At 38.6% G+C, this 144,179-nt stretch overlaps 3 protein-coding genes and 1 long non-coding RNA gene across 7 annotated transcripts; 1 reads left to right on the top strand and 3 right to left on the bottom strand.

Moving 5' to 3' along the window:
- Positions 1 to 6,632: 6,632 nt before the first annotated feature.
- LOC131167882 (thioredoxin-like 1-1, chloroplastic) lies at positions 6,633 to 9,962 on the bottom strand. The gene is made up of 4 exons (XM_058126916.1): positions 9,151 to 9,962; positions 8,369 to 8,545; positions 8,064 to 8,228; positions 6,633 to 7,283 (listed from the first exon to the last, which is right to left on the bottom strand). Exons 1-4 carry the CDS (start codon positions 9,439 to 9,441, stop codon positions 6,963 to 6,965), a joined length of 954 nt encoding a protein of 317 aa, XP_057982899.1. The 5' UTR covers positions 9,442 to 9,962; the 3' UTR covers positions 6,633 to 6,962.
- A 37,126-nt stretch (positions 9,963 to 47,088) lies between these two features.
- Positions 47,089 to 68,809, top strand: LOC131167881 (aquaporin SIP1-2-like). Of its 3 annotated transcripts, none has more exons than XM_058126913.1 (3): positions 47,089 to 47,774; positions 48,162 to 48,434; positions 68,329 to 68,809. In XM_058126913.1, exons 1-3 carry the CDS (start codon positions 47,475 to 47,477, stop codon positions 68,470 to 68,472), a joined length of 717 nt encoding a protein of 238 aa, XP_057982896.1. In that variant the 5' UTR covers positions 47,089 to 47,474; the 3' UTR covers positions 68,473 to 68,809. The 3 variants fall into 3 exon arrangements, with proteins under 3 accessions (XP_057982896.1, XP_057982897.1, XP_057982898.1); XM_058126914.1 differs by having other exon boundaries at positions 47,182 to 47,774; positions 68,304 to 68,809; XM_058126915.1 differs by lacking the exon at positions 68,329 to 68,809 and adding an exon at positions 62,586 to 62,885 and having other exon boundaries at positions 47,183 to 47,774.
- Positions 68,810 to 79,735: 10,926 nt separating this feature from the next.
- On the bottom strand, positions 79,736 to 134,243 carry LOC131167879 (uncharacterized). 2 transcript variants are annotated; one of them, XM_058126912.1, is made up of 7 exons: positions 133,809 to 134,235; positions 112,643 to 112,860; positions 112,371 to 112,561; positions 107,308 to 107,647; positions 106,599 to 106,697; positions 80,910 to 81,030; positions 79,736 to 80,134 (listed from the first exon to the last, which is right to left on the bottom strand). In XM_058126912.1, exons 1-7 carry the CDS (start codon positions 134,002 to 134,004, stop codon positions 79,920 to 79,922), a joined length of 1,380 nt encoding a protein of 459 aa, XP_057982895.1. In that variant the 5' UTR covers positions 134,005 to 134,235; the 3' UTR covers positions 79,736 to 79,919. The 2 variants fall into 2 exon arrangements, with proteins under 2 accessions (XP_057982895.1, XP_057982894.1); XM_058126911.1 differs by having other exon boundaries at positions 112,371 to 112,860; positions 133,809 to 134,243.
- On the bottom strand, positions 81,310 to 83,600 carry LOC131167880 (uncharacterized). Its single transcript, XR_009140169.1, has 3 exons — positions 83,463 to 83,600; positions 83,269 to 83,344; positions 81,310 to 83,150 (listed from the first exon to the last, which is right to left on the bottom strand). It is a non-coding gene; the product is annotated as an uncharacterized LOC131167880 (long non-coding RNA).
- Positions 134,244 to 144,179: the final 9,936 nt, after the last annotated feature.

Genomic DNA, 144,179 nt, shown 5'->3' with positions numbered 1-144,179 from the left:
CCATATGTCCCTGTTTAGGGCGGGTTGTTTATGTATCTTGAACAGGTACAGGTATTTTGTATGAGTGAGTGACACCTAGGTCCGTATTAAGGGTCGGGTTGTTACAATAGTAAACTATCATCGGGTTGTGTGTCTGAGTTACAGAACCTGATTCTGAATTTATAATAGGGAAGATAGTAAAACGTGAATATGGGATTTTAGTTGAAAGAAATAGATAAGGATGGTATAGGCGATAAGGTTTTTAAAGTCTGTTCTTTGTCTTCAGGATGGACCCAGGAACCAGTGGCACGAATGCTGGGGGAGATGGGTCAGGACCTTCCAGCATAGATGGTGATACGGATGCAGTACTATGCAGCATCACCCAACAGGTGATGGCTGAGATGGCCAGGAGCTCAGGGGAGCGTAGCTGCACGATTGAGCAGTTTAAACGGATGAAGCCCTCATCCTTTACTGGAGGAGATGACCCGATTGTAACTGAAAATTGGGTCCAAGACATCTAAGAGACGCTGGTTGTGCTTCCATATACAAATGAACAAAAAGTAGTATGTGTGGCGTTTAAACTGACAAGAGAAGCGAAGCACTGGTGGAGATCATCGCGAATGATAAAGGAGCAGAGGCCAGTTCCAGTACTAGTGACGTGGGACCGATTCAAGGAGCTGTTCTTCGAGCGATATTTCCCCTCTATCGTTCGGAGCGCGAAGGCAGTAGAGTTTATGCACCTGGTATAGGGACAGATAACTGTATCCCAGTATGCAGCTCAGTTTATCAAGTTGTTTTTTTTGCTCCACATCTAGCACCTGATGAAGAGAAAAAGGCAAGAAAGTTTGAAGCGGGACTGAGGCAGAACTTGTTTAAGCAGGTGATTGGTTTTAGGGCTCAGAAATTCACAGAAGTTGTAGACAAGGCTGGGATCATCAATAGTGGTATACAAAGGGGTATAGTAGCACAGAGTCAGAGGAAGAGGCCTGCACCTTAGGGTTTTCAGGCTGGCTCCAGTAGGGGTCCATGGAGAGGAGGTCATGATAGGGGAGATCAGAGGCAGATGGTAGGACCTCGCCAGAATCAGGGTACGCCGACTTTCTCGGCATGTCAGAGATGTGGGAAACGACATTTGGGGGAGTGTCGAGTTGGGAGAAATGTTTGCTATCGTTGTTGGAGACCCGGCCACATGGCATGTGCATGTCCAGGATTGCCAGATCAGGTTCCAGCTCCCAGGACCTATCAGGAAGGATATCAAGCGCCTCGTGGATGCCAGCAGAGGAATATAGCCCCGGCGAGGGTTTACACATTGACGTTGGGTGATGCTAAGGCTGCTACGGATGTGGTGACAGGTACATTTACTGTTTTATCACATTCGTTATTGTTTTATTTGATTCGGGTGCTACTTATTTATTTGTCTCTGTATCCTACGTTAAATTATCTAGAAATTAGACTCAGTTATTAGATAGAGAACTGTCAGTAGCTATACCGTCTAGGTCAGTGATGAGGTGTAAAAGGGTACTCAGAGGCTATCCTATAGAAATTCAGGGGAGAGTGCTACCAACTGACTTGATCGTGTTAGAGATGTACGGGTTTGATGTAATACTAGGTATGAATTGGCTGGCAGTTAATTATGCCAGTATTGATTGCCATCAGCAAGAAGTAGTTTTCAAACCCCCTAGTGAAAAAGAATTTAGGTTTACGGGTTCACATGTTCGTGCGCCGTAGCAGTTGGTATCCGCTGTGCAAGCGAGCAGATTGCTCCTAGATGGAAGTCAAGGGTTTGTAGCTTTTGTAAAAAAAGTAACAAAAAATGAATTGAAGTTTGGCGGTACACCAGTCGTGCGAGAATTCCCCAATGTATTTCCAGAGGAGCTACCAAGGTTGCCTCCCGAGCGCGAGGTGGATTTTTCTATAGATTTTCCTCCAGTTACAATGCCGATCTCTAAGGTTCCCAACCGTATGACTCCAGCTGAATTAGGAGAATTAAAGGATCAGTTGCAAGATTTGCTGGATAAGAGATTTATACGACCCAGTGTATCACCGTGGGGAGCTCTAGTGTTGTTCGTAAAGAATAAGGATGAGACTATGAGGATGTATATTGATTACAGGGAGATAAACAAGGTTACTATTAAGAACAAATATCCTCTACCCCGTATATACGATCTATTTTATCAGCTCCAGGGTACACGGGTGTATTCCAATATCAACCTCAGATCGGGTTATCAAGTGAGGGTAAAAGCAGAGGACGTTGTGAAGACAGCCTTCAGGACCAGGTATGGGCACTATGAATTCCTCGTTATGCCATTTGGTTTGACGAATGCCCCAACTGTGTTCATGGAATTGATGAATAAAGTCTTTCACGAGTATCTAGACCAGTTTGTAGTGATTTTTATTAATGATATATTGGTCTACTCGAGGAGCTTTGAGGATCATAAGGTGCATTTGAGGCAAGTACTATAGATGCTCAGAGATAGAAAGCTCTATGCCAAATTTAGTAAGGGTGAGTTCTGACTTAAGAAAGTTGCATTTTTGGGCCATGTAATTTCAGGAGATGGTATTTCAGTGGATCCCAGTAAGATTGATGCGGTAGTGAATTGGGCCAGGCCGAGGAACGTGCAAGAAGTCAGAAGTTTCTTGGGACTAGTAGGCTATTACCGTCGTTTTGTGGAAGGATTTTCAGCCATATGAGGACCTCTCACGCGATTGACCACGAAAAATGCCAGGTTTGTGTAGGATGAAGAATATGAGCAGAGTTTCTAAGAATTAAAGTAGCGACTCGTCATTGCACGAATACTGACGATTCCGTCAGGAGGTGATGGGTATGTGATTTACAGTGACGCGTCTTTGAGAGGGTTCGGTTGTGTACTAATGCAGCATAGTAGGGTAGTAACGTACGCTTCCAGGAAATTGAAAGAATATGAAAAGAACTACCCTTCTCATGATCTAGAATTGGTTGCAGTTGTACATGCACTGAAGATTTGGAGACATTACTTATATGGTGAGAGATGTGAAATATTCTCCAATCATAAGAGTTTAAAGTATTTCTCTACACAGAAAGAATTGAATATGCGGCAAAGGAGGTGGTTAGAACTCATCAAGGATTACGACTGTACCATCAGTTACCACCTAGGTAAAGCAAATGTGGTGGCTGATGCTTTGAGCCATAAATCAGAAGATGCAGCACAACTAGCAATAGTAGTTCAGCACCCAATTCAGAAGGACTTGGAAAGGCTCGGTGTGGAATTAGTGAAGGATGATCCTCAGACATTTATTGCCAGTCTAGTTGTACAACCTATACTATATGAAAGAATTAAAGTTGCTCAGGGGGATGATCCAGAATTAGCAGAAGTAATAGCCAGAATACAAGATGGTCAGGGAGAGGAATTTAGCATTTCAGATGATGGGGCTTTGAGATTTCGCACCAGATTGTGTGTGCCTACGGATAACAGCATCAAGAGGATGATTCTAGAAGAAGCACACAGATCCTTGTACACTGTTCATCTTGGAAATACGAAAATGTATAGGGATCTACAGGAGTATTTCTGGTGGAGTGGTATGAAGAGGGAAATAGCAGAATTTGTACAGAAGTGTTTGACATTTTATGAAATTGTTACATGCAGCCCAATACCCCCTTCTTTCAAAAAATTGTTACATAAAAAACCCACAATTTTACCCGTTAGATTTTACCAAATGAGTAACCAAAACGCACGCAGGATCGTGAACCACAGTTTTACCAAGTCCGATTTCAAAAGTAACCGACATAAACTGAATCTCCTTACCTTTTCCTGAATGACAAATCCCGAACTCCAAAGCCCCTAAACCGCGAACCGAGTTCTAAAACCTATAACTCATAGTACAAAACTCGCTCACAACTCTGTTTCCTACAAGACTACCAAATCAGAACTAAAAACCAAGTCTTATCTCTATTTTGAGCCAAAACCCGAGAATGCCTGAAACGAAAATCCAATATGAAGAACTTGCAGAGATTCCTTCCCTAATCCTCGTGGTAATGTCGGATCTACGATTCTCGCTACATATGGCGAAGAAATTTAGAAAGATAGATAGTAGGTTGAGTTTCTAGAGAGATAGAGAGAGAATTTAAGTTTTCTTAACTGAGAATTAATGAAAATATCTATTTATAATCCTTTGACTCGGCCATTCCTCGTCGCCGAGAACTACATAGACTTCGTCGATGAACTCAGACTTCGTCGACGAAGCTTGCTTAATTACCAATTTACCCTTCTCTTAATTAATTAATTCCCTATATAACGATTCAGGTTCTTACATGGTCACATCCCTAAGTACAAGAGGCAATCCATTTGAAGAAATCCTCAAAGAGGGAGGTATCAATGCCAAAAGCTTTAATGTCTCTAGAGAACCTATGACCGTAATCATCTCTTTCTCATGAGTAGAATATTGTGTCTTAGCATACTTCAGCTTTCAACCCTTGGAGGCTAGGAAATGCCCTTCTTGGACAAGGATATCCCCAACAGCTTCGTCGGAAGCATCAATATGCACCTTGATCAAATGATAGTTCAAATACAAGCAACAATAACACTGATTCTAAAAAATAACCATTAGCTCATTACAAGCCATGTCTAGCCATGCATGTTATCTTTGCCTTTATCCCTTATGCAATTCACACTTATCAATGCCCTAATTACAAGTCCAATTTTGTGAAATAAGAGGCTTTAGACAATCGATCAAACAATAACTCTACATTTGAAGCAAGGTAATTATTCTTGATAGTGATCTTATTCAACGCATAATAGATTATGCATATTTGCAACGAACCATTCTATTTCTTCTTAAACAACACCAAGGCACCATAAGGTGATTTGAAGGTTGGATGACTCCTGGACTCAACAAATCATCCAACAGCTTCCTCAATTAAGTCAACTCTAAATGTCCCACCTTATAAGGGGCTTGTACAAGGGGTCTAGCACCTTACACCAAATTAATTGATGAACGAGTGCAGGTCGTGGTGGAAGAGAGTTTTAGAGTTTTATAAGCCTCACATTAGGAAATTCACCAAACAAGTTACTAGCCACATCAGGGACTTCAACCAATTGATTCGGCTTGGCTTCCACAATAGCAGCCAAGAATGTGGAATCCCTTTTTTAATCCATCATTCACTTGCATTTGTGATATCATATCAAATTTTTGCTTGCTTGCTTGCCTTCTTGCTTGGGTCCTTACACACTACAAGAACAAAGCAAGAAGCATGTACATTTAAAATTATAGTTCTAGCAAGATGAGGCATTAACATGACCTTAGCTTTCCCAAACAATTTGATGCCTAAGATAACATCAAGTCATCAATCAATCATCAAACTACACCATCGTCACCTTGATCCAATCATAAAAACAACATTATCCCTTCCTATTTGGCTTTAGATTTTATTGCCTTGATTTGGCTCAAATTCTGAGAAATGTTTGAGATCAAACCTTTCTCACTCCCTTCTTTGTGGCAAAATTATAAGCAATACATATGAGTGGCACTTTAAGAACCATTGCACGCACTTCAATCGGATTGATCTTCAATCGCCCTTACATAGTTTTCTTTTGCGAGAAAAGATTTCTTTGTGATAAGAGAGACAATTCAACAATTGCAGTAGGTTGACATGTGATTGCCGCCTACTATTAAAATTACTATTCTTTCAGTTCGAGGCTACCATAACGTTTAATTTCCTAGGACAATCACAGGCTCAATGAGGCCCCTTACAAGTAATACAATCAAAATTTTAGAATTTCTGCACAAATTGCTTCCCTTATTTTGATTACTCCTCTATGCCCTGGACTTGTCTTATTATTTACTTTCCGTCTTACTTGGCCTTGCCTCCGTTTTTCTTTGGCTTGGCTTTAGAACTCTTAGTTTTGATTTGATTCTAAAATCCATCAATGTTGTTAAGGGTGTAAAGTCTTTCATCCTTGTTTTCGAAATTCCATCTATGGCCATGATTATGAATCCGACAAGAAGTTGGAATAGCTTATATTCCTCTAACATGTTCTTGATATCCAACAACAAAAAGCATAAATCCTTAATACAGTTACAGACTCTGTTTGTATATTTCAATCTATTCATAGCTCTCTTACAATCCATGATGCATTGTAAGAAAGAACTGATCTTTCAATTTTTCTCCCTATCGCAATTCGAGGTATTTCAATCTATTGGCCATTTGTCTTTGATTAAAATTTAAGCATTAAGAGAATGAGTCAGTCCAAAAAATTAACTTTGAATTTTAAAAAATTCTAATAATAAGTTGTTAAAACATCTAAAATTGATAAAGACACAACTTTCAATTTTTCTAAAAATTAACAAGCATAACGACAAAAAAGAAAAAGAAAAAAACAAATATATCGACATGGTCAGATGTCTTTTCTTCATTGCAGGAGAAATGAAAATAGAAAGACCAAATAAGCCTTCTATACTTACAAAGTTGGAAAAGCAAAGGAAGAGAAAATTTGTATTAGTTTTAGCATAATTTTGTACTACATTTTTGTTTACATAAACCCACATTTAAAGCATGGAACGTGTTTCAAAACTGTGTTACAGTATTCCGATTTGTCAACAAGCATTTATACAACCCCACCCCTGAGCAACAATGTCACATTAAAACTGAATAAATTAAAACAATCAAACAACATGAGTTCTATGAATCGTAGTAAGATGTAACATTTTCTGTTTAAAGGGGCAAACTTTTTACATGAACACAGAGGAGCTCCACACGCGCACGCTAAATATAAAATAAAACTTTAAAAAGCAGACCAAGGACATTTACATGAATCCAGAGGCCCGCATCCTCATGGGGACGCACATACTGCCCAACTCACATTTCATTGTTTGTTTGTTTCCAACTTGTATATATATATCCAAACGTATTACATGACCAACGGCACAAAACCAAACTGTACATGGAGGACAGGAGAAGAAAAAAGCTGCACAAAACTTACAGATCATCTCCCAGTGGCAACCAAGGTTCATCTCCCAGTGGCAACCAAGGTTTTCTCTTGAGCAACATCATGAGCAGAGGTGACAGTCAACGAAGGTGAAGAAATAGTTAACTGCGGATTTGTGCTTGAAAGAGAAAGAGGTGATGCTGCTTCTCCTTCTGCTTCAGCCACTATTCTATCTTCACGAGAAAGCATATGCACTGGTTGTGTAGGTTTTGGTGTGAAGTTGAAGGAGAGATCCTTGTTAGCAGACAGTGCCAACAGCTCTTTCTCCTCCAGACCTCTGGGTGGCCCAAGGCTGCACCGATCTGGGCTGTGCTTAGCCAATGCATCTTTGAATTTTTTGATCTGATTGCGTTACATCACATTTTATTATCATTATCATTAGTATCAGCATTATCATCATTTGGTGAACATACATCACAATTTAGGAATCGGAAAACAATATTGGAACTTCGAAAACATTATGGGTCATTGACACTTATTATTATTATAAGCAGTGTATTGAGTTGCATTGGATGAAAAATTAGTGATATTTTCAGAATTCAATTGTGTATCCAGTGTCAAATAAATGTTATAAACCTAAATATGCATCATATTTAGTAGTACTATTATGCATAAAATATAATATCTATTTATTTTATTGAACCCAAATTCTCATCCCCTCGCCCATGCTTCATATCATAGTTGAGAACAAAATAGTATTTGGGAACTAATGGCTAATGAATTAGTTTACGAAGGATATCTCTGAAATCAAAGGAGAATCACTTCTAAGAACAAAAATAACATTTACAACAACATAAAAGGTGAGAAGACAACATCCCAAATTTTGATTTCAAGGGAAAGAAGTCAGCATAAATTCCTCAGAAACAAATGCTGGAATTGAAGTTCACCATAGCCTTTTGATTGTTAAAGGAGCACAAAAAACATAAGAGGAGCAAATTGGACTCCTAATGGAAGATGCTTATGAACAACTATTAAATGGTATGCATGAATATATATATATATATATATATATATATAGACACACACACACAAACAAACTTGAATGGTGATCTGTGGATCCTAACAGTAAATATAATAAGTGACAAAAAAAATTGCAAGAGATGCATGAAAATCAGAACTCACCGTAGCATTAGTGCAACTAAAGCTGCATAGCCGCCCATGAGCACCTCTGTAAAAACGGAAGAAGGGCAGAACGTGAACATTAAGGCTGTAACACATGGATTTATGTTCCTCGTAGTTCACCTGAAGGAACTGAACATCTGGGTTCATTTCAGCCAATTGACAGATCTGCCCAAAAACCCTACACTCTTAGCTATTAAGAACGCAAACAAAGTAACTTTCTTTTTCCTTAGTGTTTTTTTTTATTATTATTTTTTAGAAAAAAAAATTTAGAGGGGGGAAGGGGTGGAGTAGGATGGATTTGATACCTTGGGATGAAGGGCTCTGCAGCCTCCACATCCAGGGGAGAAGAAATCAACGACCACCAGTTTATCCCCAGCACTGAATAAGGAGTTCACAAGGTCTTGCGCGCTCCTCACCTCTTTCATGTTTGGTTCAAGCCCCTTCTCCCACCATTTCTGAACTTTCCCGATACCAAGGCTCATCTGTACAGGGTTGATGGTTGATTTAACTCTATTACCCAAGGGAACCAAACCAAAAAAAAAAAAAACAGATTGTATTTGGAGCTGCTAAATTTGGAATCACAAAACTTTGGTCAAAATGCCGTAACTATACATCATATTGAATTTTTGTTTAAATTCATCCAATTTTAAATTTACAGCCCTGGATTTGTGTTACCAAATACTACGAATAGGGCTTTCAAAAAAAAGGTGACAAAATCAGTATCGTTATGCAAGCCGCCAAGCCCTCAGTTTTTTTTTTTTTGGGGGGGTTGAGGGGGGGTTGAAATTGGGGCAAGAAAATTTCATACGGATGAATTGAATCAAAATTAACCTTCAACAGAATCATTTCCAACAGCTATCAATACTGATGAAGCAAAAATAAAAATAAATTTAAATTTTTAAAAGAACACTGTTCTGGAAAACCAGTACAGAAAAAAAAAGAAGCGAAACTAGGTTATATTTCTTAAGTTTCTTTAAACAAGTAACCAGGATTTTCAAACAATTATAAAAATTAATGTATGGATATGAATATAAATATATGCACATACATATAAGAATTTAAACAAGTGTAATCGATCGGGAGATACCTGTACTCTAGACGAAACATGGGAATTCGCTCTCTTGGGCATGCGCGGACTTTCTTCAAGATCAAGATTAAGATGGATCTTTTGACCACTAAAACAACTGCTGGACGCGAAGGAAGAGACAGATCTTAGGCCCAGAGGGTTCAGCTTCATAGATGCCGCGACTGATTTATTGGAATACCCATACGTATTGCTGCAAATGGGGAAATAAGAGATGCGATGACGATGGTGATGGTGATGATAATGATGATGGCGAGGAGAATACAGACTAACTTTGGACACAACTTCGGCCATGGATGGATTTGGGATTCGATACAACGAAAACCAAACAATCAGACGCTTTGTTCTCCTTTGTAATAATAATTATTATTATTATAAATAAATAAATAATAAAATTTAAGGGACCCAGAAAACAAGATCCAAGCAAGCGCAGAAGAATCAGAGAAAAAAAGTCAATAAACGAATTGGAGATCGCGAAGGCCCGGACGAAAAGAAGGGGAATTCAGCGGCTTCAATTGGCAGAGGAGAGGAGTAAAACAGAATCGAAAAGCGAAGGGATAAGATAAGAAAAGAAAAGAGAGAAGAGAAGGGGGGGTGGGGTTTCGTGGCGACCGGTGGAGGTCTGATTGTGATGACGGTTGCTTGTGAATCGCAATCAACGATTGCGATTGTGGTGGAGGAGAGGATAAGGTTCACTTTAAGAAATAAAAAATGGAAATAAAAATAAACAAAACAAAACAAAACCAAACCAAGCAAACAAATAAAATTTGTGGGACAGGAATGAATCGATTTGTGTGGTGGGTGGACTATGAACGCGGACTACTCACTTTGTAACACAAGGGCCACAAGGCACAGAAGCAATTTGGTGTCACCCTTAAAAATTATGTAAATAAAAATTTAAATTAAAAACTAAGGATTAATTTGAGTAATAATTTTAAAACTAAAAAAATAAAAAATAAATTAATCTCTAATTGAGTGGATGCTCTTTCTTATCCTTCAATCTAATAACTGTCAGTTTAATATAAATATGATTTAATCATTGGATTTTTGAAATTCATAATTTTATACAACAAATAAAAAACTTATACCTTAATTCATGCTTCTTAGTGAATATGCTTGCACTATACTTAAGTCACAACCTTACCTTTCCTTATATTTTTCTTAATTTGATGAAAAAGTAGTACAAGCTTCTTAGGATGAGATAGGACTAACTCCAACCACCTTTATATATTAATCACTTCCATCAAGTACTTAATTAATATTCATAACTTATCATAATTACGACTCCTCAAATCCTTAAAAGTCATTAGAAGTAGTATTGTAAATAGACTCTTCATATTTAGGAAACCAATATTATTATAACATTATTATATTTAAAACCCTTTCATATCATGTAAATAAATATAATCATAATTTAAAACCTTTCATATTACTTAAATAAATATAATCATAATTTTATTTGAGACAATTTATTTATGTCTTATATTTTCCCATTTATTTCAAGTGAAATTACTTAACATAGTTTATTATAACGTGCATACATTAGTTATCATTAATATGTAGAAAATTTGTAGGAGTCGTGACGGTTCTATATCATCTTTATTAACATAGTTCCTTTCATGCACTACAATACAAATTCCACAAAATATAATGATTTTTTTTTTTTAGCTAAGAGGTATACATTAGGTCTAACTTTAATCCTGTTATCATTATTCCACAACAATTATGTATACAAAATGGAAAACAGAAATAACCGAAACATTTTCATTATCGAGCTCAAATATCAATTGAACAACATACATTAAGGTTCAATAATGGTCATCTTTTCAATATGACCAATAAATGTTTTGGGCAGCAATCCTTTAGTCAAAGGATCTGCTATCATACAATCGGTGTTAATATGTTCAATTGACACTTTTTGTTTCTGTACGTCTTCTTTAACAGTAAAGTATTTCAATTCCATATGCTTAGCACCCTTGGAATACTTATTATTCTTAGAGAAGAAGATAGCTGCGGAATTATCACAATAATTTTCAGCGGCTTGGCGATACTATCGACTATTCCAAGTTTTGAAATAAAATTCTGCAACCAATTAGCCTGAACTATAGCCTCAAAGCGAGCTGCAAATTCAGCTTCCATAGTGGATGCAACACTTATTAACTGCTTCGCACTCTTCCATGAAATTGCTCCTTCGGCTAGCAAGTATACATAGCCAAATGTGAACTTTCTTGTATCTACACACCTGGCAAAATCCGAATCCGAATATCCAACCACCTCAAGATGATCAGACCTTCGATACATAAGCTTGTAATCTTTCATTCCTTGTAAGTATCTTAGAACTTTTTTTGCAACCTTCTAGTGAATCATTCCTGGATTACTTTTGTAATGACCTGAAAAATAATGGTATTTAAATATTAAAGAGAAAGGAAAATGGAATTAGGATAAGAAGGCGGCAGCAGCAGCATTCGTTGACGAACGCGAATGACGATGCGATATATTGGACTCGTTGACAAGGGTGTGATTCGTAGACAAGAAAATACCGAGAGGGGTTATGGGTGATTATGAATTTCATCGACAAGAAGAGAGTTCGTCGGCGAGTTGTCTTCATGACCTTGTCGACAAGGTGACGTGGCTCGTCGACGAGGGCCAATGTATAAATAGTGTTAAACTCCACTTTCAGCAGAATTTCTGGCGTAAAAATCTCTCTCTCTCTCTCTCTCTCTCTCTCTCTCTCTCTCTATCATTTCGGTTTCCCAACCTTCTCTCTAGTTTTCTAGGTCCGTTCTTCGTCGGATCGACGATCTGAAGCCACCACGACACTCTTAGGAAAGTTCTTTACATATCTGCCGGAGTAGATCGTTGGTGGGGCTAGTTCGGAATCCATCCCAAATTCAAGGTAAGACTTTCTACTCAGTTTTTGATTTTACGACAGTTGTAGAAAGCGTAGTACGTGTAGAAATACTGAAGTTTAGTTCTAAAAAATATCCTTTTTAGGGCGTTGAACGGGGAACCCAGTGGGTGTTGAGTTGATTGTTTTAGGGGCTCTTTTAGGAATCAGGTAAGGGGATAAACTAAGTTAGTTATTTTTATGGAAATGTATGTATGTTATTATAGCATTTGATTTCAAATATATATATATATATATATATATGTTTTATATTTGAGAAATATTGCTAAAAATGATGGTATGTTAAATATACAAAAAACCTATTTCGTGTAGCATGAGGAGAATTTATAATGAAATACTATTTTCTGGGAATATGATAATGATATGGATATGACTTGCCAGCGTACGGGCCGTGCTATGGATATGATTTGTCGGCGTACGAGTCGTGCTATGGATATGATTTGTTGGTGTACGGGCCGTGCTATGGGTATGATTTGTCGGCGTACGGGCCGAACTATGAATATGATTTGTCGGCGTACGGGCTGAACTATGGATATGATGTGCCGGCATATGGGCCGAGCTATGGTAAAATATGAAATACCGGTGTACGGGCCGATGATTTTTATGATATATATATATATATATATATATATGTAAAATGATGTGATGATATTGATTTGGTAATTAATAGTATGAAATATCCATGTATCACAGTTTGGTTATATGCTATATGTTATCAGACCCTGGTTGGCTTGGTCTAGGCTAGCACTTACACAGTATTGATGTTATGTGTTCATGATTTATCATGATATTTGTGTTAACGCTGCTGTACGGAGTAGCGTGAGGTTGGATAGTTGATGTGGTTTTAAGAAGTGTGAGCGCCCCTAGTGTACGGACCAGCTTTGGCAGACCCATTGGACTTACAGACTGTACTATTGACTTGACAATGGTCGGCTAACCATTATCAGGTCCCGCCTTTGGGTCACACAACCCAGTTATGTGGGGGTAATACATGACAACAGTCTGCTAACCTGCTAAGATTGTTTTCGTATTATTACTATATGAGATGATTTATGCTATGAAAATCTAGTATGTTCTGTCATGGTTTATTTATACATGTTTTTCCCAGAGATGATACAGACATATTTACTTGATATGCTTATATATGCTTTTATGTATAACACGGACAAACTCATGTTGCCACACACTAGTATTAGTTTATTTCGCTTACTAAGAGGTGTCTTACCCCAAAATTTCATAAACATTTTAGGGGCCCCAGATAGAAAAGTGCATAAAGCTCCGCTGAGGTAGTTATTGCCAATCTGCCTTTCCTAAAGGGTAAGTATTTTGGTAGGGTCGGATGGACTTTTGAGAAGTGACCCTAGGGCATCTTTTGGGTTGTGTATTGTGTATATACTTAAATACAGTGGATGTAGTAACTCTGGTAATGAGATGGATGATCTTGTGATTATGATACTATGATTTTATGTTTCCTGCTGCTTAGGCTTTCTTATTTTGTTTCTATTTTATCCCTAGTACCCACGGGTTCATGTTGATCATGATCTGCTGGATTTATTATACTGATTTGTATTATTTAAGGAAAAATAATAATAAATATGTGTAAAAATTAAGCAGGTCATTACAGTTTGGTATCAGAGCCTAGGTTGTTAGGTTATGTAGACTTTAGAATGCAGCGAAAAGGATACCAGAGTATAGGAAATGATTTAAGGTTTTATTCTACAGTCTATAGGTAGGACTTCCGTGGTGGTTTCTGTGTTTTTCCTAGGGTGACGATTTCAGGAAAACCATAGTAAACTATTGTCGGGTTATGTTCCTAAAATGTAGAAATGGGATTACAAATAAGCTAAGAGACTTGAGATAGGAGGCTAGTTTTAGCGGATAAATTATAAGGATGGGAGTATTGAGTGGTGTTTGTTGTTTTTCAGGATGGATCTAGGAGGAGATAGTGCCCATGCGAGTGGTAGTGAGGGCAGGGCCTTCAGGTGCAGGCGGGATAGACTCTGATGCATTATTACGTAGCGTGGCTCAGCAGGTTATGGCTGAGATCGCTAGGAGCTCTAAAAAGCAAGGTGGTCATCTACAGGCCATGGGTGTACCATAAAGAAGTTTACAAAGATGAATCCTCTGACATTTTCAGGAGGAGTCGATCATGTAGCAACCGAGAACTAGATGCCAGAGATCAAGAAAGTCTTAGCTATGCTACAGTGTACGGAGGAACAAAAGGTCCTCTTCGCCACCTATAAGCTGACAGGAGAGGCTGAGAGATGGTGGATTGCTGTGACATGACTTGGGATCGATTTAAGGAATTGTTCTTCAATAGATATATTCCAACTATTGTCAGGGAGGCTAAAGTGGAGGCGTTATTGAGTTTGAAGTAGGGACAGTTATCAGTTCAACATTATGCGGCGCGTTTCATTGAGCCTTCTCGCTTCGCTTCGTATATTGTCTTTGATGAAGTGAAGAAGGCGAGGCAGTTTGAGAAAAATTTGCCTCCAAGCAAGTGGTAGTACTGTGGATCTAGGATTTTGCTGAGTTAGTCGACAAAGCAGCCTTGGCAGAGGTTGGTGAGCATTTGGATGTAGAGGAGCGGGGACAAAGGAAGAGATCTGCATCTTCGGGCTACCAGCAGGGTCCTAGACAGAATCGGTGGAGGAAAGGGAACCATGGCAAAAGATGGAGGCAGGAGACTGGAGGACACGAGGTTCAAGCAGTGCAGGGTCCTCTTGTCTGTCAGACTTGTGGGAGGAGACACTAGGGAGAGTGTCGAGTAGGTGGAGTTGTCTGCTACCACTGTGGTAGACCAGGACATTTGGTGCGAGACTGCCCTACACCACCAGATGCAGCTCCTGCTCCGGACCATACAGGGGTGGTCATCAGGCACCACATAGGGGCTAGTAGAGGAATATGGCTCCAGCCAGAGTGTTTGCTCTGACGTCGGGTGATGCTGGGACGGCGGGTGACGTGGTGACAAGTATGGTTAGTATGTTTTCCTTTAAAGTTATTGCATTGTTTGATTCAAGAGCCACACATTCGTTTATATCTTCAGAGTGCACTAGATTATGTGGGGTAGAAACACAGTTGTTAGACGTTGGTATCTACATCGATTGGGTTAGCAGTGAAGTGTAGTAGGGTGGTCCGGGGTTGTTTAGTTGATATGCAGTGGAAAATCTTGTCTGCTAATTTAATAGTGTTGGGTATGCACGGGTTCGATGTGATCTTTGGCACGGATTGGCTAGTGGCTAATTTTGCCAGCATAAAGTGCCATTCACGAGAAGTGATATTCAGACTTCTGGGACGAGTAGAATTCAAGTTCGTAGGGTCGCGGGTGCAATCCTCGCCTCAGCTAGTTTCAGCTATCCAGGCCAGGAGACTACTGCTGAGTGATTGTCAGGGATTTGTGGTGAAGGAAATGTTAGGGAGTGAATTGAAACTTGCTAGCACACCTGTGGTAAAGGAGTTTACAGATGCTTTTCTAGATGAATTACCAGGCTTGCCACCTGATTGAGAGGTAGATTTTCCTATTGATCTACTTACTGGTACGATACTGATTTCTAAAGTACCTTATTGAATGGCGCCAGCAGAATTGGCAGAATTGAAGAATCAGCTGCAAGATTTGCTTGATAATGGCTTTATACGACCCAGTGTATCTCTGTGAGGAGCTCTAGTTTTGTTTGTAAAGAAGAAATACAAGTCGATAAGGATGTGTACAGATTATAGGGAGATTAATAAAGTGACCATCAAGAATAAGTATCCTCTATCCCATATAGATGATTTGTTTGATCAGCTCTAAGGTACACGGGTGCATTCTAAGATCGACCTCAGATCAGGCTATCATCAGGTAAAAGTGAAAGTAGAAGACGTCTCAAAGACAGCTTTCAGGACTAGGTACGGGCATTACGAGTTTCTTGCTATGCCATTTGGTCTAACAAATGCTCATGCTATATTTATGGATTTGATGAATAGGATTTTTCATCCATATTTAGATCAGTTTATTGTTGTGTTTATTGATGATCTACTAGTCTATTCGAGGAGTTATGAGGAGCATGAGATGCACTTGAGACAGGTTTTGCAGACGCTACGAGAAAAGAAGTTGTACGTCAAGTTCATTAAATGTGAATTCTGGCTTGAGAAGGTTGTGTTTTTGGGGCATGTTATTTCTGGAGATGGTATTTCCGTGGATCTTAATAAGATTGAGGCGGTAGTGAATTGGGCTAGACCGAGGAACGTCCAGGAGATTAGGAGTTTCTTGTGGTTAGCAGGGTATTACCATCGTTTTGTTGAGAGATTCTCAGCATTATCAGGACCTATGACACGACTGACGAGGAAGAATGTTAGATTTGAGTGGGACAAAAACAGTGAACAGAGTTTGAAGGAATTGAAGTAGAGGTTAGTCACAACACCAGTATTGGTCATCCCATCAGGTGGTGAGGTTTATGTCATTTACAGTGATGCATCCTTAAAAGGACTTGACCGTGTATTGATGCAGCATGGCAGGGTGGTGGCGTATGCTTCCAAGCAGTTGAAAGAATATGAAAAGAACTACCCTACGCATGATCTTGAATTGGCTACAGTAGTACACGCATTGAATATTTGGAGGTATTATTTGTATGGCGAGCGGTGTGAGATCTTTTCCGACCATAAAAGTTTAAAGTATTTCTTCACTCAAAAGAAATTGAATATGAGACAGAGAAGATGTTAAGAGTTGATTAAGGATTTTTATTGTACTATTAATTACCACCCAGGGAAAGCAAATGTGGTAGCTGATGCACTAAGCAGGAAGTCCGAGGAATCAGCATTGGCGGCTATGGGGATCCAGCATCCGATCATGATGGATTTGTCTCTTCCCACAAGTCTAACAAATGGGATAAGACTGCACTGCTTGAACCCCACGACCCCTAGCCTCCTGTCTTTGTCCTCTACCATAGTTTCCTCTTCTCCACTGACCCTGCCTAGACCCCTGCTGGAAACCTGAAGGCGTAGGTCTTTTCTTCTATCCCTGCTCCTCAACACCTAACCGCTCACTAGCCTCAGCCAAAGCGGCTCTATTTACTAGTTCAGAAAAATCCTGAATTTTCAACACCATAATTTGTCTATAGATTTCACGCCTCAGACCTCTTTCAAACTGTCTCGCCTTCCTTGCCTCATTTGTAGTAACCCTTAAAATAATAAGTATTTTAATAATATGAGGGAGAGAAATAGAACAGAAACAGAAGGAGGCCGTAAACTTCGTCGACAAATACAAGGGTTTGTCGACGAGTGTAGAAGAAAATTCGTCAACGAATACAGGGCTTCATTGACGAGAAAATATCGAGCGAGGTTTTTGGCTGCTTTGAATTTCGTCGACAAATACAAGGTCTCGTCGACGAATTTAATAAAGGACTTGTCGACGAGGTGACGTGTCTCGTCGATGAATTTGGTCCTATCAATAGCTAAAAACTGAATTTTTATCACATTTTAACACTCCTCTCTCTCCCTACGTCACTCTCTCCCTTCTCTCTTTGTTTCTGGCCTCGTTGGTCGCCGGATCGAAGATCTGAAGCTACAATGACGCTCCTGACGAAGTTCTCTGCAAGTCTACTAGAGCGGATCGTTGGGGAATCAAAGTAGGATTTCATCCCAAGTTCAGGGTAAGGCCTTTTAGCTTATTTTTGGCTTTATGACAGTTATAGGAAACGATATAGGTAGAAAAATACTGATATTTTGTTCTAGCATATGTTGGTTTCAGGGTATTTTGTAGGAGGCCCTGCGGGTATTAGACTAGTATTCTATAGGAGCTTTCCAGTATTCAGGTAAGGGAAATATGCTATACTAGGTACTTTTAAAATATTATATAGTTTATTTAATGATGAAAATTATGTATTATAGTATTGTGTGGCTTTTGAATATGAATATAGTATGAATATAAGTTTTACGATATTTTAGTATCCTAATTTTACGATATTTTGGTACCATGATTTTATGGATTTTAGTACCATGATTTTATGAATCTCAGTACCATGATTACATGAATATCAGTATTATGATTATGCAGTTTTAGTGTTATGATTATACAGTTCTCAGTATTACGACATATAAATTACAGTACAATTATGCAGTATCATGGTTATTTCAGTACTTCAGAATCATGGTAAATCAGATAGGTGTATATATATAGAAATATATTATATGATATCAGACCTTGTTGGACTTGCAACTACAGAGCACGGTACCGTTGCTACAGATACTATGTTACTTTATGAGTGCAACCACCTATTTAGATAATACGTGGTAAGGTCAATCACCTAGGCCCTTTAAGAGGTTAGGCTCCCCATCCAGATATGGGTTGAGGTGGGCAGATTGACCGATGGAGTATAGTGATTTATTCCTAGTTGGCTAGTCAGGGTAAATCCCGCCTACAGGCCGCACAACCCTGTCATGAGGGGGTAAGTCATGACACACAGATAGCCACATGGAACATTTTCAATTATTATTACGAATGTGTAGATTTGCAGAAACAGGAAACATACTTACTTATATTAAAAGTATTTTGAATAATAAACTCTAATACTATCATGTTACACAATTGGGACAGGCGTAGTGGATTTTATCACTTATACTTCAATATATATTCAGTTATACATGTTTATTTGAAAATAGATTTTCATCATATAGTAGCTCATTTGCCACACACTAGTAATAACAATTTCTTCTTACTGAGTATTGGCTTATCCCAGTGTTGAATTATTTTCAGGTGATCCAGGTAGGCGAGCAGACCAGGCTCGCAAATAGAGGGGCTTGTGTAGTGCCCTGTCAGAGAGTGAGTATATTTTGGGAGTGTTTATATATAACCCTAGCTAGTTGAGGGTATTTTTGGGGAACAAATATATGTACATATTTTGGGAAACATGTAGTACTCTGGTATTATGTGGTATTGTATATATATGTTCAAATGATAATGTCTATGTGATTTATGCTTCTTGCTGCTTAGGTTCATAGTTGGGTTTATCCCAGTATGGTATCAGAGCATGTAGAATATTATAGTATATATAGATAGTATGAAAAAAAAAAAAAACCTAGTTAATTAAGCAGGTTATCACATCATTAGGTATAATAAATGGGGTGAAACAAGACAATTCTATAAACTTCGTCGTATATTATTGGATTGACAATTGTCCCTGCTTCAGATTCAGGAACTCTTCCCCCTTGGCTTCTCTAATAGTTACTGGAAAATATATCTCAAAGAACAATTCTCTAAATCGGTCCCACGTTATAGCTATCAGCGTCATCCTCTACCATTCCAGGAGCTTCACAGCAGTCCACCAGCACTCCTCTCCTGTCAATTTATATGTAGCAAAAAGGACTTGTTGCTCCTCCATACACTACGACACCACAAAAATCTTCTCAATCTCCTGCATCCAGTTCTCGGAGACTGCGGGATCCACCCCTCCTAAGAATGCCAAAGGATTCATCTTCGTAAATTTCTTGATCAAACTCCCAGAACCTGTAGACGGTCCTTCCTACTTAGTGGAGCTTCTAGCAATTTCAGTCACAACCTGCTGAGCCAGGTTGCGTAGTACGACATCTGGGTCACTGCCACCTACACCTGAAGGTTCTGCTCCGTCACCTCCAGCGTTCGTACCACTGTCCCCCATGTCCATCCTGAAAGACAAGAACATAGCTCAGGGACCCCAATCTACATATCTAACCATAACCCCACTATCTTGCCATTCTTACCTTTATTCAAGGTTAAGTCCTACACTTTAGAAACACAACCTGACAATAGTTTATTATGACTTTCTCGAGATCATCACCCCAAGAAAGACACAGTAACCATCACGATAGTCCTGCCCCTAGACTGCAAAACCAAACCTCAAACCATTTCACCTAAACTCTGGTATTGTTTATGCTACACTCTAAAGTCTACAGAACCTAACAACCTAGACTCTGATACCAAACTATAACGACCTGTCTAATTTCCACATATATATATATATATTTTTTTCACATATTAGCCTACCAAAAATCATAACTACCACATACATTGTGACGCCCCGATTTTTGTAATTTTTTTTTATAATAAATAAATATTCACTTGTCCTTAATAACATTCATAAATCGGCTACGTCAACAACCCTATTACCATTCATATGACTCGACCTCCATTGGGTACCGGGTAAAAAGTTATTTCATTTATACAACCTAACAACAAAAGACAATATATACGTAATAGTCAGAATACAATACCCAGAGTGTAATGCCCCAACCTGGGTCTACTAGGAAGCACTGCATCTCTTCTCCTCCACCTAGACCAGACAACAGGGGGTGGGCCTTATTAGACTAATGACTGGCCCCACAAACCAACACGTGTCCTTTTTAGTGTGTTTTGTCCTCACACACTTCCTGAGAAAACTTCCCAAGTGGTCACCCATTCCAAGATTGCTCCAAGCCAAGCACGCTTAACTATGGAGTTCTTATGGGAAAGCTCCCGAAAAGAAAGGCGCACCTTGTTGATATGGGTAGTAACATCTAATTTTTTTAAGTCTTTCATCTATAGGGTATCACATTCTCCCCCACTTATAGAACGCAACATCCTCGTTGCGAACCCACATTTCCAAACCCAGGCGATGTGAATCTCATCACACTTCCGGTTGGGTGTTGTCTCTAATACCATCTTGTAACGCCCCAGCCTGGGTCTGCCAGGGAGTACTGTGTCTCTCCTCCTCCACCTGGACCAGATAACAGGGGGCGGGCCTTATCGGACTAATGACTGGCCTCACAGACCAACACGTATCCTTTTCAATGTGTTTTGTCCTCACTCACACACATCCTGAGAAAACTTCCTAAGAGGTCACCCATCCCAAAATTGCTCCAAGCCAAGCACACTTAACCGTGGAGTTCTTATGAGAAGGCTCCCGAAAAGAAAGGTGCACCTTGTTGATATGGATAATAAAATCTAATCCATTTAAGCCTTTCTTTCACGGGGTATCACATTCTGGATCTGACACGACCGGCGGATCTATGGAGTGCTGAGGCTAAGAAGAGGGCTTAGGTTTAGTGACCTTGGATTCTTCATCAGGAAAGTCACAGCTGAATGAGATTTTGGGGCTCAACCATCCGAAGGAGGGGTAGGTCGGGGGGGCAGTCCTCCGTAAAGGTAGATCATCTAAATTATTTTAGGTTAGGATCAATGTTAAAAATAGAAGTAGTTTACTTTTTCCATAGACTAGAGCTTCTTGCACTTCACACAGGAGGATGGCCTTGCCAATTTTTGGCCTGGTGGTTTCAAGCTAGTTTTGCAGAGCTGATTGTAGCAGATTGGGTGGTCAATTAAAATCCATTTAAAATATGAGAATAAATTTTTTATTATGTTTTTTCTTTATATTGAGACCAACTATGCTATATGGATTAGAATGTTGGGCGACGAAGAAACATAATATTCAAAAAGTAAAAGTTGCCGAGATGAGAATGCTTAGATCAGTGAGTAGTATAACATTAAAAGATAAATTAAGGAATGACCATATTCATGGTAAGGTAGATGTAGCTCCTATAGAAGATAAGATAAGGGAGGGACAACTCCAAATGGTATGGACTCTTGCAACGTAGGTCACATAGTACACTTGGGAGGAAGAGTGAGTTAGTTACTATGGGGGGCAGTAGAAGGGGTAGGGGTAGACTTAAAATAACTTGGGAGAATATAGTGAGTAAGGATTTAATATCCTTGAATCTATCAAAATAAATGAGTTATGATCGCATAAATAGGTGGAAAAGGATTCATATAGCCGACCCCACTTAGTGAGACTAAGACTTGGTTTTGTTGTTGTTGTTGTTGTGTGTTGTTGTTGTTGTTTATATTGATTAGTTAATATTGTTAAAAATAAAAATAAAAACAATATAATATATATGATCAAAAAATAAAGAATAAATAAAATTAAGTATTTTTTTTTTAAATGTCATTTTAGATGATTTTTTTAAAAAAAAATTAAAATAAATAAATTATATATTTTAAACGGGTGACCCGTGACCCGCGCGTTTATTAAACAGGTGGGTTAGGGTTGGCAGGTGTGTGACCCATTTAACTTTGACTTGTTTATGACCCGACCCATTTATGATCCGTTCTAACCCGACCCGCCCACCCATTTTGCCACCCTTCAAGAAGATAGTGATGAAAAAATAGTTCTCATCACCAAAAAATTCAAAAGATTGCTTAAAATGAAGAAGGATGAAAAGAATGAAGAAGCAATAAAACAAGAGAAAGTTACTTGTTATGAATGCAAGAAGCCAAGGCACATTTGAACCAAATGTCCATAATGAAGACATTTAATTTCATTTGAAAATATAGCGACTTCGACTCATACTTTGACAAAGAAATGGTGAATCTTTGTCTCATGACTATTAAGGACAAAGATGAAGCAAGTTCCTTATCCTTGAGTAAAAATTTTCAGGATGACTTGCCTAATACCCTTAAATTTGAAACTTAATAGAAAATGGTTTTCTTTGAAAAAATGAAACCATTAGTTTTTTTTTTTTTTTTTCAAAATGGATACTTTTTCAAACTATTTTCGCCTAAGGTTTCATCTTAAATAAAATGATTAAATTATTTTAAAACTTGTGTTCTTGTTTTTACCCTTAAAATTGTTTATACAAAATTGATTTGTTTTGGTTTTTGAGGATGAATTTGTTTTATTGAATGTTATGCATGTTGAAAATCTCTAATGTTGAAGTGAGTTTTGCTAAATCTTGTTAGATTTTTTTTATGCGTTGTTTTAGGGGGGGGAGCATAATTAAATGAATATTGTGATATAAATATTTTATTTGAGCTTAAATGAATGTCACATATTGATTAAGCATATTGGATATATGGTGATGACTTAATCATATTGAATAGCTTAGTGTGTATATTGATCATGTTGAATATTTTGATGTGTCTTGAGAAAATTAAGAATATTTTGTGATGTGCCCAAAATATATCAGCTAATAAGAGGAAGTCAACACCTAGTCATCATGTAACGACCTGCTTAATTTCCACATTTTCTTTTTCCTTTTCCTTAAAAATAATACAAAGTCTGTATAATAAATCCAGCAGATCATAATCAACCTGAACCCTTGGGTATTAGGGATATGATAGAATCACAAACAGAAGCCTAGGCAGCTGGAAATCATAAAACCATGCACATATCTTAATATCATTTAATACAAGACCAGAGTTTACTATATTCATAATACACATCCCAAAACAGCCAAAAACCAACCCTAGGGTCAACACCCAAAAATCCATCAGACCCTAGCAAATGACTTACCCTTCAGATAGGGCAGGTTAACTAACACTAGTGTTGCGGAGCTTTATCCACTCTTCTATTTGGGGCTCCTAAAATATTTATGAAATTTTGGGGTGAGACACCTCTCAGTAAAGGAAATAAACTAATACTAGTGTGCGGCAACATGAGTATTTATGTGTTATACATATAATTATATACGTAAACATATCCAGTAAAATTGAATGTATCATATTTGGGAAAAACATGTATACTCATTTCAAAGCAGAACATAATGGATTTCTACAAGTATAATTTATCTCATATCATAACAATAATATGAAAACAACCCTGGTAGGTTAGCTGGCTGTTATCATGTATTACCCCCACATGTCTGGGTTGTGTGGCCCAAAGACGGGACCTGACAATGGTTAGACCACTACTGCCAAGTCAAAAGTATAGTCTATAAGTCTGATGAGTCTGCTAGACCTGGTTCGTACACCAAGGGCGCTCACACTTCTTAAAACCACATCAACCATCCAACCTCACGCCACTTCATATAGCAGTGTTAACACAAATATCATGATAAATCATGAACACATAGCATCGGTATTGTGCAAATGCTAGTTTAGACCAAGCCAACCAAGTTCTGATACCATATAGCATATAATCAAACTGTGATACATGGATATTTCATACTATTAATTGCCAAATCAATGACATCACATCATTTTTGCATATTTGTATACATTATGAAAATCATCGGCCCGTACGCCGGCATTTCATATTTTACCATAGCTCGGCCTGTACATCGGTAAATCATATCCATAGTTCGGCTTGTATGCCAGCAAACATATCCATAGCTTGGCTCATAGGCCGGCAAACATATCCATAGCTCGACTCATACGCCAACAAACATATTCATAGCTCGGCCCATACGCCGACAAACATATCCATAGCTCGGCCCATACGCCGGCAAACATATAAAACTCTCGGCCCACACGCCGGTTTTTCATTATACAAAATCCATATCTTTTTCATATTCCCAGAAAATAGTATTTCATTATAAATTCTACTCATGCCACACGAAACAGGTTTTATACATATTTAAACATATCGTCTTTTACAGCAGTATTTCCCAAACATAAACATATATAAATATATTTATTTTCCTGAAATCAGATGCTATAATAACATACATACATTTTCATAAAATAACTAACTTAGTTTATCCCCTTATCTGATTCCTGAAAATAGCCCCTAAGATAATCAGTCCCGCATCCGCAGGGTTCCCCGCTCAACACCCTGAAAACCACGTCTCCCAGAATTAAAGTTCAATATTTTTACGCATACTACACTTCCTACAACTGCCAAGAAACCAAATACTGAGTAGAAAGTCTTACCTTAAATTTGGGATGGTTTCCAACTCAGCCCCACTAACGATCCACTTCAGCAGATTTGAAAAGAACTCTCCCAAGAGTGTTGTGGTGGCTTTAGATCATTGAACCAGCGGAAATTCGGCCCAGAAATTAAGAGAGAAGAGAGGGAAACCAAAAGGAGGGAGAGAGAGAAATTATGCGACAAAAATCCACCAAAAAAATGGCATTTAGAACTATTTATACACTGACCCTCATCGATGAGCCACATCACCTCGTCGACAAGGTCATGAAGACAACTCATCGACAAACTCTCTCCTCATCAACAAAATTTAGAATCACCCAAAACCCCCTCTCAGTATTTTCTCGTCAATGAAACGTACCCTCGTCGACAAGGCTTGCTGCCTCTTTCTTTTCCTTTCCAATTTCTATTTCCTCCATCCCTATTATTATTTAAATACTATAATTATTCAGGTCACTACATTCTCCCCTCTTTATAAAATTTAGTCCTCGAAATTTATTGTTCATATAATTCATCCTCCCTTAAAGAAAAGTGGTCTACTTATTTTATTACTTACTCTCACTTATGGCGAAGGAATACCGTGATTACATTCTGAGTCCTGGGAGATTACATAAACAAAATAAAATTCTCCTAAAACTAAAATACCACTTACTAATAGAACTATTACATGTACCCGCAAAAGAAATATTACTTAACTACCTAAGCTTCTTGAAATAATTGTGGGTACTTCTATTTTATCTGCTCCTCGGATTCCTAAGAAGCCTCTTCCACTGCATGATTCCTCCACAAAACTTTTATCAAAGAATCTTCTTGTTACGTAATTCCTGCACTTTCCTATCCATAATTTGTACTAGCACCTCCTCATACACCAGTGAATCACTGAGCTCTAATTTACCATAGTTGATAATACGAGAAGGGTCAGGGACGTATTTCCTCTACATAGATATGTGGAAAATGTCGTGAATCCTGGATAATACAGGTGGCAAAACTAACCTGTAGGCAACCAGTCCCACTTTATCTAGAATCTCAAATGAACCGATAAACCTAGGGCTAAGTTTACCCTTATTTCCAAATCGCATAACCCCTTTCAACGAAGCTATCTTCAGAAATACATGATTACCGACATCAAATTCCAGATTCCTGCGGTGATTATTAGCATAACTCTCCTGTCAGCTCTGAGCTGCATTAATCCTATCTCTGATAAGTTGAACCTCATCACATGTATGCTGAACAAGCTCTGGCCCCACTACTTGTCGCTCCCCCACTTCATCCCAAAATAAAAGGGAACGACATCTCCTACCATATAGTGCTTCAAATGGTGCTATGCCAATGCTGGTATGATAACTATTATTATACGCAAATTCCACCAGCGGCATGCACTGAGTCCAACTACCCTCAAAATCTAATACGCACGCTCGAAGCATATCTTCTAATATTTGTATCGTCCTCTCAGTTTGTCCATTTAACTGAGAATGGAATGTCATGCTAAAAGAAAACTAAGACCCTAGTGCTTCCTGCAAACTCCTCCAAAATCGTGACGTAAAGAGTGGGTCTCGATCCGACATAATAGATACCGGCACCCCATGAGAACGAACTATTTCTTGAATGTAAATCTCTGCTAAACAATTGAGAGAGTAGCTGATCTTGATAGGCAAAAAGTGGGCGGTCTTAGTCAAATGGTCAACAATCACCCAGATGGTATTTTGGTCGTGCAACGCCGTTGACGGTCCTAATACAAAATCCATAGATATATGATCCCACTTCCACTCTAGGATAAATAATGGTAGCAACTGCCCTGCCGGCCTCTGGTGCTCAGCTTTTATCTGCTAGCATGTCAAGCACTGCGCTACATACTCGGCGATCTCTTTCTTCATACCACTCCACTAGTATGACTCTTGCAAATCCCTATACATCTTCTGTAAGAACCCGAACCGTGATAAATGGGTTTAAATAAATAAGGGAGGGGCAAATTGGGAAATTGGCAGATTTTGTCGGCAAAACCAAAGTTCATCGATGAAGTCTATGTAAGTCTCGTTGATGAAGTTCAGAGATTCATCGACGAGGAGAAGCCGAGGAGTTTCAGGAAACCGGGGATATCAGGATTCGTCGACAAATCCACGGTCTCATCGACGAGAGGACTATAGAGCCTCGTCGATGAGGACACCATCTCGTTGATGAGTTTTCCCGGGTCATAGGGGCTATAAATATAAATTTCATTGCTTAACCATTAAGAAACTTCAAATCTCTTTCTCTCTCTCTCTCTCTTCAACTCTCCCTACTCTCTATCTCTCTAGATTTCTTCACTGATCATCGTTAGAATCGTGAATCTGAAGTTACCACGAGGATCGTGGAAGGATTCTCTACAAGTTCCACAGATCGGAATCCCGTTTTGGAGATTTTTGGGTTTCGGCTTTAAATCTAGGTAAGGCTCGATTTTCAATTTTGATCCGGTAGTTTTGTAGGGAACAGTGTTGTGAGTATATTCTGTATTGTGATTTGTAGGTTTTGGAACTCGGTTCGCTGTTTAGGGACCTTAGAGTTTGGGATTGGCTATTCGGGGAAAAGGTAAGGGGAATTGTGTTTATATCTGTTATTTTCGAAATCGAACTCGATGGAACTGTGGTCCACGGTCCTGCGTGTGTTTTGGCTACCCATTTGGGGGGATCTAACAGGGAAAACTATGAGTTTTTCATTATTACAGTTTTGGGAAAAAGGGGGCGATAGGCGGCATCCCGGGTTTTGTTGAAAATCGAGGGTATATGTTGATTTATATTGTGTTATAGGGATGACCGTGCCTTGACTTATTTAAACTGTATGTGTTTGGAAAATCATGATTTTATATTACCAAATGGGTGTGGTTTGTTTTGTTATATGAGCATGCATGTGTGTGTGACTGTTGAAATGTTAGTAGGAACGATGTTTCGAATTGCTCCAGGTACTGACAGTGTCCGGCTCTATATTCGAGGACGTGTGTTTATTTCCTGCCACGCAGGCAGGAGTGTCTGGCTCTATATCCGAGGGCATGAGCCTATTCCGGCAGATCAAGCCAAAGGGTGTGGATCCACCAGTTAGCGCCGGTACGATGCCATGGGAGTCGGGGACTAACCATGTGCCGGTGGTGTCGTGTTCATGGGTCGGCTACGGGCCAACACTGTATGTCGCAGGCCGACTTCGGGCCGATGGGTGTGACGACACTGGGATTGCTGATCATGTGTATGTGTGCGTGCATGCACTGTGTAAAACTAGTACAGGACTGCATTTAACTGCGTGTGCTACATCATAATAACACTTAAATGTCACACACCGATATAACCTGTGTTCTTCCTTACTGAGAGGTGTCTCACCCCCTACTGTACGTACATTTTTATAGGTCCTTCGAGTAATCGGAACTAGCGTCCTGGTGTAGGGAGCATAGTGGCCGATGTATTGCGGTTAGCGCTTGGGTAAGTGCTAGGACTGTATCTTGGTGGGTTGAGATTTTGAGATGTATTTGGGCACCCATTTGTATGTTTTGATTGAGCCTGTTTTTGTTCTTGTATAGACTCTGGTATGGTATTGCATATGTATATATAGAATGACCTTTTTCCGTTGCTTATATGATTGTGTTTGGATGTGTTTAGGGTGCTTGGGAACCCCACGGGGTCGGACCCTCATCCTTGGTACTGCATCTGTGGATGTTTTTTATGATACAAAGACAGGTTAGGTTACATTTTCACCCCTAGGTCCCATTTCAGGGTTCGGTGCGTGACATCTTCGTACTGTCGGGATGAACTGTATACAAAGATCTATGAGCTTCCTCCAAAATAGTCTTTCTGATGTCAGCATCGGCAAGAACACATAACCTGGAACAAAACCGCAAAGCTCCGTCATTTGCAACACTGAATTCCTCCCCCCTAACCACTCTACACTTTGTCCATCACCACTGTTAATTCTAGGTCTTCTCTCTGAGTAGCTTTAATCCTCACTTGTAAAGTAGTTGCACTACTAAACTGACAATGTGAGCCTGAGAACCATTTTCAACTAATTTAATGTTGAGTCTCTCCAAATCCATCATGATTGGATACCAAATCTCCATAGCCGCCAACACTGATTCCCTAAATTTCCTGCTCAACACATCAGCTACCACGTTAGCCTTTCCTAGGTGGTAACTGATAGTGCAATCAAAATCCTTAATAAGCTCCAACCACCTTCTCTGACTCATATTCAATTCCTTCTGCGTGAAAAAGTATTTCAAACTCTCGTGGTCGGAAAAGATCTCACAACACTTTCCATACAGATAATGCTTCCAAATCTTCAACATGTGTACTACTGCAGCCAATTCAAGATCATGGGTAGGGTAGTTCTTTTTATATTCTTTCAACTGCCTAGAAACATACACTACCACCCTTCCATGCAGCATCAACACACAACCAAGTCCTTTCAAGGATGCATTACTATAAATGACATAACCCTCACCCCCTGACGGGAGGAAAAGAGAGAAATTATGCGGAAAAAATCCACCAAAAAATGGCATTTAGAACTATTTATACACTGCCCCTCGTCGATGAGCCACGCGTCGACGAATTCTCTCCTCGTCGATGAAATTCATAATCACCCAAAACCCCCTCTCGTTATTTTCTCATCGACGAAACGTACCCTCGTCGACGAGCCCAATTGTAACGCATTCGTCGACGAGGCATGCTGCCTCTTTCTTTTCCTTTCCAATTTCTATTTCCTCCCTCCCTAATATTATTTAAATACTATAATTATTTGGGTCACTATACATCACCCCCCAAGTGAGACCTTCCGACAAGAGCAATCAACTCCAACCCAATAAAGAGGAGGAGAGATCCACACCAGCACCTTAAATGGGCGGAGTAATACATGCGGGCACTTTATGACTCGGGAGCGATTCACGCCCCTACGCCATTAAGACAAATCCACTTAAGGGTCAACCCTAGCCACTATAAGAAGGGATGCGGGGAAGAGACCAAGGTAAGTCATTCGACACCCATTTTTACCGTTGCATTTGGCCTTTCTAAAGCATTTCCCTTACTTAGGCATCAAAGCGATCCCCCGGAGTATACCCCGGATCCTCCAAGCCTTTCTTCCTTTCCCTTTTTTAGGTCAACAAAAGTAAAAAAAACAGTCTCGTCGATTTTATCTTGCAACAGTTGGCGTTGTCTGTGGGAACTTGCTTTTGAGAGGTGATCATCTTGCTCTTGACCTCCAACATTCAAACAATGCCAACCACATGTAGCTCTAGCTCTAGTTCTGCTACCGGAAAAGAGTTGCCCTAGTCCATTCACTCCATACCCATACAACCATCAGGGGTCACCAGAAAAGAATTCCTTGCCTTTCAAAAGAAAATGGAGGATATGTTCAACCTGCTCTTACAGCAAAAGAGTCAAGAAGGGCATGTCCTCCATCAACAACAGGTGAGTCCCAATGCAACCAAGAAACCAGATAAGCCAAAGGAGGGTGAGGATAAAACTTACCTCACCAAGAAGGTAGAAGATGTGAATAGCATAGGAGTCAACCAACAAAGATCGACGAAGCTAGAAGAAAGGATTAAAAAAATAGACCAAATAGAGAAAATGATGAAAGAAGGCAAGACCAACCCCTTCTACAGGGAAGCATCTCTAAGATCCTCAGAGCTACCATTCACTGAAGAAGTGATGGAGGTTTCACTGCCGAGCAAATTCAAGATGCCAACTTTTGAAAGGTACGAGGGTCTGTCTGACCCAATTGACCATTTGGACACCTTCAGGGTGTTGATGCAGTTGCATGGCGCTCTAGACGCATCATGTGCCGAGCTTTTGCAGCAACCCTTAAAGGTAGTGCCAGAGATTGGTACCAGACCCTGCGACTTGGATCGATTGGTTCTTTCTCTGAGATGGAGCAGCTATTCACAGTCCACCTCCTTAGTAGTTGGAGAATCGTCAGAACATCAACCCATCTAATGAGCATGGTCCAGGGAGAAAGGGAGACGCTTAAGAAGTTCAAGCATCGCTTCAACACTGCGACCCTGGAGATCTGCAACCTAGGCATGGGTGTGGCTTTGGCAGCTTTGACCACAACCTTTTAGCCCAGAAACTTCCTGTACTCTATGGGGAAGAATCCGCCGGCTAACATGGGGGAATTGATGGCTCGAGCATAGAAGTATATTAACCTTGAAGAAATGATGGACACTAGGGGAAATCGCATCAAACTCAAAAGGAAAGGTAGTAGTCGGGAGACAGGAGAACCCTCTAGACCCACAAAGAGATAGGAGACCATTATATTGCTTGCTAGCTCTAAGTAAAGAGGGCAATCAAGTAATTTCTCCACCTATACACCTCTAAATGCATCACGGTTCGATGTGTTGATGCATATAAGGAAGAAGGACTATGTCTCCTGGCCCGAACCTATGTGAACCCCTTCATATAAACGCAACATGTCCAAGTTCTGTCAATTCCATAGAGATCATGGGCATGATACAGAGGAGTGTATTCAGTTTAGGAACGAGATTAAAGCCTTGATTAAAAGGGGATACTTGTCGAGATTCATAAAGAAGGAAGATCGACAGGGGGAACCTCAGGAACAGAAAAACAAGGATAAGAAAGAAGAGCAGATCATAGGGGAAATCGCAGTGATCTTTGGAGGATCTAGTGGCAGAGACAACGGAGGTGCTAGCAAAAGATATGCTAAGTAGATACTCTCAACATAGAAGGGGGAACCAAGCAGCAAAAGGAATAAACAAGATGAGGTTATCATCTTTGACAGTGGATACGAAGAAGGAGTGTAACAACCACACGACGACGCACTAGTACTCTCCCTACTGGTGGCAAATTACAAAGTAAGACGTGTATTGATAGATAATGGGAGCTCGACTAATGTTATGTTCTAGTTGGTGCTTGAAGGAATGAAGATCGACAAGGAACGACTCAAACCAATCTCAACCCCCCTGGTCAGTTACGGTGGGGACGTAGTTCATCCCATGGGAACAATCACACTACCAGTAACAATGGGAACGACCCCACAACAAGTTACTTCCCTAACAAAATTCCTGGTGGTCAACCGGCCATCAGTATACAACATCATACTAGGCCAACCCTTGCTTAATGCGGTCTAGGCCCTAACGATACATACTACCTCAAGATGAAATTCCCTACTCCGCACGGGACTGGGGTGTCACGCCCCAAACCTCGAAATGGGACCCAGGGGTGAAAATGTAACCCAACCTATCCCTGTATCCGATCAAACATCCAAGGATATAGTACAATGGATGAGGGTTTGACCCCGTGGGGTTCCCAGGCACCCTAAACATATCCAAACATAATCATATATGCAATGGAAAAACCATACATACATATGCAGTACCATACCAGAGTCTATACAAGAGCAAACATAAAACTCTATCAAAACGTACAAACGGGTGCCCAACACATCCCAAAATGGCAACCCACCAAAATTACAGTCCTAGCACTTGCCTATCGCTAAACGCAGTACACCGGCCACTACGCTCCCTACACCAGGACGCTATTTCTGGTTACCCGAAGGACCTGTAAAAATGTACGTATAGTAGGGGTGAGACACCTCTCAATAAGGAAGAACATAGGTTATATCGGTGTGTGACATTTGAGTGTTATCATGATACACTACATGCATAGATCTATAGTCAAAACAATCAAAACAGTTCCAGTATTTTCACAAACCAAGCAATACAATCTAGTGTCGTCACACCATTCGGCTCGAAGCGGGACTGTCTGGTGGTATTTCACACCCTTCGGTAAAAACCGGTGATCTGGTGATATTTCACACCCTTTGGCCAACGCCGACAGCCTGGTGGTATTTCACACCCTTCAGCAAAAGTCGGTGCCCACGGTAACCTGGCACAACATCAACGTTGAACCGGTGCAGATCTGGTGTTCGCACACCCTATGGCTCGAAAGCCAACCAATCTAGTGGTATTGCACACTCTTCGGCAAAAGCTGGATTTTCAACCTGGAACAATTCGGAACCTCGTTCCTATTTCACAAAGATACAACATATGTATGCTCATATAACCAAACAAATCACACCCATTTGGTAATCTAAATCATGGTTTTTCAAACAAATACAGTTTAAACAAGTCAAGGCACAATCATTTTCCATATCACAGTATAAATCAACATATATACACGGTTTTCAACAAAACCCGAGATGCAACCCGTCGCTCCCTTTTTCCCAAAACTGTAATAATGAAAAATCCATAGTTTTTCCCATTATATTTCCCCCAAATGAGTAGCCAAAATACACACAGGACCGTGGACCACAGTTCCACCGAGCCTGATTTCAAAAATAACCAATATAAACATAGTTCCCCTTACCTTTTCCTTGAATATCCAATCCCGAACTCCAAGGCCCCAAAATAGCGAACCAAGTTCAAAAACCTACAAATCACAGTATAGAATATACTCACAAGACCATCCTCTACAAAACTATCGGATTAGAATTGAAAACTGAGCCTTACCTCGATTTTATGCTGAAACCCAAAAATTCCAGAAACGAGATTCTGATCCGTAGAAATCGTAGATAATCCTTCCACGATCCTCGTGGTAACCTCAGATTTTTTATTCCATCAACGATCGGCGAAGAAATTTAGAGAGAGAGAGAGAGAGAGAGTAGGGAGAGGTTAGAGAGAGATAGATATATTTAAAGTAACTTAGTGAAAAAGTTATGAAAATTTCCTTTTATAGCCCTTTGACCCGACCCAATTTCATCGACGAATCGGTGGCCTCGTCGTTGAATCTAGCATCTCTAGTTTTTTCGAGACTCCTTGGCTTCTCCTCATTAACAAGTCTCTAAATTTTGTCGTCGAGAAGAACAAAAGCTTCGTCGACGAATTCTGGCTTCGTCGACGAAATCTGCTCTTTTCCAAAATGTCCCTCTCTTCAAATATTTAAACCCAATTTTCACGATTCAGGTTCTTACAATCTCCCCTCCTTACAAAAATTTCGTCCTCAAAATTTGCCATCTCTCATTCACAAATTCATTCATACAATCGAATACGTAGACACAACTCTAGAGAAAAACTGGCGACCACTACAGCGTAGCCCCATCATACACATACACATACATACCCTCACTTATGGCGGAGGAATACCGTGGTTACATATACAACAGTCTCAGGAGTTCACAATACATACACACTCCTGATGACTGACCACCTATCCCAACCCACAGTAGGATCATGTACAAGTGCTCAAAACAACTATGGATACTTCTAGCATATTTTCGTTTCCAGTTCGCAAGAAGCTTCCTCAACCTCATGGTTTTGCCATAATACCTTTACTAACGGTATCTCTTTGGTATGAAGCTTCTGAACTTTATGGTCCAGAACCTGAACAAGTATCTCGTCATAGGCTAAAGTATCGCCAATTTCTAACTCATCATAACTAATAACATGTGAAGGAACCAACACATACCTCCTCAACATGGATACGTGGAACACATCGTGGACCCTCGAAAGTGCTGGAGGTAATGCAATCTTGTAGGCTACCGAACCCACTCGCTTAAGTACCTCGAATGGTCCGACATACCTTGGGCTCAACTTGCCATTCCTGCCGAATCTCATCACCCCTTTCATTGGAGCAATACGTAGAAATACCTTATTTCCCACTTTGAACTCTAACTCACAGTGGCAAACATCTGCATAACTCTTCTACCGACTCTGAACTGATCTAATCCTCTCTCGGATCAAACCCATCTTCTCAGACAGCTGCTGCACAAGTTCAAGTCCTAACAACTGACGTTCACCAACCTCATCCCAACACAAAGGCAATCAACACCTTCGACGATACAAGGCCTCGAACGGTGCCATCCCGATACTAGACTGGAAGTTGTTGTTATAAGCGAACTCCACAAGTGGCATAAACCGTATCCAGCTACCACCAAAGTTTAACACACACGCTCACAACATATCTTCCAATATCTGTATCGTCCTCTCCGACTGTCCATCAGTCTGGGGGTGGAACGCTGTACTGAAAGTAAGCTTCATCCCCAATGCCTCCTACAAGCTCGTCCAGAATCGATAAGTAAACCTCGGATCTTGATCTGACATAATGGACACCGGTACTCCATGCATTCTCACAATCTTATGCGTATACATATCTGCTAACCTACTTACCGGATAGCTAACCTTCATCGGTATGAAATGAGCAGATTTCGTCAATCTATCTATGATCACCCAGATAGCATTCTGCCCATGAAGCGTTGGCGACAATCCAATCACAAAATCCATGGAAATATGCTCCCATTTCCACACCGAAATAGGCAAAGGCTGCAACGGCCCTGCCAACCTTTGATGTTCAGCTTTCACCTGCTGACATGTCAGACACTGCTCCACGAACTGAGCAATCTGCTTCTTCATACCAGACCACCAGAAGGTCTCGTGCAAGTCTCGATACATCTTTGTACTACCTGGATGTACCGTATACATCGAACGAAATGGTGCCTTCGTCGACGAATCATTCACTGATTTTGTCGACGAATCGGTGGCCTCGTTGACGAATTTGACATCTCTGATTTTTTTGAGACTCCTCGGCTTCTCCTCGTCGACGAGTCTCTGAATTTCGTCGAGGAGAAGAACAAAGGCTTCGTCGACGAAATCTGCTCTTTTCCAAAATGTCCCTCTCTTTAAATATTTAAACCCCGTTTTCACGGTTCGAGTTCTTACACGGGGTGGTCAAAGGAGACCAAGCAGCGGCTCGAAACTGCTACGTAACGGCCCTAAAAGGGAAAACGGAACCCTGGGAGACCTTAACTATGGAAGACCTGGAGGTGAGGGGGAATACCCTCAAATCAGCACGGTGGATGAAGAAATCATACGCGTACCCCTAAAAGGCAAACATGAGAGGTGTGTGTAGATTGGGAGCCGCCTACTTGACACCTTGAGAGCAGAACTAAGCGAACTGCTGGGCAAATTAGTAGACGTGTTCGCTTGTCGGCTGAAGATATACTGGGTATTGACCCGACAATCATAGAGCACAGGTTGTAAGTTGACCCCAACCACTAACCTATGAAACAGAAGAAAAGGAGATTTGCGATGGAGCGAATCAAGGTAATTGATGAAGAGGTGACGAAGCTAGTGCAAGCCAAGTTCGTCAGGGAGGTTAACTATCCGGAGTGACTAAACAACGTGGTTCTAGTAAGGAAACCGAACGAAAATGGTGAACAAGGTATTTAAAGATTAGCTCAGAAAAATGATGGAGGCATACGTAGACGACATGCTGGTGAAAAGTTTAAAAGCGGAGGGGCACTACAAAGATCTGAGGGAGACGTTTGAGCTGTTATGCAGGTACCAAATGAAACTAAACCCTTCAAAGTGCGTGTTTGGTGTTTCGGCAGGTTTATGGTGACAGACAGAAGGATAGAAGCTAACCTGGACAAAATAAGGGCGCTTTTAGAAATGAGGCCCCACGAACAAAGAAGGAGATCCAAATCTTGACAGGAAGGATAGCCTCCCTTAGTAGATTTGTCTCCTGCTCAGGGGACAAAGGCCTACCCTTCTTCAAGGCACTAAGGAAGAAAAGAGGATTTGAATGGGGGGAGGAGCAGAATAAAGCCTTCGAACAGCTCAAACAGTATCTTGGCTCTCCACCTCTATTAACAAAGGCGAAGATGAGAGAAGACCTCTACTTATAAATAGCATCGACGACAAATGCTGTCAGCTCGGTTCTAGTTCGAGAAGAAGGCAGGCAGCATAGACCCATATGCTACACTAGCAAGGTGCTGAGTGGAGCCGAGAAGAATTACAGTATGACTGAAAAGGCAGCCTTCTCCATCATTTGTGCCACACGAAAGTTAGGGCCCTACTTTCAGGTACACAAGGTAATTGTACTAACCAACTTACCATCGAGGCAGATTCTTCATCGGCCGGAGAGTATGGAAAGGATGATGAAGTGGTCCATTGAATTGGGCGAGTTTGACGTACAATACCTACCAAGGCCTGCTATCAAGGCCTAGGTGCTAGCTGACTTCATAGTCGAAAGACCCCTCGAGATAGTAGGAAACTCAGACGTATAGACACTACACGTCGACACATCTAATGCAGTTGGAGGAGGAGCGTGGTTTATCCTCACGGCACCGAATGGTACAAAGACTCTTTACGCATTAAAATTGGAGTTCTAAGCAACAAACAATGACGCTGAGTAGGAAGCTTTGTTAGTAGGACTATGCTTGACAGAAGCACTAGGGGTAGCACAGATTAAGGTATCAAGTGATTCTCAATTGGCAGTAGAGCAGGTGAAAGGAAAATTTGAAGCTAGGGATTAGAAAATGAAGAAGTATCTATCAAAGACCCAAGAATATGCTAAGGCATTCATTCATTTCGATATAGAACGCATGCCAAGAGCTGAGAACACCAAGGCTAATGCGCTCGCGAAATTAGCCTCAACCACTAGCTCGGAATGGAGAGATGCTATTTACCTAGAACGATTCGGAAAACCCTCATATGAGGAGGGCAGTGTTAACTTGATGGATTCTGAAATCAATAAGGGAGATTGGAGGGCGATTCTGGTGCAATACCTCTGTGACGGATCCCTACCAGAGGACAAAAAGGAGTCTCTAAAGGTGAGGAAGAAGGCGGCAAGGTACACACTTATAAATCAGGAGCTATACCGACGATCTTTAACGCTGCCATACCTTCGGTGTCTGAGTAATAAAGAAGGAGAGTACGTACTAAGGGAAATCCATGAAGGGGTATGTGGAAATCATCTAGCCAATAGGGCTCTAGCTTACAAGGCTTTGCGGCAAGAATTTTACTAGCCCACAATGAGGAAGGACGCAGTTGAGTTCGTCAAATGGTGTGACAGCTGCTAGCAATGCGCGAGAGTGCCTCATGTGCCATCTAATCTTATCTTCCCTTTAACCAGTACTTGTCCCTTCATCCAGTGGGGACTAGACATCGTGGGACCTCTACCTCCAGCCACCGGCCAAAGGAAGTTCCTGCTGATGGCAATTGATTACTTCACTAAATGGGTAAAGGTCGAAGTCTTGGCCCACATAACCGAGCGAAAAATCACACGATTCATTTGGAAATCGGTGGTTTGTCGGTTCAAAATCCCATTGGCCATAGTCACTAATCACGAGAGACAGTTCGACAATGAGCGCTTCAAAAAATTCTGTTCTGACCTGTCCATTAAACTCTTGTTTGCATCAGTGGCACACCTTTGAAGTAATGGTCAGGTGGAAAACATGAACCGAATGATACTATAAAGCTTAAGGAGATGGCTCGAGTCTGTGCAAGGCAGGTGGGTAAAAGAGCTCTCCTCCATCATCTGAGCATACCACACTACCCAACGAGTAGTGACTGGGGAAACCCCATTTATGCTCGCATTTGGTGTAGAAGTCATCATCCCCGCAGAAGTGGGGATCCCCTCTTGGCGAAGGCAATACTTTGATTAGTAAGACAACAATGAAGAGTTCAGGGTGGAGCTAGACTTGTTAGAAGAGAGACAAGGGTAGGCGAGCCTAAAAATCACGGCATACCAACAAAAGGTGGCGAAATACTACAATACTCATGTAAGAGTGCAAAACTTCCAACCTGGAGTCCTAGTCATTAGGAAGGCACAAACCATCCCACTAGAACTAGGGCCACACAAGCTAAAACTGAGCTGGGAGGGACCATACGGGGTTACAACGGAAATAAAATCGGGGACATACAAATTAGAGGACATAGAGGGAAAGAAGATTAAAAATATGTGGAACTCCGATATGCTAAAAAAATATTACTCTTAAGTGTATCGTACAATGAAGTAGTAAAGTTTCAAATACAACAGTTGTACCATCAATAAACTCAAAAATGCATTGCATCATGTTGAATAAAAATATAGATAAAATTCTTTCAATAGATCAGCTTGCTTTTCTCCCCTCTCCAGCTTCCTCTTCCTCCCCCTCTTCCTCCTCGTCTATCTTTTCCACAGAGTTAGGACTCTCACAGATGTACAAGTGTGAACACACACCATCCAAGGGAAGGTCAGGGTGCATAGTCTTCACCTACTCTCGGCACCTCCTGAATTTTACTCGATAAATTTTTGCGTTGTCCATGACGAACTGTGCTGAATCCTTATACTCCCTTACTGCAGCTCGGGCAACATTAGCAGCTACCGCAGCAGTAGGAACCTCCTCCCTTCGAATCTGTTCGATCTTTTCCTGAAGGGCCCGCTCGTGGATCTCGACATCACGGAGCTTGTTCTGGGTGACAACATATTTTTCCCTGGCATCCAAGGTCTGCCGATACATATCGACAACCTTCTCTTCCTATGCCAAGGCCATTGTCGCCAGTTGAGAAAAAACAAAGGGAAGAACAACTTAAAAAACTCCAACGAGAAAAAGGAGAACACAATCAAAAAGCATGAATTAAACAGATACCTGATATGTGGTGTGTTGGATCTTCGCCGAAAGGACATTAGTTAGAGAAAAATGGGCCTGCACAAAATCTTCCACATGGATTGCCCTGCACAGTGTGGGAGAAGAACGGGTCAGCTCGTGGAAAATAACCTCATTAAAAACCATAGGGACAGGGGGATTTACTGCTGCAATGTTCTTCGCAATAGGAGCCTCACTGTCACCTATAACAGCCGCTTCCCTCTGAGACGACTCTCCTTCAAGCTCCCTTATCTTCTTCTTATTCCTACTCGCCCTTTGTTTTTTGGCTTCCCCCATGAGAGATTCATACTTGTTAAACTTCATATCTGCAAAGTTAGAAGAGGAGGTAAGAATACCAAGAACAACAGAAATATCTGGATATATATATATATACATATTAAGAGATCAAAGGTAAGATAAGACTTGGGGAAATGGGGCTTGTTGGCCCGGTTGAGGATCTAGAGGGGGGTGAATAGACGTTCTTCACGGATGTGCAAACTTTCTACAAGCACAAAAATTTTACCAAGAACAAGTTCATAAAATCACAGTGTAAAGACGCAGGAAATCACAATAACAGTATAAAAGAGATATGAGAGAAGAACTTACACAGAGATATTTATGTGGTTCGGCACCCCGCCTACGTACACGCCTTGAGACCAACTCAAGGATTCTTAAAATCCATAATGATCCTCCTTCAGGTGGAGAAGCCAGTACACACAGATGCTCACAAAGAGCTTCAACGAGGTGCTCATTTAGAGACACCCTACAATGGCTCACAAAGAGCCTTTTCTTTACAAGAAGTAGATGAGAAATAAATACGAATTTGAATGCTCCCTTTGAGTTGAGTATCACAAAAATATCCTCACTTAATGTCCTCTTATCAATAAAGTAGAAACAAAACTAAGAGCAGCAAGAAGAGGGCAAGTGAGTGTATGAGCAAACCCTAGATTTAAATGACCAATAAATGATCTCAATACAATATAAACTTTCTTGGTGAGAAGTAAATGCAAAATCACCTATTTAAACACCAAATGGGCGAGAGGAATGCTGGAGAGTCGTTGGGCATTTATTAATGTAAGACAAGGGTCAAACTAGCCATTCTGCAGCATTTAATGAACGCTGCTACCCGACGTTCTTCGATGAAATCTGAAATTCATCGACGAGGTCTTCAGTCAATTCGTCGATGAAGCCCTGTGTTCGTTGATGAGTTATTGGTTCTGAATTCCGGTGCCTCTTGGTTTCGTTTCGTCGACGAGAACCCTGTGTTCATCGATGAGTTCTTCAAAACATTCATCGAGAATGCCTTGTGTTCGTTGACGATTTCAGGTTCTGAATTCAAGTACCTCTCGGTTTATTTTCGTTGACGAGAACCCTGTGTTCGTCGATGAGTCCCTTCTTCTTTGGAAAATTTCTTTTAAGTTCAAAGAAGGTCTTTGTCCGTTTGGGGGTTTCTTTACACACTTTTAATAGCTTTATTGTGTGTGTGTGATATGCCCATTTCTTGCTCTTAATTTTGAGTTACTTTATGTACAAGGGATTTACAAAAGTCTCTCTCTCACTTTCACACTCATCCTTTAGATCACATGTATATCGTGTTTTCATAAATGCTTTGAGAGGCCGTGCCTTTGGTCGTGACATGAGTTGCTTCGAATGATTTGAAACTTGTTGGTTCTGGTGTCGTTCTGTGCAGCTGAAACATGACTTAGAGAAAAAGGTTAGTAGCCTCAAGGAACAGCTAATGGGTTGTTGTCATCAAAACATAGTAGGAATGAAAGACCCTTAACAACTTGGTCTAACAGGGCTGATCCCCCACTACACAAAGACTCGCTCCTTGAGTAGCTCCTCGTGAGGGACTATCCCTTGCTAACCAAGGGTTCGTAGCTCTTTCAGGATGGCCTACTTGCCGGGAGAGAGCGTCGGAGGAATATGATGCACCCTAGCTAAAAAAAAAAAAAAAGGAAACATGTAAGCAATAGGTACCCTACACATAGCCCCTGCATACGTAATAAATAAATAAAGGGGAGAGAACGTCACCATCAAGAGGAGCAGACCAAATGCGAGAGCCGATTTAATTCAACTGCCTGGATACAAAGAAGTATCGGGACTTCCAATTGTGTATGCAAGAACTGCCCGGAGTAAAGTATTTATAGTCCGACAAAGAGTTGAAGTAGTACAGTTTCTTGTCTACAAAGTGCATCCTCATTTGGAAGCAACTCCAAAAGAGAGGCATCGTGGGTTGATAACCTTATCTAAGCAGTAGAATGGCAAAGCACACCAGGGAAAGGTAGGAGTTTGGAACAAGCTATGAGGGGGCTATGCGATAAAAACGTAGTACATCAGAAATAAAATGGGGAAAAGGAAGTCTAAGACCTAAGTCCAGGTAGTTCGTGTACAAACAGAGCTCACTGGGGCCAGGATCAAGGGTCGACTCTGAGCTACTGGGCAACCTAACACTAATATTCACGGGGATAACAAAAAAGTACCAAACATTTTGAATAGCGGAGGAGGACCGATCACACCAAGCGTTCCTTACTGTGACCGAAGCCCTGAATGGGTGTGCTGAAGACTCCATGATAAAATTGAAAGGTGGAGCAAACAAAATAAACAATTTATGCAAATGGATCAAATAGGCGAGCTTCCCAAAAAAACAAGGAAGACACTGTGCCAAAAGAATCAAACAAACAGACTTTGCATAAAAACAAGACAGACACTATGTAAAAATAGATCAAAAAGGCAAACTTCTAATAAGAACAACGAAGAACGTGAAGAACAAGACAAATATACAATAAAGTAGAGAAAAACAACCAAGGAGAGGGCAGAAGGAGAGCATACCTAGCGGAAAGAAGGGACCCTTTGGGTGGAATGAGAAGCGAATGAAGGAGCCCATGCCTTTATAGAGAAAAGCCTGCATGGATCTCCGAGGAAGTTGGCATCTTAAGGAGGCGAGAATGTAGAAACAGGGTGTGCATCTCGAGGGAAAAGATATGAAAAATCCTCGTACACACGCTGACATAGTGCTAATTCCAAGAATTCGTGACTTCCTGAGGTACGACCAATTTAACGCACACTTATTACAATCTTGTTGGATGGCATACATAAGATTGCAACGTCGCTTCGAAAGTGGCTCGACTAACAGCCTCATAAATGAGCACAACTCATTAGACTGAAAAGGCCCAACTAACGAGCGCAACTCATGAGGCCACATAGCTACCCAATAAATGAGCACAACTCATGAGGCAGATAAGGCCCAAATTGACGAGCACGACTCATGAGGCCACCCAACCGTCCAACAAATGAGCACAACTTATTAAGAAGACAAGACCCAATTGACGAGCACGACTCACGAGGCCACGTAGTTGCCCAACAAATGAGCATAACTCATTAGGCAGATAAGGCCCAAATTGACGAGCATGCCTCGTGAGGCCACCCAATTGCCCAACAAATGAGCACAACTCATTAGGCAGACAAGACCCAACTGATGAGCATGGCTCGTGAGGCCACACAACCGCCCAACAAATGAGCACACCTCATTAGACGGTAAAAAAGCCTCGGAGTAGCAACTCTGCCAAAAAGTCTTGAAGCAACAGCTAGGAAAAACCTACTCGGCAAAAAAAAAAACCTTGGAGCCATAGCTTGGCAAATAGTTCTTTAGAGAGCAGCTCGGCAAAACCTACTCGGCAAAAAAGTCTTGGAGAAGCAGCTCGGGAAAGAGTGATCCGAATAGCAGCTCGACAAAACCTGCTCGACAAAAAAGCCTCGGAGAAGCAACTCGAAAAAGAGTGCTTCAGAAAGTAGCTCAGAAAAGAGTGCTTCAAAGAGCAGCTCGACAAAGCTTGCTCGACAAAAAAGCCTTGGAGAAGCAGCTCGGAAAAGAGTGCTTCAGAAAGTAGCTCGGAAAAACTTGCTCGAAAAAAAAGCCTTAGAGCAACAGCTCGGCAAAGACTGCTTCAAAAAGCAGTTTGGAAAAACCTTCTTGACAAAAAAAGCCTCAGAGACGTAGCTTGACAAAGAGTGCTTCAGAGACTAGCTCGGAAAAACCTACTTGGCAAAAAAAGCCTCGAAGCAATAGCTCGCCAAAAAGTGCTTTGGAGAGCAGCTCGGCAAAACCTGCTTGGCAAAAAAGCCTTGGAAGCAACAACTTGACAAAGATTACTCCCGGGAGTGGCTCGGTGGAGCCAGCTCGGTAAAGAGGCCTCAAAGCAACAGCTCAGCAAAAATATCGCAAAGAGCGGTTCGGCACAATAGCTCGGCAAAAAGCGCCTCAAAGAGCAACCTAACAAAAACAGCTCAGTAAAAAGTTCTTCGAAGAACAGCCCGACACAAATGGTTCAGCAAAGCCTTGAGAATTTGCTCGGTAAGGGTCAGGGAGGACAAAAATTCTCCATTAAGGGGGCTCGACAAAAGCTGGTCGGTACGATCTGCTTGGCATATACGGGCGAACTAAGCCGATCGAAGATATCTACCCGGCACAGATCCTCGAGAAGGGCAGTTCGAAGACAATCAGCTCGAATCAGCTGAACCCCATCGCTAGCTCGAGTAAGCCGTCATTCTCCGGATTGGCTCGGAAGAATTGCACCACACCCCCTTCGGCTCGGCAAATCGAGCTAGGCTGGAGTTAGCCAGCCGAGCAGCAGGTATTCCAAATATATATGTGTGTGTGTGTAGTAATAATAATAATAATAATAATAATAATAATAATAATAATAATAATAATAATAATAATAATAATAATAAAATGATGATAAGGGGGGACAACTAGCATATATGAGAAGAAGACATGGCAACTTTCAAAATTTCTTCTGAAAATTTGAAACTAGGGGGGGGGGGACAACTGATGTGCCCAAAATATATCAACTAATAAGAGGAAGTCAACACCTAGTCATCACCCCCCAAGTTAGACATTCTGATAGGAGCAATCAACTCCAACCCAATAAAGAAGAGGAGAGATCCACGTCGACACCTTAAATGGGCGGAGTAATACACACGAGCACTTTATGACCCGGGAGCGATTCACGCCCTCGCGCCATAAAGACAAATCTACTCAAGGGTCAACCTTAGCCACTATAAGAAGGGACGTGAGGAAGATACCAAGGTAAGTCATTCGACACCCATTTTTACTGTTGCATTTGGCCTCTCTAAAGCATTTCCCTTACTTAGGAATCATAGCGATCCCCCGGAGTACACCCCGGTCCTCCAAGCCTTTCTTCCTTTCCCTTTTTCAGGTCAACAAAAGTTGAAAGAGCAATCCCGCCGATTTTATCTTGCAACATTTTGTATGAGTTTAACTTTAAAACCTCTCCCCTAGAAATCTTTAATATATATTTTTTTGATATCGTCGTAGGGTGTCATGGGCTTACGCACCAAACTAGTCCCATACCTACACCAGCCATGCCCTCGACCAACACATAGGAGGTAAATCGCGGATGTGCGTTGCAAGCAGTATGATTCAAACCTCAGACTTCATCTTTGTCTAAGGCTGCCTGACACAAGTCCTTACCACCTGAGCTTATGCCTAGGGGAGCAGGATAAGTAAAAATAATTTTGACTCTGTAAATTGTTGAATGTGAAAAATCTTTTTTGAAAACATAATTGTGATTTTTTTGAATAATTTTGTAAAATTATTGCAAATTTTGAATAATATGACCATTACGAAAATTTAAAACTCTTGAGAATCATAGTCTTTGTTGAATAATGAAAATATGATTGATTTTTTGAAAATCATTAATGTATGCTCTTTTTGAAACTAAAACACTTTAGTTCAAACTTTATGTTCAAATTGTGGGCTACTTTGCAAAATTAAACAACCCCGCCCACCCCCTCCCCCCTTTTTCGTTTTGATAATAACAAAGGGAGAGAATTGCCAAGCATGGAAAGTTTTTTATAAAGTTAATTTGTATCAATTTTTCTTTTAATTGGCTTATGATTAGCAACAATTGGCATCAAATTTCTTTTGACTTATGACCAGGCATTAAATCGGTTTATCCTTTGTCATAATTTTTTATGTAGAGCATATTAGTATATTTTTTATGAACATATTGTGGATGAAATATAAATTTTGTGTTTAAATGCTAATATCTTTAGCCTCATCGCCTTATACTTTGGTTTTGATGATGTCAAAGTGGGAGAATAATGAAAAATAGAAACTTGTACAATTGTGCATACTGAAAATCATATTTCAACTGTACTTCATTGAATAAGTCCCTTTAATCTTATAAGTTTATTCATATTTTTTGAAAATAATTTGACATCATCAAAAAGTTGGAGACTAGCTGTTAGCCTTAAGATATCATTAACCTTATTTTGATGATAACAAACTACATGATAGACTAATGACAGGAATAAGCCATCGAAGTTGAAGATTTGAGAGAAGAATTTGAAGAGTTAAATTTTTGTTTAATTGTATTGTTATTTTCTCAAATGTATTATGTTTTAACTTGTAAAAACTCTAAGAATATAAGGCATAACATAATTGGATTTAAATTGGAAAATTGAAATCAATAGATAGTCATTTTGGCCAAATAACTAAAACAGAAATTAACAAAACTTAATTACCCCTCTCTAGTCTTTGCTTTTTATTTCAGAATTTTTTACTTCTTTTTGTCATTTTATCAAAATAGCCTTAAATGGTATGATGATGCCGGACAATGATTTTGAACTCGTGCACAAAAAACAAGACAAAATGCTTATCATTTCAATTTTTCTATTATTTTTCTGCCAATTCTAGGTGAACTAGATGATATAGACAGTATAAAATGGCAAGAAAGTGTTTAAAAGTGATTTAAATCTTATTCACGAAAATCAAGACAAAAGCTTTATCATTTCGGACTTTTCTATTCTTTTTGCTTGGAATAGCTTCTTTTAATCTCTTTAATATATCATGCATTCACCAATTTGTTCCACCCATCAACAGTCTAATCAAATACATGACATTTCTTTTTTCTTTTTTAAAAAATATATTGGCCCATGTTAATATAAAATCTTAGGACTTTGATAATTTGTCATGAATCTATTCTTCCTACTAAGTTTACTGCTATTAGTCTCCAAAAAATTCCTCATAGTTAGGGAGGAAAAAGAATTAAAAAATAATAGCAAGAGAAGTTAGAAATCTATTTCTCTAAAAATGACCAACTCTTCAATAAAATATATCAGATGAAGAGACAAAAATAAACAAATCAAATAAAAAATGAAATCATGTGGGCCGAATGATTTTGAGTCGATTATACTTTGATGGTGAGTTTAATCATAAAACTTACTACATATTAGGAAAAAGGCAAAAATTATACTTTCTCATAAATTACTCTTGAAACTATGAGTGCATGATAAGGTATATTTTCACACACTAGTTATCTAAAATCTAATTTTCAAACATTAAAGTATATATTCACACTCTAGTTATCTAAATTCTAATTTTCAGTCATTAAATCACTCAATTAACTCTACGTACATATAAGTGTAGGAAAATAATGTATTCTACTTAAGAGATGGATTGTAATGATATATAACTTAAGAGATCGATTGTAATGATATATATAAAAGTAAAAATTGGGACTTTGTCAATTCAAGTTGCAAAATCATGTTTTCTTTGCAAAATCAAAGTTGTGACAAGTAAATGCAAAAAGAGAACCATAGGCAATGAGTACGATCGGAGGAATTTTTAAAATAGATCTCTCTTTCTATATGATGACTACTTATGTTGAGGTGGTGGCATAAGAGTAATGAGAAATGAATGAAAGACAAAGAGAGAGAAAGAGAGAGCATAGAGAGGAGGTTAGACCAACATAGGTGCATAAAAGGAAAGATTTGTAATGACCCCAGGTATTGGGTTTCTAGTAATTTATGGTAGGGCTTATGGAATTAATTGAGAAGGTGAATAAATTGGGAGTATATTTTGTGAAATGTGGAAGAGATGGGTTCATAATTTGGGAGGGATGGAGATATATTTGGAAGACAGGGAAGGTAAAAGAAGGAAATAATAGTCTTAAGTTCTTTATTAATTTTTTTAATAATACTTGGTCAATAGAATTCAAGAACATAAAATATTTAGTTTTAAATTTTTCAAAAATTTAAAAAATTCCAAAATTGAGGATTAGAATTTTAAAGCCTCCTCATGCTTCTATAGCACGTAGTATATTTCCTTTGGATTCGGTTTGTGTGGTTGATGAGGTAGTTTAGGTGAGTCACCCATGACTCACTAGCGGAAGAATGGTTGATGAGGTAGGTTAGGTGAGTCACCCATGAGTCACTAGCAGAAGAATCTTGGAGTTGGGAAGCAAAATAATTAATTATAGGAGGGGTGAGCGGCGGATGTTGCGTCCTTCTCTTCTGCCGATACACACAGGCGCTCGAAAAGAACTGTACTGATCGCGAAGCAAAAATTATTTTGGGAGTGAGGGACAGAGACGGAAGGGGAAGGGTTGGTGATGGAGGGAATGAGCGTAATCAAGTTTGCGATCGGGGACGCAGTGTTGACTTCCATGTGGGTGTTCTGCGCCGCCACGCTGGGGGCGCTCACCTCTGTCTTTGCATCAGCCCTAGGGATTCAAGGCTGGCCAACTCTCCTCATCACCACCCTCCTCGTCTTCATTCTCGTTTTTGTGTTCGGCTTCATCGGTGATGTATTGGGCGGTGCCAGCTTTAATCCCACTGGTACCGCCGCCTTTTATGCCGCCGGTGTTGGGCCCGACAATCTCTTGTCCATGGCCCTCCGTTTCCCTGCTCAGGTATATTTTCTTTTTCCGTCGCTTAGTTTCTTTATTTCAATGAAAGATTCCCCGTGCTCCCTTTTACCCCCTCGCTCTTTTTCATTCACTCATGCTCCATTTTTTCAAATCGAATCGATTGTCCATTTTTTAAATAGTTGGCTAAATTCCGTAACTGGCGGTTGGTGACTGGATTTACTTTACTCCATGGATGATGGATCCCTTCTTTACTGAAAATGCTCCTCTTCACACTTGATTCTGTATTGTGCCTTTTCCTTTTTTGAGTTTATATAGGGGATCGGGCGGGGTGGGGTGGGGTGAGGTGAGGTGAGGGGGCGTGTGGTTATTAAGCTGTTAAACAACGCCAATAGATATGACTTCATCACATACTTGGTGTTCTTGATGCAGGCAGCGGGTGCTGTGGGTGGCGCTCTTGCTATCATGGAAGTGATGCCAACACAGTACAAACACATGCTGGGGGGGCCTTCCTTGAAAGTTGATCTGCACACTGGGGCAATTGCCGAGGGGGTGTTGACCTTCATAATTAGCTTTGCCGTGCTTCTTATTATTCTAAAAGGTCCTAGAAGCCTACTATTAAAGATGTGGTTGCTTGCCATGTCAACTGTTACATTGGTTGTTGCAGGTTCTGCTTATACTGGACCTTCCATGAATCCTGCTAATGTGAGTAGTGCAACCTTCTTCATACTTCTACAAAAAATAATTGTATTTCTGCATTTGTGGCGTTGAATTGCACTTCCACATTGAATATTTTATTTGCCTTATCTTCGAGGCTTTGCTCTGACCCAATGGTCGGGTCTTACACATAAACCTCAAGGTTGTTGGTTCAAATCACTGAAACAACCTTTCCAATGTGGAGGTAAGGTTGCGTATGTTAGGCTATATGATATCGCTTTGGAGGCTTGTGTATTTTCTCTCTCTCTATTTATGTGTGTCATTGTCACTTCATTTAGTCTCTGATTGCATGAGTTGAAGGCAATTGTTGTTGTGTGGGTGCGTTCCATTTAGTCAATAAAGATTCAAGATTAATGCATCCATCATTTGTTATGAAAATTCTTCAAGATAATTATTTTTGTTTTAACTTTGAATTAAGGCATCCAAAGATTAATTGTTAGGATATGGTGTGGGGTGGATTTGGGTATATTTTGATGTTATAAGCTAGCATACCATTGCCTTGTGCTTTTAGATTCTGATGGGATGTGGTGGGGTCTCAACCCTTTTGGATTTGATGAATCTCCTCATTTTGGGAGTGTTTGCGAGACTGCTGGGGGGGTGGGGGGAGCAGTGTCAACTCTGGGGCTGGGCAGGCTTTAAATTGATGAGAAAGATGAAGTTGAAACAATTGAATAATGAGGCTTTTAGAATGTCAACGAGGCTAAGAATAATATTTTTTTTACACAGGAGTATCTAAGTAGATTTTTGGAGGGCTTGGATTGGAGTCCCATCGGGGCGAGCTTAGCTTAGTCTCTTGAGAGAGCCTTTTGTGCACAAGAAATTAAAAAATGGTGTTTGGCATGAGTACTTGATAGTTTCAGATTGGTTTTTTTCAAGAGAGCCGAGTGGTTTTGCACAAGGACATTTTTAGGATTTTTTGAGAAACTTCATCATAATTGGGTGGTGGGAATAGTGTAAATTCTACATTTTTAGCCTAATCCCAAAAGGAGAAATTTACCAGGGAGCAAGGTTGTTAGAATCAGGATTCTAAGTGGGATCGTTCAAGGGGTCTGTAGGATCGAATCGTAGAATCAGATTGAGAATCATAAGGTTCTACTTTTGATGTAAAATAAATATTATAAAATTATATACATGGAACTTAATGACAAGTCTTAAGACTAAAAACTTGGTTAGTAACTTAGTATAACAACAACAACAACAACAACAACAACAACAACAACAACAAAATCAAGCCTTAGTTTCACTAAGTGGGGTCAGTTATATGAATCCTTTTCCGCCAATATATGCGATCATGGACCATTTCTTTTGATAGATTCAAGGATATTAAATCCTTACTCACTATCTCCTCCCAAGTTATTTTAGGTCTACCCCTACCCCTTCTACTGCCTCCTAATAGTAACTAAATCACTCTTCCTCACAGGTGCACTATAAAGCCTATGTTGCAAGTGTCCATACCATCTGAGTCGTCTCTCCCTTATCTTATCTTCTATAGGAGTTACACCTAACTTATCACGAATATGTTCATTCCTTAATTTATCTTTCAATGTTATACCACTCATCCATCTAAGTATTCTCATCTCGGTAACTTTTACTTTTTGGATAGTAACTTAGTATAAGAAGTTAAAAATACAATAAAAAGTTCAAACAATAAAAAGAAGAAAAAGAAGAAGAGGAAGTAAAGGAGAAGAAGGAGAAAAACAGTGCTCACTATTGAGTATTTTCAAGAAGCAAAATATTTGTTTCAAAGCATACCTCTGCAGCTCTGCTGGGCCTAGCTTGGCTCTTTTCTTGGCTGCTGCTGATCAAACAAGAACTATGTGTTGAAGAAGACTGATGTCTTCTTGTCGAACACCAAAGATGGAAGAGTACTGAGTTTTTGTCGAACCCCAGGAACTCTGGTTGTTGAACTCCAAAGAATTGTTGATCAAACAGCAAGACTGCTAGCTGCTGCTAATCAACCATCAATCACCAGATGGAGGGCTCTCTGCTTGTCGAATAGGAGAGAAATTCAGGTTCAACGTTGCTGAATTTCAATGACTAGAGGACTAAGGCGTCGAACTCCAGGGAAATCAGGTGCAGATTCTGCTGAATCTGTTCACTGATGGGAGGTTGGGAGCCATTTTGCCTCAGTTTTAGAAGAGTTTGGATCAAACATAAACCTTTTGGGGCCTTTGGGCGAATAAAAACATGTATTAGGCCACATTATTGAAGCCCAAAAGGGAAAAAAAATTCCCAATCTAGGTAACAGAGTAGGATCTGTACGATTCTACTTCCGATTCTATGATTCTACCGATTCTTTTACGATTTTACCACGATTATACTTGATTCCGATTTCTATTGTGACTTGGATCGTTTGGGTGAATCTGGATCGTAGAATCATATGATCCTATGGTCCAAATCGCAGTTTTAATAACCATGCGAGGGAGAGGGACCTCAGGCCTATAAGTCTTGTCTCAAGCCTTTGCAAGTTTCTTTCCAAGGTCTTATGTAAGAGGTTGAGAGAGATTTTGGGGGGTTATGATGACTATATGATGTAGGACAAGAAGCAAGACCTTGGGAAGATCCTTGTTGGAGAATAAAAACCCCATTGGTCAAGGGATTGTTGGGTTTAGTTTGTAGTTTATTACATGTTTAGTTTAATTAGTATTGTTTTATGTGTATTTGAGGGCTTGTTTATAATATATGTGAATTTTTAGGGTTCGCTTGTAATAGAATGTAGTTTTTGGGGTATATATGTAATTCATGTATTAGAGGCTTTCTTATAAATAGCGTGTGAAAGCCATGTTGAAGTTAAGTTGTTAAATTTGAATTTGAAGTGAACGTGAGTTTCCTCATGGTATCTCCTCTCCCCTCTATTCTTTCTTCTCCCTTTCTTCCCATTTATCTTTCATGGCTGCAGACCCGTCGTACTGCCCCTACATCATTTGGTAGCAGAGCCCAACCACAATCTCCATTCTTCCATTTTGATTCCCCTATTTTCTCCTTTCACTCTTCTTCTTTCCCCGCTTATTCTCTTTGTCCTTCTCTCCTTTGTGCCCTAACTTCTTCTTCCAGTCGTGTCCTCATTCCTTGAATACCCTTATCCTTGAAGATTTTCACAACACACTTATCCTCTAAGACTTTCAACCATCCTATCTGCCCTGAAATTTTAGTAAAAAAAAAATGAAAAGCAGTTCTAAACTTTTGAGATTCCATTCGTGTCCTCATTCTTCAAAGACCATTATCCTTGAAGATTTTCATGACACCTCCCACACCAATAGAAACAGAGACGCCACGCATGTGGTCCCATGTGTTGGCAGAAGCTTGCCCAGCCACAGCCCTTCTAAAATCCCAACCTCTTGTGCTTTTCTCATCACACCACCACCACCATTGTTATTTCTACCCCTTGATCTATCTTCGCCTGAAATCCCATCGCTCATGCGCCTCACATGCCAGTGATGCACGTGAGGAACTTTGCCATTCTGTTCTGCAATTTTCAGTCTTTCAAAAAATTGCTTCAGCCATGATTTTTTGGGTTTTATTTACGATATTTTGACCTGCAATGAGATATTTTAGTTGCATACACAATATATTGCAGGTAAGCATGATAATTTGACACGAAAGGCTAGAAATTGTCACTGCTAGCATAAAAAAATAAGGTTTTATTGCTGTAGTTTGTGAGTTTTCCAAGTGAATTTGTTTCATTTGTTCGTGATACTCAAGATTGAAGGTGACTTTGAGATAGCCTTGAAAGTGAGAGAAACTTGTGGTTTTATGTGAATAGATTGAGAATTGTGGCAAATTTGTGTTAAGGACTGTTGCTGACATATAGTAGTGGATATATGTATAAATCAGCAATATTGTGGCAAATTATTGGAAAAAGGAATGCCATTTATCATATCCTAGGCACAAATTGAAGCTTTTCCAACCTTTCTCAAGTGTGGAGGAAATGCTTGCAAAATCATCATTGATGGATGATGCGCTATGAATTTCTACAATTATAGTCATTCATATGCAACTTCATCTAGAAACTCATCTAGAGCCTTGTGAGATATCTTGGATTGATAACATTACCTTACATGTTTGTGAACGATGTTTGGTTCCTACCCAAATGGGTGAGTATTTTTTTAATGTATGGTGTGATATTATACCCATGAATATTGGCCATGGACTCCTTGGTTCTCCTTGATTGGATTATTTGGGTGCGACTCAAGGACATGAGAACATATTTGTCTTCCACTCTAATGGGAAGAAAATCACTTTGAAGCCGCTCTACTAATCAACCAACACAAAGAATCAGCCACATTTACTTAACTTGAGAACAATATGAGCTAAGAAATGCATATGTTTGAAGACATCTAGTCTTTCAAGCATTCCTATTATTGAGTTTGTCTTTCATGATGTATTTATTAATGCCAATGCTCAATTCATGTCTATGATGCTACCGATGGATCGTGGTTTCTTGTATCACTCATGCATCCTTTTGAAGAGTCCAAGTTTGCTTCTTAGTTTTGAGCCTCCAACATTTCAAAATTCGAGGCTGAATTTTTTCTTACTAGGGGAAATTTGATGTAGGACAAGAAGCAAGATCTTGGGAAGATCCTTGTTGGAGAATAATGTAGAAGAATTGGTTCAAGGGATTGTTGAGTTTAGTTAGTAGTTTATTATGTGTTTAGTTTTATTAGCATAGTATTTTGTGTATTTGGGGGCTTGATTGTAATATTTGTGTGCTTTCGGGTTTGTTTGCAATATAATGTTGTTTAAGGGTACATGTGTAATTCATGTATTATAGGCTTTCTTATAAGTAGTGTGAGAAGTCCATGTAGAAGCTAGGTTGTTAAATTTGAATTTGAAGTGAACTTGAGAATTCCCTCTAGTATCTCCTCTCTTCCCTCTTCCTTATTCACCTTTCCTCCTATCTCCCAAGGCTTGCAGATCCTTGATGCTGCTCCTGCATCACTATGGCTCAATCTGAATTCATTAAAGACTAGAATAATTTTAGGTGATGCTTTGGTGGATAATAAGGTGGTTGCGGATGCAAAGGGAAGGGTTGAGGGGAGTTAATTTTTAAGCTAGACTTTGAGAAAGCTTATGATATGTTGTTTTGGATAAAGCATGATTAGGAAAGGCTTTGGGTTGTGTCATGTGCAGAGGTGGTGGTTTCGAGGTTGCTTGAGCTCAATATCAATTTGTTGGTTGTTTTCAATCGTTAGCCTAGAGAACGTTTAGAGCTTTGGGGTTTCAGGCAAGGGGATCCATTCCACTTTTGTTTACCTTGATGATGGATGTTTTTAGTAGGATGCTCTTGCAAGCTCAGTGTTCATGGGTGATTGGTGAGTAGGGAGAAAGGAGGTGGAGGTTATGTTAGTTTCTTGAGGGAAATGTTGTGATATTCCAAAAGGGTATTATTTTATTGAAAATTTTTTGAAAAGATTTTGGGATTAAGATTAACTTGTCCAAGTGTGGTCCAGCAGGCATTAATTTGGCTAGTAGCAATTTAGACTAGTTAAAGGCCGTGCTGGGCTGCATTTCTTTAGATTAGCCATTTTCTTATCTCGGCCTCCTTCTTGGAAGCAATTTTAATTTTATGGATTTCTAGGACCCATGATGGAGAGGGTTGGTTGGAGGTTGGAGGTTGGAGGGTGTGGAAGTATTTATCTATTTTGGAGGTCTTATTACACTTATCAGTGCTTCCCTCTCCAACATCTCTATTTACTTATCTCGTTTTAGAGTGCCTACAAGTGTTTCCAGGGCTGTAGAGAGGTTAGTGCATGACTTTCTTTTGTTCCATTTTTGGGTAAAATAAGAGAGATCACCTCATTGGCTAGGAGGTAATTACAAACCTATATCTGAAGGTGATGAAAAGTATGGGATTTATAAGAGTACTTGTTGATGTTCACTCCCATCAAATTGGCAGCTAGCAATGGGTTTATGGAACTTTCTCACGTGTATGTATGAACATTTTTTCATGGTGAGTGAGTGGAGCATACCTCCCTAGCATAATTGATTTGTGCAAATCTGTTGAGCATAAGTTATGTTTATCCAGTTATTGGTCCATCCAAACAGTTCCTATGCTTTGTATTAATATTCTCTCGCCAAGTGCTACCATTACCCTTATGACAGGGGATAGCTAAATTTTTACCTTGTCTTCATTCCTAAATATTTTCTAGTTGATTAAACTAATCATGCAAGCCATCTAGTTCAGCTTCCCCTTTATAATCAGGCAACATGACTTTAATACGATAGTCGGGGCACCAGGCATGCTGGAGAGTACCTCGATAGGCTTTGGAGTTTGCTTAATTGTAACCATAGTTGAGCTGTAGGTACTCCTTGCATCTATGACCCCCTTCCCTTTTACCAATGCATGGTGTCACGGGCCAACTATTTTCACACCTTTGTGAAAGAGCCGTGTGGTGCTAGCTAAAGTACTCTTGCTTAACTAGCTAGCCTATCGCTTACCAACATTCATTCACGAAACACTTTCATTAGTATTCAATCAAATGGCAGCGGAAACAGTAAGCATTCATGAAAGTCGTGGCAAGCAAGCAGTAAACATTGAAACTACGCAATTCATTAACAACACCTCTGTTGGCATGGTGTGTTTAGCGAGGGAGGCAAGTAGGCTAAACACGTTGACAATAGCTAGTGAGTTTTACAATGACTAATGAACATTCACCCTCCCCTAAAGAGGTTTTTATGTAATTATCATCTTGGCACTAGGAAACATCAAAGTGATCGAGGAGTCATACTGTCTTATTTGGCATACGAAGACACTACTAGCAGAAAATAACCCTACACTAGTATTTACATGATGGAAACCTATCCTAAGCACATGAGACAAGCAGTCACAGGCAAGCATAATGCCCTGAACAAGCTTAGCTTGTGACACATGGCCATCATAGCTTACTGTTTGTTGCTAAGGTCTCTGACATCCCTGTAGAGATCTGCCGCTCTCTGTTTGTGGTCTAGGCACTCATCCTTAGAGGTCTTTGATGTCCTTTCTTGTGCTGTTGGCTAGTGGTATTTCCATCCTCTGTAAGGCCTCGAACATGATCTCGTCTTACAAATTGGTAACATTTTGTTGAACTAGCTAAAATTGGTCCTCCAATTTCTCTTTTTTTTTTTGTTTTCATTTTCTTGCCAATCCAGTTCAGTTCGAGTTTTTTATGGAAATATTTAAAAAAAAAAAACACAAATATAGAGGAAGGGGGAAAAATTGTACAAATATACCCAACTGACTTTTAGAAAAAAAATAAAATTGATGGGGGATGGGACAGCTACTTGTCAGGATTAAAAAAAAAAAAAAACAGGGGGATGGGACTTGGAGACTGACGTGCACAACCCCCAAGGCCTGTCAGCGCGGAGAGAGAAGAAGAGATGGGACCACCGTCAGGATAAAAAAAATAAAACAAGCGGATGGGACTGGCGCACCAGCGTGTGTCAGTGCGGGGGGAGAATTGAAAAAAAAAAAAAGTTGCATGCATGCATGCTTTTAAAAATTTTGTACGTAAATAGTGATCGACTTTTGGAAAGTCGGTTTGGTGCTGCGCATGCATGCATGCGTGAATGAGGAGGGAAATGACGCTTGTTGGACGTGAGGTTATCAACTTCAATATTGAAAGGGGGCTGTTCAGTATTCAAACTGCACCGCGCCATCCAAATAAGGGTCGAAATATTCAAAAAGTTGACTACATGTGGGAAGTGGCAGAATCTGCACTGCCCCTGTTCACGCTTGTTAGCTGTCTGCGGCATAAGGAGATTGGGATTTAGTCGCTTTGTTGACCCTTGTTTCACGGTGTAGGAGCATTATGCAACATATGCTATGGACTTCATCCCCGTTCTCCATGAAGAATATTGGACAGATCCAGTGGCGCCAACATTGTACGGTAAGTCGGTAACAGACAATTGCTTGGGCAGAAAGGACAACCCAAGAGTTCGAGACTACGTAGCAAAATGGACGTACGAGAGGGCAGTCAGAGGATGCGGTGTGGGTTTTGCCACGAAGAAGGTCACTATCGCAATCGGTGTCCGAGGAGGACTGGAGGTCATGACGGAGTTGGCCCATCACATTAATTGTACTTTAATTGTACTTAATGTGTAAATTATAAAAACTTTTTTTTTTAATATTATTGTGTTGTACTTGAATTAGAAGTAAAACAAGAATTATCTATATTTTTTATTTTTTGAATCATTTTTTTTCTATTCAAATTGCTTTTGACCTTTGTTTATTTTTTAAAAAATAATTTTATGACTACCAATAAAAATTTATAAGACAATTTATGTATTACGGAGTTTGACTAAAAAAATAACTAATTTTGTATAAAAAAATAATAACGAAAATTAAATTCATTAATTATTAGAATTTAATTCATATTTTTCAAAATATTTATATATATATTAATTATTATAATTGAATGGTAGCATAATGAATTAATTAGGCGGAGGGGTAGCAGAATGATTATTTATACATGGCTCTAAAAGAGCCATACATGCATGCACAAAAGAACTGGTACTCCTTTAAGTTGCTTAATAATTATCTTCTTTACTATTTTCTTGCAATGATGGGGGCCCAGGTACTCCTTTAGTTCCCGTCTTCTTTATTTATATTTTATATAATTTGAAATATATTTTTTTCCATATATAAATTAAAAAGAACAATAAAAGAATTTTTAAAAAAATAATATGAAATCTAATAAAATGGCAATAATTATTATTACTATAACGATAAACATGCATGCGCAAAATCTAATTAAACACGTGTTTATTTCTCAAAATTTATAAATTATACACAAAAAAAATCACTTTACAAAATGTGAACAAATTAGTATAGATGTGTACATTACAACTGTTACAATGTCTATCTGTATCACTAAGTCTGTCTTTACGGCTGTTGCCGTTGTTCTTGTGATAGTTGACGTTGCCGTCTTTGACGTCCATTTGCCCATTTTGCACCCTTGTTAACTTCTACTGTTGGTGGGATCTGTTGTTGCAATCTAGCATCCTTTGATCCCCCATCAATGAAAAGATTGAGTGGGATCGGTGATGAACTCGGGAATTGGTGTTATTACTGCTCTTCCCTATAGATTGGGGGTGGGTAGCTCTGTGTGGACTGTGGTGCCTTTGGCTGGTATGCTGTATTGTCAGACGCCCTGTACTGATGTTGATACCCCCCCCCCCCATATGGCATATGTGAAGAAGAAGCCCCTGCGTGCCAGGTGGAGGTCTGTGCAGGTGTGAATTGTTGTGTCGATGCTCCCTAATCACCTTGAGTCCACTGGGATGGCTGGGTGGGTGCCCCCCACTCAACTCGAGCACGGCCCCCCCCATGGTTTTGGCGAGGTCCAGCACGACGTCTCTTATGCAGCGCTTGCTGAGCAACTGCAGCATCATCATCAAATTCAGCACCTTCCGCGTCGGTAGGGGGAGACCTATGAATTGATCGATGAGCTTCGTCAGCCACAAATTGCATACACACCTCCGCAATCAGTCTAGCCGGACATGTTGGGACATAGTCAAATAACTGGATGTTCTCCATCATGTGCTCTTACAACAGAATGTTATGAAACTATTAATAAGTTATTGAAAAATCACCTGTCTATTCCCTACATGCGTTAAGTAATTCATTCACTCATCATTGTCATGTGCATGTTGGCAGTTCTGCTTACGCATCGAATCTTGATGGACTGGTACCAGTCATTATATCTATCATCTACCCGTGGAGGTCTACGCCTAGGGAGTGGAAGCTCCCTAAGTTTGTGAATGACGTGGTCCAGTCGCTATTGCCACCTCTAGAGGGTACGCTTGTACTTAGTGCTAGGGGTGTACATGGTTCGGTTCGGTTCGGTTTGGTTTTGACCCAAACCGCTAACCAAACTGAAAAAATCGGTTTTCAAAATATTAAACCGGAAACGAACCGTACACCGACGATTTTAAGTAACCATAAACCGAATTTTTCTGATTCGGTTCGGTTTCAACTCAATTTTTAATATAAAATTTATATTTACAAATCATAATTAAAAATCTACAAAACCAAGAGCCCAACCCAAATCATGCCCATATGAATGTAGATAGTGCCTATGGGTGGCCCATCCACAGAACCTGAATGGTGGGTTTACTCAATGCAATGCAATAATGGAATTTTATATGAAAAGGGAGGGACCTTCTGTTCTTCTCTGAACCAATGTGGGACAAATATTAATCTCCACCACCGCGTATAAACCTTGTGATTCACACCAGATAGAATGTAAAAAACAGAGAAGATCAACAGGAAAGCAGAGCAATCGCGAGGAAATTAATGAAACCAGACTGGGGGGAATTAATCAGCGAAAATGGAGGGATTCAAGGAGAAATTGAACAAAAAATAGAATTGAAAATCGAAAATTACTGAAATGGGAGGTACATAGAGACAGAGATGGAATTTACCTTTGTTCTTGGCAAGAATTTGGAGATCGACGAGGGATGGAAGATGTGGCCATGTGGGCATTGGAGACTGGCGTGGGGGTGACCGTCGGCTTGGGGGTGGGACTTGGGACTTGGGAGGAAGTTGGAAGTGTTGTGAGGACGGAAGGTGTCGGCGTTGCTGTGGGCGTGAGCGTCGGAAGGAGTGGGAGGTGTTGTGGCTTGTGAGGGCACGCCGGCACAGTAGTCGATAGCTACCAGTGCGTGAGCGTCGGAGGGAGCGGGAGGTGTTGTGACTTGTGAGGGCACACCGGCATGGCAGTCGGCACTCGGCAGCCTACTAGGACCAGTAGTATGAGTGTCTCTTCAGTCTTCCCAATAGCCAAGTCCTCAAAGGCCCAAACCAATGGGCAATAGCTGGATCTTCCACTCCACCAAACTCGTCCCACATCGCCAAAATGGGAAGCATGAATCTCATGCATCTTGTATAAAATCCTTTCCCACTTCCCCCAACAAGTTCAACCATAGACATATTTAATTGATCAAATAAATTATTAGTAAAATAAAATATTAAATGTTTTAATTATATAATTAAAGATATAATATTTTCACAGGACATATATATGTAGTAATAAACATAATTATTTTAAAATTATAATTGGTTTTTGGTTTTCTCGGTTCGGTTTTTAAGTGAAATTGAAATTGAAATCAAAAGTCGGTTTTTTATAAACTCAAAACCGAAATCGAAATATCGAACCGAAGTTTCAAACTGTTCGGTTTCGGTCCGGTTTGCGATTTTTCGTTAAATTTTGTACACCCCTACTTAGTGCTCCAGTTGGTTTGGTGGCTCCCACGTTGGTTATATTCATGCAGATCCGAGTAATGACTGTCAGGGTCGTACCTTGTTTGAGCTGGACGAGGGATCTGCTGCCTCAGCTCAAACTACCGCAGTACACGGTTCGGCATGTGCCACTTCAGATCATGGGAGTGCGAACAAGTCAAATTTGTACTACTATGAGGCATATAGGTGGTAGATTAGCATACACATCCGCTGTGTATGACATCCATATACACTGCTAACAAAGAATTTATGTAAAAAAATTACTAAGAATAGTAAACGTTACATAACCTCATTTAATGATTCCAATTGAAAAAAAATTGTATGACCTGGTCCTCGCACATCATGTCAATGTCATATTGATATGACCGCAGAATATGTTGAGGGACGTGCGAGGCTTGAAATGAAACTCGCCATCTACAATATCTTATGTACATATAACCTTACACTTAAATATTTTAAATTTATTTAAACTAAAATATATATTAACCTGACCTCAAGTGGGAATGGACCATCGCTAACATTAGCAGGCAGATGTGGTAGGCCAACTCTAATTGGAACAAGGAAAGGCATGCGCTCCCATGCCCAAACTTGCAGGAGGAATAGTGCACTTCCAACTGATTGCACCCGCACACGACCAACCTGGCACATCTCTCTGTACAACCATGCAAGTGCAGTGGTACCCCAACTATACATCCACACCATCTCCAAGTCACTCAACAGAGGTAGGAATATCTACAAAGCATAGTATCGCGACTTGTTCATGAACAACAAGTCAAACATGAGACGTAGTATGTACGCTCGAGCGTACCGCAATACGTCATCCTTCGATGCTTCATTAGCAAGATGAAGTATTATCTCGTCCATCCTTGACACAGACAAGGACGAGCTAGTTCGGCCGATTTGGGGGGGTGGGGGTTGCATCCAAGTAGTTTATGACACAAAATCTCTCACCTGCTGTGTCGTGCTCATAACAATGTCGCCATCGACAGGTAATCCTGTGATGATGGCGACATCCTGCAACATTATCGTCGCCTCGCCGCAATGAAAATGAAATGTGCGCATCTTAGGCCTCCAGCGCTCCATTAATGCGCTAATTAAGTGGTGGTCCAGGCGAATGTATTGAATCTGGTACAGTGGATAGAACCCTGCTTGTTGAATTTACAAAATGCTTCTGGGATGAGCATGTCACATAGTTTCTAATGTACGCACACACTGACGCCCTTTAAAGGTGTCAGAATTATCCTCCTCCCATGCCCTGTAGGAAGGATACACAGTCCTCAATGTCAACATGGAAGAATCAATTGGACCAAATTTCATGTCTAAATGTTAAATATAATGGAAATTTAAAAGCCAAAACTAAATTGTGGGGAGCGTGCAGACAGAAGAAATGTTATATATGAGGGAAGTCATACAAAGCAACTATATATAGGGGCCGGGGTCGGGGAAAAACCCTAGCATGCATGGGGGGAAGTGAAAACTGACTTTTGGATAGTCGGTTTTCAACTTTTCAGCTTTATTTTTCCCATGCCGTCAGATTTTAGGATGCTTGGGTAAGGACACGTGGCAAAACCTTTTTTTTCAAAAGTCGTTTTGTACTTTATTTCTTCTTTTCATGCGTTGGTGGCTTGGAAATCAATGCTGCAGTCCCATCCATCTGCAGCTTTGTTTTTTTTTTTAAATCCTGACTCCATTTTTTTTTTTTGCGGTGGAAATCAGCGCGTCAGTCCAAAAGATGAATGCATCCATTTTTTTTATTTATTTCTCCCCTCGGGTTGACACACACTGGTGCCCCCGTCCCATCCCCCTGTTTTTTTTTGTAAATCTGATAGTAGTCTCATCTCCTCTCTCCTCTCTCTCCGCACTGACGGGCCTTGGGGGCCGTGCGCATTAGTCTCCAAGTCCCATCCCCCTGTTTATTTGTTTTTTTTTTTTTTTAAATCCTGACTAGCAGCCATCCCATCCCCCATCAATTTTTTTTAAAGCCCCAACTGACTTTTCAAAAGTCGGTTGGGTACATTTGTGCAATTTTCCCCCCTTTCCTCTATATTTGTGTTTTTCATTTTATTTTTTTAATATTTTCATAAAAAACTCGTTCATTTCTGTCGGACTGGTTCATATTAGCTAGTTGAGTTAACCCTATTGCTTCAGGGTCAGTGCTGGTTCGCTTAAAAGAAACCCCATGTTTCTTGCTTGTTTGTCTCTCCCAAGGTGTTGGCATAGCAGAGAAGAGGGCGACAGCTCATGGAAGCTTAGTGATGACACCACTTTTTAATGCAAAAGCCTTAATATTCATTTTCAAGGGCCTATAGAATCAAATAAAAAAATGGTTTTGCTTTTATCTCGCATTTGAATTTTTCTTTTCAAAATTTTGATTTCCTTTAGCTTTTTCTATGTAGTTTGACAAATCCATTAAGTTTCCATTTGTTTGATTTTTCCAAGGATAATTTATTTTGAAAGTATAAGGTTTTTAGATACTGAGATATTTTAATTCTGTGACATTTCAAAGGTGAGTTACTTTTGCTTTTCAATTTTCTAATAAATAGTATACTTTCCACCAATGGATAGATGTATGCATGTGTATTAGGGTACATAATCATTCAATTTTCATCAATATATTTCAGTTTTGATGTGTTTTGTTTGCTTTAGATGTATGCAGTTCTTGTACAACAAATCTTTGGAATTTGTGCCAAATAATATGATTGAATTTGATTCTCTATGCACAAAATTAATATTTTGCTTCATAATTCGAAACCTGTTTGACAACTATATCTCTAAATAAGACCAAACTAATCCATCCAATGGCTGGCTTCCCACTTCATGTTACTTCTAAATCTTTATTATATTTTTACCATCACAAACCTTAAATTCCCCTATTTTCCTAATATTTTCCTAACCCCAAGGCTATTAAAATCATGTTGCAGGTCATCCCAACTCTTGTCCAGCATGAAGATTTCTAGCTCTGTATTATTTACTGTTTTTTATAGACAATGTTATTACTAGAATAGGGAGTAAGAAAAATTGTTGTGTACACAAAAAGAATACGTCAGCAAGGGAGAGAAGGTCAATCCTGAGGAAGATTCTCTTAAAGAGTGCCTAGTAAAATGTTCTCTTAAAGATTTAGTGACCCTCATGAATTTTAACATGTCTAGCGAGGTTAGTTATGGTGTTGATTTGTTGAGGAACTACTGTAATTTTATGGACTACTGGGCATTTTTTCTTTCTTTGTGAGCTTCACAGTGGAGATTCATACATGTTTTAGGTAGTTCTTTTCATTTACCATAAAACAATAGTTTTGATGATCACAAGTGTTCCATAATGCCTTGATGCATTGCTATAGTATTAGCAATGAAGACATAAGCTATACACGTGTTACAAAAGAACTCATGGGTGATAAAGGGAAGGTAGTTGTTTATATTAACAGGGATTAAGATAAGAAAAGCACATAGCTTTCCATTTTTATGGGTTAAAGCTGGCTAGGAATTTGGTGCCATCTAACATTCCTGTATCCTAGTTAATTTTTAGGGTTTGGATGACGAAGGAATGTCGTTCCAGTTAAAGACATGTAAATTCTAATGCAATTATATTCTAATTTCCTTGCGTGCAATTTTCTCCAGATGCATGTGGTGCATAATTCATGAGTTTCTCCTTTTCATATGTCACAGTTGTGCAGCTTTATTATTAATAAAAACTAAATGTCATACTGCAAAAAGTTGCTTCTTACTATAAAGTGTAAACTCTCTTTAATTTCCATATTAAATATTTGGTATTTTTCTGTGTTACATTGCTGAATGTAGACCTAATTATAAAACACGTGTTTTCCCCATTTTTTGTTCCAATGATCAAATTTTAATTTTAAAGAATTATATAAAAATATTGTGGTTTTCTTTCCATGTCTGTCTCTTGTTTACAAGTTTGTGATGTTGGATCCCTCATAGATCAAGGCTTTTATTTGGTTGTTTTTTCTTAAGAGTTAATACCAACAATCTATCCCAGAGTAGGAGATCTTCAAAGGCACATTCTCCTGATATATGTTTTCTTTGTCTTGATAGTTCTGAAACAGCGTCTTTTGTGTTTGTACTGCTCGTTTGCTTGGAATGTATGGAACAAGCTTTTTGGTCTTTTTGAGAGAAAATTGGGTTTGTTTGAAGTGGTTGGAGGATTTGTTGGCCACTTCTTCTCCTAGTTTTGGTAAAAGGAAGGATGCTCATGCTTTGTGGATGTGTGGGATTTTGCAGTTCTGTGGGCTTTATGGAATGAAAGACACAAGTAATCATCCATAGTTGCTTATTCTTACATCAGAAGCCTATATTTATTGGCAACTGAAAAGTGCTAAAGATAAAACTATTGAAAATTATAGAATAGCTCAAACAGTAAAAAAAATCATAGAACGAACTTAGATAAGTCAGGAGTGTCCGGATCATATTGGGAGGAACAATAGCTCGCTTCCCAAAAGGAATCAATTAAAGATGTAGGAAAGTGTGCATTAATAACATGCAATGCATTAACATAATCATGATATTCAACTATGCAACAATTCATATTAGGAATTGACATACTGGGGTAATTATATTCAACATCTTGAGTCATCTCTTGAACATTTTCGATATATTTATGGCTGTCTTATGATCATTTAGAACTTGCTTTATGTTGATGGAACTCCCTAACATTAGAGTTCATGTTCTTGTGATTAGAAACCTGGAGAAATCTCTCAACTTCCAAAGCTATGTGATAAACCTCAGACAAAGTGATAGGAGTCTTTGGGTTTTGCCAAGGAATTTGAATTTGTATTTTCTTGACCTTTTTTAACACAGTGGCAATCTTTGTGCTTTCATCCATATCACACCTACACATAAGATCATTAAATCGAGCAGAATATTCAGACGCTGGAAGATAATTTGTTTTAAGGTTATACAATTGGTCGACTAGTTGTCTCCAATAAGAACTCAGGCATATTTATCTTTTAACAAGTGTTTCATTTTAGGGAAAGTGGTAGATTCCCCAAAATACCCTATGTCCCTTTCAATCTTTTGTCAGTTTTTTTTTTGTCAATCCAATAAGTCATGATTTAGCAAAATGGATGCATTGGTAGACAAAAGATCTATACCTATCAAACTATTTCAATGTTGACCAACCAAATTAAGAAATAGTGAGGGTTTGAACCACCATCAAGCTCAAAGTGACATAGAACAAGAAGCGGATATATGGATGGATCATTTTGAGCTAATTTGGAGGCCTATGTCAAAAGATGGGGGTCAATGGATTATTGGGTCCTAACCTAAATGTGCTTTTTTAATTAGTTGTTTATTATGTGTGTTTAGTGTGTGTGTAGTAGGATTATGTGTTTTGGGGGGCATATTTGTTATTGGCTTTCTTATAAATAGTGTGTGAAAGCCATATAGGAGATGGTTATTGTTGAGCTGAACTGAGAATTAATTGTGATATTTTCCCCCTAAGTGCCTATTACCTTCCTACCCTGCTGTTCTTCTTCTTCTTCACGCTGTCATGCATCATTTGGTGTCAAAGCCCAACCATGATCTCTATTCTTCCATTTTCAGTTCCCCATTTCCCTTCCAGTCTTTTTTCATCCTCTTTTCCTTTTCCTTTTCCCTTTTCCTTTTATTCTTTCTTTGCTTTTTCTAATGCCTATTTTACTTTGTCCGTGGCTCTAGATCTATACCTACCAGGATTGATAGGTTCTTGTTTACTACAGATTGGGAAGATGCTTTTCCTAATCTTACTCAAGAAGTACTCCCTAGAGTTGTATGCCCCTTGATTCTTGAATCTAACCTTGTTAAATGGGACCCAACTTCGTTGAGATTTGAAAACAATTGGCTAACTCATACTGATTTTTGGAGTTCGATTAGGAGTTGGTGGGGTGAGTACACTGTGGAAGCTGGAAGGGTAGGTTTTTGCTTCACGAAAAAACAGAAGTATTTGTAAGAGAATAGAAAACTTGGGGTATTGAGACCTTTGCTGATGTTAGATCTAGGAAAAAGAATATTATTGAGGAATTTGGGGTGATTGATAGACTAAATGAGCAGAGTATTATATCTGATGACAGTGCTGGAAGACATTATCCAGCTGTCCAATGAGTTTGAGCAGTTTGTTTTAAGGGAAGAGATAAGCTGGAGGCAAAAATCTAGGATGATTTGGGCCAGGAGCGGGGATTGTAATTCTAGACTCTTCCATAGGGTGGCTAATGGCAGGAGAAGAAAGAATTTTATTAAAGAGCTTGAGGATGATAGGGGAGAGGTTATTAGGGATCCAAATCATATTGTGGGGCTGATTATTGGTTTTTATAGGAATCTCTTTTTGGAGGAGGATAAAGGGAGAGTTATGGTCAAGGGGCTGGACTGGTTTCGAATATCAGCTGATAAAGCAACCTGTCTAGAGGGATCCTTCGAGGAAGAAGAGATTAAAATTTTGGTTTTTGAAATGAATGGGGAGTAGGTCCTTGGGCCAGATGATTTTACTATGGCTTTCTTTTAGGATTGTTGGGATAATTTGAAGGGAGTTCAACATTTTTCATTGACTTTTTGATAATAGCCTAAAAAGGATTGTGTGGTTAAAGCCAAAGATTTTAGACCAATTAGCTTAGTCACAAGTGTGTATAAAATTTTGACTAAGTTGTTTGCTAAGAGATTGGCTTCTATTTTGGAGGACACTCTCTCCCTTAGCCACAATGCTTTTATAGGTGATAGACAGATCCTTGATGCTGGTTTGATAGCTAATGGGTGGTTGAAGATGTTGTTTGTAGGAAAAAGAGGGGTCTAGTGCTGAAATTGGATTTTGAAGAAGCCTATGATAGGGTGAACTGGATTTTCTTGGACAAGGTTATGGGTAGAAAAGGTTTTGGTCTGAGGTGGAGGACTGAGATTAGAAAATGCTTATCTTCTGTGTCACCACCTCCTTTGGAAGGATTGGAGGGGATTAGTATTTTTGAGAATGATGGTTGAGTTAATACTTTTTATCTTTTAGTTTTTGTTTTTGTTTTTTCCATTGAGGATTTCATATCCTTGCCAAGTTTGTCTCTCCTCTCTCTCTCACCCACACGCATACTTACACATTCTTTTAATGTTTCTTCTTTTGTTGCCAAAAAACACACATCTGTGGGCATGTGCACATAATATGTTAAAATAGACTTACATTTCTACATCCATGCAGACACGTGTGAACTCGTGTACTCACATGCATATACTAACACATATATATGCATGCATATAAAGGTGTGTAAGCATGTTCTTTTATATAAACATGTCATGCAATGTCAACAATGAAGAATTAATTTTTGATTGCACACCAAATAAATAGAGCCCAAAAGTAATGTTTTTTTTGTCTTTATTTTTACATTTCAATTTTTCCCTGACGCTATTAAGATATCTGTATTTGATAAGAATTTTATTCATCGGTATTTGTGTGTGTGTGTGTGTGTGTGTGTGTTTTTTTTTTTCCATACAAAACTAATCAATTTTTTTTTTAATTAATAAAATTCTTCATTATAAATTCCAGTGAATTAAAATTAAGTTTTGTTTCCATTGCTTTGATTTGTAAAATTTATTAAAAAAGAAAATGAAATCAAAAGTTAAAAAAAATCAAGGAATTTTTTTTTATAAAAAAAAAATCAGATGTCAAAATTTAAAATAAAAATCAAAGAAAGGAAAATATGGACTTGAATTAGTTCACATTTGGGGTGATGCAGACCTGGCCTAGCCAATGAAGAAAAAATCAAGGTGGGCCTCATTGGAGCTCTGATCGATTGACCCGAGCAATCCAACGTTGTGACTGCAGTAGTCTGCAGAACTTGTCGACACATGCCAGATTGAGATGATAGCCGGAAGGATTAACAAGAAAATAGTTAGGTGTAACTTGGAAAGAAAAAGTGAACGGAGAACTGCCGTTTTTATGGGTAGATCGTAGGTGTATGGATGTCTATGCATATGAATGGGTAGCCAAACTAGCATTCCCGACCACCCTGCAATGCAACTAGCAACCCTGACTCAGCCTACTTTTGTTGTACACTATTTACTGGCGGGCCAAAAGTGTTGTACGTATACCCATGCCTGTACTACAAACTGCAATATACCATGAACTTGGTGACACATCATATCATATTAAAATATAGCCATTTCCACCAGTGCAGGTAGGCATGTAAACTGCACCATCTCATATCATCAAACATCATCCAAATTCAGCCAGTGCCTCCCACTGCCACAGCTATACAAGGAGGCAATATCACCTAGTATGTGTTTAATTTTCCTTGGGAAGGTTGATGTATGTTGATTATTTATCAAACACTACCCGCAACTGGACTGCAAAGGTGAATGAGTGTCTTAGAATAAAACTCTTGGTTTCCTCCTCGACATGGGCACAGTGGAACTTAATTTAGACATTTTTATTGTGAAAATTGAGTTTGGTTGATGTTTATGAACATAGTGATGATGCTTAATTCCTTCATTTGGCCTTAAATAGTCATCCTACGCTTGCCTCTGTAGTTTGATTCCACCAGCTTGATTGATTTTTTGTTTATTGAGTTTGATTCATGTTAGATTCTCTGTTTTTTTGTGGGAATTTTTTTTTTTTTGGCTGGAAAAAATATACACTTGCACTTTACCATGAGCTTTGTTAAATAGCGCAAGTAGCATTTTGGTTTTATGGTCGCTGCAGGCATTTGGATGGGCATATGTAAATAATTGGCACAACACATGGGAGCAGTTCTACGTGTATTGGATTTGCCCATTTGTTGGAGCAATATTGGCGGCCTGGGTCTTCCGATTTCTTTTTCCTCTGACGAAACAAAAGAAAGCATGAGGAAGGCATCATACCGCATATTTTTTATCAGTAAGTTAGTTCATGTGTTCACTGTTTAGGCTTTCTACAGTGGTAGTAAATAAGATAGGTGTTACCAACTCTCATTTTACTGCTGGTTGTCTTGGGACTGTCTTCTGTTAGTGATACAGCTTTGGATATTGCAAAAAGTATGTGGATAGTGGTGATTGTATTTCTATTTTGGAACTGTGAATATTCTACCTATATGATGCCCCTTGTATTTCTCTAAAATCAATGGGTGGGCCTTTGTGTGAAGGCCGAAAAGAATATAAATAACAGCGGAAGTGGGCATCCCTCGTCTTCTTCTTCTATATTACAATTTGTGGAGCGTATCAGAGCCCTGCCCAGCTAAGGAGATGGAGGAAACGCATAACAAATAGCATGTTTTATACTAGGTTGAGAGCATAAAATTTGCAGGTTTTTTTTTTCATCATCTTCCTTTTTCTTTTATTATTGACAAGTCAAATATCTATCCTTTTTTCACCCAAAGCAGAGGGCATATGGCTTTTTTTTTTTTTTTAAATTTAACAAAATGTTTTTCTTCCTTCATCAAAAAGCTTTTCTTTTTCCTCTTTTCTTCTCTTCCTTTATTTATCTAATCTAATGACAAAACCAAAGAACCAGATACTTTTACATTAAGATTTAGCAATTTTTTCTTCCTTTCTCTTTGTTATTTTTGCTTGTCTTTCTAATTGCAATTATTTAATATACAAGTTGGCAACGTTCTGCCCTCTACAACTCAAAACAAATTTTATGTTGGCTGTCAATAATATAATGCAATACTTCACCCTTTGAGATTGACTCTCTGTGAAAAAACACATCCCCTTAAAACAAAGATACATTAAATCCCTTCCTGTTAAAATATGCACTTGCTACTCATAATCAAGGGAGAAGACTAATAATTATTTTAAGGGTAATAATTATTATAAAAACAATAATAACAACTAATAAGAATTATGATGAAAATAATTTTATTACTCTGAAAATAATAATTACAACAAGAACAATAATAATAATAATAATAATAATAATAATAATAATAACAAGAATTAAAAATAATGTTAACACAAAGAAAAAACACTATGATAAAATAAAAAATAATAATATTAAAATTTTTAAAAATTATGTGTTAGGGGTTTTACAAAAATGACTTTCTTTTTGCAATTGAAGAGTACCAAATTAAAATTGGATTCCATATTACTAACTTAACATAGTAACTGCATTTCAAAAGCTATATCATTTTTGCCTTGATTCCGTTCCTCCCTTAATTCTTTTCCTACTTCAATTTCATTTCACAAACCAGGGGTTAAAATGTTACTTTGAGTTCATGGAATATTTATTCCAAAGAATACATCAGCCTTAAAGAAAATGAAAATGCAAAAGTTTTATTAACATATAATCTATACTATATATAAAAGTATAAATAATGTAAATAATTTTATGGACAAAAATATCCTTATCTTTTAAAAATAAGATAAAAAGTTCTTAATAGAAATATTTATATGATATATAAAAATATAAGTAGTACAAATCAATTTATACATAAAAGCATCCCAATTTTCCTAAATATAAGACTAAATATTCTTAAAAGAAATATATTTTATACCATGTATAAAAGTGCAAATATCATAAACCACTTTTTAGACAAAACATCTTGATCTTTCGCAAGTAATGGATATAGTATCCTTATTTTTTAAAAGTGAAAAAAAAATTCTTAAAAGAAAATAAAAATTTTTAACTAAATTTATATTTATAAAATTTATTTTGGATGAGTTAAATGTTTGACCTTAGGTAATAAAAAAAAAAGAAACATCTTGGCTAGAAAACAAAATAAACTGGAGTATATATTCATATCATTTATATATATATATATATATATATATATATATATATATCATATTTAAAAGTACTAGTAGTGAAAATCATTTTGTAGACAAAAAAAAAAAAAATTATTATCATCTACTAAAAGTAAGACAAAGCATTTCTAAACTTAAATAAACTAGAGTATATATACATGTCATATATATATATATATATATATATATATAAAACTTGTATTGCAAGTTGTTTTCAATTTACACTAGAGTGCATATACATATCATATTTAAAAGTACTAATAGTGCATATCCTTTTGCAGACAAAAAATATTATCATCTAGTACATTTCTAAACTTAAATTCAATAAAAATTGTACAAATTTATATTTTAAAATTTTATTTTAAATGGGATTATATTTGAACATAAAAAATCCATTTAATTTTTTTTAAAAATAAAATAAATATAAGGATATTATAAACATTAAATAAAAGGTGTATCTCAAAATAATATATATTCCTTTGACGTCGTTTGAAATTATTATGAAGTTAAATAGGATAATATTTGAACATAAAAAGCCCAATTTTATTTTAAAAAACATATATAATGATATTATAAATATTAAATGAAAGGTATATCTCAAAATAATACATTCATTTGACATCGTCTAAAATTACTGTGAAATTAAATAGGATAATATTTGAACATACAAATATCCATTTTATTTTAAAAAATAAATATAATGATATTATAAATATCAAATGAGAGGCACATCCCAAATTAGTATATTCCTTTGACATCGTCTAAAATTATTGTGAAGTGTCTCGCATCATATAGATAAATAATCATAAGACTTCTAAAAAATATAAAAGTAAAACTATAGACCTAAAAGCACCCTAAATATCAAATATTAGATTTATTTGAAATTAAATAACTCATTCATTGATTAGTAGGTAAACAAAAAATAATAATTAGTAAATGTTTTTTTAACAAATCTCTATTTGTAAATTACAGTAAATTTATCATATTTTCGTTTAAATTAGTAGTATATTGAGACTTTTTACAAAATAAATAATAATAATGTATATTTTTTTATTAAATATTTTTTCTATAATGATATATAAATATTAAAATTTAATATTTTACGTGATGTTAATTATAGCATTCCTATTATATCATACCCTATGTTGTAAATAAAATTTTTGTCTATATATTTATGTGATGTTAATTATAATATTCCATTTCTAGTCGTACGATCTCTCTTTTGGTAAAGTTTTCTCAACCAACATATCTCCTTCCTCTTAGGGCTGGCAAAATGAGTCATGACCTGTCGGGTCACTCGGACCCACCCGTTTAAAATGGGTTTGGGTTTATTTAAATTTAAAAAATTGTATCGCACTAAAATTGATACTTAAGTTTTAATGATGAATATTTTAAAATAAAATTTTTAATATTATGAAAGAAAGATATTATTTCTAGTGACTAAAACTTGAAACTTTATTAAACAACTAAAGTTCAACATTGAATATTAGTCTGAAAACTAGTTAATGGAGTTTTGATTAACCGTTTTAAATGATTCAGTTTCAATTCACATTTTTAAACAAGCATAAACTTCGATTCGGTTAATGATTCGATGGTACAATTTGGTTAATCAAACCATGCTCACCCAAGAAATTATACAGGGAATCCTCCCTCCACAGCTCCACGTGTCCATGTGTCTGTTTTCTAAATTATACTTATTGAAATGAGTTCCTTTCTAATATTAATGAATGTACAACTAATTTACCACATATTTAACATTTAAAATATAGACACACGGATATGTAGAAGGAAAGGTCTCTTGCATAATTTTCCCGCTCACCCTATGTTATTGTTTCACACCACTAGGCTTCCTTTGCACTAGCAATGATGATAGGAAGATTTTCCTGTTTTCTTTAGTTGGAGTTGACCGTTTGGTTGTTAAATATCTGTCTCTCCCTCGCATAAAGGTTGGGCATTTACTAAGCCCAACCTTCATTGCGCATTATATTAAGAAATATAGTATAAATATATATAAACTTAAATACAAATCAAATATAAACGATTCAGGCTAAGAGACGAATATCTCGTCTTCTTTAAGAAGATTCAAGTCATTTGCGGTTTTTTCAGCTTAGTCCATAATTAGTGTAGTAGAACTTCACTTTGACTTGTCTCTCTTATGATACAACAACCCGATATAAATCACATGACTCAATCCAATTTTGTACAAATGGAAGAGTCCAAAGTTCCACAAAGAACATCTTTCTTAAGTTGTCAAACTCTCTATACTTTGATAGGATAATATGATAATTAATGATGTGAAGGAAATATATGTAGAGATGCATCTTAAAGCCAATGTCTTAGGATATATATATATATATATAGGCATAAAAGACCTAAAAACAAGGTCTAATTAATATATTGAATTTAAGAAACACAAAAAATCAAAACTTAAATAAATAGATATCAAACTCTAATGCATGCTTTCCAAAGATTTAAATAAATAAATGTCTTCTTTATTTTTGGGGATTTTTGGTATTATTTGATTTGTTAAAGGTCATAATAGTGATATAAAAAATTGAAGTAGTATGGAATGGTGATTCCCATAAGTTTAAAGGAGGAATCACCATCACCATTCCCTCAAATCATAGAATCACCATTTCTGTTTCATACCAAACGCAAGAATGAGAATTCCATTTCTGAAGTTTAATTCCATTTGTGGTCTAATTTCACAAACCAAACAAGAGGTAAGAGAAAAACTAAAAACTCCTACATCATAATCAATTTATGAACAAAAATATCCTTATTTTTAAAAATAAATATCTATAGAACTAACATTTTGAAAAGAAGTGTGAATAGAGTAAATCATTTTATTGCTAAAAACATTCTAATTTTTATAAGTGTCCCAATAATCTTAAATGAGGTAAATATATATATATATATATATATATATATATATATACAGAAAATAAATTCAACCAAAAAATTATATAAAATTACATCTAAAATGTCTAATAGTTAATGTCTAAACTAAAGAAAAAACTTCTATTTAGTTAAAAAAATAAAATAAACTAAGATTATATATAGATATCTATATATCTATAACATGATAAATTAATAAGAGTACAAATAAATTTAAATATTTTATGGAAAAAATATCCTATATTTTAAAAGCAATACAAAATAATTCTGGAAGAAAATAAATTTAACCAAAATGAAGCAATTAAATTATGCATAAAAAATAATTAATTATTTTTTGTCCTTAGCTTTCTTAACCCAACCGTGAAAAGACACTTAATTAGGCTTCCTACTTAGGTGTCAACGCGCACCCCAAAACCTGTCCACAACTTATGCGTGTACATATAAAAGCACAAATAGTATAAATTATTTTAAGGACAAAATGGTCTAACCATTTAATGGAAAGACTTTAAAAAAAAGGAAAAGAAAATTTCTATTATATATATATAGGAGGGTGAATAAAGTAAATCACTATATTGAAAAAAACATTCTTGATTAATATGAAACTTTCAGTTAACAAGATTCTTTGACCTAAATTTTTTATTAATTCAATCAATTAACATAATTAATAAATCAATTGAATGGTCATCCTATTAAAGGCTAAAAGAAAAAGTCTCCACTTTTTCTGTTTTAATCAGTTTAGGTTCCAAAATTGTCTTTTTTTTTTTTCCTTGCAGTTATCTATTCCTTAGATTAATAAGCAAAAAATATTATTAACCATTCACGTTGCATATAAATTACAAAAATCCATTAGATTTAATATTATTTATCAACAAAAAGGGCTTTTTTTTTTTTTTGTAACCATAAATATAGTTAAAAAAGTTTAAGGGTCATTTGTAGTTGATGGTATAATTGAGGGGGTGTAAGTGTATTTTTTCCTTTTATTCATTATTAATTTTAATATTTGTTTTTTTCCTTACTATTATTTTTCCAACAGACAAATCCTAGTCAATCAAATGCGTGACTTACAAACTTACAGTCAAGTAAACATTTATATATATATATATATACTGAGGAGGAAAGAAAGAAAATAGTGAAGCATAGCATTAATACACTACCAGACAAATACAACAGAAAAAACTCCCTAAAAGCTAAACACAACCATGAAAGGGCATAAACACAAAGGTAACAAATAGGATAGGAGAACAACCTTGGGAAAGAGTTTGGTCGCTTACAGGTGTTAAGAAAGCCAATGATCCCACCTCATCCTTATCAATGAGAAGAAGCTGAGTAAAGTCTCTTCATTTAAATTTCCAAAATTATCCATTTTTTGAAATGCAAAGCAATCTGCCCTGTACAAAGAAGAAAAGAAAATAATATCTTCACATAACCATGAATTGAAGAACTAATCAAGAAAAAGAAAGAATAAAATTGAGGAAAGGGTCGAATAAGATTAAACTTGACGGGTTACTAAAACCATCCATTAGGATCCTGTAAAATCCATCCCCTTCTATCAAAGCCGAAGGGACCAACCTCCAGAGTAACTTGCAAATATATTTATAATCCCTACAATGGCCAACGCTGAAGACTTCTAATTCTAAGATACTTCTACAAAGCCACCATAAATCCATGGACACAAATACACCTGCTTCACTATTTCTCTTGTTGCACCATTTCTTTAGTTGCCAACACTTTTGAAACTCAATTGACAGAATATACAACTAATATTATGAGGATTAGCCAACAACATAGATCTTGGGACTTAAGTTGTTCCAGTTCAATCTCAATAAGTGACGATGAATCTAGGGGGAAAAAACGAAAACCAGCAAAAACATAACAAAAAAACAAATATGGTTATTGCCATATGTTCTAGATGTCAAAAAATAAAAAATAAAAAATAAAAAATCTCAATGATCAACTTACTTGTTCTAAAACCCGTTGCAACTTGCAAGATACTAACTTGTTCAAGTAGCCAATAACAAACTTATAGTTAAGTAAACATTGACAAATATCTAATCAATATATATATTGATAAGGAAAGAAAGAAAATAGTGAGCCAAAGCACAAATAATACTACCAGACAAATACAATAGAAAAACTCCTTACAAAGCTAAACACAACCATGAAAGAGAATAAGCACAAAGGTAACAAATAGGATAGGAAAAAAATCATGCGAAAGAGAACGGCGCAGCTGTATTGTTTAAAGGCACTAGGAAAGCCATGGATGAGAAGAAGCTGAGTGGCATCTCCAGTTAAATTTCCAAAATAATCCATTTTTTGAAATGCAAAGCAATTCTGTCAGCACAGAGAAGAAGAGTAAATAATATCTTCACATAACCGTGAATTGAAGAACTAAACAAGAAAGAGAGAATAAAATTTAGGAAAAGAGTCGAATAAGATTAAGCTTGACAAGTTACTTCAACTGTCCACTAAGATCCTGCAAAATCAACCCCCTTCTATCAAAATCTAAGGAGACCAACCTCAAGAGTAACTTGCAAATAGATTTATATTCCTAAAAAAGGCCAATGCTGAAGGTTTTTAATTATGAAATTCTGTTAAAAAACCACAATAAATCCATGGAAACAAATTTACCTGTTTCACCATTTCTTTTCTATATGATTGTGTAAGAGCAAATGAATCACCATGAATTTATTTGAGGAGTTAAATCAAAATCTACAGTAAGATTTGAGGTTCAAGAAAATGGTTGCGAACACTTGCGAAACTCAATTGATAAAATAGACAACTAATATTGTGAGAATTAGCCAAGAGCATGGATCTTGGGACTTAAGTTGTTCCAGTTCAATCTTAATAAGCAACGACGAATCTATGGGAAGAGAAGGGGGGGGGGGGGGGGGGAAGCAAACCATAAAAAGCATAACAAGAAAACAAATCTGGTTCAAAACATTGCCATATGTTCTAGGTGTTCAAAGAAAAAATCTCTCAATGATCAAATTATAAAACCCATTTCAAATGGATTATCCAGAGTAAAAAGGGTGACACGATCTCAATCAAGACTGCCTTGCAAGATGATGTCAAAATTCATTAAATTTTCAACCATTTATATGATGTTTCAAAAGTCAGAAAGTAATCTGGACAATAACCGTGGTCTCTCATTGTTCTATGTAACCATTTGAATGTACTAACAAGGATCATACAGTTTTCCTACAAAGGCAAAGGGTAGATGCTCAAGGGTACTTTGCATGGTGTTTGATGTACTGCATGGAAATGAAATCTGGGTTACGAGGTCAATTTCAAGCTATACAACACAAATTACCTCAACAATTTGAACTGGATACCCATGAAATCTGCATAATAGCTTGAGCCTTTCTTGGGTTCACCCAAGTGATGTTGATGCCCCAAGAAGTGAATTGTGAAATTCACAACCTAAATAATCTCTATACAAAGTGAGGATATAAAGTTTGATAGGCAAGCTTCTTGGCATATATGGTAATCCAACAAACATATTCTAGACTGTAGATTTAGAACCAGAGGCCATAATCTGTACTTACCTCAAGTGCACTTAAGAGTTATCAAGTGGGTAGTTTTTAATCATTTTTGTTCTATACACATTATTCAAAGGTTTCAATTTATAAGAGAATCATTGAACACTACGAGTAAAGATATTTTGAGCCATACCATTACTATCCATTAAATACACAAATAAGCCAACTCCACTGACTTGTGTACCATTCTTCTATAATATACGAGATATGGGTAGGCTTGTCATCGTAGACATTATCTTGTGTCACACCTACATACCCTTCAGTTTTCAAAAACTGAAAAGATGGTTCAAAGGCAAAGTTGTGAGATACCATATGATGTTTCCTTAAACTTATCATGGGCAAAAGTTGCATGTTCAGAAGGCTTTCATCATGAACAACTAATAACATATACTGCACAGCCTGTGATGGTTATCATAACCATTCAACTGCAATTTCCATCATTAACCAACCAAGAGTTGGAAGCAAGGTCTCTATTGGAATAAAGGAGCTTTTATTGAACTAAGCAATATCCCTATGGTGGACAGACACAACACAAGCGGTTAACATGCCTCTCTTTGAACTACATTAAATTTTTACTAAAAAGGGAATAAAAAATAAAATTAGAAAAAAGAAAAGCTATTCCAGCTTTTTGTGAGGAATATCTCAAACTAAGCTAAGTATTACTTGGATTAATGGTTCTTTGCTGCAACTAATAACATGTTCAACATTTTTTGGAGGTAATATCAAATAAGAACAATGATCAGTGTTTTAGACTTTAGCTGTATGAATGAGATTTTGAAAGTAAGATTTCATTGATTAGAAAAAAAATCAAATTCCACCAGTACGACAGTACCCATAATCAAGGAACATTAACCACAGCCAATAATATTTGGTGACAAGAAAGTGGTTTCATACAAGGATTCTATCACCCTGCACAACAAACCAAATCAAACCAAACAAAAAGTGCTACCCATATTTTCAATTACGCAGAAGTAAAAAATCAAGGTAACTAGTGTGGTCAAGTGTCTAAATTGACATAACTCTGTACGACCAAATTGTGCATTTTATTTAGCAAAAATTCTGGTTGGTACATTATAGAGTTGAGAACAAAGGCATAAATACTAATAAAAAATCTTGATAAACCAGAAAGATACACTAACACTTTAATGGAAAGGAGAACAAGAACAATCATATGTTAAATGAGAAAATTGAATACATAAGGAGATGCTAGTTTTGTATTGAACTCCATTATTCCCATTTTCTTCAAGTTAAGATATTATTGTTGCTTGCTCCATTTGTATGCTGAACATAAAATTGAATATAAATGGAGCAGAAAAGTGATTGTCAAACATAAAAATAAAAAATAAAAAAATGTACAACAATTTGGAGCATTCATTGGAATGGCAATGTTGAATATGGTAACAACTCTGCACCGCGGAACAAAAAAAACATTATTTCAATAGCAATTATAGAGAATTTTGGATGGACAATTGCTTGTTATAAATCAGAACACAATAACATTTAGGAAAATTAAAACTACTGGGAAGCACTCTAAATTAATTTAGTGAGACCTTCCTACTCTTCTGGGGCAAATTAATTATGATAACATGACCAGTAAAAGCAGAAGTGTTTGGACTCCCGGACTAAATATACAAACATGTATATACATAAAATGTGATTCAGAGTGCTGGCAGCATGAATTTTTACTTTTACCCAGCCAACTTTCAAAAAATGAAGTGGAAACAAAATTAACAATCATTTATTTATTACATAAAAGATTAAATGTGATTCAGAGTGCTGGCAGCATGAATTTTTATTTCGATTCAGCCAACTTTCAAAAATTGAAGTGGAAACAAAATTAACAATCATTTATTTATTACATAGAAGATTAATAAGCATAAATATAAAAAGAAAGACAAAGAAAAGAATAATATATTGCTAACAATGGATAAGAAAGAATACTTGGGCAAAGCGGAATCTTTTTCCCTCATCCCATGTAGGACACACCTTTTATGGAAGCTCCTCCCTGCCACATTCGAATGAAAATTCTTTTGGGTATAAGAAAGTCAATTTTTCTACCCTTGAAAAACGCACATCCAATGACCTACTAGGTAGCAATTTCTTGCACACAGTATGTAGTCCAAATGCATGTTCAAAAAAAAAAAAAAAAATGCAAAAGGAAAAGACAAGGGACTGAGAGAACCCTAATTAATTTGCATAAGCTTGAAGAGCCTCACCAGTTAACTTGCAAACACTCCATTCAGCATCAAATTTTAGTGAAACACAAACCACTCCACCCTCCCATACCCCATCTTAACTGCTGCAACACAACCATAGACAATAAAATCAATGATTAAAACTTGATTCTTGAGCCATGGGAGGACGATTAGTGGGGCCTCAAGCAACATCCCCCAACCATTAGCTCCAAAAACAAACATAAAAAAAAATAAAAATAAAAATAAAATCCTAGAACTATTACCATGAATGGAGCTTGGTCTGGAACTGCAAAACCCACTTTCAGGAGCTTCGACCCTGCATCAACCATGATGATCTCCATGCTTCTGTGGCTGAACCCTTGCCCTCAATTGTCAGCTAGAAACCCTAGATTTGAAGGGCTTTGAGTGTTCAAGATCTTACAAGGAATTAGATAATTGAGAATTAGAGAATTCAAACCATAGGTCAAGTTAGTCCAGGCAGTCGAAATTGGGCTTCTCCATTGCAGTCAGCTTGAGAGAGAGAGAGAGAGAGATGAGGGGAAAGGAAAGGATGCTTAGAGAGAGAGGGAGACAGGACATACACAGAAACCCTCTTTCCCTCCTCTCTTATCTTCACTAAAAAAACCCATAAAAGCCTCATCCAATATTGATAAGATGGGGGCAAAATGGGCAGCACAAGAAAATCATATTTACTGTTTTCCAGCTTCATGCTTTTAAAATATAGAGATTACAAGCAAGGTCCTTCTAAATTATCAAATATTGAAAAGATGAAGATATTGTTATTCATTGATTTTTTTTTTTCCACAGTTAAAGTTCAAATATTTCTGTAGATTTGTGAATTCAGGACTCTTTATCATTCCCATTACATCTGTGGAATGTGCCACCTCACCATCACACAAAAATCAAACTTTAGAACACATTTTAACAGAAGCATGCGAATTTCAGGATGCCAGTTGCAAAGATTGCTTCTCCGAATCAGCAAAAACTTTCTGCAAGAAGTCGTGAATGGCAGCTACAAAATCTTCCGGTTTCTCTTCATGGGGCAGGTGGCCACAATGCTTGATGACTTTAAGATAGGATCCAGGTATCACTCTCGAAAGTCTCTCCGTATTCCAACAGGGGACAAGTCGGTCCGTATCCCCGGTGACAAGCAGAACTATTCACCATTCAAAGGATAAAACAATTGCAAATGTTGATTGGATCATTGTTTAACACAAATAGTGCAACTGTTGCCCAGAAGTCATAGACATAACAATGGAAAACTACAACTAGTTCTCTATTAGCCAAATGTTCCCAACAAAAACAAAATTTGAGACCTACCTACACAATGTTCAGCATGAAGGAAAAGGAAGCAAAAGAACAGGGCAAAAAGAAGAGGGCAAAAGACAGAACCTTATCATGTAGCTGTTTGGTTGAAGGGAGAAAAATATAAGGATAAAAAATTACCATCTCTTGATTTAACTGACTAGCTCTGCCTTCCTACCATTTCAACATTCACTTGAAGGCAAATTCATATAGGGGAAAAAAAAAAAAAAGGAGAGAGAGAACTCCAATTCCATTCATTTTTGCTCCTTGGCTTCTTTCTAAGCCAAAGAAGAAAAGAATTTTACTCACTTTAGCTGTTGGCTAAGGCCCATTCATGATGCAGCTGATTCTATGGCCATGTGGTCCAATAGTTAGGTGAGTAGATCAGGAACCTGAATTGAGTGCAATAGTGCATGGTGCCTGACCCTAGCATTCCTCAAACCGTACTACAATTTGACAGTTTTCATGCATGAACAAAGAACTGGCAATTTTAAGGTAATTCAAATTCTTATCTTGCTGTTAAAGTTTCCTGATTTTTTTTCTTTCTAATTAAACGTTATTATGAGGATCTCCAATTTTGGGCAACATCTAGTGCACAAGAATGTATAATCAATCAGCATTGCTACCTGGACATGAAATCCTTTGAAGTTTTTTTTCCAGCGGTGGTTCTGATTCAGGTGCTGAATATGTAAGTATTGATGCTATGTATTCGACAAGAGCCCTATCCCAACCCTTGGTCCTCAATGGCTGCAGATGACAACAGCATCATTGTGAGAATAATGTCGTTCATAATAGAAGCAGTGCCCCAAAGCTGCCCTATTGACTGGCTGGCATGGAACACAATATATAGTGCAAGGGGGTACAACATAGACATGGATATATGACAAATCCCAAAGTAATCATACTGCACATTAAATTGTTAATGTCATACAAAACTACATCTAAAAGATCTCTTCCATCTCTCTCTCTCTCTCTCTCTCTCACACGCACACACACATATGCACACGCACACACACAACCATTTCCATTAAAGTTTCTAAATACATTGCTTCTATAAAAACAATTACCATTTGATATAGTTCTAAATTGAAAAATATTGTGGCTTTTTCTCCACGCTATTATAACATTCTCCAAGAATGAAAAAAGAAATCCATATCATACATCAGGAAATCATCAAGAGAATTTTGAAGAAGTGAACTGAGACTTGCAAGGAATCCCTAGTAGGACTTGCAACCACCATTGAACCTCCCCCTTGTGTCGCAGCCATGGTTCGAAATCGCGGTCGCGGGTAACGTCGCGCAACGGTCGCGGGTGTCGCGAGTCGCGGGAGACGCGGGTGTTACGTAACAGGAAGCGAGCGTAACGGTCGTGAATTTTTTTCGCGCATGCACAACCATGCCAAAATAAAAAATAAGCATGAAATCCATTAATACATGATTTTTAATGAATTTTGAAGGCTTTCATTCAACCTACAAATGCTTTTTAATAGGCATTATGATTTTTATATTAATTTTAGTGCGCTGTTTACAAAAAAAAGCATATTTTTTTATAGTTTACATTACTTTAATGAGTAAAAAATATGTAGAAATATAAGAATCAATTAATTAAAGTCATAAAGTTACTAAAAATGAATCAATACTCAATAGACTTAATACTCAATATACACATTACACATACATGAATTTAAAAAGTGATTAATATCAAATATCAATAAATAGTTGAAAATACATGAATACAATATTACAAATTTATAACATAACACATGTCACCATCAAAAAGAATGACGTGGAGGGTCTTCATAATTTGCATCTGTATCTTGAGATTGGGATAGGAAATTATCTCCCCATCCTTGTGGAAATACATAGTTGAATGAACCCAAGTTTGTGTCATTTTGTTGTTGCTCTTGAAAATGTACTGGTGATGAAAATTCTCCTGAATAATGTCTATAAGTTGGGGCAGGGGCTGGCTCTGGGTAGTGTGTAGAAGAAGACTCACTAGATCCTGAGATTCCTGATCCACAGGGATAAAAATGTGAGTCACGAGATGCATAATGTGGATATGCTGGATGAGATTCATATGATTGTGATGATGAACCATCTAAACCAAAGTCGCCAAAACTACGAACCACACCATATGAATCTTCAGTAGAATCGCTAGGGTCACCACGAGGACTCCTTCTCCTGGGTTGTGAAGATTGGTTCCCTGGAGGAATACCCAAGTCATAATTTTCAGGTATGTCATGTAGTCCATAAGGATCAGAAGGATATATATCCCTTCCAAATGATGTCCCTATATCATATCCATAATTATATTCTATACCGCCGCCTCCACCACCACCACTGCCACCCCCCCAACCCCAGCTCCAGCACCACTATTACCATCATCATCACTTGGTAGGCTCAAACCAAGATTGTCATCACTTAATGTACGTTCAAGGCTTGAACTTGAATAATCATGCGCATTTATTGGTGGTTGATCACCTTTTTCTGTAGTACCACCAACCTCTTCATTTAACCAATTTGAATTGTCCTGACCGTCGAGTAGTGGTGTCTCTCTCTCCTCTAACCATTGACTTAAAGGATCATCTTCTTTGAAAATGTAGTCCAAATTGATAGGATTGAAACCCTCTTCAATTTCTCGTTGGCTTCTTCTCATTGTACGTCTTAACTTTAACCTCATGTTGTAATGTACGAAAACAAGTTTTTGTAGTCTCATGTACTTTAATCTATTTCTTATTTTCGTATGGATGAGGCTAAAGGTGCTCCAATTACGCTCACAGTTCGAAGCTAATGTGGTCTGGCTAAGAACTCTAATTGCTATTCTTTGGAGCTCAGGAGCACACAAGCCATAATGAATCCATCATTCAGCTGCATGAATAATTAAAAAGAGTTTTATGTTAGTATAGCGTATTTCAAAAGTCAAATTTGAACACAAAGAGAGAAAATAGAGTAATTCTCTATTATTTAGCTATATAGCCATATTTACCAGGATTTGTTTGTTTCACTGCCCTTTGAGCCAACGGGGTTCCAAAAGTCTCCTGCCTATCTCGATATAGCAACAACTAAAAAAGGATGATTGTGAAATATAATTAATTAATTAGATGTATTAATAATTATTTTTGAAAGTATTACAGAATACTAAAACAATTCATCATTCAATTTAATGGAACCAATACTTACTTGATTAATAGCTCGAATTTGAGTATCTATATCGGGTACCGACTTGGTTATCACTTTTTTAACTCCATCCATGACTTCTCTAACAACTTCAGGAGAGGGTGGGGCACCATAAAGAAATTGTGGGTTCAAAAAATACCCTACAATTAAATTTAGAAACATATTTAATCAATAGTTTTCTAATGCAACTATGCATAATTTAAAAGTTAAAATAATAAGAAATTGTATTTGATTTACACTTACCAGCAGCGTGCAAATCTTGGTGCAACTGAAAACTCCACCGGTTGTCAATAATTTTCCAATAGTCTTTGTAAAACCGGCAATCTTTTTGAATGGCCAACTTCGCCCTATCAATTGCCTCGTATATGAAGCCCATAGTTGGTTTTTCATCACCATCAACCAATTTAAGAACTTTCACCAAGGGTTCTTGCACTTTAATTATATCAGAGGCCTTTTGTCAAAACTCTTTGCTTAAGATAATTTTCTTTGAATCATATGCTGGGTCTGATTTTGCCATTTCAAACCTTGAGTTTTTCCAAGCATCAGATGTTAACATTTCCCTTAGTGCTTGTTTATGCCTGACAATAGTCTCCAAAGCAATGAAATTTGTGGCAAATCGAGTGATGGCAGGGCGAAGTAACTCTCTATTATTTGTGAATTTCTTCATGAAATTCACTGTCCATGTGTGGTTGTAAATAAATGAGGTTATTGTTCTTGCATCTTCTAAGACCTTCTTCAAGTTACTTTTCTTACCAATATCTTCAAGAATAAGGTCTATGCAATGAGCTGCACATGCTGTCCAATAGAGATTGGGCCTCTTTTGCATTAATAATTTTCTTCATGCCTTCATTGCAGCTTCATTATCAATCACTACTTGGACAACATTCTCCTCTCCAATTTCTTCAACCACCTCGTCCATTAATCTGAAATGAAATTATAGATTTACTAATTACTACTATTTAATTAAAAACATGCAAGTCCATAATACTATTTGCATATACAATTAAAATTAGAAAATTACCTGAAATAATATTCAACTGTTCAGCTTGGCACATCAGAGGCATCAACTGATTTATGAAACACGGTGCCTCTATCGCAATAAACTAAAAAGTTTATAATGTGTTTTCTAGTTGATCCTGACCAACCATCACACATAAGTGTTACACCTCTCTCCTTCCAAATTCCAGCAAAAGAAGCTATATAATTTTTCATTTCTTGATACTCCTACTCCAAATAAATTTCAGATATCTCATAGAGTGATGGACCTTTCACCCCCTTTCCAACCTCTGCAGCAATATCAAGCATAGGCTACATAAATGGAGAGTCAGCTACATTCGCTGGAATCCGATTATAAATTAGGAATTTTCCAACCGCTTTTCCGAATTTACTTCTTAAACCTTTCAGTAACTTTGTACTGATTTTTGGTTGTTTCGCACTCTTACTTCTTTCTAAAATAGGATCCATTGCCTTTAGTCTAGCTTCAAGGGCATCAGGATTGATCCATTGTCGTCAACTACCTCCAGCTTCTCGACCACTATAAGATCGAGCTCCTGCTCTATTGAAACCACTGGTAGCACCACTGCCAAAGCCACCTCCCTCTTCATAAATATTACCCCTTCCAGTTGTTCTTGCTCGAAATCTTTGTCTCTCTTCCCATTTTTGTTGTGATCGCATGCTTTCTTATCGAGCAAATCTCATACTTTCTTCTTCCAAGTCTTCTTCATCGCTCAAATTCTCAAAATCTCCTCTAATTTGGACTTCTGCTTCTTCTTGCCTTTTTTGTTTATCTCTTTTCTTCTCAGCATACTGTTGTAGATGTTTCATCATTTGTTCTCTCTTACTTGTGTGGTCACATTTGAGCATCCAGCTACTTGACCCTTTTTATGTACCAAGTGTTGTTTCAAGCATGTAATGCCCCCTTTGATTATCTTCCCACATAACTTACACATAATAACATGTCTATTACCGTCCACCGCAGTACCAAAATGCCATCTAATATCCTCATTAGGTAAGTTTTCATTTCCTCTATCACGTGACATATTGATAGACTTAATTTGATGATCTCTACAGAAAATATAAAGAAAATACAAAGTTACAACCTTCCTACAATGACAGGAATAATATAATTAGTAATTTAGTAAATATTAAATAATAAGTACTAAATAGTCCTAATTTTAAATACTTATTACGTAAAAATAAAGTATAATATTTGATTAAAAATAATAAGTAATGTTTAATATTTTTATATTTAAATAAACAAAATTATAAAATATTAGATATTTTATTACAAAAAAAATATATTCCTTTATCTTTAAAAAGATATTTTCATTATTTTTTATAGCTTGATTTTATTTTCATTTATAACTATAAAAAATTAACATTGTAATTTTAAAGGTGAAAAAGATTTTTGCTCTACTTTCATATACATCACAGCATCACAAATAGAGATCCATACATTACAAATTGACTATTTAATTTTTTAAGCATTTTCTCAGTATATGGATTAAAACTAAATTTTTCTACAAATTCCAGTATTTATTAGTAAAAATCAGATTTATTAATGTATTAACTATTAGGTTAATTTTTTTTTTTATTAAGTTATCAATTTTTACTTTATTTGATAACTAAAAACAAAAAATAGATGTAAACATTTATTTTACCTAATTTTAAATTTAAGGTCAAAATGATGTTTTAAAACTTAAAAAATATTAATAAACAAGGTCACCCTACTCAAGAAATGGCAAGTAGATACACATGTAACATAAAATGGGTGACAGATGTTATTTAATTTTTTTTTCTTTTATAATATGAATATTATTTAATATTTTTTCAATAGATGGGAGTGAATATGATATCTTCTTTATCAAAATGACCACTTTGTCCTGCTGACATAAATAGTATGTTAGCCAATTGGTGCCATGAATTAATTTTATTTCTATAAGTTTGGCAAATCCTAAGACTAAATATTATAATAATTGTGCAGAGTATTCCTTGGAATTCTTTAAGAATGGTGAAAAATAGAGCTCAATTAAGCCTAGATAATATTAAATGCCATCACATGGATGTCTTGTGTACATACATTATTTTAATGCTTTGTTTAGATGGTGAATGCAGTAGTGGATAATAGGATATTCAAATATTATTATTTCAATTATTATTGGTAAATATTAATTATTTACTAACCTTAAAAAATATTAATTATATACTATTAATAATTGCTTGCTATGTCATGGAATTAATTTTCATAATTATCTTTCAAAAAATATAATACAATTAAAATATTTATAAATTAAGAAAATTTTATTTTACATAATTATTAATGATTTCTAATTTTTTACTCTATTAAATTACTTTTTTTTTTAAATTCAAATTAACAAACCTATTTTACAACAAAATATAATTAAAAAAAAAAAACAGAATGAAAAGTGCTGTGGGTACAACAAAATATAATTTAAAAAAAAAAAAACATAATGAAAAGTGCTGTGGGTGTTGAGTGTTAGTGTTAGAGTGTCTCATACGCTGGGGCCTAAGAGTCGAGTCAGACTGAGAGAGGGGAGGGATTCGAGGGAACTCGGAGGAGCCTCGAAGGAGCGAAGGCTGCGAAGCACAAAGTAGCGATGACTCCAAGCTCCGAAGCTGAAATCGAGAGGCTGGCTGGTGGCGACTGCGATGACTGGCGAAGGAAGGTGCCGATTGCGACGACTGGCGGAGCTGCTGCAGACCTGTTGCCGTCGCCGGTGACTCGCCAAGTTGCTAGAACTGCAAGTCTGCAATTCCTGAGTCCTGGAAGGCTACGAAGTGCGAAGATGAGTAGATCTGCTCGGTAGCCTCGGTGTGCTCACTCTCAGGCTTCGAAGCCTTCTTATTGCTTCGGCCAACAAATTTTCAAGGTCAGTTTGTAACTTTCCATTTTACCCTTTGAATGGCAGATGGGTGTGGGGACTGGGGAGAGGGGGAAAGCAGCGTTGCTGCCTGCAGCAGAAAGCCTACAGCGAATCTGTGACCTGTCGGCCATGTAACGGTCCGTAACGGACGTTACGACGTGTAATGTTGGGGTATCGGCCATTACGTGCCATTATGTCTTCGTAACGGCCGTTACGGCTGTGAATTTTTTCCGAACCGCATTATCGGCCCGTATCGGTTTCGGGGCCTCCGTTTTCCGTTACGTATCGGCCGTTACGCTACGTAACGGCCGTTATTTAAAACCATGGTCGCAGCCTACTCCACCTTTTTCGCCAGAAATCTTAGGCTTGCTCATTAACGACATTAGCTAGGCTTCAGCATCTTTTGTCAAAGCAAACTATTCTCTGTCGAAGGGGTGTTTCGAAGCTTTCTCTGAGTGTTGACCTTATAGATCACACCCAATTTTGATAATGACAAATACTCAAGTATTTGATAGCTTTCAAGTTTGTGTGCAGGTTTATATTAGCAAACCAACTGATGGCACATGAAAGCAAAGCATGAAGACCCTGAAGACTTTAATTTGTATTGCCAAATCATGATTGTAATCTGGGTCTGTAATGGTAATATAGGAACGGTCTGTAATAATTAATGCATGGCATGCATGTAGGAACTAAAGCTCAAAGACCATAGAGACCTTAGGGAACAATCGACTGACACAAGGTTTTTTGGCATACTTAAAAAGGCCTTAGAAAGACCCTAGGTCCCAACACTTAGTGTTGGAACTGTATAGACAAGCCCTAGGTTGTGAATGTACTAATACTATTTAAGTCAAACCTAGGAAAAAGTTTTAAATTCCAATTCACCTCCCCTCTTGGGAATACACCAAAGCTAACACTAAGTTTCTCTAGAATGCTCGAAGTTTTTGGTTTTTTCTCAATGATGGGTCTCTCTATCGCGAACAATTCTCTCAATCTCGCACAAAATCAATCATGGATATTTCAGCAATAGACGATGTTAAAGCAATTGGTACAGGTTGAAGGTAAATCCTTCAATCTGAGTTTGGAGGAGGAGGAAACCCCATTTTTTGTGTGTGCTTGAGAACAATATTTCTCAGAATAGGTGGATTAAATTTTTGAAGGAGGGAGCTTCATGGGTTGTTGATGGATTGTTAACTTTCATTCGACTGGTAGGGGATCCAGAAATATTCACAAAAGGAAATCTTCTTTGTTGGATGGTGATTAGAAGGACAAGGGTGAGGAGTTTTTGGAGCTACGGTTGAGGAGGAAAGGGAAGAATTTTTTGGTGTTCACTCCTAGAGGTGCAAATTGCATTGGATTTACGAATGTGTTCTCTGATTTCATGAGGGAGTTTCATCCCAAGCTTGAAGGAGCAGGAGTTGCAAGCTCATCAACTCCTAGATCGCAGGTGGTTTCCTAAGGTAAGGTAGGTGAAGGCTATGTAAGCAATACAAAATCAGAGAACATAAGTTTTCGTTGTGCAAGAGAGTTGCGTTTGAAAGAATTTGGGGTGACTCTAGTTGCTCGTCAGAAGGATATTATGCAAGAGGAGGTAGTATGCAAGTCTCTAGTAGTCGCTAAAAGTGGGCTGCTATCAAGGAAGATGAGGGGAAGAAGGTTGGGCTGAGATGGCTGGCTTTCATTTTGGATTTGGACCAAGTATGTGAGAAAGGTGGGGGCTTCTTTTTTTAGTAAGTTTGGGCCAATTAATTAAACAGGCCCTGTAAGAACCCAAACCGTGAGATGAGGGTTGATTATGTAAAAAGAGGGGTAAAAATGGAATTTTGCAGGCTTCGTCGATGAGGCCATAATTCGTCGACGAAGGTAGAAGGCTTCTCGTCGATGAAATTCAGAGGTTCATTGACGAGGAAAAGCCAAGAGGCGGAAATTGGAAATATCAGCATTCGTCGACGATATCTCCGTCTCGTCGACGAAATCCCTGAAGACCTCGTTGACGAGAAACACAATTTGTCGAACGAAATCCCCCGGGTCAAAGGTCTATAAAAGGATATTTTGGGTTGCTTTGGGGCTAAGTTTCGCCAAATACACTCTCTCTCTCTCTAGAACTCTCCCTACACTCTCTCTCTCTAGTTTTCTTCGTCGTTTGTCGCTTGAATCACAAATCCAATGTTACTCCAAGGATCAGTGAAGGATTCTCTACGTTTCTAGCGGATCGGAATCTTGTTTTGAGGGATTTTGGGTTTCGGGCTAAAATCGAGATAAGACTCAGTTTTCATTTCTGATTCAGTATATGTGTAGTAGTATGGATTGTAAGCATGTACAGCACTGTGGTTTGTAGGTTTTGGAGTCTCGGTTCGTAGTTTTGGGAACCGTAGAGTTCGTAGTTGAAATTCGGGTTAAGGTAAGGGGATTCTATTTATATCAGTTCATTTTCAAAATCGGGATCGGTAAGCTTGTAGGCTACGATCGTATGTATGTTATGACTACTTATTTGGAGAAATCTATCGAGTAAAAATGCAGGATTTTCGGGTTACAGATTTCGGGAAAATTGGGGATTTCAGGTATCATCTCTACTTTGTTTGGAAATCTGTTGGTCTTGTTAAAATTGTATTATTGAGGTGACCGTAATCCATATTTGCATAAACGGTATCCTTGAATTTGTAAACGATATGATTTGTCGTAAACCAAATAAGTGTGGTATGTATGAATTGTATGTATTTGCTCCAGATATTTGTAAAACAGCTATGTGACGGCTTATTACCGTACATTGAAATGTATAGGAACGTGAGTTCCAAAATGATTCCAGGGATTTGTAAAACAGCCTTGTATCGGTTAACTACCGTAGGCGAGAGTGGCCGGCTCTATATCCGGGGTGTGAAATATCACCAGTCACCGAAGGGTGTGTTCTACACCGTATGTAGCAATGTAATCACTATGGGCCTAGGTCGTCGCAGCGTAGTTATGCATGTGGCAATGTAATCGTGGTGAGACTGGGTGACCTTGTGTAGTTGCGTATGTAGCAATGTAATCACTGGGGGCCTGAGTCATCACTTCGTAGTTGTGTATGTAGTAATGTAATCGCTGTGAGACTGGGTGACCTTGTATAGTTGCGTATGTAGCAATGTAATCACTATTGGGCCCGAGTCGTCGCATTGTAGTTGCGTATGCAGCAATGTAATCGATGTGAGACTTGGTGACCTTGTATAGTTGCGTATGGAGCAATGTAATCACTGTGGGCCTTGGTCGTCGCAGCGTAGTTGCGTATGTAGCAATGTAATCGCTGTGAGACGAGGTGATCTTGTGTAGTTGCGAACTAGTGTGACGACACTGACCGTATGTTTTGGATATCGTATGTACTGGAATGGTTTTGTGAAAATACTGGAACTGTATGTATACGTATGAAACTGTATGTAAATGTTTCGAACTGTATCGTATTTTACAGTGTTATGCAGTATGTAAAATAACACTGGTATGCCACACACTGATATAAACTACTTTCTTCCTTACTGAGAGGTGTCTCACCCCGAATGTACTTACAATATTTTTCAGGTCCTTCAGGTAGCCGTAAGTAGCATCCTAGCGTCTGGAAGCAAGGGTGTCGTAGCTGCTGCTAGTACCTACTAGGTACGGGCTTTTGGTGTCTAGGTTGTCGGGATGATTTTTGTAGACACTTGGGGTATGTTTGGTATTATGAGAATGTATATCCTAGTTGTATAGACTCTGGTATGATACTGTATGTGTATAAAAGACCGTATTCCGCTGCGTATTTTGATGAGTATGGATGTTTATGTGTATGTATATAGGATATTCATTCACCCCACGGGGTCGGACCCTCTTTTTGTGTTGTATCATGTATGTTTTAATTGATACAGAGACTAGTTAGATTACTAAATTCACACCCGGGACCCACTCGCGGGTTCGGAACGTGACAGCTTGGTATCAGAGCTAACCAGGTTGTTAGGTCTTGTAGACTTGGTTAGGAGTATTGATGTGTACATACCAGAGTATAGTATGTAGGAAATGGGTAGTGTTTGGTCGAGGGTTGTTCTGTTGCTAGATCGGGATGTGTCGGCGGTATTCCTTGTTTTTCCTAGGATGACGATTCCAATAAAGGCAGGGCAGACCATTGATGGATTCGTGTCGGTGTGATGGGATAGGCTTAGACCTTTGAGAGTAATAGTTGACATGATTAGGTCTATGATTGTGTTAACTGCGCACGATATAGGAATTCTAACCGATTCCTATTCTGTTTTCAGAATGGAGCCTAAGGATAATAACTTGGAAAGTGGCTCCAAGGAGACGGCGAGTGATGAGTCTCCTTTTGTGTCTCGTGGTTTAGCGAGAGAGGTGTTCCGAGAGATCGGGCGGAGCGTTAGGAGACATGAGAACTCTCCTACTCATGTTGGGTGTACCATCGAGAGGTTCACACGCATGCACCCTCCAACATTTACGGGAGAACCTGATCCGATAGCGACGGAGGACTGGATTGAGAAGACAGAGAGGATTTTGGAAGTCCTCCACTGCACTGAGAAGCATAAGGTCCTGTACACTACCTTCCAGTTGACTGGGGAGGCAGGGCGATGGTGAACGACGGTGAGCCTGCTTGAGAGGCAGAGAGTTGGTCCATCTGGTATGATGTGGGGCCGTTTCAAGGAAGTATTTTTCGAGAGATACTTTTCGGTCTCCACTCGGGATGCGAAGGCTGATGAGTTTTCGGACCTGACGCAGGGAACTTTGACGTTGTAGAGGTATGCTTCTAGATATATCGAGTTATCTCGATTTGCACCATACTTAATTCCAAACGAGCACGAGAAGGCTCGGAGGTTCGAGAAGAGTCTGAGGAAAGACATCCGCCGTCTTGTGGGGATGCTACAGATCCATGAGTTCTCTGTCCTGGTGGATAAAGCCATCATAGTTGAGACCGACCTTCGGGAAGATGAGGTAGTGCAGGTTCAGGGGAAGAGGCCAGTATCTTCCGGTCCTCAGAGTGGTCCACGGCAGGGACAATGGAAGAAGAAGAAGAATTAAAGCTCTGGTTATCGGCAAAACACCGATCGGCCGATTGCTCAGGGGGATCCATCCTCCGCACCGTGTGCCAAGTGCCATAAATGGCACGATGGTGAGTGTCGGCCATTTTGGGGTGTCTGCTACAATTGTGGCAAGTCGGGCCACATGGCGAAGAGCTGTCAGGAACAGAGGATTATGTCTGCACAAAGTCAGAACCGTGGGAGTAATCAGGTGCCTCGGGTGAACTACCCGGCGACCACGGCTCCAGCGAGAGTATATTCACTTACTCCAGCAGATGCGGAACACGCTGGGAATGTGGTGACAGGTACCATGTTATTACTTTCGAATAAAGCTGTTGTTTTATTTGATTCGGGGGTAACCCATTCGTTCATATCTGCTAGTTTTGTGAAGTTGTGTGGGGTTGAAACCCAATTTTTGGATGAATGTTTGGCTATGGCCACGCCGGCTAGGAATGTAATGATATGTAGTAAGATGTTAAGAAATTGCCCAGTTGTGATTCAGGAGAGACTGCTACCGGCGAATCTAGTAGTATACGACATGTCGGGTTTTGATGTCATACTGAGGATGGATTGACTTTTCTCCAGCTATGCAGTGATTGATTGTCGTAAGAATGTAATAGTTTTCAGACCTCCTGGGAAGCAGGAGTATGAGTTTGTGGGATCGTGTGTGCGTTCGATGTCACAGATTTTATCGGCATTACAGGCGAGGAGGTTACTCTTGGATGGTTGTCAAGGGTACCTAGCTTGTGTGAAGGAACTGCCGTGGGATGAGTTGAGACTCAAGGATATTCGGGTGGTCAATGTGTTTCCAGACAACTTACCTGGTTTACCTCCGGATCGTGAGGTGGAGTTTACGATAGAGTTGCTGCTTGGCAAGGCACCGATCTCTAAAACTCCGTACCGGATAGCTCCAATGGAACTTCGAGAGTTGAAGGAGCAGTTGCAGGAACTACTACCAGGGTTTTATTCGACCGAGTGTTTCGCACTGGGGAGCTCCAGTATTATTTGTGAAAAAGAAGGACGGGTCGATGCGTATGTGTATTGACTACCGTGAGATCAACAAAGTGACAGTGAAGAACCGCTATCATTTGCCTCATATAGATGATCTTTTTGACCAGCTACGGGAAACATAGGTATTTTCGAAGATCGACCTACGGTCAAGGTATCATCAATTGAGCGTTAGATCTGAGGATGTAGTAAAGACTGCTTTCTGAACCAAATACGGCCACTATGAATTCTTGGTTATACCGTTTGGGTTGACCAATGCGCCGGTAGTGTTCATGGATCTGATGAATAGGGTATTTCGTGAGTACCTGAACCAGTTCGTTGTGGTGTTCATCGATGACATTCTGGTATACTCGAGTAGTACGGAAGAGCATGTGGAACATTTGAGGTTGGTACTACAGATTCTGTGAGAGAAGAAGTTGTATGCTAAGCTGAAGAAGTGTGAGTTCTGGTTGAATTAGGTCGCATTCTTAGGCCATGTGGTGTTTGAGGGCGGTATCTTTGTTGATCCAAGCAAGATCGAAGCTGTGGTCGACTGGGCTAGACCGAAGAGTGTACAGGAGGTTCGGAGTTTTCTGGGCTTGGCGGGTTACTATCATCGGTTCGTAGAAGGTTTCTCGAAATTGTCTGGACCCCTGACACGATTGACTAAGAAGGGGGTGAAGTTTGACTGGACTAGCGATTGCGAGTAGTGCTTTCAAGAGTTAAAGCACCGACTAGTCACTGCCCCAGTGTTGACATTCTTTCGGGGGATGGGGGTTTTGTAATTTATAGCGATGCGTCTCTGAAAGGTTTGGGATGTGTGCTTATGCAACAGGGTAAGGTAGTAGCTTATGCTTCTCGACAACTTAAAGAGTATGAGAAGAATTACCCTACGCATGATTTGGAATTGGCTACTGTAGTTTATGCTCTAAAGATCTGGCGACACTACTGGTAGGGTGCTCGGTGTGAGATTTTTACTGATCACAAAAGCCCCAGGTACTTTTTCACGCAGAAGGAGCTGAATATAAGGCAAAGGCAGTGGCTAGAGTTAATCAATGACTACGATTGCACGATTAATTACCATCCGAGAAAGGCTAACGTGGTAGCTGATGCGTTGAGTCGGAAGTCAGAACATGCAGCGGTAACTGCAGTTGTAGCTCAGCATCATGTCAGACGGGATCTGGAAAGCCTTGGCATAGAGTTGGTGTCTGGTGATCATCGGACTTTCATTACGAGCTTGGTGATTCAGCCGACCTTGTATGAGCATATTAAAGCCGCGTAGGCTAATGATGCAGAGTTAGCTGAGATTGTGAAGAAAGTGCAGCAGGGTTTAGCTGCGGATTTTAACATCTCTGACAGAGGTGTGTTGAGGTTTGGGACCAGGCTGTGTGTTCCAAATGACGATGAGATCAGAAGGACGATTCTAGAGGAAGCGCATCGTTCTTTGTACACGGTACATCCGAGTAGTGCGAAGATGTATCGGGATTTGTGCGAGTCCTTCTGGTGGAGTGGTATGAAGAGGGATATTACCCAGTTTGTAGAACAGTGTCTGACATGTCAACAGGTGAAAGCTGAACATCAGAGGCCGGTAGGGCCGTTGCAGCCTTTGCCTATTCTGGTGTGGAAATGAGAGCACATTTTCATGGATTTTGTTACCGGAGTACTGACAGCGCTTCACAGGCAGAATGTTATTTGGGTAATTGTGGACAGGTTGACGAAATCTGCTCACTTTATATCGACGAAGGTTAGCTATCCTTTGAGTAGGCTAGTTGAAATATACGTGCATGAAATTGTGAGAATGCACGGGTACTGGTGTCCATTGTTTTAGATCAGGATCCGACGTTTACTTCTTGATTTTGGAAGAGCTTGTAGGAAGCATTGGGGATGAAATTTACTTTCAGTACAGCGTTCCACCCCCAGACTGATGGACAATCGAAGAGAACGATACAGATTTTGGAAGACATGTTATGGGCTTGTGTATTGGACTTCGGTGGTAGTTGGATTTAGTTTTTACCACTAGTGGAGTTTGCCTATAACAATAGCTTCCAGGCTAGTATAGGGATGGCACCGTTCGAGGCATTGTATGGTCGGAGGTGTCGATCTCCTTTGTATTGGAATGAGGTCGGTGAACGTCAGGTTTTAGGACTTGAACTTGTATAGTAAGCGTCTAAGAAGGTAGGTTTGATCCGGGAGAGGATTAGATCGGCTTAGAGTCGACAGAAGAGTTACGTGGATGTTCGCCGCCGTGAGTTGGAGTTCGAGGTAGGGAGTAAAGTATTTCTTAGAATCGCTCCGATGAAGGGAATGATGAGATTCAGCAGGAAGGGCAAGTTGAGCCCGAGGTATATCGGACCATTCGAGGTACTTGAGCGGTGGGTCCGGTGGCCTACAGAGTTGCATTACCCCCAACACTCTCAAGGGTCCATGATGTGTTTCACATATCCATGCTGAGAAGGTACATGTTGGATCCATCCCATGTTATTAGTTATGATGAGTTGGAAGTCAAGGATACTTTAGCATATGAGGAGATACCTGTTCAGGTTCTAGACCATAAAGTTCAGAAGCTTCGTACCAAAGAAATACCGTTGGTGAAGGTATTGTGGCGAAACCACGAGGTTGAGGAAGCTTCTTGGGAACTAAAAACGGAAATACGCCGGAAGTATCCACAGTTGTTTTGAGTAGTATTTGGATAACAGGGTGGTATGAGTATGTACGTATGTATGTAATACTCTGTTATCGTATTGTATTTGGTGGTTAGTCTCTTGGAGAATCCTGTTGTGTTATAAACTTCCGAGGCCACGTATGTATGTAACAACGGTATTCCTTCGCCATAAATGAGGGAATGTATGCATGTATCGTAACGGGGCTGCGTATAAATGGCTGTCGTATTCTCTAGAGTATGTATTGTAACGGGGCTGCGTATAAATGACCGCCGTATTCTCTAGAGTATGTATGTACGCATTGTAACGGGACTGCGTATAAATGACCACCGTATTTCCTAGAGTATGTATGTATGTATTGTAACGGAGTTGCGTATAAATAGCCGCCGTATTCTCTAGGGTATGTATGTATGTATTGTGACAGTTTGGTTTCGCTTCAGAGTGAGTATGTATGTAGTAGGAGGAATGTGTTTGTAATGAGAGATTGCAAATTTCGAGGATGAAATTTTTTTGTGAGAGGAGATTGTAAGAACCCAAACCGTGAGATAAGGGTTGATTATGTAAAAAGAGAGGTAAAAATGAAATTCTACAGGCTTCGTCGACGAGGCCATAATTCGTCGATGAAGGTAAAAGGCTTCTCGTCAACGAAATTCAAAGGTTCGTCAACAAGGAAAAACTGAGAGGAAGAAGTTGGAAATATCAGGATTCGTCGACGAAATCTCCGTCTCGTCGACGAAATCCCTGAGACCTCGTCGACGAGAAACAAAATTCGTCAACGAAATCCCCCGGGTCAACGGTCTATAAAAGGATATTTTGGGTTGCTTTGGAGCTAAGTTTCCCCAAATACACTCTCTCTCTCTCTAGAACTCTCCCTACACTCTCTCTCTCTAGTTTTCTTCGTCGTTTATTGCCTGAATCACAAATCCAACGTTACTGCAAGGATCAGTGAAGGATTCTCTACGTTTCTAGCGAATCGAAATCTCGTTTTGAGGGATTTCGGGTCTCGAGCTAAAATCGAGGTAAAACTCAGTTTTCATTTCTGATTCAGTATGTGTAGTAGTATGGATTGTAAGCATGTACTGCACTGTGGTTTGTAGGTTTTGGAGTCTCGGTTCGTAGTTTTGGGAACCGTAGAGTTCGTAGTTGAAATTTAGGTTAAGGTAAGGGGATTCTTTTTATATCAGTTCATTTTCAAAATCGGGATCAATAAGCTTGTAGGCTACGATCGTATGTATGTTATGACTACTTATTTGGGGAAATCTATCGAGTAAAAATGCGGGATTTTCGGGTTACAGATTTCGAAAAAATTGGGGATTTCGGGTATCATCTCTACTTTGTTTGGAAATCTGTTGGTCTTGTTAAAATTGTATTATTGAGGTGACCATAATCCATATTTGCATAAACGGTATCCTTGAATTTGTAAACGATATGATTTGCTGTAAACCAAATAAGTGTGGTATGTATGAATTGTATGTATTTGTTCTAGGTATTTGTAAAACAGCTATGTGACAGCTTATTACCGTACGCTGAAATTATAGGAACGTGAATTCCAAAATGATTCCAGGGATTTGTAAAACAACCTTGTATCGGTTAACTACCGTAGGCGAGAGTGGCCGGCTCTATATCCGGGGTGTGAAATATCACCAGTATGTTCCGACTGGTCACCGAAGGGTGTGTTCTACACCGTATGTAGCAATGTAATCACTATGGGCCTAGGTCGTCGCAGCATAGTTGTGCATGTGGCAATGTAATCGTGGTGAGACTGGATGACCTTGTGTAGTTGCGTATGTAGCAATGTAATCACTGTGGGCCTGAGTAGTCACTTCGTAGTTGTGTATGTAGTAATGTAATCGCTGTGAGACTGGGTGACCTTGTGTAGTTGTGTATGTAGCAATGTAATCACTATTGGGCCCGAGTCGTCGCATTGTAGTTGCGTATGCAGTAATGTAATCGATGCGAGACTAGGTGACCTTGTGTAGTTGCGTATGGAGCAATGTAATCACTGTGGGCTTTGGTCGTCGCAGCGTAGTTGCGTATGTAGCAATGTAATCGCTGTGAGACGAGGTGACCTTGTGTAGTTGCGAACTAGTGTGACGACACTGACTGTATGTTTTGGGTATTGTATGTACTGGAATGGTTTTGTGAAAATACTGGAACTGTATGTATACGTATGAAACTGTATGTAAATGTTTCAAACTGTATCGTATTTTATAGTTTTATGCAGTATGTAAAATAACACTGGTATGTCACACACTGATATAAACTGCTTTCTTCCTTACTGAGAGGTGTCTCACCCCGAATGTACGTACAATATTTTTCAGGTCCTTCAGGTAGCCGTAAGTAGCATCCTAGCGTCTGGAAGCAAGGGTGTCGTAGCTACTGCTAGTACCTACTAGGTACGGGCTTTTGGTATCCAGGTTGTCGGGATGGTTTTTGTAGACACCTGGGGTATGTTTGGTATTATGGGAATGTATATCCTAGTTGTATAGACTCTGGTATGATACTGTATGTGTATAAAAGACCATATTCCGCTGCGTATTTTGATGAGTATGGATGTTTATGTATATGTATATAAGATATCCATTCACCCCACGAGGACGGACCCTCTTTTTGTGTTGTATCATGTATGTTTTAATTGATACAGAGACAGGTTAGATTACTAAATTCATACCTGGGACCCACTCGTGGGTTCGGGGCGTGACAGGCCCAATGTTTAAACAATAAAGCTATGGGCCTCTCTTTGGTTTCTGTTGAAAAATTGGGTAAAATGGAAGATCTAAACTCAATGATAGGTCTCTCCCTCTATTTATAATATATTTCAAGTACAATATGAATGAACATAATACCCTTACTAACTTACACTTATTACTAACCAAACTCTTAACATATAATAATAATGCTAAATAAATGACTAAATAACCATTAACACTCCCCCTCAAGCTGGGGCATATATATCATATGCTGCTAGCTTCTTACAAATGAATTTCACATGAGCACCTCCCAAGGCTTTAGTGAATATATCAACGAGCTGAAACTCAGACTTCACATGAGTGGTTGTAATGAGCTTCTGTACAGGTTTCTCTCGAATAAAATGACAATCAACTTCAATGTGCTTTGTCTGCTCATGGAAGACAGAGTTGGAGCCAATATGAATAGCAACTCGATTATCACACATCAACTCCATAGGCTGAGAATGTATATAGAAAAACTAATTCTTTCAACATGTTCTTCAACCAAACAAGTTCATAAGTAGTGTGCATCATAGCCCTGTACTCTAACTCAGCACTCGACCTAGCTACTACAGTTTGTTTCTTACTTTTCCAAGACACCAAATTACCATCGACAAAGATACAATAGCTGGTTGTGGTTCTTTGGTCCAAAGGTGACCCAACTTTGTATATCCCTAAATATGAATGTCACCATGATCTTGATATAAGAGGTATCTCCCTGGTGGACCTTTGAGATATCTCAAAATGTGAATTACTGCAATCTAGTGACTTGTGCTCAGGGAATCAAGAAACTGACTAATAACACTTGTTGCAAAGGATATATCTAGTCGAGTGACTGCGAGATAATTTAACTTTCCAACAAGTCTCCGGTACCAACCTAGGTTAGGCAACAAACCACCTATATTTGGAACTTACTACTGGGATCCATGGGTGTATCAACATGTTCGGATCCCAATAGCCCTATGTCATCTAAAGGATCAAGAACATACTTCTCTTGTGACAAGACCGTTTCCATACGAGATCTCGATACTTTATACCTAAAAAGTGCTTTAATGGACCCAAGTCCTTGGTTTGAAACTTATTCAGTAGGAAAAGCTTTAGGTCTTGGATGTCTCGATCATCATCACCAATGATCACAAATGTCATCCACACACACAATAAGCAAAATCCTACCAGATGGAGCTTGACGATAAAATACAAAGTGATCTACTACACACCGATGGAGGCCATACTCAAGTACTACAACACTAAAACATCCAAACCTTGCTCTTGGAGATTGTTTTAATCCACAAAAAGATTTCCTAAGTCGACATAGTAAGGCCAACTCCCCTTGAGCAACAAACCAAGTGGTTGTTCCATATATACCTCCTCATGAAGATCACCATGTAGGAAAGAATTCTTCACATCTAGCTGATGTCGAGGCCAATGACAAGTGGTGGCTAAAGAAATGAACAAACATATTGAGGCCAGTTTAGCAACCGGAGAGAATGTGTCAGAATAATCCAAACCATACACATGAGTATACTCCTTAGCAACAAGGCGGCCCTTCAAACGAGCCACATAATCATCAAGATTGACTTTCACATTGTACACCCAACGACAACCAACCACTGACTTATTAGGAGGGAGAGGTACCAAATCCCAAGTATCATTATCATGTAGTGCATGCATCTCTTCAACCATTGCTGGCCTCCACCCAGAATGGGATAGGACTTTAGAAATATATTTTGGACGAGCAACAAAGGACAGAGTACTAACAAAATAGTAATAAGAGGGTGACAAGAAATCATAACAAACAAAATTAGAGATCGGATGTTGGGTACAAGTGCATTTACCTTTTTGAACAACTATAAGAGGATCAACATCACAAGAAATAAGATCATTTGACGAGAGAACTAGAGGCACAATAGTACAAGCTGGAGGAGGGTCTCCCCCCTTGAGTCACCACGGGCATACCTGCAAATTGGTATGATCCAAGCGACAAGGACTCAAACTGGATGAAGATGTAGAAGAATTGGGCATAGATACTAGGTTTAGATCTAGAAGGCAAGGTGGAGAGAGGAACTTATCAAGTTCAACAGAACTCGAAGAACCAAAGTAGTATGGTGTAAACTCAAATATGGTGACATCAACAGAAAGAAAGAATGAATGTAACGTAGGAATATAACATTGATATCCTTTTTGAGTATAGGAAGAGCCCAGAAAAATACATTTGATAACATAAGGATCAAACTTATCCATTCCTAGAGTTAACTGATGGACAAAGGACACAACCAAATATATGAGGAGGAAGGGAGAACAAAGGAGTCTTAGGGAAGATAACTGAATATGGGATTTTACCACCAAGGACAAAGGATGGCATTTTATTGATGAGCGAGCAAGTTGTGCGCACAACATCACTCCAAAAAACTTTGGGTACATTCATTTGATATGATAAGGTACAAGTGACTTAAAGAATATGTCTATTTTCCGCTTTGCAACTCCATTTTGTTGTGGAGTGTGGGCACAAGATGACTGATGGATCATACCAGAGTAAGTCTAAGTAACGAAATGGGTACAGAAGTACTCCTTAGCATTATCACTACGAAGTATTCTGACTGCATATCAAATTGAGTCTTTATTTGGGAACAGATGGCACAAAAGGTATCAAATCTCTCAGAATGATCTTTCATTAAATATAACCAAGTCATCCTAAAGTAGTCATCAACAAATGTAACAAAGTACCGAAACCCCAACTTTGATGTGACACGACTAGGACCCCAAATATCATAATGGACTAGCATGGAAGTACTAACCACCCATTTGTCAACCCGAGAAGCAAAGGGAACACGATAATACTTGCCCAATTGACAAGACTCACACTCAAGATTAAAAAAAGAACTCAATGTAGGAACTAGCTGTTTCAACTAGTCCAATGACGAATGACCAAGGCAACAATGGATTTGAAGTGGTGTAGCTGCGACAGTGTAGGCAATGGATGGAGAAGGCGACCCAAAGTAATAAAGTCCACGAGCCTCATGTCTTGTGCCAATTGTCTTTCTTGTCTTCAGATCTTGAACAACGAATCAGGAAAGAATGTGACAGAACAATTTAGTGACTTTGTAAGCATACTAATTGACATGAGATTGAAAGGAGATTTAGGAATGCATAAAGTAAAAGAAAAAGAGATAGAAGGAGTAGGATTTACTGTCCCTATCCCCTTAACAGCAATAGTGGACTCGTCAGCAAAGGTAACCTTAGGTAGATTTTTTGGATACTGGAGATCAAGAAAGAAGTTGGTTGCGCCTGTTATATGGTCAATGGCAGCAGAATCGATAATCCAAGGACTAGTAGGAAGGATACCTGATGACATACAAACTATGGGATTACCTTTCTGGGCAAAAGACACAATGTGATAAGATTCTTGTTGAGATGATTGATACCATAGAAACCTTGAATACTCCTCCTCTGATATAGTCATAGTACACGGTTCACTCAAAAAAGTTACTAACAAAGGAACTATACTTTGGGGATTTGCAAACTCCATCCCAACATTCACAAACTCATACCAATGATCATAAGATTAATTGCTAGAACAATCGGATCAACCACGAACAAGGTGACTCACCATGAACAAGTCACAAATAAATCAGTCCAAGGCTGTGACAGCACCAAGAAACTCAAACGCAACCGCAAGAAAGCAACACATACCACTGGAACAATTGTAGAGGTGAACCACCGAAGCTACCATGGACAAATCACCAACAAACTCATATGGCCGAGCTAAGCCTCACAAAAAACAGCTTATGAGCACTGCCACTGCTCCAAGAAAGTCACCAATGACTGTTACTAACACCGAACAACAACTAACGAATTACCACGAGTGCATGTCACAACAAATATTGGATCTTTGAGCAAAACACATGCCCAACAGCTTGATATTTTGATATACGGAAGGAATTAGAGCATTGAATAAAAAAACACAGGAAATCCCATTGTTTCAGACCCAATAAACTCAATAACCATTGATATACAGCTTCACAAAGTATCAAACAACCATTCCTTGGGTGCCGCACATGAGCAATTAAAAAAGGTGAGATCTTTAGGCAAAAAACATCTTGAAAAACTCCAAAAACATGTTAATAGAGGGATTGGATCACTGCTGGATGATTTCAGGTCAAAATCATGTCTGAGAGTAGCTTCACGTGCTGGCGCGTGAGGTCAGCCCTGGCAGCCTTTGACAACCGTGTGAGGGTGTGAGGAACACTGCCTAGAGATGGGATTTCAGTGGGGGGCAGATCGGCAGTGTCTGTGGGTGACTATGGTGTTGTTTTTGCAAAATCTGTTGTAGATTTGATGTTCTCAAACTGGCAGTGTTGCCCAGAAAATTCCAGCGACTGGTCTGACTTTCTGCTGCTGCTGGCTGTTTTCTAGGGCTATATTATTGCTGGAAATTATTCTATGATGGTATACATGCAGCGGATTTTGGGTTTTAGGCTTCGGTTTTGATGGTGGTGTAACAATCAGAGTTTAGGTTTCAGAATCATGCTCTGATCCCATGCTGAATAATCGGGTAAAATGGAAGACCTGAACTCAATGATAGGTCTCTCCCTCAATTTATAATATATTTCAAGTACAATGTAAAGGACCATAATACCCTTACTAACTCACACTTATTACTAACCAAACTCTAACACATAATAATAATGCTAAATGACTAAATACATTAACCATTAACAGTTTCTAAAAGGTATCCCGCCAACAGGGGAATACTCGGTTGGGTCTTGCCCCTAAGGAGGCCCAACACAAGGTTATGGAAATCCAGGCCCCTCCCATGCTTGATCCTATCATCCATCTGGTCCATTTCCCTGGTCAATCACAGAAGTCAGTTAAGGGGGGCACAGATATAGAGCCAGTTAACGAACTTTCAAACCCCCTTATCAGTTCTTCAAGAAACAAAAAGGACTCAGCATTCAGTGTGTCATCAGGATGATTTTAGTATGGTTTCGAGAACAGGTCGGCAAAATTTGATGATAACAACATAAGCATCAGATTGGAGGTTGATTTGGGTCTCGCAGAGGGCTTAGAGGCTGGTATATCCAGGAGAAATAGAAAAACAGAAGATGGATTGAGCGCAAAATCTGATGTTTCAGGTTTTAATTCTGAAAAATCTAAGGGCCCTAACGTCTACGCTCGTTGGGCTGCTCTGAAGGGTGCAGAAATGAAGAAATTATATGAAAAGAAGATAGAGCAATCTGATGAGATAAGGCCAGAAAGTATAAGGAGAGATTCTGCAGATGAGTTGAGTGTCATGAAAGATGCACTAGATAAGAGGAAGGATATAGGAAATAAAGGAAAGAAATGGGGAGATTTTCTGACAATGATAGTGATGACTTTACTGAGTTTGAGTGTGATGGGGGTTTTTGTTGAATGAGATTTGAGACGATATGGTTATGTTTCTGAATCCTGCGATGATCTCAGGGACCTATCATATGTTCATCCAGCCCCGCTGGAAGGATTCGAGGGGGTTTCTATTTTTGAAAACAATGGATTGGGTAATAACCTGCAGTGCAGTGACGGACTTTTACCTACACCAGTGGAGATGATTCCTAGGAAGGATTTAGAAGCCTAAGAGATTTTGGATAAATAGGACTTAAAAATGTGTGATCTTGGAGGAACGGAAGTGCATTTTGTTGGGGGTAAGAACAAAGTGAAGAAGGGCGACGGAGCTAGCATATCCTAAGTGCTCGATGAATTGCAATGGAAAGGGATTGAAAAGGGGTTTTCTTGGTTAATTGCACTTTTTGATTTATTGTTTTATCTTTATTTTTATTGTTTTTTCCTTTTTATTTCATTCTTTCATTTTTAGAAGGGGGGGGGGGGGAGTGATTTCTTGTCCCCTTATACCTTAACTTCTCTTCGTCAATCTAATGCACTTTCTTTTTATTATAAAAAATAATAATTGAAGTACCATTAAGTGTTAAGTGTCTTGTATTAGGATTGTAAAAGGTGAGCTACTTGCAAGCATCTTGAGCTTTGGAATAGGATCTGGCTACACCCCAAGCTCTGGAATAGGATTTGGTTTGAGCCAATTTTGATATATAAACAAAGCCAAGTTCAATCTACCAAAATAGGCTTGTCTCCTGCACATCCTCAGATTTTTGGGCTTCCATGTGGGATTGACAGCCCCATGGATGATCCAATGGAGTATTGTGCTCTGTCTGCCTCACTCTCAAAACAGAGAAGTTGAGATGTGCATCCATTATGTCTGTCAGATTTACCACCACATGGTGCCTTCTTGTGCCAATTGGGCCATTGAGGGTGAACCTTCGTATGCCTTTCTCAAGTAAAGTAGGATGCTGCTCTAGAGATAGCTCCAGTTCATGGATGTTTAGTGGCGTGTAACTTAAACGAGGATTGTGCTGTGGGGTGAGTAACCCTCAATGCAAGTGGGATATGAGCATGACACCCTTATCATTCAAGATATGTCTCATAAGTGGACGTCCTAAGTTGGAACAGGAGTAGTTATGCCGACTATACTTGACCCCTAAATGGATCAATGAGTGGTCATACTTGGACGAGTATGGCTGGACAAGACTTGGTGCATTCTTGTCACCTTGTGGGCGTGCTTCCATTGGACATTCAGCAAACTAAGGCAAAGGTGATCCTTGTGGCCGTAGGAATCAACCAGCTTCGTGGCACTTGGCATGATTTGGTTCACAAGATTATAGCTTAATTTCCATAAGCTTGAAATTGACTTGGCTTGATAGGTTTCTTAGACTTGATAGGCCTGATAATCAAAAGATCTATATATATACTGAGGACTGTATAAGCCTTGTAATTAGGATTTTGTCAAGGAATGCTCCTGATAATCCATAAGCCTTGCACAAGGATTTTGTCAAGGATTTTGTAAAATTACTTTTTTATTTAATATTATTGCATTTAATGCTCCTGGTTGACATTATGGTGATTCCCAATGAATTAAGTGAAATATATTTCTTAAAAATAGCAATTTTAATGACTCTCCTAGGGAATTTGTTAAGAGGATCTCTCCTACTATGACTATTGATCTAACTATAGTTCTCCACTTTATGCATACACGGTTTTTTATCATGTAGCATAAAGGTGATTATGTTCATACTTTGATGACAAGCTAGATAAAGAACTTGAGTGGACTTAATTTGGCTTGACTAGTAATCAAGCCCTTATGAATCCTTCGAAGTGCGGCTGATTTTCTCTCTAAAGAAGGAGAAATGGGAAACAATGTCATCTACGAAGAACAATATCTTTTACCACGTTCTTTGAAAGGTATACTTCGAATGGATAGGTTGGGTCTCGCTTACTTTTGTCATTAGTCCAACTCTCGAATTTTGTTTGGTAGATTTAGATTTGTTTAAAGTTTTTTTTTATTTTATCTAGGTCTGTTTAGACTTGTTTCTTAGTTAGCATTGTTTGGATTTGTTGTCTTGGTTTGGTTGGTTGTTGTTGGTGTTTTTGGGAGGGTTTTAATTTCATTATCTGTAATCTCCCAATTGCTTGTCTTGTAACCACGGTATTCCTCCGCCAAAAGTGAGGGCATATAAATAAAGATTTTCAATTTTGTTAAAAAAAAAATAAAAGCCCATATGAATCCAAGCTCAAGCTCAAGCTTCTTCGCAATTTCTCTAATTGAGCTTGAACATATATAGAGACGGTCAAATCAATATTTAGCCAAGTTCAAACATATTTATATTGTCAAACTAAGCACAGTCAACTGACTGCCAGACTTGGCTTCACTCAAAATGACAAGAATATGGTTTCTTTCGAGAAGTATTTCTTCTAAATGAATTTTACCCACACCAAATAAAGAAGAAACTTCAAGGACAAAATAAATCACCTTTGTATAACCATACAAGACGTGATCGTTTACTTGACTTGAATCATACCATGCATTCTGAATGGCAGCTACACCAAATTTATCAATAACCGTCCTTACCTGATAAACATGTAAGCATGTCACTTCGCTTATGTCATAACCAGAGCTCATTAAATAATTAACCAAAAAAATAAAGAAATACATTTTTATTTCGCCAACAACAACACATCTATGCTTGATTTATTTGATTAATTTCAATATATTGCATCAGGCAACAGTTGCCTTACGACCGTGAATCATAAATATGGGGAAAATCTTTCATGTTGTTTATTGAGGATACATCTACCTCACTGTTAGATTTTTTCTAATTCGAACAGGTTGTTGTCTTCAGCTAAGGCTATTTTATCTCCTGTACCTTCTGAAATACCATCCATTGTGTATGTACCTAATCAATATACTGGAGAATATGCACAGCTTAATTAATCCTAAGTCCTTTATTTTTAACCTGAACATAAGTAGACAGGTCGAGGCTTTTCTTAAGTTCTATTTACATTAGTAAGATCCCCTAGAAAATGTATGATTGGGCACATTTGGACAAATTATTCTAATATTAAAATCAATCAGCATACATTATAATTGGTAAGGCCTAGAGAACAAATTGAGTTGACAACATCCGAAAAATAAGTCAAACAAAGTTTATCATATAATCATACAAAAGAGTTGTCAATACCAAAATTACGGCAAGACGAGAGCGCAGAACTACTAATAATGCTTTCTTGTACAGAAAGCTGATCCTATTTGCCATCCCTTTCACCAATCGCATTAGTGCTTGTGAAATGTATTCAGAGAACTTCAGCAACATCTTGCAAAACCTGATTAATGAACTACCAAGAATATTTGAATTTTGGCTGTTTTCTTGCAGCGTTGTCTCTCCTCCCACTTGATTTCTGTCAACATCCTTATGACTGGAAAAAGGGGCAAGAATTGCTGGGGCAACAAGGACCAACGCAGCAACACGTTCAGGAGCTTGAAAATATGAATTAATTGCTACAAGGGAACCAGCTGAATGCCTGACATTGCATTTTTTAGCAGGTTCAGACAGCTAACAGAAAAGAGATGATAGAGAAGAAAAATAAATACAACTAGAAGCACTATAATAATGCCAAATGGGCTGAACTTTACTCTATACCAAAAAAAATTTCTTCTCCTTATTTCTTTATGATGTGGTGGGCAGGGAGAAGGAGGGTGGTTCGTGAGAGGATTGTTGCTATTCTTCCCAGTTAATATCATTGAGGATCAGAGCATTTCTTCTTCTTTTTGTTTCCAAGGGCAAACAATTAGTTTTTGTCTACTTGATATATGATCTCACGACAAGTCATTTTAATGAACAAAGCATAACTTAACCATCTACTTGAGTACAAAGAAAGGTTCCGGATGCTCTCAGTGGTTTAAAAGAAAGGAAAGGGGATCATCCACTTTTTATGGAAAGCCCCTTTGCAATTTGAATTTTGAATCTCATGGGGTTAATCACCATGGTGATGTCCATTGTAGGTCTACGTTGAATGGCCCAAACTAAACACTTCTCAAAAGAAATGCAAATGGGCCACTAAATTTACAAAAAGCTGAAGGGCTTAAAAGCAGACAAATATGGGTTGTTAGAAAAAAGAACACCAGCTAGGCCTGACTTGAGAGGAAAAACCTCAAGTGGGGTAACCCATCTTGGCTCAAGGGAATTAGGATCGTCCTTGGCTGAGTCCTATAAGCTTCTCATTAGCTCCTGTTTGTGAAATCACCAAAGCAGTGATGAACTGCAAGAGGCATCTTCAAGAAGCGATTCCAAGACTGAAGGAGATGCAGGAAAATGCAGATTCTTGTGTTCTTGACAGGTGTACTAAACAGAGGACCAGTGATATAGAAAAACCTTCTAGCATGGGTTTGAAGGATAGCCCGAGACTTGGAGGCATCAAACACCATTCAAATGGCGACAAATGTCTTCACGAGTATCCCAGCATGAGAGTTGAGACCTTTTGAATGTGGCTGATTCTCAGCTGGAGGAGGATCCTTTTGAACCCAAACAGGAACTGGATGATATGTATGAGCTCATTGCATGCCCACACAGAGCCTAGGCATCTCACATCTCACACCATTTCCCACCCCTCCTAGGATTTGAATCTGAGACCTCCAATGTCTCCAATGTGGATGGCCCAACCTTTAAACAAGAGAGAGAGGGAGAGCCCAACCTTTAACCGAGAGAGAGAGAGAGTATATGATCAAATGTATATGTAACTAAAGACTACATATATATGTTATTTGTATACAGAATCCCTAATTCAAACTAAATGTACAATGATCCGGTAGAAAAGATTTTCCTTTTAAACAGAAAAATATGTCCCTTACCCTTAATCCTGAACATTCAAGAAAATGCCTGGGTCCATAAGAAATCGCTGAGCCACACATTAATGGTAATGGAACTCTACGAGAGAGAGAGAGGGGGGGGGAGGGGGAGAGAACTGTAAAAACTGGCCATCACAGTTAACTAAGGAGGCAGGAAGAGTATGAGAGTTAGGGGTAGTAAGGGTTCAACACTCTAATGAGTTTAAGTTCTCTTGAGGGAAGAAGTTAGTTGGCAGCAGAGATGTAGACAGAATTGGGTAAAGGAAGGAGATTGTAATATGAGACTCTTTAATTAAGTGGCGAGTGGTAGAAAGAAGAACTTCATAGAAAAAGCTCGAGGGTGATAGGGGTGTTTTTATTAGCTCCCCTGTTCTTCAAGGAGGATGAAGATGAGGCGATGATTGAGAGGCTAGACTGGTGCCCTATTTTCACAGAGAAAGTAGAATGGATAGAGAGGCCTTTTGAAAAGGAGATTAGAAGTGTAGCTTATGAAATGGATAGATAGATCCTAGGCCAGATTTTTTTGCTGTGGTGTTTTTGAGGATGGTTGGGATTTTCAAAAAATGATCTTCGTAGAGTTCTCCATCAGTTTTTGAAAAATGAGATGGTGTGCAAGAGCATTAATTATTTAATTTGACTTTAATTACCTTGGTGCCCAAAAGAGAGTATGCTTTCAAGCCTATTAGTTTGGTGACTAGTGTATATAAGATCCATTCAAAATTTTTATTCATGAGATTGGTAATTGTCTTGGTGGACACCATTTCCGATAGTTGGTGCGTTCATCTGCAATAGGCAGATTTTAGATGGTGCTTTGGTTGCTAATGAGATTGTGAAAGATCCTATTCATGGACAAAAAAGAGGGATTTGGTGTTGAAGCTGGATTTAGAAAAAGCCTATGATCATTTTAGTTGGGGCATATAGGACAGAGTGATGGATAGAAAAGATTTTGGATTGAGATGGAGGAAATGAATCAGGGGTGCCTATCATCTATGTTTTTTCTTGTCTTGGTGAACGGCAAGGCGATCAAGGTTTAGAGCTTCTAGGGGCCTTAGACACGAAGATCCCTTATCTCTTTCCTTTTCACTATTGTGGCTGATGTTTTGAGTAGAATGATTGATAAAGGGGTTGATAGGGATTTGACAGAAAGTTTCTTTTTAGGCGATAAGGATTTACCCATATCAGATCAGCATTTTTTCTCATCACACCATCCTTCTTCTTTCGAAAGATATTGATAGTTTCTCCAATGTTCTAACCAACTTGCAGGTGTTTGAGAAAGCGTCAGGCCTTAGGATTAACTTCTTTAAGAGTGGCATTGTGGAATTTGTGGGTATTGGGATTAACTTGAGTCCTTTCGCTAGAGTAGCGGGGTTTTGTGTTCTGAATTGCCCTATTACTTATTTAGGTGTCCCCTTAGGTGTAATCCTAATACCAAGACTTTTTGGGACCCTGTTTTTTAAAGAGTTGCTAGGAGGCTGGATGGGTGGGAAGCGGCTTTCTTCACTCTTGGGGGATCATATTACTCTCGTGCTTGTCTTTCTTCAATCCCCTCGCATTACTTGTGTCTTTTTAAAATTCTTGTTAGAGTGGCTTAGAGATTAGAGAAAGTAATAAAGGATTTCTATGGTCATAAGTAGGCGAGCAGGGTAGAGATCATCTAGTAAGTTGGCAGTTGTGAGTAGGTCTACAAGGGAGGTTGGTCTGGATCTAGGTAATTTGGTGTCCAAAAACATTTCTTTGGTGGGGAAACAGTAACAGCACTTCCATTTAGAATCTCTCTCTATCTTTGGCACAAGGTAATCTGTAGTAAAATTGTTCTTCTACATAATGAGCGTATTCTAAAGGTGAGGTTAACATTTCCTATTTGAGCTCTTGGAAATTTAAGTCGTAGATCTTTCACTTCTAGCAAGTACTTGAGCTGATGAAATATGAGAGAACTTTTGTAATAAAGTGATGATAAATTTTATGAATATCAGGGCATCTTTGAACAAAAAATACTCTACATGGGAAACAATAGATTGATGTTCTTCGTCATTTGCACATCTGCAGTAGAATGGATTAAACTAATGCTGCACGCCTGCACTGCAGGCAGGTTGATGGGAATCATAGGTGTTAAAGCTTGATATACATCGTAAACCCACAACCTAACAGCTTAAGATTTTAGGTAAAGTAGTAATCTATGAGGTATTGGAGCTACTCTAGGAGGTCCTGTGTTCTAGTCTTGTTGCCTGCATTTATTGTGTGGTATGTAAAAAAATTATGGTATTCCTAATAAAGGGTGTTCTTATTGTGTGTTTATCCCTCCACATGCTGTTGGGATGCACATACGGGGGAGTTTTAAAGCTTGGTATACATTGTTGGCTCACAACCTAACAGCTTAAGCTTTTAGGTAAAGTGATAATCTAACAATAGATTTTCAAATTTTATTGCATCTAAACTTATCAAGCAATATGGCATCATACACAAGTTTCACATACACTAAGGAACACATAATATCCTTTTTTTAACTTTCAGTTTTTGATGTCTGAAATCTTCTTTTACCTAGATAACCTCAAGACTCTGTTTAGATGGTGCTAACAGATTCCACAATCCTTGAAATGGATACTTAGTTATGGAGATACATGTCTTTACCATTCATAGAATTTGGATTTTGGACAAGACAATACAGTCACTAAGTCATTCCCCATTCCCCACTCTGACATTTGGTTATGTCCAGTCAAACTTGTTTTAATTTGACAATAAAGTGATCATTGAAGACCTTATTGGACTACTTTTTTTCAACTGGTCTTGTGGAACTTGAATTTCAGAAATTTCAAAATGGTAGAAAAAAGGCCGTACCACTTTGAGTGGGGTCTGGGAGAGGTGGATATCGGCAAGCCTTACCCCCATTTTTGGAGAGGCCGCTCCCAAAAATTTCAAAATGGTAGAATAAATAGAAAATACGGTAGGGTTATTAGGGAGGTAGTTCAAAAAGTAAATCACTTTTATGCCCTTTAAAGGCAATGAAGGATAATTCTCAAATCAAAATCCCTAAGTTATAGGTTGAGAGAGAGAGAACTTTATCTTTTGGAACAAAAAACGAGTGTTTCCTGGAGAAGCTGCTTGATTCAAAAGTGTTGAAACTCGAGACGAGGTAATTTCAAAACATGTCTCTTATTAGTTTAAATATTCCCAGTCAGACAAGATTATTATACCCTCGGTAAGCCAGCTATGGCCTATGGGATATGCACTCAAATTAGGACTATGAAACCTGCTGTGACAAATCTCCTGGTTTTACTCCACCCAGAATATACTATCCAAATTTGGAAAAGAGTTAAGAGTGGGGATCAAATTCCAACTTACTTCTCCTTCCCAATGCAAAGCCAATCAACAAACAATGGAAGATGAGAAAAAAACACATACCCAACTAGAATTGCCTTCTCAGCTGCTAAGAGGTCAATGAAGTACAGGGTAGCTAGAATGGAAAATGCCATCGAGTATGGGTTCAAAGGTTTGGCATCTTTGCTACAAACAGATGAATGCCCTAAGGAATCCACCCTTGAAGTCAACCCAAAGGCTGGTCTATCGAAAGCAAGAACTTTAGAACCAGTGACCTGTGCCAAGGACTTCATAACTTGATTCCATGAGAAAACAGAGGCTCCAAATCCATGTAATAAAATCATAGGCAGACCAACCTTCTTAGTTTGATATGATGGTTGAGAAATAGAGTTCTTCTCTAATGAATTTTTTCTTTCATCTCCAGCATCGCATACCTTATGGTGTATTTGCACCCCTTCAAACTCACAAAAACAACTGTCTGGATCAGCTAAAAGTGTAGGGTCCAGTAATTCATCCTGATCTACACCAGCTATTCTTTGCCTTCCCCCTTTCCTTTTTGCACCCTGCCATTGATCTGCACATTTCATGCAAAACCAAAAAGGTACTTCATAATTATCCATATAATAGCAAACATTTTTTTAGAAGAAACACAAATACAAGCTCTTGGTGCATCTATTTTTCCAATATTTTTTTAGTAGTTAAAAGAGTATATATGCATGGGGTAACTTGTTCTGCCCAGTTCTTAAAGCATTGCTTCACAATGAATAATCTCACCAATTATATCCAACTTATTGAGTTTAAGTTTGAACAATAAAGCATACACTAACCACACAGGACCGTGAATAACAGTGCTTTATAATCCAGACACACTAACAAGTTAATAGTAACTAGTAACACATGAATGAAATTTAATGACATATCATAAAACTTGAGAGAAGGAAAAAAGGCATAGAGCCACAGTCAGGCTCAGAAATGTATGCAAATGCACATGTACACGTGTAGAGTAGATAAAGAGTATGATTACTCCCTCTTTTGGCCAACAAACAAAACACAAAGATGTTTTTACCAAGTTGAGTAAAATGCCTTGAAAGTGAGCCACATAAGGGCTCATATAGATGTGTTTAGACCAGCCTCAATCCAAAAGCTTAAGCCAGGTTATGGGCCATCTGATGTGTATAATCCAATTTACTTATCCCCTTTCCTTGTGGAACTTCTTACAACTCACACATGCAGCACCAACATTATTCCCCTTGATGCAAATGGGTGTAGGAATAGAAGAAACAAATAAAGATTAAGATTTCAGAATAGTATTTTAACAACCTTCTTTGAATCAAATAACAACCGAGTCTTCAAAATAATAATAAGAAATACTACTACTATGAACTTCAGTCCAGCAAATAGAGCAATTTCTAGGAACAATAGCAACTTTATCGTCGACCAGTGACCAATACAATATGTTACTTCACAGAGAGATCAAGCCCAAGGCTAAAAATCAACCTATATTTTAAGTTACAGAAGCAAAAGCCTCAAATCCACACTAGATCTGAAAAACTCCCTATTTCAGGCATTGTTTTCAACCAGAAATCATACAACAGCAGCATTCTGCTAGCATCTTGTGCATTTAAAAGCGATGGAGGGACTGGTAGGCACCGCAGGGTTGAATCCTCAAAACCCAAGCATCCAAATCTCCACAACCATAACCAATATGGAGCTAATATGCTCCGCAGAGAAACCCTCTCAAATACAAAAGCCAAAAACTTCTCAAAAGAGTGGCTGAAAGCTCCTACTTATACAACCAAGGTTTCTAAGAGAAATCAACCATTTTGCATATAACCCCTTCTAAAAGCCACTTATCTTCTAAATCCCCACAAAAAATAGCTCCTATCACAAAAGTACCCCTGAATATTACTGTTAATGGTTATTTAGTCATTTAGTATTATTATTATTATTATTATATGTTACAGTTTTGTTAATAATAAGAGTTAGTAAGGGTATAATGGTCATTTCAATTGTCCTTGACATATATTATAAATAGAGGGAGAGACCTATCACTGTTTTTAGGCCTTCCATTTCACCCATTAGTCAACATGGTATCAGAGCAAGATTCTGAGACCTAAACCCTAAATGTCACAGCCACCATCAAACGGAAGCCCAAAACCCTACATCTGCTGCATGTCTACCATTGCAGGAAAATTTCCAGCAACACTATAGTCCTAAAGAAAGGCCAGCAGCTTCCGGACGCCAGAGAAGTCGCAGGAAAATTCCTGGGCAACACTGCCAGTTCAGGAACACAAGATCTACAATAGATTTTGCAAAAACAACACCATAGTCAACCACAGACACTGCCAGTCTGCCCCCTGCTGAAATCTCATCTCCAGCAGCTGCCCCATACGCCCTCAAGCGCCGGTTGAAGGCCGCCAGAGCCGACCTCAAATGCCGGCACGTGAAGCAAATTTCAGGCATGTTTCTGACCTGAATTCTTCCAGCAGGGCTCGAATCCCTCTATAAACATATTATTGAAGCTTTTCTTGATATTTTTTGTTCAAAGATCTTACCTTTTTCAGTTGCTCATTTACAACATCTGAGAAATGGTTGTTTTCTGCTTCTCAAAGTTGTTTGTCAATGTTATTGAGCTTACTGAGCCTGAAACAGGAATTTGCTTCTTCTTTTTTTTTTTGTTGATTGGTATGTTGTGGGCCTGTGGCTTGCATCAGTTGTCGAAGATCGTTTATGTTGGGATCGAGTTGGTGAATTTGAGAAACATGGTGCCCACTGTGTGTCTTTGATTTGTTGCTCTATCAAGGTTGTATTTGTGTTGGTATGGAGTTCCTAAATCCCAAAAGTGTGTCTCCCTCGCCAGTCACTTGTTTGAGCGAACAGCGTACTATAGTTGTTACAGAGGAAGAGTATTTAACGTTCCTGCAGTATCAGGCATCTCAACAAGCATCTCATCACATTGCATCTTTTGCTCAAAAAAGTAACCATACCATCTGTATGTCATCCAGTATCTCTCCCATTAGTCCCTAAGTTATTGACTCTGCTGCTACTGACTGTATGACAGGTGTCACCAACTTCTTTTCTACTTCTCAATATTATAAAAATCTACCTCAAGTTACCCTTGCTGATGGGTCCACTATTGCTGCTAAGGGAATAGGAACAATAAATCCTACTCCCTCCATCTCTCTTTCTTTCGTTCTCTACATTCCTAAATCTACCTTTAATCTTATGTCTATTAGTAAAACTACGAAGTCACGAAATTGCTCTGTAACCTTCTTTCCTAATTATGTTCTTATTTAGGATCTGAAGACAAGGAAGACAATTGGTACAGGACGTGAGGCTGATGGACTTTACTACTTTGAGTCGCTCTCTTCTCCTATTGTCTATAGAGTTGCTGCCACACCACATCAAATACATTGTCGCCTTGGTCATCCATCATTGGACAAGTTCAAACAGCTAGTTCCAACTTTTAGATCCATGTCTACCCTTGATTGTGAGTCTTGTCAATTAGGAAAGCATCACCGTGTTCCTTTTACCCCTCAAGCCAATAAAAAGTCGTTAGCCCTTTTATGTTACTCCATTTCATCCTAGTTGGTAATGTAAAAGTTGGGGTTGTGATACTTTGTCACTTTTGTTGATGACTATACTAGAACGACTTCGTTGTATTTGATGAAAGATCACTCTTAGTTGTTTAATATCTTTTGTGCCTTTTGCTCTCAAATAAGAACTCAATTTGATATGCCAGTCTAAATACTTCGTAGTGAAAATGCTAAAGAGTACTTCGGTACTCAATTCATTACCTCTATGACAAACTCTGGCATGATCCATCAGTCAACTTGTGCCCACATTCCACAACAAAATGGAGTTGCAAAGAGAAAAAATAGACATATTCTTGAAGTCACTCAAACCCTTTTGTATCAAATTAATGTCCCCAAAGTTTTTTGGAGTGATGTTGTTCTCACCGCTTGCTCTCTCATTAATAAAATGCCATCTTCTGTCCTTGTTGGTGAAATCCCATATTCAATTATCTTCCCTGAGCCTCCTTTGTTCTCCCTTACTCCTCGTATATTTGGTCATGTGTCCTTCGTTCATCAGTTAAATCTAGGAAGGAATAAATTGGATCCTAGTGCTATCAAATGTATTTTTCTAGGTTATTCATATACTCAAAAAGGATATCAATGTTACAGTCTCACTTTACATCGATTCTTTATCTCTGCTAATGTCACCCTTTTTGAGTCTACACCGTACTATTCTGATTCCTTGAGTTTTGTCGACCTTGATCAGTCTTTTCCTCTGCCTAGCCTTCCCGATCCTAACTTATTCCCTTTGTCCACTCCTTCCGCATCTTCATCCAGTTTGAATTCTTCTCATCACTTAGATCGTCCCAATCTACAAGTGTACACACAACACCTCAATGGAGGAGAGCCTACTCCAGCTTCTACTTCTACGCCACCAATTTCCTCATCATATGATCCTCTTACCCAAGTGGTTGATCCTTCTATTTCTGTTTGAAAAGGTAAACACACTTGTACCCAGCATCCAATCTCTTATTTGGTTTCTTATGATTTCCTGTCACCCTTATACTACTATTTTGTTAGCACCCCATCTTCTATTGCTCTTCCCTAGTCTATTTCTGAAGCCCTATACCATTTTAGGTGAAGAAATGCAATGATAGAAGAGATGCATGCTCTACGAGATAATGATACTTGGGACTTAGTACGTCTTCCTCCTAATAAGCCCGTGGTTGGTTGTCGTTGGGTGTATACTGTGAAGGTTAATCCAAATGGTTCCTTGACTCAATTGTAAGCCCACCTTGTTGCTAAGGGATATATTCAGTTGTATGGCCTGGACCGCACATTCTCCCCTGTAGCCAAACTTGCCTCAATACGTTTGTTCATTTCCTTAGCTACCACCTATCATTGGCCTCTACACCAATTAGACATAGTGATCTTCAGGAGGAGGTCTATATGGAGCAACCACCTAGTTTTGTTGCTCAGAGGAGTCAAGCTTAGTGTGCCGGCTCAAGACGTCACTATATGGTTTAAAACAATCTTCGAGAGCATGGTTTGGTCGTTTCAATGTTGTAGTACTTGAACATGGCCTTCAATAGTGTGCAATAGAGCACTCCGAATTTTATTGTCACACTCCATCCGGAAAGATTCTACTTATTGTGTATGTGGATGATATCGTGATTACTGGAGATGATAATCAAGGTATTCAAAGCCTAAAGCATTTCCTACAGACTAAGTTTCAGACAAAGGATTTGGGACCATTGAAGTACTTTGTGGGTATAGAATAATCGAAATCTCGTACTAGAACCGTTTTTTCACAGACTCGCAAAGGAAGTATGTTCTTGATCTTTTAGACGAGACTGGACTGTTGGGATCCAAACCCGTTGATACACCTATGGATCCTAACAGCAAGCTAGTGCCAGATATAGGTGATATGTTGCCCAACCCAGGATGATATCAAAGACTTGATCGAAAGTGGAATTATCTCACAGTCACTTGGCCGGATATATCTTTCGCAACAAGTGTTGTGAGTCAGTTTCTTGATTGTCCGAGAAGAAGTCCCTAGGATACAGTAGTTCGCATCTTGTGATATCTCAAAGGTGCACCTAGGAGAGGCCTCTTATATCAGAATTGAGGTCACACTAATATTCAAGGATATATTGATGCCAATTGGGTTGGATCACCTTCTAGAAGATCCACAATTGGGTATTGTATCTTTTTCGGTGGTAACTTGGTGTCTTGGAAATGTAAGAAACAAACTGTGGTGGCTCGGTCGAGTGCTGAGTCAGAGTATACGGCTATGGCGCATACTACATGCGAACTTGTTTGGTTGAAGAACATGTTGAAAGAGCTAGATTTCCACATTCTCAGCCTATGTAGTTGATGTGTGATAATCGAGTTGCTATTCATATTGCCTCCAACCCAGCCTTCCATGAACAGACAAAGCACATTGAAGTTGATTGCCATTTGCCACTTTATTCGGGAGAAGCTTGTACAAAATCTTATTACAACCATTCATGTGAAATCTGAGTTTCAACTTGCTGATTTATTCACTAAAGCTGCTTGTGTGAAATTCATTTGTAACAAGCTAAGAGCATATGACATATATGCTCCAACTTGAGGGGGGAGAGTTAATGGTTATTTAGTCATTTAGTATTCACTGTATTATTTTAATATGTTAAGAGTTTTGTTAGTGATAAGTATGAGTTAGTAAAGGTATCATTGTCATTACCATTGTACTTGACATATATTATAAATAAAGGGAGACACGTATCATTGTTTTTAGGTCTTCCATTTCACCCAATTATTCAACAATTACCAAAAAAAAAAAAAAGTGATCACCAACAAAAAGGAAAATCATTAGAGAAAACAGGGCATAAATAAAAGGGATGCTGAATATTACAGAGAGAACAGCAAAAGAAGAAAATGTAAAACCCCAATTAAGGGAGTACATCAAAGATATCGGGAATTATAGACAAGTCTCTCCCAGACAATCCACTGTGCCAACTAGAGATCATAGCGATCCAGTCATCCAACACAGTCTGCAGAGAAGAAACCTTCCCTTCAGAAGCCCTCCTATTCTTTTCCAAACAGCAAAAACATAGAAAGAGAATAAGGGAAATAACCTTCCTTTTGAACTCATTAGAGCAGATCCCTTTCCAAGTCCAAATCTCATCCTCAACTGAATCTGCTATGACCCATTTCTGCTTGACCATGGAAATGGCTAGGATCCAGAGATTCTAGCCCAAGAGCAGTGGAGAAGGATGTGGTTCACTGATTCTGCTTCTTTGAGGCACAGATAACACCTATTCACTGCAGTCAAACCTTTCTTTTGGAGATTGTCTAAGGTGAGGATTTTCCCCAAAGCAGCCTCCAATGTTAAAAAGAAACTTTCATAGGGGCTGCAGTTTTCCAAACAAGCTTCCAAGGAGAATTGGTCACAAATTGTGTTGGCCTGCGAACGTTATTATAATAAGACTTAACAAAAGAAATACCCTCTTTGCTAAGGGTCCAAACAAGCTCATTCGAAGGGGCCCGACTCTTAAGCATGATAAAGGCTGCTGTAGAAGAACTCAATAAGAGTGACGATCTCCCCATCATAAACGTTCCCGATCAGGGTTATGTTTCAGAAGGTCCATTATTAGTGTTTTCCCAACGGTGACAAATGAGGGCATTTTGGTTGCATGCAAGCCTGTAAATGGAAGGGAAAAAAGAGTTGAGCTGTGAATCGCCACACCAAATGCCATGCCAAAAGAAAATATTCTCCCCATTCCCACACTAAAGTGGATGTGAGAAGAAATTCTCCCACCCTCTCCAGATGAATTTCCAAACACTTGTGCCATAGCCTTCAGTAACCTCTTTGGACATCCAGCCATTATGATGAAGGCCATAGTTGCAATAGCATCCCTCCATAGAAAATTTCTCTTAGACATGAACCACCACAGGCATTTTCCTAATAAAGCCTTGTTGAAAATGAGGAGAGATCTAAGGTCAAGCCCTCCCTTCAGCATAGGTTGCTTTAACCTCCCATTTTATAAGATGATACTTGAACTCCTCTCCTATGTTCCCCAAGAGGAATCTTCTCTGGATCCCTTCCAGTCTTTTGGCAACAGCACTAGTGATAGGGACCAAAGACATAAAGTAGACCAGGAAATTGGTTAAGGTGCTTTTGATGAGCGTGAGCCAGCCACCCTTTGAGAGAGAATTCCTTTTCCATCCAGCCAGTTTCCTTTCAAACCTACCAATAATGGGATCCCAAACACTCTTGTCTTTGAACTTGGCACCTTAGGGGAGGCCCAGGTAAGAAAACAGAAAGGTCCCGAGATATACAACCTAAGATGCCTGCAAGAAGAGGACCATTATTGCAAGGCCACAAATGGATGATTTTGCTCTTTCCAAAATTCACCTTTAAACTAGAAACTGGCTCGAAACCAAGAAGAATGTATCTGAGGTTAAGGATTTGAACAGGATCATCATCACAATAAAAGTATCATCTGCAAAAAGCAGCTGGGAGAGACCACTAACATCTCATTGTTCCTTCCAATGCTAAGCCCCTTAAGCAAGCCATCTTCATTGGCTTTCACTAACATATGTCTAAAAAACTTCCATAACCAGGATAAACAAAAGGTGAAAGAGAGGTCCCCTTGATGCAAACCACATGAAGATTTGAGAAACTTTGTGAGGCATCCACTAATGAGCACTGAAAAGGAAGGTGTGAACATCACTGATTGATCCAACAGCACCAAATATCCCCAAAACCCATCTGAAAATATAAAGCTGACAATTCCAGTTCACATGATTTAATGCCTTTTCCATATCTAGCTTGCTAACTACATCGATATCTCCTCCCTCCAAATAGGTGTCAACAACCTTATTTATGATGAGGGTCGCATCCATGATACGTCTTCCTACAACAAAAGCATACTGGTGTTTTCCAACAACTTCAAAATGTACTAATTTGATCTTGACTGCAAGAACTACAGAATGGAGTTTATACAAGCTCCCAACAAGGCTAATGGGATGAAAATCATTGATGTTTAAAGCCCCCGCTCTTTTTGGGATCAAGCAGACAAAGGTTTAGTTGATGTTGGCCACAAATCTGCTTGACATATGGAAATCTTGGAAGACACCAGTGATATCTTTCTTGAAAGTAACCCAATTACTTTGAAAGAAAGCCATGTTGAAGCCATCAGGGCCTGGGGCTTTGTCCCCATTGAAGCTCCTAAGAGCTGAAACGATTACCTCTTCCTCAAAAGGGTCTCTCAAGCCACTAAGCTGTGGAGAAGTTCGGGTTTTAAAAGGAAATACTGTTCACAATTGGCCTCCAAGGTTCCCACTTAGTGTACAAATATTTGTAAAAATTGCAGATACTCCTTTTGATGGCCCCCTCCTCCTCTCGGATTTCACTCCTCACTTCAACTTTTGTCATCAAGTTGCATCTTTGACGCACATTAGCAGCTCGGTGGAAATACCTGGTGTTCTTGTTCCCAGCTTTTAACCAAAGGGCCCTAGATTTTTGCCTCCAAGATATTTCCTCAATAGTGATGACTTTTGCAAGAGCTCTTTTAAGGGCAACTCTTTTCGATCTCTTCTCAAAATTCAGGCTCCCTCCAAACTCTTGGTCATCCAACTCCTTTAAGTCATTCATTATCTCATTCTTCTTTAGGGTGATATTGCCAAAGACACTTTTGTTCCACCATTTCAATTTCTCTTTCAAAAATTTTAATTTAGAGGCAATCAGATAGCTGGCTTTCCCTTCAATCTACATGGGATGCCACTTATTATTGGTCAGATCGCCAAAACTTTCATGATTAAGCTACATGTTCTCAAACCGGAATGGGGTTGGACCCCACCTGATTCCTCCTGTTTCAAGCACGATGGGGGAAAGTGAAAGTGGGCCAAGGGAGTAAGGATTGAGTAACCTTTGGAAAATGCTCCTCCCAATCAAAAGTAATAAGGAATCTATCAATCTTTGAGTGAGAGAGGGACTCCCTAGAGTTAGACCACATGAACAAGCCTCCAATAAGGGGAAGATCAATGAGGGAAAAATCGTTCACAAAGTTATGAAGCTCTCGCATCCTAGAAGAATTAGAGGATTTCCCACTCCTTTCATGGGGATACAAAACAAAATTAAAGTCTCCCCCAAAAGCTAATTTGAGCAACCAAAAAAAAAAACCCAAAACTCTGATATTACAGAAATAGCCCTAGCACTCATAAATAACAATACTTGATACAAACAGAAAATTATATATCGTAGACTTGCATCACTCTTCATATTTTTGGGAGTCTTTCTCATGCCAAACAACCTCCCCCCCTTGCGAGCAAATCATGTAACTTTCTCTCGAGGATGGAGCCAAGATATTTGGTTTGGAGGGCATTGGTAACTGAATGAAACTTATTTAGAATCAACAGAAATATTTAGGGATGAATTTTTTGCACAATACAAATTACAAGCAAAAAAAAGCACTTCATCTAATATTAAATAAAGAGTTAGATTAAATATTTTAAAAAATAAAAAAGGCTACTACGTATATAAACAAGAACAAAAAGAATTAAGAAAAATATATAGCTTGCATATGGGAAAGGGTTGTTTCCAATTGATTTTGACACTTCATGCATGGAATTAAATCAAATAACACGTTGTAAGATGGGGATTTTCCCCTTAGCAATTAAGGAGAGGATATTTTACATGTTCACAGGGGGAGGTTGCATTTTGCCCCAAGAATAAGTAAATCCCTGGCTGTTGAATCAGATTTCTCATATCACAACATAGATAAATCCCAAACTGGTGGGTAAGCATCCTGCTACCAAAGATCAAAACAGCAGTAAAATTATCAATTACAGTACAAAGCAACACAAGCAGCACACACCAGCACTTTGGAAGAAGTTGTAGGAATGAGAACTACCACAATCCAATTTTTGGTACGCAAGTGGCCACGACTCCATCCATATTAGATTAGATCTAGCTGAGGCACTAGTCCTAGAAAGAAAATAATTTTGAAAATCATCCTTTAACTACAAATATCATATTTTTTGTTGGAAACTAGTTTTGTAGAGAACACAACCAATATGTCTTGAACCAATGCATAGAAGTCCAAGTAGAGATGAATAGGCCAAAAGGGGAGTTAAGGCCTGATATACATCGTTGGCCCACAAGTAACGCATAAGTTTTTTGGTAAAGTGATGATCTAACATAGTATCAAAGCTATGGTTTCCAGGAGATCCTTGGTTCTAGTCTTGTTGCCATATTGTTTAGTTTGTTAAGAATTATCTTATTCCCTGTAATGGATGTTGTTTATCATTTGTTTCTCTCCACGTGCAACCGGACTGCATGTGTGAGCTTTTAGGTAAAGTGGAATCCAACAAGGGAGAAGAAAGTGGATTTCTTTAGGAAGTACACAAAATATTCAATAATAAAACCAAAAGAAAATTTGCATTCTCCAAGCTCATTTACATTGACCAATCTCAGAAATCTTGATAACTGGATAACAGGAATATAGGTCCCAAAATATAAGATTCCAATGTTCAATTTAAAAGTTACTGTTAGATTCCTGGGAATGCAACATACCAATATTTGATTTATTCAGGTCTTATGTGAACCATGAAGCTCTCACCAACATCAAACTCTCTAGCTCTACGATGTATATCTGCAGCAAGCTTATAATCCATATTACTCGTAGCAAGTTTTCGCCTAACCTCAACATGCAGCTCATGAATGTGATGGAAAAAAGACTCAGCAGGCTCAGAAATACGGGCATCTAGTGGCAAAGGAACAAGACCAATGGTGCACAGGGTTTGTAACCGAATACACACTCAAAAGGACTCTTAACCGTGGATCTTTTCACAGAATTATTATAAACAAACTCAACAGTAGGCAGCACCATGTCCCGATTGCCCTGTTTTTCTCCCACGACACACCTAAGTAGGTCACCAAGACTACGATTCACAACCTCACTCTGCCCATCAATTTGGGGGTGGCAAGCAGAAGAAAACAGCAAGTGCGGTCCACACATTTTCAAAAGTGTCTTCCAAAAGTAGTTGGAGAACACTATGGAGGTTGGCAACCCATGAGATGAATTAGAAGTCTTATTACATGGGATGAAATGTGCCATATTGGAGAATCTGTCAACAACAAAAAATATGGAATCATGTCCCCAAGCTGTTTTGGGGAGTCCAAGAACAAAATCCATACTAAGGTTTCTCCAAGGCATGTGAGGCAATGGTAGAGGGGTGTCTCTTAGTTTTGGCTAACTAACAAGTGCGGCATTGAGACACTATCCTAGCAACATCCCTCTTAAGGAAGGCCAATAAAACCTATCCTCAACTAAGGCAATGGTTTTATCCCTCACTAGGTGACCAGCTAACCCTCCGGCATGCAATTTCCAAACTAGAAGATCTCTAAGGAAGTACGGGGAATGCGTAACCTAGTACCTTTAAAAAGGTATCCCTCCCGAATGATAAAATCTATAGAATCCTTACAGTGGCCCTCACTCACCTCCTGGAAGATAATTCCAAAATCAGGGCAAGTGGAGTACTCATCCTTTAGATGATCAAACCCAATGACCTCAACTCACAAGATATGGAGAATAATTGCCATCCTACTAACGCCATCAGCCACTTTATTCTCAACACCAGAACAATGCTCAAGAACAAAAGTGCACTCATTGAGGAACTCTACCAAACCAGTATGCTTCGCACTCAACTAGTTCTGCAAGCTCAGATATCGCAAAGTAACGTGGTCCCAGTACAAACTCTTGGGGTAACAAGTAGTATCTCCAATGTTGGAGGGATCTCACTACAACATAAAATTCTTTATCATATGTGCTATATCTCTATTTGGCAGCTGAGAGTTACTCATTGAAAAATGCTATAGGATGTCCCTCTTGACTCAAGCCCCACCTATACCTATGCCAGAGGCATCACAAGCTTAAAAACTCTACTAAAGTCTAGATGCCTAAGTATAGGTGCTTTGGTCATCTTTTGTTTGACCACTCTAAAAGCTTTAGCAGTTGAAGACCCCACCTATACCTATCCCAGAGGCATCACAAGCTCAAAAACTCTACTAAAGTTTGGATGCCTAAGTACAGGTGCTTTGGTTATCTTCTATTTGACCTCTCTAAAAGCTTTAGCATTTGATGGGGTCCAATGAAACTCTTCTCTCTTGAAACATTCGGTGATAGGAGCTATGATGGTGCCAAAATGCCGTATGAATCGCCTATAGAAAGTAGTGAGGCCATGAAAAATACGAACCTTAGTAATAGTCCAAGGTTCAGGCCACTCTCTAATGGCTTTAACCTTTTCTGGATCAGTGGCTATTCCCCGAGTAAAAATCACAAAACTAAGAAAGAGTACACTAGACTATAGGAAGCTGCACTTCTTGAGATTAGCAAACAACTTCGCTTCCCTCAAGGTGGCAAAGACCTCATGAAGATGTATCAAATGCTCCTCCCTAGACTTACTATAGACCAGTATATCATCAAAGTAGACCACTAGGAACTTTCCTATGAATGGCTATAGAATATATTTCATAACCCTCATAAAAGTGCTAGGAGCATTAGAAAGTCCAAATGGCATGACCAACCACTCGAATAAACAAGCCAGCGTCTTAAAGGCCGTTTTCCACTCATTTCTTGGTCTAATTCTAGTTTGGGAATACCCACTACACAGGTCAATCTAGAAGTACCAACTCGAGCCAGCTAGCATGTCAAGCATATCCTCAATTCTAGAGATAGGGAACCTATACTTGATGGTGATTTTGTCGATGGCTCTACTATCCACACACATCCTCCAAGATCCATCTTTTTTTGGAGTTAGGAGGGTTGGTATGGCACATGGACTAAGGCTATGTCTCACAAAGCCCTTGTCAAGGAGTTCTCCCACTCGCCTATTCAATTCAGCACGCTCTTTAGGGTTCATCCTATAATGTGGCAAGTTAGGTAGCTTTGAGCTTGGAATGAGATCTATGGCACCCTGAATGTCTCACATAGGTGGTAGCTCACTAGGTAACTCATTAGGCACAACATCAGAGAACTCAGTTAGCAACTCTCCTGCCTCAAGTGGGCACTCACATAGAGACTTTTGATTCTCAAAAGGAACCTCTCGAGCAATGACAGCTAAAATGCACCTGCTCTCTAAGCTCTCTTGCTCAAAAGTCCTATTATCAAGCAAGTGAATATTTCTTTGAACTAGAGCTAGACAGATTATCTTTTTCCTTAACTTGGGATCTTTGGGGGTGGGCTTGGTAAGAGTCAAAATGATGTTATTATCATTGTGCCTAAACACATAAGTGTTTTCCCTACCATGATTAGTGACATCATGATCAAATAATCATAGTCGCCCTAACAGGACATGGGCCACATCCATTAGGATTACATCACAATAGACCTTATCCTCAAAATCCCTTGTCTGGATGGGTACAAGACACCACTCAAAAACGGGTAGATTTGTTTTGTTTACCCAATTCACCTTAAAAAGTTGAGGGTGTGGCTCTCCTTTAAGGTTTATTCTTCCTAGAGCAGCCTTGGAGATCATATTCATGATACTACCCCCATCAATGACAAACTTACATGTCCTCTTTCCACAACAAATGAAAGTGTGGAAAATAGTGGTCCGTTTCAACTTCTCACTATCCATGGTAGTGGATAAGACACATCTAACCACACTAACATGGTGGTTAACCTCCTCAAAATCATCTACAAGCTCACTCTCGTCTCCCAAGTACTCAGCAACATCTACAACCTGATCCTCACAATGGGGCAAATCATCAATCTCACACTCTAAAGCTAAAGCGCGTTGGGGACAATGAGCAGCAATATGACCTCTACCATGGCAACAATGGCACTGCTTAGATGAGCTACTAGCTTGAGGATACTGGGTCCACTAGAGCAAAGAACATGATGCGACTCTATTTGCTTCACCAAACTCTATCTAGGGGTAGATTGAGGGATGATGGGCCTAGGGTGAGGAAAAGATTTGGACTAACATGACTCACTCACTTGAGATGAAGACCTATGAGAGCTTTTGAGGCACCTTTTGATGGCAAGTTCTTTTTGATAGGCTGCCTCTAAGGACTTTGGAGAGAATAACGTAAGCTCTCACCTGACATCCTCCTTAAGACCATTCACAAACCTAGCTACAATGTGATGTGTCACCTCAACAACATCACTCCTAAGCATCAATTCCTTAAATCGATCAATGAAGCTAGCTACAGTAGTGGTTTGTTTATGGTTCAAGAGCTTGTTGAACAATTGGCTCCTAAAGGAAGGATGGATGTACTATTCTTTCAATCTTTGTCTCATCACTTCCTACCAGGTAATAGGAGGTTCACCTAACCGTTCCAAGGTTTGTTGTACAGTTTTCCAATACTTCTTTGTCGGTCCTACAAGTTTCATCTTGGCAAACCGAACTTTATCCTCACCTTGCATACGGTACCAATTAAAGAAATCCTCCATCTCCAATACCTAGTCTAAAAAGGAGCTTAGGTTGAGTTTCCCATCATAAGCATGAACATCCACCTTGACCTTTTTTGTAACATCTCCATAGTATTCCCAACCTTGCCTAGGGGAATGTGGAGCATGCCTAATTTAAACTCCTCAAAGTTACCTTCCTCAAACCTAGACTCTAGATTAACCTGAGGCTGGAGGAGCTAAACTGGTCTACCAGTCTGTTTTGGAGCCTGACTCATATTGCTAGGTACCAGAGAAATCCTAAGAGTAGGAAGGATACTCTGGGCTGACACTACTGAATATGGGGAGTCTTTAGTGTGCCTAGCTTTATGGCTTCCACGACGGGGCGTTTACCTAACATCTTCAAGACTTGGACAAACTACTGTGTGAGGTGCTCAAACTTTTGGTCCACAAACTCCTGAAGAGTGTCTAATCGGGCAGACAAGGACCGGGTGTCAGTTCGAGCATGTTCAATGGAATTGGGGTCAATGATTTTGTTGGTGACCATGGTTAATGCAATATGCTGCAGTTATGCTGAGGATGACTAACTTGATTATGAATAATATAAATCCTAAAATTACTACAATACACAAACATAAGCTATAGAACATAATGCACATGAATATGGTCTCTCATAACATGTTAACATGGGATTAACTACGTATGGATATGAACAAGGATGTACTGATGGGTTAGCTAGGGGAATTTACAGAACAAAGGGCAGATTTTTTTTTTTTAAGGGTAATAAGAAACTTGGAATTATGCAACTACGAATTTTCCCTAGTCATACCAACAATGGTCAAGAAAATGTGAGAGTTTGTTCACCCTGCCAAAGAGTTGGAGCACAAATTGAGTTTACCATCAAATTCCAATGTTAGTCCAGCAAATTCTCAAGTCCCTACTCTCTGATTATCAAGAAAACAGCCGTCACACAGTAGTTTGAACTCAATCTGAATGCTGACAACGCTTCAAAAGTCTGAAATTTGCTCGGGCAGCCGAATATTAGGCTGTATGTGATCTTAGGAATGCAAACCAAACTTGATAACTCAATTTCTCCTCCGAAAGCTTCAAAATTTCAGGAAACAGGTCAAATTCTTGAGGCAGGAAGCAATATCTCACGAGTCTGAGCAAAACAGGGGAACTCCAGCAACTTCTCCACACGCGTGGCTGGCACGTGCAGTGCGTGAGCCGCCTACGATGGACCTCTGGCGATGGGGTTCCAGCTGGTGGTAGATCAGGGGGTAAGGATTTCAGTGAGGGTGGAGGTGTAGCAAAAAATATGCAGGAAATAGGGGACTTAGAGGGGGAGTCAGCTGGAAATTTTTAGGTGGCCTGTGGGAGCCACTCCCTTGTTGGATGGAGACGATATTTTAGGGGAAGTGGTTTCGGGGGTGTCTATTTTGGTGGTAAGGGAGGCGTTGTGATTTGGTTGGTGGAAAAGGGTGCTTGAATTTCAGGGACATGACTGGTATTTTCTGGAAAGTTTTGGCAGTGCTACAGTGTTTGAATTTCTTGGAATTCTAACTTCGAATGGCTGCATGGTGATTGTGGTGTGCTCTTTGATGTAGGACAGATGTTAGAATATATATAAGGTGAAAAGAAGAAGAAGAAGAAGAAGAATAAGAGAAGCAGCAGCAGCAGTGGGGAGGCAGAACAGAAAGAGAAGAACAGATAAGGGGAAGAACAAAACAGAACAGAGGTGAGAGACAGAATCAGAAGAGAGAAGAGAAAGAAGAAGGAGAAGAGAGGAGGAAGAAGAAGAACAGAACCTGCGAGAGAAAGAGACAGAGAGAGAAACAGCAATCTGATTCAAAACAATAACTTACATGTCCAGCACTTATACCACTAATACAACTAACACACATTTACAAACAAAACCCAACTAAACACATAATTACAAATACTAAAAGAAATCCCTAAAAAATACAACGAGTTCCTCCATACACATCTTTCTTAAACCTTCCTAAACCTACGCCTAAAATACATGTGTCGAATGGGCAGCCTAGGGGGTACAGGTGGTCCTCCATCAGTAGGCTTGATAGATTCCTTTTCTGTACGAAGTGGGAGGATGAGTTCCCTAATCCTTCTCAATCTATTTTACCTAGGCCCACTTCTAACCAATTTCCCATCTTCTTGGAATCAAGAAAGGTTGCTTGGGGACCTACTCCCTTTGGGTTTGAAAATATGTGGTTGGATCATGATTCCTTTCAGCCCTTGGTCAAGAATTCTTGGAATAAGGATGTGGAGAAGGGTTGGGAAGGTTTTAGATTCATGAAAAAACTTAAAAGGTTAAAAGAGAAGTTGAAAGATTGGAATAGAGTGGTGTTTGGTGACTTAAGGTTTAGAAAGGCAAGTATCTTAAGAGAGTTGGTTGAGTTAGACAGGAAGGAAGAATATAATACTCTTTCGGAAGAGGAAGAGATGAGAAGAGTATCTTTGAAGAATGAGTTGGAAGAGGTGATTTTCAAGGAAATAAGAAGTTGGAGGCAGAAGATGGAGTTTAAATGGATCATAAATGGTGATTGTAGTTCTAGATTTTTTCACAGGATAGCGACAGGGAAAATGAGGAAGAATTTGATCAACAAGTTGGAAGTGGATAGGAGAGTCATTATAATCAATTAGAGTCAAACTGCTGTTGAAATCACTAAGTTTTGTTCTAATTTGAATTGTTTGGAGGATGGTAGTAGATCTATGATTGAAGGATTAAAGCGGGACCCTTTATCTGGCGAGGAGGTGGGTTGGTTGGAAAGATCTTTCAAGGAAGAGAAAGTGAGAGCCACGGTTTTGGGGATGGAGAGGGATAAAGCTCCAGGACCTGACAATTCTAATATGGCTTTCTTCCAAGCTTGTTGGAAAGTGGTAAAAAGAATTATTTGCTTAAGGTCTTTAATGAATTTTACAAGAATGGGATTTTAAGCAAGAGTATCAACTTCATTTTTATAACTTTCGTGCCAAAAAAGAATAATTCTTTTGAGATTTTGGACTATAGATTAGCTTAGTTTCCAGTGTTTATAAAATCATCACTAAAGTGCTAACTAATAGGTTGAGTAAGGTGCTTGATAGGACTATCTCTAAGGCTCAAAGTGCTTTTGTGGGGAGTTGGCAAATCGTGGATGCCATTTTGGTTGCTAATGAGGTTGTGGAGGATATTCGGAGAAGGGAGAAGAAGGGTATCATCTTTAAATTAGATTTTGAAAAAGCTTATGATAGAGTGAACTAGGAGTTCCTGGATAAGATCTTTTTGAGGAAGGGGTTTGGAGAGATATGGCGCCTTGGATTAGAGGTTGTTTGCTTATTGTGAGCTACTCAATATTAGTAAATGGTGAGTCTAAATCTTGGTTTAAGACTACAAGAGGGATTTGGCAAGAAGACCCTCTTTACCTGTTTTTGTTTGTTTTAGTTGCTGATTCTTTGAGTAGGATGGCAGCTCGGGCAGTGGATACAGGTTTAGTGAAAATCCTTGGAAGTGGGGAAAGAGAGAGTCAAGGTTTTGCACGTTCAGTTTGCTAATGATACTATCTTTCCTCTAGAGGATCATAAACCATTCTCTAAGAAAGTTTTGGTTCTCCTTCATGTTTTTGAGAAGGTTTCTAGGCTTAAGATTAATATGGGCAAGAGCGGTATCGCAGCTATCAATATGGTTGTTGAGAATGTTAGGTAGCACTCTAAGGAGGTGAGATGTAGTGTTTTGCGCTGGCCACTGTCCTATCTTGAGATTCCTTTTGGGGGGTAACCCTAGGTCTATTAGTTTTTGGGATCTTGTTGTGAAAAGGGTTTCTAAGAGATTGTACGGGTGGAAAGGTGCTCTTTTCTCTAGGTGGTAGAATTAATCTTATCCAAGCATGCCTTTCTAGTATCCCTTTATATGTCCTCTCAATTTTTAAGATTCCAACAAGGTTGCTAATAAATAGAGAAGGTTATGAGGGAATTTTTATGGTCAGGGGTAGGGAGTAGTAATGATCATCTGGTTAGTTGGGAAGTGGTGGGTAGGTCCAATAGGAGAACAGTTTGGGTATAGGAAATTTGGTGTCTAACAACCCTTTTGACTAAATGGCTTGGGCGATTTTTCGCTAAAGAATTCCTCTGTGGCATTTGGTTGTTAAAAGTAAGTACGAATTAGATGAGAATGAGCATGATACTAATTTAAGATTCAGATGTTCTACGAAGAGTCCGTGGAAAGCTATCTCTTAGAGTTAGAACCCCTCCACACCTCAAGTTTAGTGTGAGGGGTGAAAGAAGCATAGATCTAAGAAATGGACCTCCACAGACCCCCCAACGAGCATCTTAAATTAGCATTGCAGTTCGTCACCTTTATCAAATCCTGTACATCTTTAAATTTGTGTTTCTGGATCATCTTATAGTCCTTCCAAGAAGGTGGGAAGTTTTTAATTAGTGCCCCTACTTGGAAACTCTCGTCCATGTTTGTCTCTTCCTTGAGAAAATCATTCACCAAATGTTGGTACTTCATAATTTGTTCTGATATCGACTGCTCATCTAAGAAGTTGTCTATTGTGAACTTCTTAGGCTGCTTCCTCAACTACATATTGTTTTACAAAGGAGTCCCAGATTTTTTGGTTGTAGCCAGGGTGCAGTATATATATCATAAAAGTCATTGGCCACCCCATTGAGTATGCAGTTCTTACATATGTGGTTAGCTTTGTACAATGGTTGGACAAAAGTTGTATTGCTATAACCAATGGCTAGACTTGGTTTGGACTCCCAAAGTACAAAATCTACCTTCATGTATAGGAGTAAGAACTTCACCGCTTGTAAAGTGCCATCAAAAGGTTAGAACTTGGTTATGTCTGGGATCTAGGTGATCATCTCACCAAGTTTTCATTGTGCTTAAAATATAACCAGAAATTCAGTTTTGGGAAAAGAAATGCAAGAAAAATTAGAATTTGGTTACATCAGACGAACAACAAGCTAGAGCACAGTCGTAGTATGTTGTCATAAGACTGAATCTGACAGTGCAAGAGATGCTCAACATCTAGACTGGAAGATTCAACAGCCTAAGGCAACTAGCAAGTTGCACAGTTAACCAGTCTCTTTTGAACAGAGCCCAATCTCAACTTAACTGGAAAATAAAGGGAAAAATATGAGAAGGACAAACATGAGAGCTGCCGCAGTAAGAAAGGAAAGTTAAGCAAAAACTGTGTCTCCATCTTACTTAGCAAAAAAAAAAAAGCTGTGCGTCCCAATATCACAAAGGACCCCTTTTAGTTGCAGGAAAGGGTAGCTGTCTTTAATAATTAAAACACTTTTAAATCTGAAAATCAACTCCAAAAATTGTCAATTGAATTTAAAACATTAATCTGATATTAAGCAGCAAATCTAACAAACTAAACGTGATTTAAATATAAAAATGCATAATTTAAACCAAGAAAACTGACAGTTTAAGATAAGAATTGAACAAGCTGATGAATGAAAAAAAAAAAAACACTTTAAGCAAAATTGTTGCAATAACGGTACTTGCAGACTTGAATCATAATTTAAAAGGATTTAACAGTTGTAGGACAGGCCAATTTAAATTCGGCTACAAAATAAAGGTCCAGAGCAAAACTGGGCTCAAGACTCACGTGCGTAGGGGCAGAACAGTGCTAGGTGTGTGTAATATGGTTATAACTGAACCCACTCTACAGTCCACCTAGAAGACACCAAGCCTAGTTAGATATCCAATATATATAAATGTGAGAACAAACACTTATTCAACCACCATTGAACAAGAAAGTTGGTGTTCTGTTTCAAGGGCACGAACGAAGGTCCAACACTCTTCACAATCACACATGCAGTTCCAATAAAAGACCCACCCATCCTCCTTCAACCCATCCCATAGGCCACAGCTGTGATTTTCACCATAAACAGCAAATGAAATTTTTTTTCTTGCCAGAATGGATTACTTAAACCTAGAAAAATTTGAAATACTGTGCAAGTAAACTTGGGGAGTGGAAAGACAAAGGAGACGTACGAGAACATGGGGGATCCACATTCAAAATTCCTATATAAAATACATGTAATATACTTAAAGCAACAAGTTTTTTTTTTCTTTTTCGGCTGGGTGAGGCGGGGTTGAACCATTCAACATGGGTCAAAGTCCAAATAAGCAAGATTTTAGAGGCTTGTTTCAACTTAACTTGTTTTATTATGATCCCCAATCTGAGGGGAATATTCCTTAATTGAAACTAGAATAATCTTAGATTTCTTGCAACATATCCTGAAATTTACATAAAATTTTTCAGAGTATTATGAGCCCTAAGTTGAGGTGAAACCTAGACTGTTATTCTTGCCACATTGAACGCATTACATTTGCTTCAAAATTGTTAATATATTATTAGTTCATGATTATGAATTAGTATTTGTGAAAACTTAAATCTTGTAAAATAAAAATAATTTTAAAAAAACATTATGCATGAGCGGCAGGCCCCGCCGACTACAGGCCGCCACTGTAGTAGAATGCAGATAAGTATCAGTACAAAGAAAAATACATAAAAGAAATAATAATGAAAAAGAAAAAGAAGAGAGAATATAATCCCAGATAAGAGATAGGTAGGGGGATATTAACTACTCACCGGGATTCTCTGCAGGGGAGCGGCTGAGTGGAGAAGAAGAGGAGGAAGCAGAAACCGATGCTTTCTGGATGTAGAGCTTAGATGTGCTGCCGGAGTACCGCTGCAACGTCGAAGTTTTGTTGGGGTGTCGACGTTGGTGTTGGTTGAAATCGATCGCAGGAGCCAAAAGAACCAACGGGCGGAGTACTCCACTCATTCTGCGCTTCTTCTTCGTTTGATGTAATCTTCACTGTTTATGCAGTACAGGTCAGTGAGGAAACAATTGGCGAGAGAGAAAGAGAAGCGATTGATCCTCCTGAGTCCTAGCCTCCGCTTCTCCCCGTGTTCGTTGAGAGGGTCTACTAGGATTTAGGAGTTGAGGCGCGTTTGTCTGAATGATGCCTGAAGAAAAGGTAGGTATTGAAGTGTTTGATTATAATTTTAAAAAAACATACCTGTTCCAAATTGTGATATTTCCTTTTCAATTGTATCTTTTATAAAAAAATAAAATAATAAAATTCTTAATATTAAATTATTAAAATTAAAATAATAAATTTTAATTTTGTACAATAATAAAAATTATTTTGAAAAATATGAATGTTACCGCATCTTCCATCACTTCGATTTTTTTCTAACCCAATAAATATGTAATACCCCAAAAATAATTATTATACGAGGATGTAGTGAATGTAAAAAAAAATTAATTAAAAAATTAAATTAAATTAAATTAAATCAAAGTAAAATAAATTAAATTAAAAATAATTAATTAATTGATTAATCAAATAAATAAAAGTATCATGATATAAATTTTATATATATATAATAATTTAATATTATAATATACATAAAAATCCTCACGAACCTAAATTCTAATTTCACTGTACGCTCCCAGAAGCCTCTCTTCCAGCGTCTCCCACGCCGTTCAGTCGTCTCTCACTCCTCTATTCCTTCTTCCCACTCCTCTGTTCCTTCTTCCCTCTCTCCTTAATTTCTTCTCCAATACTCAACCGATCGAAAAACAGAAAATGTCACTGGAATCCTATCTCTGCCACCGACATTTTCATCTGAGTGGATTTGTCGTATGAGCGACGTAGGCATCGCTCTTGGGGTAAGGTAATCTCTCTTTCTCTCTCTCTCTCCTCAACTTTTCCCTAAATCTCCAGCCAAATCGACGATCGGGCACCACCACAGGGTCCTAGGTTCGATCCTTATCATGTTGACCATAACTGATTTTTAATTTAAGTTTCCTAAACATCACTCCAAGGCTAGGGTATGATAGTGGAAATATATCTGTTAATTATTTTTAAAGTTTAATTAGTATTTGGAGCGTGTGTGCTTAGGAAATATTAAAATAATTATAATTCTTAGGAGTTGAATTGATTAATCTGGGAAAAATGTGAATTTCAGGATTTTGAGTGTCGAACGCCACAAATGAAGAATTTGGGTATTTTAGTGAGATTTCAGTAAGTTGGGTAAGTGGAATAAATTATAATATTCTTTTTTGAAAATTACTGGTTGATAAATGTGAGAAATTGAAATATGATATTTTACTTGAAATTATTATGATATGAATATCATATGAAAATTGTGTGGTATATAATTTACACTGAAATGTATTTAAAATTAGGTTAAATGATTTACATTAAGAATAGTGAGGTTATGAAATGTGTATTGAAATATGATATTTGAAATGTGAAAAATGATGAAAAGTGATAAGTCAATAAGTACATTTTGAGAAATTATGACAAATTGAGTATAGATCTGTATGCTGGAAAATGGAAGAAATATGAAGTTTTAATATTGTTTTACTGAGATATGTGGAAAAAAGTGAAATGTTGAGAATGAAATAGAAGAGGATGAAAACCTAATGTGAATATTGAACTGTGAATATTGATATATGAATATAGAAATAGAAATATTGCAATGCGAATTATGCATTATGAATATTGAGATGCGGAAATTGAAATGTGAATCTTGAAATGTGTAGACTTGATTGTGAATATTGAAAATGGGAATATTGCAATGTGAATGATGTAATATGAATACTAAAAATGTGAATACTGCAATGTAAATGTTGCAATGTGAATATTGAAATGTGAATAATCCAATGTGAATATTGCATGGTGAATACAAATTTGTGAAGGTGGAAAGGTGGAAATGAAAACCCTGATGGATAGATTGCGATAATGAGCACTGTACCGTTCTTAGTGGTGATTACGTGCAACCACATGAACTCATGGAGCATGTGGCGTGATAGTCGAATAAGCCAGTGTGGAGGGTAGTTTTGCCCCCCTGAAGCCCAGACCAGGGTGAGGCAGGTCATTCGTACTACAGACGGGTATATGGTATGTTTATTTTGATCTAACCGGGCAGCCAACTGCGGTTAAGATCCAGCCTTCCGGCTGCACAACCCTAACTATGGGTGGAAGCATGGTGTGGAGAAATATCTTCAAGGCAACCATGAGTTACAGACGCAGTATGCACTGGTTATCGAGGACACTCATAGGCTGGATGGTGAGATGTAAATGGGAAATGAAAGAATGATGAAAATAGGAAATGAAATAGCGTGAGTTAATAACATAGATAATTAAAGTGAAGTAAAACACTCCGCCTGAAAGCTTACCGAGTAAGGTGAGTGCCCTGATATGTATCAGTTGTAGTTGAACCCGTGTTAATTGGGCAAGGATACAAATGATATCAGAGCAGAGGGGAGCTACATGTATGGGCGTGTAATCTCCCCTATTTTCGAGAACTTCACTAGTAAACATGGGTTACATAATTTGAAAATGGAATTAAAAACTTATGAAAGCTTGTGTTTTATATATATATGATTATGAGCATATATCAGTTTATTTTATAGATGATATGATGATTTTAAAGAGTATGTCATGATATAATGAAACTCATTTTGCCACACAGTATAAATAATTTATTTCGTCTTACTGAGATGTGTCTCACCCAAATATCTGAATATTTTAGGAGACCGAGATAGACCAGGTGATAGAGTTCCGAGATAGAGGGGAGTTGGTACCCTGATATACAGGGTGTGTGTATGAACTAGGGATGTATGTTTCGCTAGAGTTTTATTGTTTTTGGGAATGTGTTAGACATGTATACATGAATGGTTTAGTACGCTAGTATGTGTATTTGTTGTGGTATGTAAATATATTGACTTCCGCTGATAGGATTGTTTATATGGCTGCTTACCCAATATCCTCTTCAGGTCAGATTATGTTGTTATGGTATCAAAGTTTCTGGCGTGGCCTATGGTTGAGTATATATGATTCATAATTATTATTTAATGAAAAAAATTGGCATGAAAATCAGGGCGTCACATTTTGGTATCAGATCCTTGGTTGCTAGGTTCTGCAGACTTTTATAAACAGCGAAATATAATACCAGGGTATAGGAATGGATTGTGAGAAGTATAGGAGATGGGTAGATTAAGATATGATTTAGTTGTTGTTAGGGGATGAGATTGGAATTTAAGGTTCTATCTTGCAGCCTGGAGGCAGAAAATTCCGTGGTTGTTTCTGTGATTTTCCTGAGGTGATGACTTTGGGAAAACCATAGTAAACTATCGCTAGTTCTTGTTTCTAAGTGGTAGGACTAAATCCTAAATTATGATTTAGGATGATAAGATGAATGGTTATAGAAGATTATTTTATAGATCATAGTTTATCAAGTGTATTGGTGGTATTATGTAGTGTCACCCAACAGGTGATGGTAGAGATGGCTAGGAGTTTAAGGGAGCGGAGCTGCACGATTGAGCGGTTCACGCATAGAAGCCCCATCGTTTTCTAGAAAGACCCATTAGTGGCTAAGAATTGAGTTCAGGATATTGAGGACATGTTAGCAGTGCTCCCTTGTACCGAGGGCATGAAGTGTCCTTTGCTGCATTCAAGTTTATTGGAGAGGCAAAACACTGGTGGAGATCAGCGAGATTACTAGAGGAGCATAGACCTGATCCTGTAGTGGTGACCTGGAGCCACTTGAGGGAGTTGTTCTTAAAGCGGTACTTCCCCACTACTACTAGAAGCACAAAGGCAGCAGAGTTTTTGCACTTGATGCAGGGGCATATGACGGTACAGTAGTATGCAGTCAAATTTATCGAGTTGTCCCAGTTTGCCCCATACTTAGCGCTAGACAAGGAAAAGAAGGCAAGGAACTTTGAGGAGGGCCTAAGCCAAGGATTATATGAGCAGGTTGTAGGTTTCCAGGCCTAGACTTTTTTTTTTTTTTGAGATAGTGGATAGAGCTATAGCAGTTGAGAGTGCCCTATAGAGAGGCGCTGCAACACAGAGTCAGAGGAAGAGACCCAAGCCTCTAGATTTTCAGGCAGGGTCCAGCCGAGGGCCTTGGAGGAGACAGGATAGTAGAGGAGGTCAAGGACAATGGATTGGAGATCAAGCGATATAGAATAGACCAATGCCCCTCTTTGTTCCATATGCTTCAGGAGACACCTGGGAGAGTGTCGGGTCAAAGAGATGGTATGTTATCGATGTCGTTAGTCTGGACATATGGCAAGGGATTGTCGAGCACCGCCAGCTGTTGCGCCTGTTCCTAGACCATACCGAGGAGGTCACCAGGCACCCCGAGATGGACAGCAGAGGAATATTGCCCCAGCACGAGTGTATGCGCAGACATCGGGAGATGCTGAGGCTGCAAGAGATGTCGTGACAGGTATTGTTTCAATTATATCATATAAAGCTACTGTCTTGTTTGATTCAGGGGCGACTCATTCTTTGATCTCCTAGGAATTTGTTAAATTTTATGGGATTCTAACTTAGTCATTAGATATCAGTTTGTTAGTGTCTACACCGACTGGGGCAATAGTGTTCTGTAGAAAGGTACTCAGAAACTATCCAGTTTGGATTCAGGGGAGGTTTTTTCCAGCTAATTTGGTAATTTTAGATATGCATGAGTTTGAGATAATTTTGGGGGATGGATTGGTTAGTATGGACTGTTATCAAAGAGAGGTAGTATTCATACCTCCAGGGAGACATAGTATAGATTTGTGGGGTCATGTGTGCGCACCCTATCACAATTGTTATCTGCCAATCAAGCTAGGGGGTTGTTGCTAGAGGGTTGCCAGTGATATTTGGATTGTGTGAAGGAGGTATCAGAAGGGGAGTTGAGATTAGAGGATATCCCGGTAGTGAGGGATTTTCCTGATGTATTCCCTGAGGATTTTCCGAGACTACCTTCTGAATGCGAGGTTGAATTTGCTATTGATCTAATTATGAGGAAAACGCCAATTTCTAAAGCGTCATATAGAATGACATAGGTAGAACTTAAAGAGTTGAAGGAACAGTTGTAGGAATTGTTGGATAAGGAGTTTATCGAGCCCAGTGTGTCATCCTGGGGAGCGCCGGTATTTTTTGTATAAAAGAAAGATGGGTAGATGAGAATGTGCATCAGTTACATATTTTCATATTTCCATAAGTCGGTCAAAATAGTGGGGACAGTTTAATCCTAAAATTAAGATGCCCATAAGAATGTAAGATGGTAAGTGGGCAACAATTAGACTCCTATGTTTTGAGGAAATTTTTTTATTCCTTAGGACTTGATGTTATCACCATAACCTGAAAACAAACATAAGAATAGGATGTCATGGGCATCACATTGCTAAGTATTCCAAAGGATCCCGTGAACCAGATAACACTTAACAGAATCATCTTTAGCAACTTACTTAGAAGAAAAATCATAATGATACTAGGACCTTTAACAATCTGCTATCCAAAAGGAAACCGTACATGCTAGGACCCGGAGCTTTATCTTTTCACTCTATCTTGTGTGAATCCTACTTGGCAATAGGACACCAATTTAACCGCTTAGGCATCGACTCGGTTGGGGTATGATTCGTATACAACTTAATGTGAAATATTCTGTTGTTGTCTGCAATTGATTGTGACTTTTGAAGCCATCTTCAGAATCTAATCCTTCTACCATTAGCAACTCTCTAGCACAAATAAATATCACTCTTTCCTTCCTAGTCCATCTCACACAAGATGTATGCTGTCAGATAATGTCCGATCACTGATCATAACTGACTAAACAACTTCATTAGTATTGTATTTTATACTAAAAAATCAAGACACGTGTTTATTGCATATTTGTCTAGTCACTAGAGCAAGATCATGGTTGACTTGAAGTTAGAATACCAAGACTTAGACTTGTGTTTTTCATTGAGAATATTTTCTAACTATGTTTTGATATTCAACGTTTGCCAACATAAGTTAGAAGTTGAGTCTTAAAAAATGTTTAAAGCAAGAAAAAAAAATCTAGAAACCAATTTGGTAGGAAAATGATACGTTACCTTGATTTAAAAGTGTAAGTATGTGCATTAGTTTGGCATTGAAAATAAATTGGGTGATTAGAATTACAGGAAATGTTTTAAAGTTCATATGATTTTTACTCAAAAGAATTACAAAGTTATGGTAAGAGTTTTGAAGTGCCTTTTATACATTTGATCTGACAGGCAAATAATTACATATCCTAGTCTGAGATGTCCCGGCAGGTATGGTCCTTAATGAGTATGAGTCGTCATTGTAAGTTCTCTATTTAAATATGAGGCTAACCATTGGTCGGTTATCTTTTTTTTTTTTTTGATCAGTAAAGTAAATGTATTGATCAAAATCTGATATTTACAACTACGCTGGGCATACCCAGGAGAGAACTGAATGATACAAAGATCATAATCAAAAGGAGAAGATCACATGATCTCTCTTACAAACATGATAGTAAAAGAAACACCAAATCAAACAAAAGGAGCAATCAAAGGATATGAAACATATTAAATCTATCAAAGATAGCTCTGTAAGTGTACCTTTTTATCACCTCAATCAGTTCGGGAGGAGATATGATCTTACCTTCGAACTTTCTCCTGTTCCTGAAGTGCCAAATTAAGTAAATCGTAGCAGCCAAGCCGATTTTCTTCCCCGTTGGTTGAATCCCGGTGCCTCTAGCTTCCTTATGCAGCCATTTTAATGCTGCCTTTAAGGAAGACATTTCCCTTCTTAAGCCAAGCCAAGCCTTAATTTGACCCCAAATCTCTTTTGAGAAGTGACATTTAAAGAAAATATGATCAATAGTTTCCATCTCAGAATTGCAGAAAACACAATCTCTATTGATGCCATCCCCAATTAATTTGTCATTCGTAGGAAGCCTCCCTTTAACTCCTAGCCAAACGGTAAATGCATGTCTAGGAATACTTCCACACTTCCAAACTTCTTTGAACCAAGGGACATCATTACCTTTGTTTCTCCAGTACTCATAAGCCACGGATGATGATATTTGTCCATCCACAACCCACTGCTCAATCTGTCTCTCTGCTGCCCTGCTACTCCCACAATTCTGAATCAGATGATTTTTCAAATCTACTAATTTTTTTCCACAAGGGAGAATCTTCATGTTTGGCCTGGGTTTCCCAAAAATTAGAGTCTCTTACGTAAAAGTGGTGCATCCATTTTACCCAAAGAGATTCTTTTTTACTTTGTATGTTCCACAGGGCTCGGGAAAGTAGTGCATTGTTCCAGAATTTGAGATCAAAAATCCCCAAGCCCCATTCTTTTTTTGGGAGGCACATTTCTTTCCAACCAATCGGAGGTTTTTTCCTGCCACCCCAAAAGAAAGCTCTACACAATCTAACCACATGATCAAGAACAGATTTTTGTACTTGGAAGATGGCAAGCCAAAAGCATTCAATGCCTTGAATTACAGAATTAACAAGCTCCAATTTACCTGCATAGGAGATTGTTTGAGATGGCCACCCACATAGAAGATTAGAGATTCTGTTAATCAAAGGTGAGAAGTGCATTTTGTTTAGTCTTGAGGCAGCAAAAGGGATGCCCAAGTAGCGGAATGGGAAGTCCCCTTCCTGGAAATCTGAAATCAACCTAATTTGTTCCAACTCCACAGCTTTAATTCCCGCATGGAGAATGTTAGACTTCATATTATTAGCATGAAGCCCAGAACACTTTGAGAAAGCATCAAGACACTTCATTAAAGCCTGCACCGAGTTCAAGTCGCCTCTTGAAAACATAACAAGATCATCCGCAAAGGCTAAATGAGAGATTTTAAGATGCTCACATCTAGGATGAAATCTGAAGAGTCTGTCTTGTTCCAACCCAGCAAGCAATCTTGAGAGGTATTCCATTCCAATTACAAACAAGAGTGGTGATAGCGGATCTCCTTGTCTTAGTCCTTTTCTTCCTTTAAAGAAACCATAGTATCCACCGTTAATGGAGAGAGAATAACTGGTAGTGGTAATGCACTGCTCCACCCACTTTACCATTCTTCCAGGAAAGTTTAGTTTTATCAACATCTCTTTGATAAAATTCCAGGCCATCACGTCATAAGCTTTTTTTAAGTCCACCTTTAACAAGCATCTGGGAGACACTCTTTTCCTTGCATACTTCCTCACTATCTCCTGGACTAAATATATGTTTTCCACCATGCTCCGATGCTCAACAAACGCTGATTGTGCAGGATTCACTATTTCTTGCAGGCTCGGTTTGATTCTCCCTGCAATTATCTTAGCAATCACTTTGTACAAGATACTGCATCATGAAATAGGTCTATACTCATGGACGGAGTTAGCATGTTTTGATTTGGGGATTAAGGCAATGACCGTGTGGTTAATTTGCTTCAGCAGCTTTCCCGAATTAAAGAATTGCATTACCGCATTAGTAAGATCTCTCCCAGTTATGTTCCAGGTTTTTTTGAAGAAACAAGCAGTAAAACCATCTGAACCCGGTGATTTATTATCTCCAATACTAAATAGAGCATTTTTGACTTCTTCCTCAGAGATTGGAGCAACCATTTGATCAGCTTGTGTTACATTAATAAGTCTGCCCCTAGCAATAACCTGAGCATCAATGCTTTCTGTATGCTCCTCTTTACCAAGGAGGTTTTTGTAAAAACCAAGAAATTCCTCTACCACTTGCTGCTCGGAAGTCGTTCTTTCCCCGTCTTCTTTCATTACAGCAGAGATGTGGTTTCTATGAGTTTGTCTTCTCATTAAAGCGTGGAAATAGGAGGTCCCCTTATCACTGTCCTTTAAGAATTTTGCTTTAGCCCGCTGGGACAAGAACTGTTTGTTGGCTTCTGCAAGTCTGTTGGCCAAGCCTTTGTTTTCCTTTAATTTTCTTTGAATTTCCAGATTCCCAGGAGAGTCGTGAAGCAACTGTTGGGTCTTTACAACTTCCTCCATGGCCTTTTCAGCTCTGCTAGTGATGAGAGAAGTGTAAAGAATTTTGGTTCCTGAGAGGTTGTTTCAGTCCTTTCAACTTTTCCAAAAATCTGTATTGGGCATATCCCTGAACATTCAGCACCCAACCCTTCTTTACTCATGGGTGATGAATTTTCAGATACTCTTCCCAGATTATCTATCAAGGCTATCTCTAAGAGGAGATTGACTTTAATATTGATTTGGTACTAGAAATGGAGCTTATGTCAACTGCTTCATATAGAATGACATTAACTAGACTAGGGCAACCTAGGGTGCAACTAGAAGATTTTCTCGACAAATAATTTGTTTGACTTAGTATATCATCATAGGTTGCACCTATGTTATTCACTAAGAAACATAATGGGGCCTTGAGGTTATGCATTAATCATTGGAAGTTGAATCACGTTACAGTAGGAATTAGTATTGACTTCTAGGGTTTGGTGGATTATTTGATTAATTGGTAAAATCCCAAAATTTTTGAAGATTGATTTGTAACCAAATTATCACCAATTAAGATTTGGGAATTACACATCCCAAAGATAGAATTGAATACATAGTAAGATTACTATAATTTTCTGGGGTTACAAATTGGGGGTTACCAATGCACCTTGCATTTTCATAGATATAATGAATCAAGTTATTCAACCATACTTGAATCAATTCATTATAATTTTATGGATGATTTTTGGGGTATTTTAACGACTCAAGAAAGGCATGAACAACATTAGTGATTAATTTTACAAATATTATGAGAGCATCAGTTTTATGTTAAACAGGAAATGTGGGTGCTAGACAACTAATACAAAATTTTTGGGTCATGTCATAATCAAAGGATAGTTATCAATTGATTCTTATAAGGTTATGTCAGTGTTAAATCTTTGGAAGATTGGAGGTGAAAATTAAAGTTTTTAAGTGTTGGTGTTAAAGCAAGGTGTATTAGGACAGGATGTATAATTCATCGATTTATGTTAGCTACCAGTTCTAATAGAGTTGTTTAAAAGATTAACTCAAAACTTGTTAGGTTAACGATGGATTTTACTTGGGGTTGTATTCAACAAATTTCGAATACTAAATTTTTATAAGAAGGGGAGAATGTAACGCCCCAAAAATAATTATTACAGGAGGATGTAGTGAATGTAAAAAAATAATAATAATTAAAA

Source organism: Malania oleifera, chromosome 11, assembly GCF_029873635.1.
Source record: "Malania oleifera isolate guangnan ecotype guangnan chromosome 11, ASM2987363v1, whole genome shotgun sequence".
In the NCBI taxonomy this organism is placed as follows: domain Eukaryota; kingdom Viridiplantae; phylum Streptophyta; class Magnoliopsida; order Santalales; family Ximeniaceae; genus Malania; species Malania oleifera.
Note: the sequence above shows the minus strand (reverse complement) of the source record. Positions and strands in the feature narration are given on the sequence as shown.

Bases quoted from the DNA above. Each gene is read 5' to 3' on its own strand.
- LOC131167881 (XM_058126913.1), top strand. From the start codon at position 47,475: ATGGAGGGAATGAGCGTAATCAAGTTTGCGATCGGGGACGCAGTGTTG. The intron at 47,775-48,161 runs GTATATTTTCTT...TTCTTGATGCAG, and splicing joins CCCTCCGTTTCCCTGCTCAG to GCAGCGGGTGCTGTGGGTGG. The intron at 48,435-68,328 runs GTGAGTAGTGCA...TGGTCGCTGCAG, and splicing joins CTTCCATGAATCCTGCTAAT to GCATTTGGATGGGCATATGT.
- LOC131167882 (XM_058126916.1), bottom strand. From the start codon at position 9,441: ATGGCCGAAGTTGTGTCCAAAGTTAGTCTGTATTCTCCTCGCCATCAT. The intron at 8,546-9,150 runs GTATCTCCCGAT...AACCCTGTACAG, and splicing joins ATGTTTCGTCTAGAGTACAG to ATGAGCCTTGGTATCGGGAA. The intron at 8,229-8,368 runs GTATCAAATCCA...GTTTTTGGGCAG, and splicing joins GCAGAGCCCTTCATCCCAAG to ATCTGTCAATTGGCTGAAAT.
- LOC131167879 (XM_058126911.1), bottom strand. From the start codon at position 134,004: ATGAGTGGAGTACTCCGCCCGTTGGTTCTTTTGGCTCCTGCGATCGAT. The intron at 81,031-106,598 runs GTGATTTATTTT...TGTCATCTGCAG, and splicing joins TCTTGTATGGTTATACAAAG to CCATTGAGGACCAAGGGTTG. The intron at 80,135-80,909 runs GTAGCAATGCTG...AATGGTGAATAG, and splicing joins TCAAAGGATTTCATGTCCAG to TTCTGCTTGTCACCGGGGAT.